This window comes from Oryzias latipes, chromosome 6, assembly GCF_053564925.1.
Source record: "Oryzias latipes strain Hd-rR chromosome 6, Olatipes_Hd-rR_3.1".
Lineage (NCBI taxonomy): Eukaryota > Metazoa > Chordata > Actinopteri > Beloniformes > Adrianichthyidae > Oryzias > Oryzias latipes.
Genome location: NC_136242.1, coordinates 33303779 through 33425674, shown reverse-complemented (window position 1 = coordinate 33425674; position 121896 = coordinate 33303779). Strand labels below are relative to the sequence as shown.

General features: G+C 45.9%; 3 protein-coding genes and 1 long non-coding RNA gene across 27 annotated transcripts in view; all 4 read left to right on the top strand.

The window, feature by feature from the left end:
* The first annotated feature begins 9081 nt into the window (after positions 1-9081).
* On the top strand, positions 9082-75307 carry hipk2 (homeodomain interacting protein kinase 2). Of its 8 annotated transcripts, none has more exons than XM_078949103.1 (15): positions 9082-9506; positions 27749-28904; positions 56711-56834; positions 57319-57438; positions 58973-59059; positions 62190-62374; positions 62490-62652; positions 64976-65105; positions 67073-67194; positions 69395-69522; positions 70520-70690; positions 70808-71128; positions 72097-72335; positions 73685-73845; positions 73976-75307. In XM_078949103.1, exons 1-15 carry the CDS (start codon positions 9488-9490, stop codon positions 74438-74440), a joined length of 3591 nt encoding a protein of 1196 aa, XP_078805229.1. In that variant the 5' UTR covers positions 9082-9487; the 3' UTR covers positions 74441-75307. The 8 variants fall into 8 exon arrangements, with proteins under 8 accessions (XP_078805229.1, XP_078805228.1, XP_023811868.1 ...); XM_078949102.1 differs by having other exon boundaries at positions 69392-69522; XM_023956100.2 differs by having other exon boundaries at positions 69392-69522; positions 72097-72353.
* On the top strand, positions 73042-73269 carry LOC144992500 (uncharacterized). The gene is made up of 2 exons (XR_013656490.1): positions 73042-73170; positions 73206-73269. It is a non-coding gene; the product is annotated as an uncharacterized LOC144992500 (long non-coding RNA).
* Positions 75308-82725: 7418 nt separating the features above from the next.
* Positions 82726-115287, top strand: si:ch211-1e14.1 (UPF0606 protein KIAA1549). Of its 15 annotated transcripts, none has more exons than XM_078949092.1 (24): positions 82726-82950; positions 83584-83847; positions 91741-93858; positions 93945-94033; positions 94206-94365; positions 94523-94653; positions 96272-96461; positions 96563-96622; positions 96696-96841; positions 98671-98848; positions 99337-99521; positions 102850-102993; positions 103172-103477; positions 104243-104472; positions 106359-106471; positions 107024-107038; positions 108949-109145; positions 109720-109949; positions 110076-110217; positions 110291-110614; positions 111888-111934; positions 112445-112593; positions 113160-113320; positions 113395-115287. In XM_078949092.1, exons 2-24 carry the CDS (start codon positions 83718-83720, stop codon positions 113569-113571), a joined length of 5622 nt encoding a protein of 1873 aa, XP_078805218.1. In that variant the 5' UTR covers positions 82726-82950; positions 83584-83717; the 3' UTR covers positions 113572-115287. The 15 variants fall into 15 exon arrangements, with proteins under 15 accessions (XP_078805218.1, XP_078805215.1, XP_078805213.1 ...); XM_078949089.1 differs by having other exon boundaries at positions 106359-106502; positions 107028-107038; positions 110079-110217; XM_078949087.1 differs by having other exon boundaries at positions 106359-106502; positions 107028-107038.
* A 1309-nt stretch (positions 115288-116596) lies between these two features.
* mical3a (microtubule associated monooxygenase, calponin and LIM domain containing 3a) overlaps positions 116597-121896 on the top strand; it is an 83953-nt gene continuing 78653 nt past the window's right edge. For all 3 annotated transcript variants that reach the window (XM_078949084.1, XM_078949078.1, XM_078949076.1), the window contains exon 1: positions 116597-116736. The gene's annotated coding sequence lies outside the window, so the exon portion shown is untranslated. The remainder of the gene's footprint in view (positions 116737-121896) is intronic.

The following is a 121896-nucleotide window of genomic DNA, read 5'->3' as shown; positions in this document are numbered from 1 at the left end:
TAGGGTCCTTGGTAGGGGGGGTGCTTGGACATCACTGCAAGCAAGTGGTGGGGGGTGTGGGCCCCTTGGCGATGGCGGCCGTGTCCCTTGGGTGCCGGCTCCCTGGGCCCGGCGGTGCTCTCTCCGCGCGGTGGGGGGGTTCATATTACACCTGAGCCGGGGGTGTTCGTGTCCCTGGGGGGTGGGTCCTGGTCCTTGCCCCTGGGCGCTGGGCCCCGCCAAACTTCCAACATGGCCGAGCCTGGTCGGGCCATATTTATAACACCCCTTGTGGGCCGCCCTTTTTTCCCCGGGGTTCCCCCCTCCTGGGCGGGGGCGGCGGGCCCCTGCCTTGCTCCTACCTGGACCAACCGTGGGCCGGGTGGGTGGCTGCCTGGAGTGCGGAGCGGGTCTCCCTTGGGGGGTCCTGGCTCGTACCTGGGGTCGGGGCGGGGGGATGCCCGGAACTCCTGGGTGGTGGTGGGGTGCTCGTCTGGGGCTGTGGGCGTCCCTCTCCGGTGGGGCCCTGCGTTGGGCTCTTCCGGCGCGGCGGGGGGCTGCTTTCCTGGCTGGGCTGGGGCGGCGCTCTCTTTCCCTCTGCGCCTCCCTGCTCTCTGGCTCTGGGGGCCTCGCGGCGGTCCTGCTGGCCCTGGCCTGGGTGGCGGTCTTGGTCGCCCGGGGGGCGGTTGTTCCCTGCCTGTTCCCGTGTGGCGTTGGGGGAATTCCGGCTGCCGCTGCTGCTGCGGCGGGGGTCTTGGTGTGGGGATGGCTGGGCACTCTCCTTCCTTCTTTACACATTCCTCCATCCATTTTAGAAGAAGATAAACACTCACCTGAGCACAGTAATAGCTCACCTTTGCACTAATAGTTTGCGTGATAGAATGAATGAAAGATTTCACACTAGTTGGTTTTAAGGCATAGGTATGCGTTCGTGAACACTATCTGTTTTGTGTGCATGTTGACATGTGGACATTTTTGCGGCTAGCAGGTGTGTTGATAATATTTGAGTGTGTGTGAACAGGCCCCGCCCTTTTTGTACTACATTTGAACCGTACCGTAACGATAAACAACCAGTAAGCCTGTCTGCTCTATGCTGCTTCATGGTCTTACCCCCTTTCCCCTCCGATTATCACCCTCCTACCCCCCCCTCTCTCTAACGTCCCTCTCTCTTCTTCCCCTCTTTCCTTTTCCGTCCGGTCCAACACCAAAGATTTTCAAACATGATTGAAATTAATAAAGTTTGGCCTCAATTACAAAAGGGGTTTATTCAGACATACCTTTGGTTTGTCTGAAGATGAATAACCCCTCTTGTTAAAATAAAATATGTCCAACACAAGAGGCCCTCAGCTCTCATCTGTTTGCCTAGCTGTTGGACAGGACAAGTTAAAAAAAAAAAAAAAAAAAAAAAAAAAAAAATTACGTCGACCTGACAGTCGCCCCCAGATGATCAACAAATAAAATGGTTGCTATGGATTTGAGACCAATAGGAAAAACCACCATAAAGGCCTGTTCACACCGGGACGAATTTCGCCCGCGATTTTCGCCGACGTTTAACGCCTCGTGACTAAACAAAGGGCACCAATGTGAGTGTGCACACCAACTCGAAAAAACGCCACGCATCAAAGCGTCACTTTTTAAAAAAACGCCTCGGGTTCGTTTTTTTGGTTTGACGCATCGCGTCGAAATCTATTCGACCAATGAGAATGGCGCTTTTGCACACGTGTCTGGAGCTTCTGAAGTTACAGTAAAACACAACTTGGGGGCGCTCAAACACAAAACTGCCTTGCTGAGCACACATACCAGCAAAGAAGATAGACGCTGAGTTGCATCTACACAGCCGCGAAGAAATAATGACGGACATTCTAAAATATCCCCGAACCAAGCACCAGTTGGAGCTACTGGTGCTTGAAATATTCATGTTTTCTTTGTATGATTCTGACAAGCGCGTAAATACTTGCTCTCTTCTTCTGAGTGAAATGCGACTTTGAGAAGTGTAAAGTTGTGCAGCGCCACGTTGTGCACAGGGGTATTTCTGTGTACATTAAGCGCCATCTAACGTCAGGGAATGAAATTGCATGTTCGCTCGGCTCATCGTCAGCAAAAATCGCCTGGGTGTGAACACAAAAAACGCTGGCGAATAACGCCTGGCGAATAACGCCTGGCGAATATTCGTCCCGGTGTGTACAGGCCTTTAGGATAGTTCAGCTCTGAGCAGGCTAGCAAAAGGAGAGAGTGAGGGGCGAGAAGCAGCCTCTCAACCAATGAGGGCGTGTCAAGATGGGGCGGCGGGAGCGGGTGGTGCCACACAACGCCACTGATCTTTTAACTTTTTGTTTTAAATTATAGACTCTAAAAGAGCTTGCTTTTTTTGTGCACAAGTTTTTGAATCTTTCAAAAAGCCAAATAATTATTTCTTTTTTTAAATTTATTTTTATTTTTATGACAACTGGTAAAAAATAATCATTAAAAATAATTTCCTGAACATATTGATTTTGACTAAGGGTCCAAACCTCATTTGAGTGTTTTTATTACAATTTGCTCTACTATCTCCTATTTAAAATGTTTTTTAGGTAAATAATTGATCTCCATTTTTTTAATACAACCTTTTTCCCTAAATATTTTTCACAATGAATGAATGAATTGTCCAAAAAAAAAAAAACTCCCACTGAGTCGTAAATTTTGACATATTTTAACTGCAGAAATCACAAGAAATCAAAGTGCTTTTTGTGTTTTAGAACAAAGGTCAAATGTGTAAAGACAAAATAAAAATCTGTCCATTCAAAAACAAAGGAAAGACAAAGTCAACGGCGTGTGAAAAATGTCTCTGAGTGCAGAGACTACTAAGGGTTAAATCCCCATATTTGCACTAACTTTTTTTTTGTAGAAGTCGCCCTTCATCAGGGAATATTCAGGTTCATGGTTAGGGCCCCAGATTTAACAAATGACTGCCCGACATGGACAACTCGTCCTCCTGGATTCTCACCATTTTTATCCTTCTGACAGACATTTTGTCAGTGGGGGGTGAATGGATCACACCCTGGGATGGGGACCGGAGCTGCGTCCCGACAGAGAAACCGACTGGAAAACCATCCTGGACGTATTTTCATGTTTCAAGCCGAAAGCGAAAAGAAAGGAAGGAGTGATTCGTCAAAGCAAATGTTTTAAAGAGAGTGACGCCATGCTTGGCACCTCCATGGGTGAGGTAATTGGACCTGTGGGACGAAGCCTTTTGAGTACAGCAGAGGTCAGACACAGTACAACTCTGCTGTTCAGTCCCAAACACCGGCAAAAAAGACATGAAAGTGTTTGACTTTGGGACATTTATATAGATTAACCAAAATATAGAAGCTCAATAGCAAAGAGGGTAAAAGGATTGCATCACCGTATGTCTCTGGATTGTTTAGATCAGTGTTTTTCAACATTTTTTGAGCCACGAAACACTTTATCATTCACAAAAATCCTGCAGCACACCAGCATCCAATAAGTGAAAAAGGAGAAACTCTATAGTCTGGATTGATGTGCAGTCCCTCTGCAATGTTTTTCTAAAAGTTTTAATAAAAGTTAAGTTAGTTTCAGTAATAATTTTTAACTAAATGATTTGACATTTTACCCTGGTAGTTGTTTACCGTCCATGTTATTAACATGAAATTTGATGTAACCTCACAAAAAAACAAATACATTATTTCTAAATTGTCATTTATTTATTTATTTTTTTCTGTGTTGATGCAAAGGCAATTGTAATCTTTGAACAATTAATTATATGATCACAATATATTTGATAAATTTTACACAAAAAGACTAACATTATATTTATATTTTCTGTAGCTACACAAAAAGGGAACATGTTGAAGTTTTATTAGTTTTTCTCTTGTCTTAATCAAAGATGAAAACTTTAACAAAAATGTTTTAATTGTGTCTGTTGGCCACTTTCCCTTAATCCTGTTTCTTAAATGTTATTATTTCTTCTTAAGTTTAACATCTAAAATAATCCAGACGCGATTAGAAAAGTGTTTCAGTCAGAAAGATGACTTGGACCAAACTCTGGGATGTTTGGCTGTTAAGAAACACAAACCTGGAAGGAGAACTAAACTGTTGACCTCTGACCTCTGATTTCATCAAGAAGATTTAAAAACAGTTTCATTTGTGTTCGTTGTGGTTTCAAGACGTTTAACAGGGAAGACTCATTGTACGCTGAGACGCTGTCACTTTAACCCAATGCATCATGGGAGATGTAGTGATGTCAGACAGACTCTCTTCTCTGAGCTTCATGGTTTTGTTCACTTGTTCCACGGTCTGACACCGGATTCTGTGGAAAGCTACACCACTAAAGACGAGCTTTAGCTGGTATTTTTGTTAGAACTGAGAGACTTTACGAGCAGAATCAGAACAAGGAAGTGAAGACTTTAACCACTTCTGATTGGACAGACTGATGACGTATGATTAGCCCTTGTGCTATCCGACCCCCCCCTTACATTGACGTGTTCTCCCTACCATGACAAAGGTGGATAAAGGTGGAAAGATTTCATGTAATCCATGGACACCAGTGAAGATCACAAATCATTGAAGAAAAAAGGTTCAGAGCACTGTCTAGTGGGTCTAGATGACCCAACTGCCAATGTTAAAGTGCCTAGGATAGCACTAGGGTTAAGCCTCCAAGAACGATTGGTGGAGACAGTTAAAGAGGCGGGACTTTTCCAAAAACAGCTGAAACTGCAGCCAAATCGCGGTACCATCATACTTATCAAACGTTTTTAATAGAATCAAATAAACACAAAGAAAAAAGTATTTTACGATCTTTCATATTCCTAACTTCTCAGTGTTTTATCAGGGCCTGTTTGGATGAACACAGAGCTGATATCCTGGAGATGGAAAATGTTTTTAGATCAGTGAACGGGTCATTTCCCACGGCACACGCAGCACACTGGTTGAAAAACACTGGTTTAGGCATCCGGTCAATGGCCGACGAAGTGTGCATTATCAGAATAAACGCACTCTGCAGAAGCAACCGTCCGACTTTCGAGAAGTCCATTAATTTCTGATAATGCACAATTCGTCGGCCATTAACCTGCTTATACCATGGTCACTCACAAAAGAATTTAATATTCAACCAGTTTTTTAGTCCTTACTTCCCGCTTGGTTTTGTCTACATGATGAAGCTAAATTTTGTTTTGAAGACGCCAGCGCAGTGATACAGAACATTTAAGCTATGTGACCGGAACTACTTTTTTAGGCGTGCAGTTATCCCTGTGCGTTATCACTTTTAATACCATGGTCCGGGTGAATACTCGATTCTGATTGGCTGCTGGGTATGCGTTAAAACCTGATAACCGCACGGTGAAAAAAGAAGTTCCGGTCGGCTAGCTTAAATGATTTGTATCACTGCGCCGGCTTCTGTAAAACAACCTTTTGCTTCATCATCTGGGCAAAAACAAGCGGTAAGCGATTAACTTTCCCTCTGAATTGATGCTTTATTCAACCCATCGGGACGATCAGCATATATATATCGCTGAATCTTGACTGCAGCGGTGGTGCTGCGCGACGCGGACTACATGTTATATATATGTACTATATGTTACGTGATGTGGCGCATCGCGCCGCATCACGTAACATATAGTACGCTGTTTATGAGAAAAGTGATCCAAATCGAAAAAAAACAAGAATTAAGGACTAAAACTGATTGAAAAATATTTTTTTTTGTAAATGACCATGGTATAAGCAGGTTAATGGCCTTCGAAGTGTGCGGTTACACTTCGTCGGCCATTAACCCGTACTTAAGGCACGCCCAGCAGCCAATCAGAATCAAGTATTCACCCGGACCATGGTATAAATAACCTCTAAAGAGCTACTACATACGTTTAGCACATTTTCCACATATAAAATGCTGGTCTTTCATGATTCAAGCGTGTTCTACGTGATACGTAAGTGTTTCATGCATTCATCATATGTCGATTTTTCCTCCAGGATTACCGCCAACAGGTCTTTAATTCAGCTTTGAGCTGTTCAAAGATTTTTGTCGGTTGAGAATAACGCAGTTTACGTGTATTTTACGTAGCTTATTGTAGCCCGAATAGAGATACTTATAAGTTAACGTGAAATGTGCGCCGTATACGCGGGTACATGCATAAAAAATGTTAGACATACGTGAAACGGTTGTGGAAGGACACAAATCTACGTCTGCATCTCGCAACAATCACACACAATTGCTTAAGATTTACGTAATAATTGAGTATACTGTAACCCGGGTGATTTTCGGCCGTCCTCTGTTTGTCCTGCTCTCCCTGTCCGTTCTGCCGTCTAAGTACGAGCTGTCGCGATACTTGAGCGCCCCCGAGAATTTTTCCATGACTTGCGTTTTTATCGTTTCATTTTATGCAGGCGTGTCAGTTATTCTCCGTGCGTGTGCGAATGGATGGAGAGTTGTTTCCAGTTTGTGCCAGCAGGAACTCGTTTGTGGAATGCTCATCACCTCTGTGGATCTGCCCCCGTGAGGCTTTTTCATCAAGATTCAAGAAGGAAACCAAGTTCTACAACCTAATTTATTTGAACAGTTGTGGTTGCTGTCATTCACTTTTTACCATTTATTTGTTAAAGAACTTCATAGACAAAGTTTTTAACAAACAGAAAAATGAATCAAAAAACAGTTTTCTTCACGACTTCTGAGTTAAAAATAGCCTGAGATGTTTATTAAACTGTTTCAAAAAAAACTTTATTGACAAACCAAACGACAGCAAACAGTTTTGCATTGGAAGTCAGCATTTCATATGAATAAAACTTGAATGTTTCTTCAGCTCATCTGTGGAAGACTTTGAAATAAAAATAAAAAATAAGAAAAAGTTTGACACAACCTGTTCATGAAAATCCAGTTTTATTCTTTAGACAATGTGATTGACAGGGTGGCCATATTTGTCAGAACTTCCCAGCCTAACATGAAACACTGCTGGGGGGCGAATGGTGAAAGGGATTGGGTTGGGAAACGCCGGGAGAACGCCAACATCCTGCTTCAGGTCTGCACGGCGACGACTTTCACAAGCGGCAGGGACAAGAATTTACCAATCAAACGTCTCAAATCTTTTTAGCATTTTTCACTCGTTTGAAAGAATGTCAACCGTCTGTTTTCAGGTTTTTTTCTTTTCTACTTAGGGCTCAAAATGTACCATCAATAAAGTCTTTAGCTTCCTTCATGAACTCCCATACGACACATTCAGTGTTTTGGTTGGAAAAAAAGGTCAGAAGAACTTTTCTGTGTGTTGATGAAGATGTTGTAAATAGCTTTCAGGTTCATTTATGTCATGAATTCCTTGTTTTAATCGTCACACTGCGCTGAAAAAGCTGTTTGTGTGCAAAAGCTTTTCCTGGTTTTTCACATGGAAAGCTTGAAAAGCATCAGCGGAGGACTTTGGAGCCGGGCGCCCATCATCACCACATTTGAAGTGTGTTCTCTGGCAGATTTCAGGGAAACCCTAAAGCACAGTAAGTGAAAAATAAACCTCATTCAGTAAAAGAGAAGCAGTGATGTTTACACAGCTCCACGCAGCTGGGCGCGTCCTTTTCTAACCTGTTTCCACCCGGAAGTCTCAGGGAGATCAAAGATCTCTTTTGCAACAGCGATAGTCAGTTTTTTATAAACTTCTGAAGAAAAAAATAGAAAAATAACTTCATGCATAAATAAATTGTAATTTATTTATTAGAAATGCTGCTAAAGTTTTCATAAATTTCCTTTTTTTTAAATAAGTAAAATTGTAATTATCCTTTTTTGCTGTCACTAAGTTATATTTTGTTCTAACGTGTTTTTTTTTAATGTTTTATTGATTATAATTTAGAATAAAGTAAATGTAAACATGTTGGGATGATTGCTATTGATCCATGTCTGGATCTGGGAGCTGCTGTGGGAATCGAACACCAAACTTTGTGTTTAGGCGTTACCCGTTGCCATGGTTTCCCTTCAGTTTTGTGTCGCTGTCATTGGATGAGTGTGAGCATATTGTGGTGCTTTGCACATATAAAAGTAATAATTCAGACTGTTTTTGTCTGGGGGGGCGGGGGATGTACCGTCTGCCCCCCCCCCCCCCCCCCCTGCTGCAGCATCAACATCCGCCCACGTGTCCAAATTGACATGTTTCATTTAGTGCTCGCGCGCGGTCGCCCCTAAATGACAGATTACTCACATTTGTGTGAGCCCCTGTAATCCGATTCCCTGTTCGTTCTGTGCAAATCTCATGTCGTCATTCAGCAGGAGCGCTCGAGCTGCGCAGGCGCAACCAAACGAGCGCGGAGTCATCGAACGGGGAGGCGAGCGCCTCATGGGGGCGGAAGAGGCGATTTACAGGTCACAGATTTTTACAGACTTGATCTTTTAGCGATAATAAAAAACATTTTTGATTCTATTAACCGAGTTCATGGAATAAACCAACAAGTTGACTCTAGAAAACAGAAAAAATTATTCCCAAAACGTGTTTTTGCATTTCTGCTTGAAGGTATTCTATATTTTGTTCTCCAATACATAAAATAAAGCATATGCTTGTGATTTGTTTTAACCTCCACATTATGCTCTAAAAATCCAGCATTATATTTTAGAATGATTAATTTTGTTCAAATATTTTCCTCTCTTCACAGTATGTATGCGTCACATATGTTTTTCTATTTACATGTTTGATTTTCTTTGTTTCCTTTTTCTCTTTTTATGCTGAACTTTTGCAGATTCGATAAAAGTACATATGCTCTGTAATTAAAATATATATTTTAGAATAGAGGAATAAAATATTGTCCTTGTGCCGTTTGAATGCACCACCTAAAAACGAACCAACAAGACAATTTACATAAACTACATTTATGCAATTAGTATAGAAATGGAAAATAATAAATAAAAATATATATAAGATGGAAAAACTATTTAAACCAACGTTTATGAAGCAGTTGCCACTCTGACTATTTATTATTAAATACTGTTTTCTAGTTTGAAGTTATATTTTAAATGTATTATGTTAATTTATTTTTATGCTGAATGTGATTTAATTTTTAATACGATTCCTTGTCTTTTATTTTTTGGGCAGTCGGTTCCTCCTCCTCCTTTTCCTCCTCCTCCTCCTCTTCGTCCATCGATGCGCTCGTCGCTCGACTCGTCCGCTGTGAGCCAAACTCGCTGCGCTCCGTCTGTCCACTGCTGCAACTTTTGCAGACTCCTCACTCCTCCGACATGTCTCACAATAGCTGAAGTGAAGCCGTCACCGTGGCTCGTCTGTCGGGGGGCCAAAGCGCGCGGCCCACAGGTGGGATTTCTTCACGCGCAGCCTCTCCTGCTCCCGCCGTCCGTCCGTCCTCGCATCGGATCGGATCTCTGCTCCGCGCCTGGATATGTGCATTCTGCGCGTTTTCTTCATTGATGAACCGGGCCAGTAATGCAGGAGACCGCGGCGACCCTCTGCTCCTCAGCGCGTCAAGATGGCAGATTTCCACTGAGTTCCGAGCAGAAATTCCCGTTTGGCCATGAATAACGGGAATCCTTGCACCGATGGCCCCTGTATACGAAGGTAAGGGGGGGGGGGGGGGGGTATTTTCTTTCCTGCGCTTTCTGTGAGCAGCTGGATCCCAAACGTGATCGGATTAGATGGAGCGGATGAAGTGAGGAGTTGCGCCCTCTTTTCCTCCAGAAATTCAAACACAAACCCCGTTTATTTAGCTAAAGATCTTTTCAGGATGATCTCATTCAGAGAGTGGTCCGTTAAAAATGCCGGACCCCCCCATCCTCCTCCTGAAGGGTCTCACGGGAGCCCCCGTCTCACACATTTGTCCCTCCAGAGCTGTGTCGGTTTTTACATTTTAATCATTCTGTTTCTGGAGGAAGAGGTGGTCCAAAGACGCAGAGCGGATCGGGAGGCGCGCGCAGCCTCAGCCTGCAAGCACGGTCCCGGTCTCGCCTGCTTTCGGTCCCCCCCCCCCCCCCCCTCCTCCCCCCGGCGCGTCAGGCTGAAGGACTTTTTGGCGTTTGCAGTCATGTCGCATTGATTCCTAAATGCAATTGTCTTCCGGAAGCGTCCGGAGCGCACACGCGCTCTCGCCGCAGCATTGTGCGACTAATCCAATAATGGAGAGATCGCTGCCCTGGCTGTGCGCGTGCGGGCGCGCGTGCTCCCCTAAATCTTTACATCCTTCCAGTTCTTCACGCTTTTTTCTCCACAATTGATGCATCAAAGCAGGTGACACTGAGACCCCACGCACCACAAGATCACGAGAGAGCGGGGGAAGCGTCTCCAGCTCCACTGTTTTTTTTGTTTTTTTTTAGTCTTCTGACTCCATGTCTTCATGCAGAAGTTGGCAGATGCGCTTCTCCTGTCAGAAAACATCCAGCTTCACGTCCTAAATGCCTGAAACGGACACGCAGATGAAGATGATGGCTGTTTCCCATCTTCATTCCGGAGCTGCCTCACGTTTCAGAGGCTTTACTCAATAGTCCCTCTGCTGGTATTAAAGGGACCCCCCCCCCCTTTATCTTGTTTTGTTTTGTTAGGAAAACTGTTCAAAGTCGATTTGCTTTTGCAAAACTCCTGCAGAACATTGCGTTTTAGTAGAAACGTGTAGGATGTGTTGGTGGTCCTCGGCGCTGTGGGGAGTTTTCATTGGGGAGCTCAAGACTTTGGCTCAACAACATGAAAAGCAGCGGCTGTAATGAGACTCCTATGCAAAAAGGTAATTAGTGTAAATTACATTCTCTGACTTTTCCCCTTTACCATGGAAAAGGAGGAGGAGGAGGAGGAAGGAAAAGAAAGAGGCAGCAGGGGGAATTAATGACCCTGCCTGTCCTCCTCAGCCTCAGACCGGACTGCAGTGTAGAGCCGTCATGGAAACGGCCAACGTCTCCTCTGGAAAACAGGTCTGGGGGGGGCCCTGACTGATCAGGACCGACTCTTATGGTCATTCCTCACCTTTAGCCACAGAGTGGGGGGGGGGGGGGGGGTGTTAAATGACATGTGTAGATGTTGGTGATCTTCCTCTGTTTAAAGTTGAGGAAAAAATAGTTTTGGACTCCGGATCTTGAGATGAAACACGTTTTTTCCCGACGCGTCGGTTGTCTGGCTCGCATGTTTGGTTCTTGGCTCAGGCGAAAGGACGTCCGGCAGGCTCGTTGGCAGGAAGGCCGGCGGTGGGATCACCCCGGGAGCCGAACTGACACCTTGATGGATGTCTGATGGATGCAGCAGGCCCAGCAGCTCTCTGGCTGCAGAAGAGCTGGTATTCAGGCAGGGTGGAACTCCTGGCCTTCTTGGCTGTGTGTGGATGTGTGCATATGTCTCTATCTGTCTGCATCTGCGCGGGGATTAGACATGTGCAGTACAGAACGCCACGCAGAGAGGCAACGTTTGCAGATCTGTCTGTCCCAGGTCAACCGGTACGGTCCCTATATTCCTGTCTGGAAAAGCAGAAAGGCTGTGACTCAGATGCTGCTGCTGCTGCTGCTGCTGCTGCTGCTGCTGCTGCTGCTGCTGCGTCACATGCAGGTTAATGATTTATCCGTCTGCACAGCCATTGTGTGCTAATGGAACTTCACATTAACCTCGCGCTTTCCGAGAGAGCAGCGTGCGACCACCCCGCCGTCAGACGGAGAAAAACCCTCCACGGCTGTTTGGAGCAGCTCCATCGATATCTTCCTCGCACGCCGCTTCCGGATGCGACTGCAGACTTTCAGGCTGTGATTGGGAGCACAGGAAGAGCCGCGGCGGCCGTGGCGGGGCCACACCTCGAGGAGCCAATCCTCCTGACTGCTATGACAAGCCGAGTGGCGTGCTCAGCTCTTCAGTGTCCACAGTGAGGAAGCAGACAGATACGGAGGGGTGTGGATAAACAGTTCATAAGGGACGGCGTGACGGTTACAGTGAATAATTACCGACAGGCAGGAAGGAGCTGTCAGCACTGCAGGCTTGGAGGCACCATGGGAAATGTGGCGCCGCTGGTGTCTTCTCTGGTCTGGCCGAACTTTTTCGGAACCAAATTCCTTTTGGTGGGCAGTGTTCACAGATAGTTTGGAGCGGTAGGTGATCTTAGATAGAAAAGTCGTCTCTGGTCTGTTTGCAATAACACACGACACTGGCTCCGCCCCCACATACGTGAAAGCTTCAAAAAGGTTCTTGGTGCTGAAACTTTTGGGGTTAAAGCAAACATAACAGCCATGACACATAGTTCATACCGCCTGGAATAAATCCTTGGAACGCTGAGGGGGTATTCAGACTGGTAGAACCGTTTGGTCCGGACCCGGTCCGCTTAATTCGGTCACGATCGAGTCCTGAACCTTGCGTTTGGTCTGTATTCAGACGGCCGTCAAGCAGACTTTCCTCTTCCGAACTAAAGCTTTTAATCAAAACCATGTGACTAAAGATCTCTTCACTCATTGGTCAGGGATTACGGGGGCGGGGCAAAGCAACTACAGGCAGAAATGATTGAAGTCCTGCACTTTTATTTTGCTCTGAACGTCTTTATCAACGTCAGGCTGGAGCCTTTTTTTGGTCCGGTGGGGGCTGCAGGGCGGTTACCGGCAAGAAGACACTAAGAATTGATGATGGGACACTGATAACTGTTTTTTTTCTCTACTTGTCCTGTCCAACAGCTGAGCAATCAGATGAGAGCTGTTTTACTGTCACAACAGAGGTTTATATCTTCTGACACACAAGGTGTATATTTGAATAAACCCCTTCTGTAATTTAGACTAAACCTTATATATTTTTATATTGGTTGTATTTTTAATCGTTTTTTGTTAGACCGGACGGAAAAGAAGAGGAGGGAAGAAGAGAGAGAGAGTTAGTTTAGTAGACTTAGCCTGGTTTAGCCTGGTTTGTTTCAGACAGTTTGGACCTCGTCTATGTTTGGTGTATTCTTTCACAGTTGATATTTGTAAGTTTTATTATTTTTGTTGTAAAAAAAAGTTCTATTCGGAATTGAGTTATTTGTTTAACAGTTTCAGGTTAATTGCAGAATTATTGTGTAAAATAATGATCACGAATGATAAAGTTCAAGCGTTACTACAAAAACAAGTGTTAAACAAAATGTAATTAAAACACTCAACAGGGTTTCATTCTGAAATAAATCTGTCTTTTTTGTGGAGCACAGCACACATTAGACCTGTTTTTCTAGGCAGCGCGGTCATGAAATATGAGTCTGTTTTTGGTTTATTTGTGTGAAAATAAAGATTGCAGAAAGCGTCTAAGCATCTCACCGTGTTACATATTTATTTTAAAGATAAGAAAACAGACTCAGAGGGAGTTAAAAAGAAAAAGATTGAAGCAAATTATGGACACAAACTCCAAAAACTTGTTTTTTTTGAAGAAACTTTATTGAGATGTGGTGACGCTTTTGTAGTTCCCCCAATATCAGAGTCTGCCATATGTTGCAAATGTGTTTGCAGAAACAAACAGAGTGATGCTGCTGCTGCAGCTGCTGCTGCTGCTGCTGCTGCTGCAGCTGCTGCTGCTGCAGCTGCTGCTGCTGCTGCTGCTGCTGCTGCTGCTGCTGCTGCTGCTGCTGCTGCTGCTGCTGCTGCTGCTGCTGCTGCTGCTGCTCACATTGTGCACGGTGGCAGCTTGTTTGGAACAGCTTCCCGGGATTCTGAATGGCAGGGCAGCCGCTCGCCGCCATCAACCGCCACTTCTGGGCTGGTTCATTTTTGGAGGAAATGGGACACTTTAGACACTTTATTTAAGGCTGCAAAATATTATTTGGTTTTAGTAAAAACAGTCAAAGTGCACTTCTTGGTTTAATACTATAAAGTATTCAACCCATAGTTTTTCTTTCTTTATTCTATTATCTTCCTCCATTTTTTGCTGCTTATCTCCTTCAACAATATTTCAGCTATTTTTAACATTCAACTATTTAAATGTTCATCTCTTTCAGCTTTTTCCAGTTATGACTTCTGGTCCTTCAAATCTTTGAACTTTTCCAGGATTTCTGCCTCCATGTAATCCATGGGGAATCTTTGGTTCGGAAGCTCGCTGGTTCGATACCCGGCTCTGGCATTTTTCACAAAAATATATCTTTTTTGTTTTTTAACTTTATTTATGGTGAACTTTGATCCTGTCTTTATGTAATTTATTTATTTTTGCCGATCATTACTCTTTAAGTTTCATGTTTATTCAGCTTTATGGCATCAACCCTGCACTTGATTATTATTATTAAACTGATGGGGATGGAATAAAGGAGGGTCTGCTCCGTGTTTGCTGCTAAAGCTCAGAATACCTTGTGACATACTTATTTCTTTGATCTTTGAGTGACAGTTCAAACAAAGGTCCACACTGTGGTCGTGGTCAGCGCCGCCGGGCGTGAATGCGGCGTCGTTGCAGACGGATTCCTGCAGCATGGAGACACTTTTCTGATGAGTCGGTTGTCATGTATGACCGTTATCGCCATGTGCAATAATTACCTGCATCCCTTATAGCGTGTGCTCACGTTCTAAGCTCTTATCATTTACCCCCCCCTGGTAGTTTCCACTCGCCGTTTCTGCCCCACCCCCACGCCTCACTTATCTGTCCTCCCACCCTGCTCTGTTTGTTGATAAGCCGAGAGGCCATTGGCCGGCACACATGGCGCCCATGTGACACTTCAGCAACAGCCTGATGGGCAGATTGGACCCCCCCACCACCACCACTACTACAAATGCTTGTGTGCGTGCTTTGGGGGGGGGGGGGGTACTGTTGCTTTATTGTTCTGCCTATTTATGACCCCCAACCCATAAACCTCACACCCCTCATTGCTTCCCATCAGTCCTCCCCCGGCTACTCTTATTGCCTACACCTAAGCCCCCCCATCTACCCCCCACCTCGCTCTAAAGCCGTCCCGGCTCTTAATCCTATTGTTCGGGAAACCGTCTCGCTCTTTTTGCAGTTCAGCTCCACTGTTGGATGAAACTCTGTGAAAAGTTGGGTGAAGAGATGAAGATGATTGAAGGTGGAGGGAGGAAGGGGGTGGGGGGGCATCCACCCCCCCACCCCCACCCTTTGCAGGCACTTCATTTAAACAAAAGACCCTAAACCGTCTCATCACATTACCCGAAGCGGGGAGTGAAAAATGGTTTGCACATTTTTAATCAAGCCTTTCATAACCTCCCCTATTTTTTCGCTCCCGCCGAGGGAATGACGTGTGGTCGGCGCTGGAGGAGGAGGGGGGCGGTGTGTGTGGGGGGGGTTAATGTTTACAGACAGATATTAAAATGAGCAGAGAGGTAATGAATTACACAGCCAGATTAGGAGGATGGGGCCTTTTAGGTTGCACGCGCTCATATTCTGTGTCGCAGTCCTGGGCGCCACCGTGTGCGACCCCGCCCGACGTGGACTGAGTACCCACGCCAGGCCCCCCACCCCCATCAGTGCTGCTGGCTCCGGGAAGCGGAGCGGTGGGCGGATGGCTGCAGGTACGCCGCTCCGCTTGGCGTGTAACCAAAGGACTTCAAAGCTCGGACGAGCCCCCGTTTGTGTCCGGAGCCGGGGCGAGGGGGGGGGGGGCAGAAGCCCCAAAGCAGACAGGAGACGAGAACCTGAGGAGTCAAAAGAGGCAACAGGCATGAAAATGAGCAGCTTTAGCCCTTTTCCCACCTGCTTTGGCTCAGTGGCTCCTAAAGTCACCTTCCTTCCTTCCTTCCTTCCTTCCTTCCTTCCTTCCTTCCTTCCTTCCTTCCTTCCTTCCTTCCTTCCTTCCTTCCTTCCTTCCTTCCTTCCTTCCTTCCTTCCTTCCTTCCTTCCTTCCTTCCTTCCTTCCTTCCTTCCTTCCTCAACATGAGAAATGTCTCTCATTATTGCATTAGCATTAGAACTGTTGTAACCCCCCCCCCCTTCCCATGTCCTCCTAACCGGCTCTATTAGAAAAACTCTTTTCAAAAGGCAACAAAAACGAGCTCAAAGGTTTTTATCATTTTGCCTTTATAAGATGCGGTTCTTCATCAAGTCAATATTCATCTTTTTAAAATATTTTCCGTTGCACCTAAAGACTAGAAGTGAAACCTTGACGAGCCCCTGATGATCAGCCAGATCATAAAAAGGTTACTGATTCAGTTTGACGTTCCTGCTGTTCCTCCAATGATGCTCCAAGGACCAAAAAGGGGCGGAGCAGCGTCACTCCTACAGATCCCAGAGAACATGTCTAGGTTTAGTCTTGTTTACTGCGATTATCCTCCAACGCATACTTTTGTTTGTTTCTTATGTCATTTATTGTTTATGAACAGACAGCGATGTGATTTAAAAACATCTTTTGAAAGCATTTTTGCCAAACAGAGCTGAATTTCTGACTCGCCTCATGCTTATTGCAGCATTAAAAGGAGAAAAAAAAAAGGTCTGCTCACCTTTTAGATGTGCTCCTCACTTCAAAGCCGGAGGCGCATTCAGGGTGGCGTGCGGCGCTGCCTGGAAGCCTTTTGAACTGACCCCTGCATTCAGCCTGACAGACAGAGATGGAGAGGGAAAACGGCGAGTGACGGCGCCGGGAAAAAGCGCCGCAGAAACAACAAGATGGGAGGAGGAGGTGGTGGTGTGGTGGAGCAGAGATGAATACCTTCATTTGGAGGCCCATTAGCCTCAGCGGCAAAGACAGAGGTCAGGGGGTAGGGGGGGGTTTGCCTGGAGGAGGTTGCGGTAATGGCCGCAGAGTTGTCGGGGGTTGCAGATCTGTCCGTTGGCTGTGCAGGTCCCAATTCAGCCGCTTTTACCTTAGCAGGCCTCAGAGACCAGGACGACATCGGAGGTCGGTTCGGATGTTAGGAAGACACAAACACGCCAACCGTAGAGGCAGAATTTCTCTGGGAACCCGGGAAAACAAGTGAGACTGGGATAAGCTAACGTCTAGCCCAGGGGAGGGCAAACTTCATGACTCGTGGGGCACTTAGAGTATTTGACACGAGGGCCGGACCAGGAGCAGATGCGTAGAGGGTTTCGGAAATCCACCTGATAAGAGATAAAATAACAAAAGCACACTTTAAATTTGATTAAAATTTGATCACTAAACTTTAAAACAGAACATTTTGGAGGGTTGACTTTAAAACTGTGGCTTTTACTCTCTTTTTAGTCCCAATTGCATCAATGGTTTGATGGCCCTGGAGGAAAAATGCAAACTTAAGAGAAATGCTGCATTCATGCGTTGTTGGAATGATCAGGAAAATGACTTTCCGACCTGAAAAACACACATGACCGTCAGAAAAAAACAAATCCTCCATTAACACAAGAATGCAAAATCCCTTACTGCACCTCAGCAAAGCTCAATTTATGTGTAGACACCAGTTTTACAGGGAAAAATAAAACATTAATAAGGATTATTAATATAATTTATTCCGGCTAGGCGGGCCAGATTAAATAGTTAAACGGGCCGCATTTGGCCCCTGGGCCGTAGTTTGCCCACCCCTGCTCTAGCCTATCCCCTCCATGGACTGTTTAAGAACTGGACTGACTCCTCCCCCCTGGCGTTCCAAACAGGAAGTGGTTCCAAGAAGCCAAAATCCCATAGACTTCTGTAGAGAAATAAACAGCTGTCCATCATTCTATTGGTCAAAGGAACCGTTCTGGCTCTGATACCTTTTTTTTTTATATCTTCTTGAAAATCCTCATTTTTTATTTATTCAAATTATAAACCGACCAATCAGACGCCTCAAAAAAGTAGGCGGAGCCTAAACCCTTTGTTTATAGATTTTGTGTAGCGCGTTCTCAAGTGGTAGGGGTGTGGCCTTCCAATAAGCTCACTCCTGATTGGCGAGAGTGGTTGCCATAGAAACGTCGACAATAGTAATTACTGCAGTTCCAGTTTTATATCAAAAAACTATTCTCATTTGCCAGGAAATAGTTTTATTTTTTCTAAAACAAAAGTAAACCTTTAAAGCACTTAACAAACTAGTGTTACATGTAAACATGCATGGTATGCATTCATATAGCAATAGACAGAAAAGGATAGGAGAGACAAAAGCTTAATGTTTAGTCATTGTCATATTTGTGTCTATATCTACATGAGGACGGAGTTTAAACAGCAAACATTGTTAGTGGAGACCTGCTACTGTGGATGGTTGGAACAGCCGGTTTCATTTCAAGGTGCCATCAGATTTAAATATATACTTGTCGTGCGTCGCAGCTCAGTGTGGGGCTGTCGAGGTGTTTCCAAAAGCCTCGTCTTGCTGGGTTTTTGCCATTTGGTGACTGTTTTGTGACGATCTTCACTCAGAAACAGAGGCAGAAAACCTGTTTGTGTCCAGAACGTGTTTACAGACAGAAGCGGGAAAAGCGCCGCCGCTGCCTTTGTGGCCTTCAAGCTTTATTAAGCATCCACTTGTCGAGACATCTTGAAGGGGAAAAAAAGGCCGAGGAGTCTAGATTAGTGCGATCTGTAGACGCTGAGACCAGATTCACACATCCCGCTGAAATTTCACACACTCCTGATGTCAGGGGACGCCGTGGCGGCAGGAGCTCCAGCCACCATACAAGACAGAACAGACTCTCTCTGTCGTCTTTCTTTTTTAATGATGGTTTTCTCTCACAGGTTTCAAAACAGGACGTTGGCAGACTCTGTGGTTTCTGTGTCACCACTCGCATAAACGAACAGTGAGAGTCGACCAGTTTCGTTTTCTGTCCAGGAACAAATCTTCAAACATATTCCTCTTACAGTCACTTCTATTTTTTTATGCCCCAGTGTTTTGGAAACACAGGAAGTGGAGGCCTCTGCCGCGCTCCAATGGTCTCCAGACTTCCTGGTCAGGTTTTACTGGTTCTTTGGGTTTCTGCCTCAGGTGGGGCATTTGGTGAATCCTCTAGGGTGTCTGTTGTTGTATTTTCCCTCTTGTGAGGAGTCAGAGATGTCTTCGGGAGCCGGTCGTCTCTCTGACGTCTCCAATGTGTTCAGAATGCAGCTGCCCGTCCTCTGGTAGGAGGACGGAAGACAGACCACAACACGCCCATTTTGGAATCGCTCTGTGCTTTTTAGGTTTCATTTTATGATTCCTGTATTTGTTTTTAAATCTTTACATGGTCTTGCCCCGCCGTAGCTCTCTGAGCTTCCCTCTGCTTGCTCGCCGGCCCGGTGCCTCAGATCAGCTTCGTCTGGAGGTACCGAGGTCCGGACGGAAGCTCAGAGGGGTCAGAGCTTTTGCCGTCGCTGTCCATTTTTAAAACCCGTTTTTTAAAAACTCCTTTTTCTGCTCTGGCTTGTAATCCAACATGAGACTTTCTTTTATTGTACCGTCTTTATCTCCCTATATTTAATCTTTGGTTTTAACGTGTTCTAGTGTTCGTTTCTTTTATTTCTTTATGTCAACTGCTGTTGGACGAAAGCGCTTTTGAAATAAAGTTGAGTTGAGGAGCAGCAAATGTCCCAAACCTTGATGGGTGAAGACAGATTTGGAGAACCTGAGGGGCTCAGACGGTTGCATAACCACCAGCACCAACATGCATTCATTCCTGCGTACTTTTGTTGTCTTCTGTGGCGGTAAGGATGCTCAGCCGGACCGTCCAGCTGCTTCTGTCAGATAGTAAAGCAGCAGCAGCAGCCTCTAAAGCTAAAAACACGCCCCAAACTCATTCAGAGGGACGGGGTGAGACCACTAGGATGTCTCCCCCCAAAACCCTTCATGTGGTCTCAACGTTTGATATTTTTGCAAAACTGAAATTCCCCGAGTGAACTCTGTTACTCTGCTTCTTCAGAATGGACCGTACCGGACTGGGAGGAAAGTTGAGTTGGTGCAGGATTGGTACCCCCCAGGTACTGTGCCGTCTCTGCCTTCAGAAAACGTTTGCTTCAAGTTCTAAAGATGAACTTTTTCGGACCGTTTTTTTGCGTTTGCACGTGGAACAAACATCCGATCGGCTTTTTGTATTTGCATATCACCCATCTCTGCCCTTTACTTAAACCCAGATGTGTTGTGGGAGCGGCAATGGTGCTCTGTGTGTGTGCGTGTGTGTGTTTCGGGGCAGCCCAGGCAGGCGATCAGCAGAATCCGTCCTCCTCTGATCAATTTCCCAGGTTTCGGTGTTTTCTGCCTCACGCCGCTGTCCCTCCCAGAGTCTCTCAGCGGAGCAGAGGGCGTTCCTCTCTGCATGTAGAAAGGATAAGCGTCCCGGTGCGGCTGCTTATCGAGCGTGTGTGGCCGTGCACGGCCTGCCACTGTTTGCATCTGCACACACACACATGCATTTGGCTGCTTTGATGTGGTGGAGATGCAAGCATCGTCTGTAAATGCAAGCAGAGGAGATGTTTTTCTGCTCCGTCTCTGTAAAGTGGATGTTCTCAGCAAACACGCGGTTTGATTAATACGGAGTGGAGCTCTCTGACACCCCCTCTTCAATCTCCTCCCCTCGCCGCCTTCACGCCGCACCTGGTTAGGCTGACCCGGCAGTGTAAACAAGGCAAATGTTTTTTCGCACGCCAGCCGTTTTTACGAGCACATTTACAGCTCCTCTTATCTGCTGACGGTTGTCTTGGGGCCAGAAGGCGTTTTTTTTATTCACCAGCTCGGTGTTTGCATTGAAGCTTTACTGCTGTGGCTTATTTAGACCCTTAGAAAGTTATGATGCGCATGTGTTTTGGTCGTTTGCTGTTGTGCGTCCTCATTTGTGGACACCAACAGGCCAGGCTGCAAAAAGAGGAGGCCTAAGAAAAGGAAAGGAAGCTCCTCGCAGGAGGTCGTCTTTACTTTACAAGAAATCTTAAGAAATATCAAAATCTAGAAACAAGGAGTTCCACACAAGCATTCAAAGAGGGAAAAATAATCGAAAAACCCTGACTGCTGGATAACATTACCTCTAATTGAAAGTTTTACAGCACAAAAATTAGTCTTTTTTATTATTATTTCCAAAGTTCCAAATCAGCTGTAAAATAAGATGATGTATTAACGACCAGAAATCTTCAAAGTAAAAGCAAAAAATGCTGCAAAAAAAAGGAAAAGAGCCGTTATCTTAAGAAGAAAATAACTAGAAAGTAGTGAAATGAGCTGCAACTTTTACTTAACAAGAAATCGAATGAAAAAATATCAAAATCTAGAAACGAGCAGTTCCACACAAGCACTCAAAAAGAAATACAATAAGGCAAAAAAAAAAAAGCTGTTGGATCAAATTATTTCAAATTGAATGTGACACAGCCCAATAAAAAGTATTTTTCTGCTAGCTCTAAGCAAAAACTTTGTATTTATATGAACCTAATTGTAGTTTATGTTGATTACTGTGACTTATTGTAGAACACAATGAGAAGCACTATAATAATAATCCTCATAAAATCCTATTCTTAGAACATAAATCTACACGGGGTTTTTTTCCAGAATAATGACATAAATGTAATTTACTGAACTTTAAAATAAGTTCCCTGTAGTTGAACCAAAATCTACAGACATTTCTAATTTAGCAAAAGGATTTGGATTCCCAATGTTAATCATTGGGAAATGATTCTTCAAATGAGTATTTAGACTCTAGACCCCATCTCTTAATGAAACAAAAACCTCTCACTGTGGTGACGTTAAGAATAAGGTTTGGAGCACAGAGAAGTTCAAACACTTCAAACTACATGAATGTCTGAAATCTTCGTGAGGATCAAATAGTTTGTAGTTTTTCATGTTAGGCACCGAAACTTTCCAGTTTACAGTTTAGTTCAACAAAACCAGTCACCATTCACAAAAAAAATCTCTGCTTAGAAATGTGATGTAGAGTAAATGTTTGGTTGCCTTAAAACACGAATCCTTTTAAGATCAAATGTCTCGACAAGATATTTGTTTGTTTGTCTAAAATAAGACGTCACATTTTCCTGAAAATGAAATAGAAAGTTAGTTTTATTTAGGTTGCGATTGACCAGCTCAGGGGCCTTGTGGTAGAGTGTCCGCCCTGTGACTAGAAGGTTGTGAGTTCAAATCCAGGGCGAGTCACACCAAAGACTCAACAAAATGGGTTGGACTGGGGGGGTCAATCTACCAAATGGTTCCGGACTGCAGGTGTGACAAACCTAGGTGTGTGACAGATAAGTAAGGGTTAATGGCCGTCGTTAAAAAGTGATAATGCATACTTTGAAGGCCATTATCCTTAACGCATATCTAGCAGCCAATCAGAATTGAGTATTCACCCGGACCATGGTATAATGAGACTTTAACTAGGCTATGAGACACTCGGTGAGATTTACGGTGGGGGTGTTCTCTGATATTTCGGCCGATGTTGGCTGATCGTGTAGTTCCACAGCTGAGCGAGCGAGCGAGCGGCAGCTCAACATGCTGTTTTATCCGTGAAAAGTTAGAACATGAGCTGGAGGGACACGTGTTCTCTTTCATGCGTTTGCAAACCGGAACGCCGCTGCGAGGGGGGAAAGCCTGATGGAGCAGCAGCTCGTCAGAATCCCTCCACTCGCTCGCCTGATGACTATAAATAAGCAGCTAAAAAGGTAGATAGGATGGTCAATAGTGGCCCCCAGAGAGGGGAGGGAGACTGTTTGGTGTCAAGCTCCCCCACCGGCTGGGGTTTGGAGGCAGCCACACAAGGCTGGACTGTTCTCTATGGACGAGTTGTTATTTCTGCTGCATTTATTTAGCCAGGCTCTCGCTCTCTGTTTACCTCACGCATGTAGCATTACCTTTATTAAAGATGTCTATCCAGACAGCTGACATGCTTCATAAAAAAAAAACAGAGATAAGGGGGAAAAGGAGCTTCCACACGGAAATGACTGCATCATATTTGACTGGGTTTGTGTTTTATTTGAAATGTGTCAGAGGTTGGTAAAAGGAACAGAGGTTCACGCCAGAAGACCGCAGTGAGCTGTGAGCTAATGCTCAGTCTAGACAGTCAGAAGTCATTTCATTAGACGGCGATTTAGCCCCCACCTTTTCCCAACGCCCTCCAGTCCTGCAGGCTCTGGATGCTCATCCCAGCCGGACGGTCTCCAGCAGACGGTCCTCTTCAGGCTGGAGACGCAGATCCAGACAGACCGCCATTTGGCGGCCGTGGAGATTTAAGGTCGCTTTCCTCGGACCCTTTCATTTAGTTTAGTTTCTAATCAAACTGTAAGATTAAATCTGTCTGTGCAAAAATTGTTAAAACACTCTGATCATCCTTTGAATTAGTTATGATAATGCAGTTTGCAGCCAAAATCCAAAAAACCTAGTTTCTGCGGAGCGGCAGGAGTTCATTCGAAACAGGTCCCTCTCCCCATTGCTGAGAGCTCTCTGTTTACATTCTCTCTGTCTACAAGTGGATGCATGAGGATGGAGCTTGTGGCGCATTTTCTACATATGTTTTCATCTGCTCCTGACTCACTACGATTTATATAAAGAAATACTCTTTAAGCCCAAGTTTCTTAGAAATTCTGTGTAAAATGTTGGAAAAGAAAAGAACATTTTTCTCCAAGCGGGTCTCTTCATTACGCAGAGCTGCTCTGCAGGCTAGCTGGTCCTCATCGGTTGTCTGCCTCGTTGTTTGGCGGGAATAAATGAGAAGCTTAATGAGCAGAAGCGGGTCACGGGCGAGGATTCGAGGACGCCTCTCCAAAAACCCCATCCTCCTTTCAGCCATCTCTCGCCCTCACACGGCTGGCGGGAAAGCCTTGATCCACCCAAAAAGCAGATTACCAAAGCCCCTGACAGAGAAGTAATCTCTCTGAAAACACAGACTATTACCATTTCAACATGCTGCCTCTAAACAGGGGAGAATGCCTGCCTGGAAAGCTTAATTGCAGTGTGTGGGACGCTCTCTGTTCCTTTAGGTATGTTAAATAGAAAGCCTCGGCTTCTGCAGACATTCCAGCATTGTAAATGTACAACAATGGCTCTTTACAGCTCCGCCGCTTGGCGCAGAGTTCAGAAATTCAAGTGAAGTAGCTCTGGAAGGTGCTTTGTTCATAAACTACTGCGTGAAGTTTCTGGCTGGTGGAGTTCTCTGACATTTTAACAACAGTTTAACTGAAAGCTGATTAATGGGGTGGGGGCTGAGGCCTTTTTTCCCCAAGTAAATATATATATATATAATAGTTTGCATTGTTTTTGTTGTTGAATGTTGTCGCGAGATAACATTCCAACTATCTGACCTCCTTCTTCTGGTCCGTTGAGCGACTTATCAGTGTTCTGCACAGGGCTCTGTTTTGGTGACTTTTCTTTTCTTGGTTGAGGGTGATCCGCGCGGCATTCCGTTCGTTGCACCGTGCCGCCAACGAACTTTTGGCCGTAAGCTGACAAAAGGCCAGTGAGTTACTGCAGTGCTGGGAGAATGTGACGGATACAAACACAAAGACTCTCAGTCATATCCAATAAAACCTGTTATCCGTGATTATGCAGGAAAACGTTCAGTGTTTAACCCTTGTGCTATCTTGTTGGGTCCAGATGACCCCCCCTTCCATTGAGGTGTTCTCCCTACCATGACGAAGGTGGATAAAGGTGGAAAGATTTCATGTAATCCATGGACACCAGTGAAGATCACAAATCATTGAAGAAAAAAGCTTCAGATGACCCCACTCTCAACCGTGCCTCCAAGGCCCGTTAACGTTGGGAGTGGGGTCATCCGGACCCCACAAGATAGCACAAGGGTTAAACAGGAACATGGCTCCTGCGTGTCCATGCATCGGCCTGTGGTTATCCTGTCACGCTCGCAGTCCGACACCGTCGACGCTGCTGTGTGACGCAACCATCTTTCAAATTATTTTTAGCGTAAAGTCCAGGCGCAGGAGTTGGTAATCCAAGGAGTGACATCTGGCCCTCAGGGCTTATGTGATTAGCAGGGAGCCTTGCCCCTAATAGCCCAGCGGACGTTCTTCATTACCTCTCTGGACGACCACAGCTTTGCCACCACATTTGAAGTGAGCAGGTCACTGCATTCTAAACAAAATATAAAGAGGAAAAAAAACAAAACCTGATGGCTTTTTGGAGCCCAGATGGGTAGATATCATGGATAAGGCTTAAATCAGCTGATATCATGGAAAAGCTATGATAAATAAGCTAGTGTGCAGCTTACTGTGAGCCCTCTAATATGAAGTGCAACTTAAATCCCGCTGCATTAGGGCTAAGACCAGATGACCGTAGAGATAACCAGAGCGTCAAAGGGAGGAGAAAAAAAAACAGGCAGACATTAAGGCCGTGTCACACAGCCACTACGTACATTTGGCGTGCAATAAGCGCAAAATGTACGTATTGTATTAGTCATACGTGAATATGGGTGGAAAAAGCGTGAATTTTCAAAGGGGTATCACAAATGAACCACGTTAGAACCACAGAGGTAAGGGTTAATGGCCGACAGAGTGTGCATTATCAGAAATTAACGCACGACATGAAAGCCTTACCATCGAACGGCTGCTTCCACGGAGTGTGTTAATTGCTATAATGCTTACACCATGGTCACTTGCAAAAGAAATACATATTCAGCCAGATTTTAGTACTTTATCCTTCTTATTTTTCCAGTTTGGATCGCTTTTTTTCGTGGTGCGGCCCCCTCAGCCGGTGCTGACCTCGACTGCAGCGGCAAAGGAAAGCGATATCTATGCTGATGATCATGATGTGTTAAATAAAGCATCAGTTGAGAGAGAAAGTTCTCCTCTTCCCGCTAGTTTTTGTCCAGACGATGAAGCTGAAGTTTGTTTTAAGGATCTAGCGCAGTGATACAAAACATTTAAGCTACGTGACCGGAACTAGTTTTTTGAACGTGCGGTTATCACTTTTTAATGCACACCCAGCAGCCAATCAGAATCGAGTATTCACCCGTACCATAGTATTAGAACGAAAATAAGTATAAGCGTGATTATTGCACTGTTTGTATACAATTCATTAGTGATTCATGCGTCTAATACGTAATTTGAACGTGACATGTGCGCCGTCTACGCGATATAAAAGTTATACATCAGTGGTACATGTGTGAAAAGTCCATTAAACGTGCATGGAACGGTCGTGGAGAAGACACACATTTGCGTATGAATCTCTCAAAAATTATGCACAACTGCATAAGATTTTCGTGATATTTGCATTTGCATGTAAACTGTGTCGTTCTTAACCGGAAAAATTTTGAACAGCTCAAAACCGAAACCCTTGACGGACATCTGCCCACATCAACAAAGTGAGTGACACAGTTTTAAAATGAAATAAAAATGAGAGTTTAGGCTGCATGAAGCATTCTGAGGTCCGGAAAGGCTAATAATGACGTTTTTGTCTGCAGAACAAAACAACCAAAATGGGTGTTTTTTGAGTATTTATTTATTTTCTGTGACACACAACTTCAGCAGCAGCAAAAAAACAGACTTCAGGGGCTCCCTTTGTGTCTTTTTCTGTGCGAGTTTGTTGTGTGCACAGGGCTGAAAAAACTCTGTGAATCATGCATGACTTGATCAGCTGCAAGGCCTAATTGTGAGTTGGCATAACCAGGTGGAAGCTCTTAGTAATTTAGGCTTTTTTGTTTTTTTACTGGTTTAAACCCGGCGTTCTAAATAATCTTTGCTGTGCTGCAGTGATCATCTCTGGGTCACAAACACGCTCGCTTGCAAAGTGAGAGATAAAGGAAAGGCACTATTTTTGGGCAGCTGTTTGCTCGGAGAGGCATTTGCTTATTCTGAGCAGCTCGTTCCCAGGAGCTCCGAGCACAGCCTTGGTTTTGTTTTGTTGTCTTCAGGATCTGTGAAGGAGCTTTAGAGCCCCTCTCCTGCTTACACTGACTCACACAAAAGGTTCATCCTTCACCTTCCCAAAAGTCTGCAACTGAGTACCAATAATTGCTGGGCTGTGCGTCGGCTCTTTGGGTTTTTCTGCCTACTTTTTGTGTTTCGTTTTGTCCCCATGAAAGGCTTCTCTTTTAGCATTCATGCAGCTTGTTTACACGCCTGCACATGGGAACAGTGGGAATTTCCTCTTTTACAACCGGCGGTTTGCATGAGCTTTACCCAATCTCAACCGAATGTAAATCTTTTTAAATGTTGCCTGACGTGGTGAAAACATTTACAACCAGGTAGCTTCAAAACAGCTTGTGGTCATTCTGTCCTGCGCGGCAACGGCATTATGGGATGGTTTGGTGATTTTCACATTTTTCCACAATTTGGGAAAATACCATTTTTGTTGGAGCCACCAGGTTAAGTCTACAACTCCAACCAAACTTTCATTGACCTTTGACCTAAGGAAAAGGCTTCCATCTAGAATTTTCCACACACAAAAAAAAATCCCCTATAGTACTACAAATTTAAACTGCTCACAGGGATTTCGATCTGTCGCCTTCTTACTCCTCGAGCATCATTGGAAAAATGTTCGTTTTTAAAGTTTGTAGATTCTGAACGGTCTTATCGTGGCGAGCTCCCACAAGTGGCGTTTCCCTGTTGCTCGCACATTTTTTTGAACAAAATGATATGACACATGATCTGAGCATATTGGGAACGAGGGCGCGGTCAAAAAATGACCTCCGGAAATCCAAAGGTTAGCTTCCAAAAATGACACAGACCTGTCCGTCTCCAGCAGGTGACGTAGTTAAAGGGACCAAAAGGGTTGCTATGGAGATAAAACCGACACAAAAAGTGTCTTGTATGTATGTGTCACGTGCAACGATGACCAGGGTGGCCGGGGAAGACGGCGGTAATCAGGAGCGTGTAGCACCCGCTCAGACAGTGAGGGTGGGTCAAAGGGCGGGTGGCGAGGGCGGGGAACGCCTGCGGGCCGTACAACGCGGCTCGCAGCTTTAATTCTATATTTATTTGACTTTTTCCTTCGGGCGCTGCTCTCACCCAAGCACTTTTTATTTAAAGCTGGGAGCTACCACTCATGTTTCATACACTCTCAAATTCCTAACCTCTCATTTTGGTTTCCTTCCCTGCCCCCCCCCCCCCCCCCCCCCCCCCCCCACAGGTATGGCCTCGCAAGTGCAAGTGTTCTCCCCTCGCACTCTCCAGTCAAGTGCCTTCTTTAGCGTAAAGAAACTGAAGGTGGAGCAGAGCTGTAACTGGGATATGACAGGGTACGGCTCACACAGCAAAGTCTACAGCCACAGCAGCAGCAAGAACGCGTCGGCCGCCAGCGGCATCAACAGCTCCCTGCAGGTCGCCAGCGCCACCCTGCCCTACGAGCAGGCTCTCATCTTCCCCGCCAGCGCCGGCCACATCGTGGTCGCCTCGGCCAGCAGCACTTCAGGGACCATCGGGTCTCTGCTGGGCAGCGGGGGTGGAGGGAACAGCAGCGGCAGCAGCAGCAGTGGCGGCGGCGCCGGGGGTTGCAGCGGAGTTCACAACCTGACGCGCCGCAGCACGGTGAGTCTTCTGGACACTTACCAGCGATGCGGGCTTAAACGCAAGAGCGAGGAGCTTGAGAACAACAGCAGCGTGCAGATCATTGAGGAGCACGGCCCATCCATGATCCAGAACGGAGGAACCAGCGGCGCCACGGTGGCCACAGCGGCCACCGCCACGTCCACAGCCACGTCCAAAAACAGTGGCTCCAACAACGAGGGAGACTACCAGCTGGTGCAGCACGAGGTCCTCTGCTCCATGACCAACACCTACGAAGTGTTGGAGTTTTTGGGACGAGGAACCTTTGGACAGGTGGTGAAGTGCTGGAAGAGGGGCACAAACGAGATAGTGGCCATCAAGATCCTGAAAAACCACCCTTCGTACGCGCGGCAGGGTCAGATCGAGGTCAGCATCCTGGCACGCCTCAGCACGGAGAGCGCAGACGACTACAACTTCGTGAGAGCCTACGAGTGCTTCCAGCACAAGAACCACACGTGCCTGGTGTTCGAGATGTTGGAGCAGAACCTGTACGACTTCCTCAAACAGAACAAGTTCAGCCCCCTGCCGCTCAAGTACATCCGGCCGGTGCTTCAGCAGGTGGCCACGGCGCTGATGAAGCTGAAGAGCCTGGGGCTGATCCACGCCGACCTGAAGCCAGAGAACATCATGCTGGTGGATCCGTCCAGACAGCCCTACAGAGTCAAAGTCATCGACTTTGGCTCCGCCAGCCACGTCTCCAAAGCAGTCTGCTCCACCTACCTGCAGTCCAGATACTACAGGTAAGACCATCCACCCATCTACAGAACCCGCTGAGTGTCTTTTGGGGTCACGGGGTCGCAGGACCACCCAGCTGCTGCTGGGCGACCTGAACAGGTCGCCAGTCTGTTGCACGGCGACCAAGACATGGTTGGAAATGTCATCAGTTGAGGGATTTCATTGACTCAGAAACAAACTCGTTTGGTTCTGTTGCATCTGGATTGTGTTGCCTTTCCAAGCCTCTTGGATTTATTGCTCATTTAATGGGAAAGTTCTCAAAGTCGTGTTAAATATTTGTCCAAACATTCCGACTTTCAAACGGCCTAATGAGCTGCTGCCGAAGCCCACCCGGGATTCCTGCTTTCTGCTCTTCTGCTGCTTGTTTACCCCATTAGTTAAACCCATTTTTAATGTGGAACGGGGCAATAAAACACTTGACGAATAGCCAGACGCGTTTTGTGTTTCGTAAGGTAAAACAAAGCCGTGTTGGTGTTACTTTGATGATTAGAAAGAACCTGCTTAGTTACTCCACATCTCGCTCTGAGAAAAACAAGCAGGACCACAGGGATTTCTGCTCAGTAGTATCGGGAGGTTCTTTTTTTGGTGGGTGGGGGGAACAGGGCCGTTTCCTGTTTAGAAAATGGTCCAGGGAAACTTCCCCTGAAGAGAAGTCATGTGAGGTGGCAATCGGCCCTGCAGGCATCCAGACCCCGGGACCCTGTGTCCCCCCTCGTCACTGACCGGCTCCCATTTCCCCCGGGACAGCAGCGAGGGGTCAGCCCGAGTTCTCCTGTAATATGTGCCTGTAACCCACACCCCCGGGCCTCACGTGACAACCAGATGATTTGCTGGGAAGACCTCTGGTTCTTCTGCCGTTGCTCCAAAAAGTATTTTCATCCACAGCGAACGGAATGTCCAGGTTTCAGTTGATCGGTTTTTGGAAACAGTGAGGAGTGGGTGTCCTGCTCTTTTTTTTGGGGGGGGGGGGGTCTTTCCTGATGCTTTGGGCTGCAGATGATAGAAGAGCAGGTGTGTCAGTTATGAAAAAAAACCCACAGGTGTGCTTTTTCCCAGAAGGCTTTGGTAGCATTTGGAGTTCAGACCGTCTGCATTTGTGTCTATAGCTGCATCAAACATGTTATTAATATTCTAGAATTGTCGAAAAAACACAACCGTTTTCATTAAATCACAATTGTGCGACTGAGCACAAACCAAATCACGCGATAAGTCGTTCAAAAACACGGTGACGGATGTGAACAATCCTTTCTTTGATTGACAGCAGATGCATTTCTGCCTCGGCTCTAGCGCTCATCATCATCATCCATCAAAGGAGACGTCTGAGTCTTCTTCAGGCCGTGGAGCGGAGAGCTCCTTACACGTGGGAGGGGCTACGGATTAAACCATTTTGGGAAATGATGTTTGATGATTTCCAGAACAGCTGTGGATCCAACTATTCCACATGACACGCCCAACTTTTGATGAGCTGTGATGCTGTGGGACCTCTGGTGGCGCCCGCTGTGCAGCGCCCGCTGTGCAGCGCCCAAGGCAGCCGGGTCCTACCGAGACGTGCATCGCCATTCGGTTGTTGGTCATGTGACTCATTTCATTAGGAAAATGTGTTTCCATTGTAATTTTGTGAAATATGCCAATTCAGCTACGCCTCAAAAACCACCTTTTCACCTCTTTTATCGCTAATCCAATTTGCGCCATTTCCTAGTCGAAGATAACGCAGTGAGTTTCTGGGATGAAGCATCTGAAAACATCTCTGTCTTTCATGGAGGAACCTGTATAGGAACAGGTCGGTTATGTTGGTTAAGCATCTTATCCTAAAATAAACTGCGCCGACAAGCAGGTTATGGAACGTTCCTGTTTGTTTTTTGTGGAAGAGACGGAGGAGATCATCCCTTCATTTCCTCTCGTCAGCAAAAGGAAGGACAGAGAGACTCAGACTCAGGAAGAGGCGCCATCAAGCAGAGAAAACCTGCATCAGGAATTTCAGAATCAGGATGTTTTACAAGTTATTTGAATGAGATGGTTGGAGATCAGCACCATGAGTTCCTTAGCTCTGATGCAAAAACTGAATCTTTAAGTAAAAAGCCCCTTTTTTTTCTTAATTTCTGTCTTGCATGAAAAATATTCTTATTAAGACATATTTTCAACCAATTTCTTAAATAAGAGTTCTTGATTTCTTGCTTATTTAAAGAAAACGTTTCCAATTTGAAGAGTTAGAAAAGTGTTGGATTTAGTCCTGTTTTTGCAGTTCAGAGTGTGGGCAGCCAACAGGCCTGACTGCAGGTACGGTTCACCTGCAGTTCAAGAGCAGCTCCGGTGATCACTGAGGAGAAGATTCCTGTTCCCCTGCGTACGTCTGCATTCTCAGAGTGTAAAGTCTTGGTGAATTCTGACTGCAGGGTCACGAATACGACCTCATCTTTTCTCGTCACAGAAGCAGCTTCTCTGGACTTTAACACAGACGCTTTTTATTGTTCCTTGGATCTTCGAGTTGATCCGGATCCTGCCCCGATTACATAACTCTCCTGACCTGACCCTGCCGGCTCTTTTTATATTTGTTTTGTTTCCATCTTTTCGGCCCTCTTCCTTATTGCCAGTGATGTAACTGGTAAGCTTATAGCCTTGGTCACATAAAGGGATTATTGTCTCCTTCCGTTGGGATTTTTTGTCCTATTTATCTCATCAAGCTAAATCTATGAGGTTGGAGGTATGCAGAAAGGTGTTATTTAGGCTGCTGTGGAGTTTTTCCTGGCGGTGCAGGCTTTGTGGTGGGTGCTGGTAGGAAGATGGATATGAAATGTGAAGATACAGGCAGCAAACATTCCCACCCTGCCTGACTGTTGAACCCTATTATTTCCTCTTTACAAAGGAACGAAACACTAGTGAGTTCAGTGTTTTTCTTTTTCTTTTTCCCACTTAAAGACGTCTGGTTTTGAAGTGAGCAGTACGTGCAGCGTGTCTGATTCCATGCAGTTTCTCAGACTAATATCCCTCTTTCACGACTTGTTTTATCACCATTCGAGGCTTGTTTTGACACAATGGGGAAGGTTGTAATTTTGGTTTTTGGTTGGCCTCTAAATGAAGGTGCTTTTGCTGCTTATTCTTAACTCTGTGACACATTGCTGTTTTGTCAGATCTCCACTGCTTTAAAAAAAATCAACCGTTTACGCCCCTCTGAGCCCCTGGTGAAGAGCTGTCGTCATCCATCCACCAAACAAAAACTCTCAATACATCGTAGGACCTCCACCACCAGCTGCCGTTGCATTGTTTCTGTAAGATTACGCTGTTTGATTCCAGACAAGCGCTGCACATTTTTGTTTTGTCCGGATCCATGGAGGGTCGTAGAGACGGGCAGCTGCATATTAAGGGAAGGACAGGGTGTGTCGTAGTTCCCTTAACCCTTCTGCTACCTTGTGGGGTCAAAATGACCCCACTCTTCCATTGACGTGTTCTCCCTACCATGGCAAAGGTGGATAAAGGTGGAAAGATTTCATGTAATCCATGGACACCAGTGAAGATCACAAATCATTGAAGAAAAAAGGGTTCAGAGCACTGTCTAGTGGGTCTAGATCAGTGTTTTTCAACCTTTTTTGAGCCACGGCACACTTTAACCTTGACAAAAATCCCGCGGCACACCAGCATCCCAAAAAAAAACAACCAGAAACTCATAGTCTGTTTTAATCTACAGGCCCCCCCCCCCCCCCCCCCCCCCCCCGGCAATCTGACGTGCATTTTTGTGATAATTGTGGCAGAAAAAGCAGGAAGTTGCAGATGTGTTTTCTAAAAGATGTAATAAAACTTAAGTTACATACAAACTGTATGTTCGTTGTGGTTTCAAGACGTTTAACAAGGACGACTTATTGTACGCTGAGGCGCTGTCCCTTTAAGCCAATGCATCATGGGAGATGTAGTGTGAAAACTGCCAGAAAACGGCTGACAGACTCTCTTCTCTGAGCTTCATGGTTTTGTTCACTTGTTCCACGGTCTGATACCGGATTCTGTGGAAAGCTACACCGCTAAAGACGAGCTTTAGCTGGTGTTTTGTTGGAACTGACTGAGTTATGAGCTAAATTGGAACAAGGAAGTGAAGACTTTAAACACTTCTGATTGGTCAGACTGATTTCACTTTTCAGATAACAGTTATAGCTGCAGCTAAATCGCGTTACCGTCATTCTTATAAAAATGTCTTTAATAGAATTAAATAAACACAAAGAAAAAAGTATTTTATGATCTTTCATATTCCTAACTACTCAGTGTTTTATCAGGACCTGTTTGGATGAACACAGAGCTGATTTCCTGGAGATGGAAAATGTTTTTAGATCAATTAATGAGGGCAATTTTCCACGGCACACTTGACCATCTCCCGCGGCACACTAGTGTGCCGCGGCACACTGGTTGAAAAACACTGGTCTAGATGACCCAACTCCCAACGTTAAAGTGCCTAGGATAACACAAGGGTTACGGGACGTCGTGATAATGGAATGTAGCGTTTTCACTAGTGTATCCTGAAGTGTTCATTGGATAATGGAAGTTCTACTCGCTTATGACCAGGGCTGGGTTGCAAAATTTTCCAAACTGTTTCAAGGAAACATTTTTTAAAGTAACCATTTGTGGTCTAACAGTTTTCTTGCTAAAATCTTCTGGAATTAATTGTGAAGCAGCAGCGTGAGCTCCACCTAGTTTCCCAGCATCACCCGTTTGTTGACTTCAGTCCTTGTGTTGATTTATTTACGTTATTTATATCCTTCATTGACTTCACTGGCTTTGCTTACTCTCAGATTCTAGCACTGTCCTTGTTGGTGAGTCGGGGAGCAGAAATATTCCACAGGAGTGACCGAAGTCCATGGGACAGACTGGGATCACCAGAAACTAACTAGATGACTGATGCGCTTCCTCAGCCACCAGATTAGAACCAAATGAGATAAGATCTTTTTTTATTCCACCAGAAGAAACTTAAGCCATAACAGCAGCATTTTCAAAGCTCAGCACTGGGATTGTGCCAAAAGTTAGGAAATAATTCCAAATATATAAAAAATTATACAGTATGGAGTATAAAACAAAGTACCGTATAGTAGACCTGGAAGTGCTGAACAGATCACTTACTGGTTTCACATTCCTATCAGTGCAACCGGTTAAAAAAAAATTGTTTGGCACTGTAAAAGTCAATGAATTATCCTTTTTTTCCACAGCAGATTAGTTTCTGTTCTGCAGAACTTTTCCACCAACCGGCTCCTGGAGCCGGGAGGGCCCCCACAAAGGGGCTACAAGATAATATAATGTTTGAACAACCCAGAGGCTTAAAGCTGCATTACTGCACACGTGTCATCACCCCCCACCACCACCACCTGTGTGTGTATATAATTAGACGCACGCATCACAGATGTCACACACCTACACATGAATGCCGCCTGACGCTTGCAGGTAACGCTTAAAGAGTCGCCCAAGAGCTCGCTGTGTGCCGGTTAACGGCTGAAGCTAAAGCGGAATTAAGAGATCCTTTCTTTTCCTCGCGTCAGCAGAAACGATGGGACCGGGATCTGGAAGGCGTGGATTATGTGATAAAACGTCCCGCACACATCTAGAGAGGAGTGGCTGTTCTGACTGAGTGTAAGACGAGTCTCTGCCCCACCTGTCTGTCTGCTGGCATCACACAGTCAGAGAGACAGGACAGGCGTTCCAGCACATTTACGCTGCCTCCGTGAGAAACATCAAAGGCTCTTCTAATGAACCAGGTTGCTATTAGATACTGTTCTGTGAAGCGTGCGTTAAAGTGCATAAAGAGAGAAAGGGATCGGGTTGCCACAGACGAAAAGGTGGAGTAGAAAAGGGAGGAAAGACGGAGCAGCTGGATGGCTTTGCTCTGCTGTTAGTCCAGAGGTTTATCATCATTTTTGTTGTTATTGTAAGAAAACGTCTCGAATTAAGAAAGGAATGGAAGATGCAGATACATTTCTTAAGACTTTTTGTAGTCCTCTCCATCGGGTCCTGGAACGAGACCCTCCACCGCCGAGCGAGGTGAGGGTTCCTAATGCAGATGAGCTCTCATTTGGCCCTCCGTCTGCAGCTCCGTTTGACCTCTCCGGGCTGTTCTGTGTTGTTGAGAGCAGCTGCAGAGGCCGCTGATTATTATCAGGGACTGGCATACCAGGGGACCCCCCCCCCCCCCCCCCGTGCAAAAAAAAGATAATGACTGCACTGTGTATTTACTACTGAGCTCTTTATGACAGTTCTAAGGCCTCAGTGTGCATGGCAGAATTCTAATAACCTACGTCTCATTTATAATTTGCCTCTGGGCTTCTCCTCCATTATGTCTCCAAAGAGCAGTCAGCAAAGCAGGAGGCAGGTAGACGTGAAGCTAATTAAATACAGCAATTGGAGCATATGCATCCCAACATTTAAAGTTCGCCTTAAAATAGTACAAGAGTCTTTTTTTTTTTGAGTTTTTCCTCCATCCGGACCTGTGATTACACTCTGACAGGTGGCTCAGCTGTGTACAAAGCTGACGTAGCAAAAAGAGTCAAAAAAATTAAAAATATAATCTCAGATACTTGTCTCCCTTACAGTTTAATTTCCATACATTTCCCGGGATATTAAGCGGATGGTAAATTAAGCCGCCTTGAAGAAACGCCGTCCACTCAGCCCCACCAACGGCGGCGATCTCTCTGCTCTGCAGGGATCGTTTTTTTTTTTTAGACAGGAGGTTTTTTTTCCTCACCTATATGGTCGCATGCGTGAAGGAACTTTTTCCCCTCTGTCATTGTTTCCTGGAGTCAGCCTCAAATGGGGGGGGGGGTGATGCGACAGTGGAATTTTCCTCCCGTTTGCGTCTGAGAATCATTAACGACACAGGTGAAGGCGGGGGCGGCGGCTCTTGCATACTAATTCTTCTGTTTTCTGTGGAGCGGCGGTGGGCCGGTCAGGTGATGGGCGCCATCAGCCTGACTGGCACAGGTGCCCCCTGGGCTTAAATAAATCATGAGGCTGCCTGCTGGTCCCCCCCCCCCCCCCCCCCCCCCGCCCCCGCCTTGCATTTCCATGCCTGTATACTCACTGCCCCTCTGCAGAGAGCTGAAGAAAGGGGACGCTCCCTACTACTTCATGGTGCTTTGCCCCCCCCCCCCCCCCCCCCCATCCTCTCTTCCATCCACTTGCATGAATATTTAAAAACAGAGTTGGAAAATTAATAAGCAACAAGGCTGACGATGAAGGAAAAATCAAATGTGTCCGGCTTGGGACCCGGAAAGGTTATTAAGAAAAAAAGAGTGGTAGTTGGGAAGGGGGGGGGGGTAACCTGAGAGTCAGCTGTCCAGCTGGGGGGGGCGCTGGGAAAAGTGGGAGCTGTGGTGTGCACAGGCTCATGCTGGCTCCCATGAACAAAACAGATGCATTTGTTTTCTCAGTCGGAGGGGTTCGCTAATGTGCATCTACCGGGGTAAACAGTCTGAGTCATTTGTGGCACGCAAATGGTCATGGCCCCCATGGGGGGGTGGCCCTTCTGTAGTGGGGGTAGTTGATAAAGAAGCCTTTTTCCTAAATATTTGTCTTTTCCCATCATTTCTGCCCCCCAGAGCCGTTCTAACAGGATCCTCAGAGGTCTCCTTCACGTCCTTCTGTAACGGGCTCCCTCCACGCCGTCTGTCCTGCAGTCTGGTTAATCGCAGCCCACAATCCTGGTGACGGTTTTCGTCCTGCAAAAATGTTGCGATTTTTCCTTGCAGATGGCAGAATTAAATGAGGCTTTGTTCAAACCACTCAAGCTATTTTCAGCGCTCTCTTCATAAAGTCTGGGAGCGACTTTTCTGCACGACTTCTGCTGTTTTCCTCACAATTAGGGCTCGAAGTTCCCAAGAAAAGCAGAATCTTAGAGATTTTTTCACCTGGTGTTAGAAGAGGAACCAATAACGGAGGGGAAATCAGAATGGAGCTTTCCACAAAACCATGATTTAGAACAAGTCCTCATTTCCAAAAGCAATTTTTAGGTAATTATTGGAATAAAGGAAAACAATTAGCTTTTTAGCAAAAAGATATTTTCATAATTTTTGCAGCATTAGGCTGCTCTGACCCCGTTTGAAACCCTCATCCTGTCAAAATATGGTTGTGAAGAAAATCCTATTTCAGCCACGCTTGATAAATAATTTAAAATGACTAATAGCGCCTTGTGATGGGAATGTATCGCTGTGGCATATCGGATTGCTGTCGTTTCAGCCTTGGGCATGATTTGTTTGGAAAAAATAATTACTCCTGTGTTGGATCCTGGTTAAATATTAAAAGGGTTAGCATTAGGAATGGGGCAACATCCAAGGAAAGATTATGGTCTGCTTCTTGGCGTTGGATTTAGATGAACAGCTGCAAACAAAAAAAGGCATCATCAGTAAATGATGAACGTTGACTGTTTGCCACTGGGCCAAAAGCCGAATCCGGCGTTTTCTGAGCGAGGTGCTTTGGATTGTCTGATGGTTTCAGCCGGTCACTGAAGCAGAAGAACACGAGACTACGGTGATATCCGAATGTCCTCACTACTCCAGGGACTGTACTAGGACTGTCCAGTGTCCTTGACGTCATTCTGACTCGTGCTCGCTACCCATTTGCCGAAGTAAAAACGTCAGAAATATGAACATTTAATGAAGACTTTTCATGAGTCCACTGTGTTCTGATGACAAAAATGTATAAACACACTTTTCTTTTTGTCAAAGGCATCGATGCACGCAGAGCAAAGACTTCTGGGGAGTTTCCAGGGTTTTTGAATTGCCGATTCAGACGTGGCAAACGCCCGATAACAGGGGTGTCCAAGCCAGATTTGGTGAGGTGAAAACATCTGAGGGCTGCTGGCCGACCTGAACCCTGATGGAAACGTGAGATGCAAATGAAGGGAACACGCATTGTTTTCTGACGCTCGCCATGGAAACCAAGCCCCCCCCCCAAAAAAAATATCTGCATGGTCCTCTGAAGGTCCAACACCTGAGCTCTCCATCAGGGCCTGTTTTGATCTTCCCTCCGCCCCCGACAACTGTGCACTTTAGGGATGGGGAGGGCCCTTCAACCGCACTCTCATCTCACTGCCATTGTTTGCCCAGGTGGGCCCAAACAGCCTCCTCCAGCCCCCCACCACCTCTGCCATCACCCCCCCCCCCCCCCCTCGTTTGACTGCGTCTTTGTCCCACCGGGACCTGTGGTCCAACCGAAGCTCTCGGTTGCACAAAGGCCCTTAAATTGGCTTTCATCTGGAGCCAGCTGTGTATATTCTGCTTTCTAACTCCTGCTTTTTGGTGCAGGAAGAGCAGAAGAAGAACTTTGTTTGTTTGGTTCGTAAGCTCACGGTTTAACGTGGGGGGCAAAAAAATGGAGTTCAGTGTCAAAAAGTTCCCCAAACTGCCCATTTAGGCCCAAAAACCAAACCTGCTATTCACATTGTTGCAGTGCTGACCATGAAGATCCACAATGAATGTGTGTGTTTTTGTCTGCGATTTCATATAAAGCTGAGTTTCAGGTCACAGAACAGCTGAGAAAACACCAAAAAACAACCTTCGTTTGGGTCTTTACTCCTCCTTTTTCCCTCTTCTGGGTTTCTTTCTAGCAGCTCTTCGTCCATCATCATCATCATCTGTCTGACGTCCTCCTGCTTCTGTCCATTTCCTTTCATCCTGACCCCATGTTCCGTCTGCAGAGCTGCCGGGCATTTTAATCATCACATCTCAAAGCTGTGGATCTGGAGGGCTCATCCCTCACAGCTGGCCGCGAGAGCTTCAACATATACCACATTTCTGCATGTTTAAGCAGGGGCTTTGCACACGCATGTTCGGGAGACCCGAGGCTGTGAGATGCATGCAATTTCAGAGATAGGAAGATAAATCTTTTAATCTCCTCATGATGCACAGAAGAATATGGGCAGGATGCATAGAAAAATTGCAAATAATGTGCAAATAAGCATCTGTTCGTTCCTTTTCAGCACATGAACAGGTGGTGGAGGGGGGGGGGGGTCATACTCTGTGTTTGTGCACCTTAACAGGTGTCTGCCACTCTGCAGTATCTGCACCCACAAACATCGCTGCTGACAGGGGGAAACTTTTTCTTTTTGGGCTCTCGAGTGCGTGAAAAGCGAGCGTTGCTGCAGGAGGGGGGCGTCTAGCCGGCGCTTTTAACTCATGCACGCCCGCTTTGAGCTCATGCACGCCCGCTTTGAGCTCATGCACGCCTGCTTTGAGCTCATGCACGCCTGCTTTGAGCTCATGCACGCCCGCCTTGTCCTTCTGGTTGAATCATAAATGCGGATCAATCATAACGGCAACACCTGTTGTGTAGAAATGCCAACATCCGTTAAAAAGGCGGTCTGTTTGTTCATCTGGGCTTCTTCTTTCTGTTCTGTTTGCACTTTCCTTCACAGGAGCAGAAGGGGGGGGGGGGTGAAACTGAAGAATGGATGACTGAGTGCAGTGAGTCATAAATGATCTGAGGAGTGGGCTTTAGTCTGAGAGGGCACCAGAGATGGTCTTTGTGTTTGCAACGTCTTCTCATGCTGGATCACGGCGTTTCCACGTCTCGTTCGTCTGGAAAAAAAGACGCCGATTGCATGAACCTGGTTGCTGTGGCGTCTGAAAGCACAGGCAGCTCATCATTCAGCGATAACCGCTCCTTCTTTCACCCTGGCCAGCTAAAAAACAAAAAAAAACTGCAGCCAGGACTGCTGTTGCACATCATCAAACATTAGTGCAGTAAGCTTTGTTGGAACGGAGGGCGGACAGGCAAGCACCGCCTCCTTTGTTAAACTAAAAGTGAAAAGTGCTTCTTTTTTTTTTTGAGGATTTCTTTGAGGCAGAAAGAGCAGAACCAACACTCTCGGGTGGCCCTGCTAATTGCTACCAGGGTGCATTTACTGATTATAGTTAAGTGGTCCAAAATGGCCCCCTGCTTTTTTTTGTTAGATTGACCCGCTCCCCCTCCTGGTGGATGCGGTCAATAGCAGGACGCCCGTCCTCCGACGCCCGTCCCTCCTGAAGCAGGGACTAGGAGGACGTTTCAGGAAATCCCTAAATGTTGCACCAAAACAAACAGAACCTCAGTTTGTCCATGAATGGAGCTCAGAACTATTCCTGCTAGAAGTGCGGTCAAATGAAAACGATTGGAATGCAAAGTGGAATGGAAATTTTGGTTGCAGGGGGGGGGGTCATATCGCGGCTAAGGACGGACGGGTCGGAGTCTGTGTGTTTCAGATTCCCGCTTGTTGCTGTCGTAACAGGAGGCCCCCGCCGTGGGAGAGCAGGCAGGCCGGGGTTGATGTAACCGCCACTGGATCACTCTGAACCCCCCCCTCTGGGGCTCCTGGGCCTCAGTGGGATAGATCTTAGCCCCCCCACACCCTCCCCCCTTGGGGTTGGATCACTCGTAGGTTTCATCAGTTCATTTTTATTGACACGGAAGATCATAATCCCCCTTCGTACCTGGAATGCGATCCTCCAGCACGCAATCCCAGGCGTTTTCTGAAATCACCTCTGATGTTGCCTCAGAGCGTTTCTTCCGTCTCTGACATAACCCCCCCCCCCGGGACGTAATTCCTTCTCCCCGATGAAAGGCCGTTCTCAGAGTCTGTGTCCCCGCCGCCGATCCGTCTGTGCTGTAACCTCGCTTTCTGAGACGCTCAAACGCTGCTTCACTTTGGCCCTGATCTCTCCTAAAAGTGCCAAACCCTCCTGGAGCTGCGTTTTCATGAAGCGACACAGGCCTGCAGTCCTACATGACACACTGAACCGTCACATGATTCAACACTGAACCGTCACAGGATTCAACACTGAACCGTCACAGGATTCAACACTGAACCGTCACAGGATTCAACACTGAACCGTCACAGGATTCAACACTGAACCGTCACAGGATTCAACACTGAACCGTCACAGGCTCTGCTACATGAACATGCAAAAGGAATAAGAGCTGCAAAAAAAAAAAGTTACAAGCAAATAAAACTCCAATGCCAATTAGAGTGCGACTTTTTTTTTTACGAGTTTGGCTTGCTGACATGGAATGATTTGGGAGTGTTTGTGCGGTTGTGTGTTCGTGCCCTTGTGCGAGACAGAGGTTAGCCTTGTGTGACTAATGCAACACAAAACCTTTTTGCCTTTTCGAGCCCAAATCCCCGCAAGAGCTCCCAGCAGCCGGGCGCTTCATCTCAACAGAACTGCTCTTATCTCGGCTAGCCCGGACTTCTCTTGTTTGTGTACACGGCTGGCTGTTTGCGCGACTGTGTGCACATCTGTGTGTGTGTGCGGACAAACATCTAGCTGTGCTGGGTGATTAGATTTCCAGGACAGAGTTCATGCACCCATGTTGGAAGTTGGGGGCTTTTTTTAGAGGGAAATAAGGCGAATTATTCCAAAAGGCCGAGCAGATCTAGAACGACGAACAGACAGACCTTCAGAAAGACGGAGGTCAGAGGGGGGGGGGCTTTTGAATGAGCATTTAGGTTACATGGCAGTGCTGTGACTCTGCCCTCAGATATAGATTAAACCCATTGAATAGAGTGGAGCGCCATCGTTGCTCGAGGCCCATCGATGACCTCCTGGACTGGGACTGCAGGAGACGGACGCCAGATGTGGTCAGACGACCCATCGACTCTTTAACATGTTTTTTATTTGCCCTCATTTGAGTCTGGTCCATCATGGTCGGACACGCCGCCGCTGACCTTTGGCGTTTCCGACAGTGGGACAAATGAGCTTGTCGGTTGCTGAAATCTGACCACAAATGAGATGAAAAATTGGACTCTAGGACAGTTTGTGAAGTTTAAATCCAACTGAAGATGGGTTTGAAACCAAAATATGTGTATTTCTGTCAGACTGTCTTACATTTAGAAATGTAGGGGCCGCCTTTTTTTTCAAGTTACAAGCCTGAATTCGGTTGGTTCTAACCTTTAACTGGGTCATCACTTGGTGAACTGACCTGCATCCAGTTTGAAATCGCTTTTTAATGCGGACTGTATCATAGAACTGGACTGACGGAGTGTGACGTCATCCGCAGAAAAAGTGGTTTATTCCGGCTTCAGTCAAATGAAGTCGATTCAGTCGCCACGTTTTCTCGATACAGACGCCGGCGTGTTGGGGCCATCAGTACGTCATCAGTAAACCGGGATCGGTCCGAGTCGAGTTTCTGTGGCGACGTAATCTTTCCAATCAGGAGTGAGCTTGTTGGACGGCCACGCCCATACCGCTTGAATGCGTGCTACGTGAAATCTGTGAATCAAACGTTTGGAACGTTGGTCTGCAGGCGCCACGTACTTTTATCGAAGCATCTGATTGGTCAGTTTATAACTTTAACTACAGAAAGAAACAATGAGGATTATCAAGAAGATGCTAAAAAAAAAAAAAAAAAAGGTACCAGAGTCAGAACGGTTTTTCTGACCGATAGAATTTATTTTTCTATTGAAGGATTTTGGCTTCTTGGAACCGGCAGGTACTTCCTGTTTGTGGTGACTCAGTCCAGTTCAGGAAGTTGGAGGGTTACCTTTTGGGGTTAAACTTTCCCTGCAGGAACCCTGGATGACATTTTCTGATTATTCGTATGATTTTTTTTTTCTCAGTAACGTCGGCCCCCCCACGACCGGACTGCAAAATGCATCGTTTGTTCTGCTTTCTTTCTTCATTTCCGCCGTGACATTTAGGCAAACACTGAGGGGGGGGGGGTAATTTGCTCCTCAGCATCCTGCCTGATCATCCTGAGAGGGGGGGGGGGGGGGTCAGTATGCTAATAACGGATGTGCAGGTTGATGCCTCCATCACACCTCTGAGTGCTTCAGAGATATTTACCTCCTCCCCCCCTCACCCCATTATCCCTTTGGGTCCATCTCCACATCTGTCCTCCCCCAACCCCTGTTTCCTTGTTCTCTGCTTGCCTCTTAAAAAACAAACCCCTCCCTCACAGAATATAAGATTCATTTGTTTTTGGCCAGGCTGCAGGAGTAGGACGCGTGGCGTGCAAACTGCTGATCTATTGGTTTCTGGGTAATTATAACGTCCCTCGGTCTCAGAGAAAACTCAGAACTACTGTTTAATACCCCCCCCACTCAAAGGAAGCCCCCCACCCCCCCCTGTTATTGCTCTGGCAATTAGCCGAAGCCAAGGCCCAGGCATTTCCTGTGATTGTTGTGATTTGCATAGAGAACAAATCCGACCACATCGAGACCCCCCCTCTTTTTTTTCTTTTCTGTACCCCCCCCCCTCTGCCTCAGTCCCTCCTGCCAGGCTGGATTTCCATCAGCAGCCTCTCTGACACTTCAGCCCCGGTGTCTGATGCCTCGCTGCTCCCTGACGGACTGACTGACAGCGGTTTGCATTGACGGACACGATGATTTCAGTTATTTTTCTTCTCTGTGTCTGCGGGGGCCCTCAACGCTCGGCCCCCACAGCTCCAGCCAGCCCCGCAGGTTCCAATTAACCGCCAGTCTGGTGGCGCTCCTCTGAGAATGGCGCTAATGGAGGTTAACTGAAGGCACAAACATACTGGCTGCACTGTAGACAAAGATGTCTCGCCACATTTTTACATGCGCCCAGCTACAGGACCCCCCCCCCCCTCCACCCCCTGCAGGGTTGAAGCATGGAGGCCTCTGTGTGGTTAATGGGATTATCAATTTCAAAAAGCAAACAGATATGTTTGTGATTGTGCTTTTTTTTTCAGGGGGGGAAACAAAAACCCAGCTTTTGTCCTTTTTCTGTTCTGGTCAGATAAGGCACGCGTCCCTCTCTAGACGGTTCAAGTCCCGGGTGGATGCGGCCGCCGTACGCAGACGTTTCGGTGGCGGTCATGTTTTATTTAGTCCACTGAGTCTTTTGGAATCTCTGGATTTAAAATGGATTGAACTGACCTTAATGAACCTCACCGACTGTGATTAATTTCCATAAAAGCTCCTCTTTTTTACCGACGCACTAAGCTGTAGATTCATTAGAATACCTGTTTGAGTTTCCATTGCCTTATCAGCCCCCACCCCTGTGCAGATACTCTCCATAATAGTGCAGCGGTGTGATATGATCCCCACATTTCCAGCTCTGCTTCTGCTGTTCTCATCAGATTATTAAAACTGGTGTTTCCCCTCTTTTCTGTGAGCTAAATGCCAAAAGCTTTGACTTCGGGGAGCCTATTTAGTCCGAGAGACGGAAGGATGAAGTGTGAATAAAGCAAATGAGAGAGAAGTGATGGTGAGACGGAGGGCGAGGCTTCAGGGGCTGTTAAAACCTGAGGAGTGGCTAATCCGAGAGTCGGCGCTCGTCTGCTGCGCCCCGGTGTGGCCGGGTTCCTGAGTGGCCGGGTTCCTGAGTGGCCGGGTTCCTGAGTGGCCGGGTTCCTGAGTGGCGCATCCAAGACCTCAGAAGTTGAGCGCAGCCTCCTGATCTATATTTTAAAGCCCAGAGAGAGAGAGAGGACAGGAATTCAGTAATGAGCTCCCATCCTTCTATTGGTGGCAGAAGACTCTCTTTGTGGAACTAATTGAAAGTGGCATTTGGAGCACTGGGGAGCTCTTTGGGGGCTGCGCTGCATTTCAAGCGATGTGGAAGGATAAGCATGCACGCCGCCGTGGCTTCTGTGTCACGGGGCCCGAAATAAACCGATCTCTGAGAGGAGAGTGATGCACTTCAGTGTTAGTGCGCCGGTCGGTGTTGTGTGTGTGTGTGTGTGAACATGTGTACAAACATTTGCGCAGACATGTACTCCGTGAGAGCGCCGCCGCCGCCGCAGCAGCAGCTCTGACAGGAGATGGGCTTTCTCTATTACGGACATGGAAATAGATCCGAGCGTTTACAGTTAGTTTGATAAGCTGCGTGGCATTTGCAGAAATGCTAAAACACAGGCTGGCCTTTACAGCTCCCACAGACACACACACACACACGGCTGAACACAAACCTCCAGCAGCCACACACACATGCATTTACTTGTAAGTTGATTTTTATCCAGCGTGCTGACAGGATGCAGTGATGTCACAAAGTATAAATGGGTCTTTACAGATCAGACTCAGCCCTCTGGATTTAGCAGGAGGGGGTCGTGATTTCATTAAGGCTGGGTCCCAACTGCCCCTTACGGGTGGATGTGGGCCGTCTGTGGGCACGCAGGTGAACAACACATAAGGGTGAAGTCCCCCCCAAAACCTGTGGAGTGTGCGTGTTGGCGTGATAAGTCATGGCGTGCAGAATGACGGACGGTTTGTCAAAACCTGGACGTCCCATTTTGGTACGTTCTGCAGGACGCACCTGTGCTCCATTTATTCCTTTAACTGTGGAGTTTGGGAAGAGTTTTGCTTTTGGTATTCTTCCAAAATTGCAATTCCCGTTCATTTGGATGCAAAAAATGTTTTCTTCGGGGTGGGGGTAATATCTAATAGACTAGAAAATATTGTTTCTTAATGTTAATGACAAAAATTAAAGACAAAACCCCTTTTTAATACTTTTCATCAGGAGCTCAGGTTTTATTTTCAATCACACAATTCTATGAAAAAGAAAAAAATACTTAGCTTTGTTAAGAAAAATCAACTTATTGAAAACCCCTAATAATTATTAAACTATTTGGAATGTTTCTATTTTTTATAGAATTTTTTTTGTGTGTGTGTTATGTTTATTCTCTTACTACTGTGTTCTATAAAGGTTTTATGTTAGGTAATTGTTATTATTGGTAATGTTGTTTATTGTTGTTCTATGTAAGGTAACTCAATCCTTCATAAAGTTCTTAAAAAAAAAAAAAAGACACACCTGTGCTCCCCTTAAGTAGCAGCCGCTCCTCACCACGACCCCCCAGGAGGCCGGACGACCCAAAATCCTGCATGGCTCTGTAACGGTTAGAGGGGTGGAACAGTCCTTCGGGACTTTCAGGCATCCTTTAATGATGAGGTTAATGATGAGGTCATCAGTTGGCTCCTTTGCAGCTCCAGTTTAATTTGTGGGTTTTTTAGACGGTGGACGTCCAACCTGGCTTTACAAGGTTGATGGTCATTATCAAAAAAGTGACAAACACGGTTGGAGCCCTGGAATCTGTGGATTTGAGTTTTCTTCAGCTGAGTTCCTGTGGGGTTTTTCGGACGGCTGACCCACCTTAAGGGTGCCTGTGACTGAGGCATTATCTCTTTCTATCTGTCTCTGTCTAACCTGCCTCATACATTTATTTATTGCATCAATAGGTCGGTTCCTGCATGGACTTCTGCGGCTGCTCCCTTACGGTCACAGATGTCATGAGATCACGCGGCGTGCCTGCTGGCGTGTCGTCTTCGCTCCCGTTGACGTGCCTCAACAGAGAATAGCTGCTTCCAGAGCAGGAAGTGATAGTGTTGTTTCTATGGAAAATTCCTGCAGCTGTTCTGGCCTCGGACGCTTCATTATGTAAACTGCGAATGAGTTGATGGGAGTTCCAACGGGACAACGATTTTCCTGCAGAAAAGTCCTATTGGGGGGTGAAAGAGGAGCGTGTTGAGTTTTAGGAGGTTTTGTGGCTGAGCAGGAGTGGAGGCAGAGAACGGTCCAGCTCAGTGCCCAGCTGTGAAGCTCCCCCGGGGCCTGGGGAGACATGTGGAATGTGGCTGATGGGAATCTGGTTGGAGCTGGAGATAGCAAACGCCGGGGGCTTGCAGCTGTGAGTCTGCAGGAAGGTTATGCGGGCATCCGTCCAGTGGAAAGGAAGTGCCTGCAATGTAGAGATGCGTGTCTGTCTTCTCACCGCCGTGCGTCGCACTGTGTGTGTGTTTTATTTATGCATGTGGCTTTTTTGGGACTGTCTTGCTGGTTGCAGCCGGGGCCGTGGTCCCGGGGAGTCATTCAGATTCACTTCCTGTTTGACGGTTCGGGTCACACTGGCGCTGCGCTCACCGGAGACCTCTGGAATGTGGGACAGAAGCAGATTACAGCAAGCTGCCTCCCTCAAGGTTTGGTCAGTCAGCTGAGATCCGTCTTATTTTTATGCGGCCGTGTCAAAAGCGGGATGATGGCTCACTTTTGTTCTGGAGATTTCCTGTTCTGGGCGAAGGGTCGGTTGGAGTGCAGGGAGGAGGTGCAGCACCTCCATTCCTTTGTTTCTCCCACCAGTTTTTTTCAGTTTTATCGCAGCCACCGGCCAATGACAGGTCCGGATGGCTCGGTCGGGGTGTCTGGAAGGTCAGGGCTGCGTTCACGTTCACGCCGCGTCCTCTTGGACTCCCTCCAGCCGCCGCCGTGGAGCGAAACCTGAAAAAGGGGACGATTAAAAAGACAGAACATTCTGAGTTCTTCCCTTCTGTGGGAGTTTCTAAAACCTCACATGGAACCCAGCAGGGATCTCCATCACTTTGTTCTTGGAGTCCAGAACCAAAAGAAGGCCTGGAATGCCTTTGAGAGGGACGGTCCTGCTCCGGGGCTAAGGAAGCTCAGGCAGGAAAACACCTGGTTTGGTGTCGGCGTCGCACATTCATCATGAAAACGCGCCTCCCATCCTATCATTTCTTGTTATGAAAATAAAAGCTGCATTCATGAAAGGGGTCAAAGTTTGTGTCAGTAAACATTGCTTTGATGAATGGGTGATTGTTTCTTCTAGAGGTTTCCTGGGAAATGATTGACAAGCTGTTTTATCTGCATTCTTTATTGTTATAATCTAATCCGTCAGCAAAAACGGATTCTGAGAGTTTGTACTTGTGGCTCTGACACCTTGAACCTATTAGCCCCGCCCCTTTTTCTTCGACATACATGCCTTTTTCCATTGAATTCCACTCTGACCATCTGTTGATCTATTTTCTGTTCTTTCCCTGTTGTCTTTTAAGTTGTATTTTGTCCCAAAACCTGTGTTGTTTTCTTGGACATAGTTTCTGCATAGCAGGAGGAGTTCATTAGAAATTCACCTCTGAACTCCGCCCCTCTTCCCGAACCGTCCAGCGTATTTTTTTTTGTCACAAATATGATCTTTATCACATCAATTTGAATGAAGAAATACTCTTAAACGCCATTTCAATCTTAATTGTCTTCACAAATATCCCAAATCACCAGAAAAATGCAACAAGAACAAGTTAAAAAAACACAATTTTCATCAGAAATTTTCATTCATCTTAAAACCCCCACTGTCTGGGGGTCTCCTTGTCTAAGAGCGTGGAAGGAGAAATAATGTCATTTTGTCCACAATAATTGAATCCTCAAGTATGGCTACATGGAAAGGATAATGCCGTATTGATTGCTGCTGTGCAGTAATTGTTTTCCTCCAACGGTGGCGTGTTAAACGGCGAGCACGGCTTGGTTGGGTTTGTCATAGCAGGCGTGTAGATGGGAGAAAATGAACACGGTCTCTGACAGAAGAAAGGAAAAAAACAATACGGGGTGTATTGTCCCTGAAAGGTGATTAACTGCGACTACACTTACAAACGACTGCAGGGCTCTGTTGCTTGGTCAGATTAATTACCTGTCATTGTGACTTATTGTTGGTGAAGACGGCTCTTATTATTGCGGCATGCTCCGGGTCGGGAAAACACGCTGTGATCGTGTGAGGAAAGGAGCAGACGTTGGAGCGGACGCCAAAACCCAAACGGAGGTGAAGAAAGTGAAGATCTGTTGATGAGCGGCAGAAGGGCCTCCTCAGGAGGTTTTAGCTCGTTTTTATGCTGCTTGTTGACTGTATATGGGATCTGGAGTGAGTGAGTGTGGCAGCATCTAAAAACAACGGTTGACTTCCAGCTCCAACCAATTTCTGTCACCACTTTTCCTCATAATAATGACAAACCCATGTTGAAGCCAGATGAGTTTCTATGGCAACCAGGAGCGAGTTTGTGGGACGGCCACACCCTCTACACAAAATCTACTAATTATGTAGGCGCCACCTACTTTTATTGAGGCATCTGCTTGGTCAGTTTTTAACCTGAATAACTGGAACGACAAAAAAAAGTATCAGAGCCAGAGCTGGTTATATGAAATTTGTGGGATTTTGGCTTTTTGGAGCCACTTCCTGTTTGGAACACCAGAGGGGCGGGGCCACTCAGTCCAGTTTTCATATACAGCAGATGATGCCGCTGGTTTTGGAGCGGATTAAGACACGACCACATCTGGGGTTCAGGTTCTGGAATTCGCCGCTGTCTGTCCGTCCGTCCCCTCAGTCTCTAATTATCCAGAATCGTCCTGTCCTCCGAGGATTTTCCGCACGGCAGAAGGTTGAGAGGCTCTGCGTCACACGGAGGAGCGAGCGGATCCATGGAGCGGTGGTTTGTGGGTGTGGACTGAACAGCCCTGCAGCTTGACGCGAGGCAGCGCAGCCGTGGGCACTGAGGATTCACGTCACACGCCAGAATTTGATTAGGCAGGAGGTGGTGTTACTGCCTGACCTGGTGGGAGGAAGGATGCGGGGAGTCAAACAGTGATAGAGGCAGAGAAATGAGGGGAGTTAAGGGTGAAGGTAAGGAAGTGTATAGCTGTGTGTCAACAGTGGGGGGGGGGGGGGGGGGGGGGTGTTCAGTCTGTCTCACAAAGGTCTCCTTCTGCCCTCTTTCAGTTGCCTCGGAAATAAGGAACTAGCCAACCGGAGCAGCATTTATTATTGAAACGCCGTACGTGCGCGTGCATTCAGGCTGTATGTTTGTGTGTTGCAGGGAGACATATGTCATCCTGACGGCAGGACGGCGCCCTGGTGGCTCCCAGCTACTGCATGTTCTCAGGCGCCGCGTTTCTAAAATGGATTTTTGGCGTCTGTTGTTTTTATCACATATCCAGTACGCATGGCTCCACCAGCCCCCCCCCCCCCCCCCCCCCCCCCCCCCATTTCACTTGATCTTTGTCTTGGTTTTCTTAAAACAGCTGAAGGGGACGTGTCAAAATAAAAAAAATAAAAAACAAGGAATAAACTGGCAAGAAATCCTAGAAAAAGAGAAGAAATGTAGGGAAGACATACACAGACGATGAAAAACCAAAGTTTGGTTTAGATAATAGTTTGCACAACAATCATGACGGTTTCTAGTATGAAAAAGCTGTCATGCAAGAAGCAAAATATAAGGGGAGGGGATTTTTTTTGGCCAATTGTGGTGGTTCTGGCCTGTTGTGCTTTTTTCCCGTCTGACAGCCTCATGTGGGGCTGGATGAGATTAGGTCGGGCCACTTCATCAGTTTGCTCTCCAACTCACCTTTAGGTGGTCAAGTTTAGGTTTCAGCATCCCTACATGCAGCGTCATCTGCCCCACTGACCCCCTTTACCCACTACATGCACTGCCTGGCATGGCGCTCCCCTGCATGTCTGACAAAACCAACCGAAAAATGGAGGAACCCTCCCCAGGGGCCACATTCCTTCTCTTGGTTTGTCAAAATCTGAATCTTAAGAAGATAAAAAGACCCTGGTTTAAAAGAAAATACGTATTTTTATCAGGTTTTTCAATAGTGAAATAATCTTTCTTTGTTTTTTTTGGCCTGTTTAAAGAAAATCTGCCGATGGGGTCAGAATTTCTGTCTGCTTTCTAAGGGGCCTGTTTTTGCAGCGAGTGTTGGAGCGGTGGTTTCTAGAAAATGGAAATTATTTTAACCTTAAATCTAAAGCCAGCTGGGCTTAGTTTGGTTCCCCTCCACGTCACATTACAAGCTTGGATCTGGATTCTGTGCCGTAGCACATGGAGCTACCACTATGGATCTGTTTTTTAGGAACCACAACCATTTTTGCACCAGGAAAATTTCCAAAAGTTGAACTTCTACTGATTCTAAGAGCCAGGTTACTCATGCCAGAGCTCCACGAGCCTCGGGGTCAGGTCAATAGCTGGTTAGTTGCCACTCGTCAGCTTATTAACGAGTGAATATCGGTATAGCACCCTAATGAGGCCGGGGAGACTCCAGGCTCCCTTTTGGCATCCCCTAAATCTTTGCTCTGGGCTGTCTGTCCTGACTGCATCACTGTCTGACAAATACCCATCATTCACCCCGGCAAACCCTTCCCAACATTTTCTTTTTGACATGAGTGGCAGTGAGGACAGATTCATGTGTGGGGGTGCGGTCGATGAAGACGGTCTCCGTCTCCTTTTGTTGGGTCCATCATGACTTCCCCTCTCCCTTGTCCTCGTCTCCTTTCTGGCATGTCTCCTCCTCTGGGGGCTGTTTTGATGGAGAGGTCTTGACCACATTAGGAGGTAAACCTGTGGAGGAGGAAACAGCGGCTGAAGCTGCAGAAGTCGGGAGGCTGTGGGTGGAAATAAGACGTATTCCTGGTAGGATCAGCGGAGAATAATGACCACTGGGAAGAGGCAATTACCAATTAGAAGTGATGAGAGCGAACAGAGACATCCGAACCAACAACTCGGCTTGGCCGGAGCCGCCAACGTTGTTTGTTTTTTGTTTGAAGCCTTTTACCTCGAAGAAACCGTAGAATTCAAGGGTCAAAATGAGTAAGAAAACATGGCGTGCTAATATCCAGCATGACAGGATTCCATGTGTGCAACAGTGGCAGGACTGCCTCACTCCCCACTGAATATTTCATGATCTAAAAATGCCTGAAATAGGAGGGAAGCTCAGAGACGGTGGGACTGGCAGAGTCAGGGAACGCCTTTGGATGTTCTCATTCTTAGTACAATGTACTCCCTCTGGGTGACCAAGCAGGACGCCAGGCGGGGTAGAGTGGAAACCATTGAGGAGCAATAGGAGAAAAGAGTTCCTGCAAACTGCATGGTTACTGCCTAACTTCCAGCCTGAAACCAGCCTCCATGGCTGATTTGTATTTTGTCAGTGAACGTTTTCGTTTAAGCCTTTTAGTCCCAACTGTCCTCACGGGTGGATACGGGCGGTCTGCGGATGAAAAAAGTGTCAAACCTGTACGAGAAACACTCGTGGTGCGGCTCTGTGAACCCGTAGAGAGAAAATGCTTATGTACATTATCTTCTATGGGCATTCTGTGAGCTAGAGGTCATAGCAAAGACTAATGGAACGCGTAAGGGTAGGTAAACGTGAAGTAGGCGAGATGCCAGGTTGGCAAACCCCACGTGTTTGCCAACTCGCCAGCACTGGCATCTTATTAACGGCTAAAGTATGCGGCAAAGGACACCATATGACAACAACTTCCATAAGCCTTTACGAAGACTTCACGACACATAAATGCACGGCAATGGGATGTTCCATTTCCATGACGTCCCTGAAGGTGTCTGTACGTCCCTGAAGGGAACTACAGGACACACATGTGCTCCCCTCTCTACCCAGACAACCCTCAAACCCGCAGCACCTGAACATCTCCACCCCCCGAATGGGTGACCAAGGTTTTATTCAGGCGACATCTTGGCAGCTGAACCGTTTCCCCACTCGTCTGGGTGGTCATCGAAGCCTCTCGGACCGGATCGAGTCCAGATGATGATTATCTAGAGACGGTGAGGTGGGTTTGTCTCCACCTTTTGTCGTCTGCGACATCCTATTAACACAGCATAACTCCTCGACTGTTCAGTGTGAATCAGCTCAAGCTGACGGGGTGAGAAAAGCTGCTTTCTATATCGGCTGTGCACCGATACGCAGTGCAATGCCGCTTTTCTCCGCTTCAGCATCCACCGGAATCACTGTATAAACGGTTGAAGCGTTGCAGGCGAACGAAGGAATGTCAACACTGAAGCTGAAGCTCCGGTGCAAAGGGGTCGTCGCCTCGGCCTAGAAAGAAGGAGGCTGTGTTTCTCAGGGTCTCTGAAAAAGTTATCCTTGACCAGATCACCCCCCCCCCCACCACCACCACCACCACCACCTGCAGGTCTCAGGCTCTAAATGTAAATGCAGGCTGCAGCCACTGCCTGCATAATGTGCATGTTTGGACCCTCCGCATCGCGGGAGCACTGTGTGGCAATCTCCGTAATGATGAGGGTAGATGGACCACTCGGAGACATGTCATGCATGTATGCATGTGTGCACGTCTGGAGCTGCAGCTCTTCGGAGCCACAGGTGCACAGCAGGACGTGGAACTCTGCAAAGGGATTTCACAGCGTGCGGTATGTCAAGAAAAGGCGCTTCTCTACGGTGCATCTTCAAAAGAGGTGGCGGAAGAATATTTAGGGGCATGAATATGTAGATGAAAGCCCACAGACTGTGCCAACAGGACACTCTGACATGAAGCAGAGGCATGGTCAGAGAGGAAGAGGCTGAAAAAACAGAATGTAACCCACTCCAGATAGAAACACTGTCAGCTTGAAGAGCATCCTAACCACCGTCAGATGCCTTCAGAAGTGCTGAGGTTCCTCGACTTTAATGGTTTGTCCGTCTTATGAAACACTGCGACTGATGGGAACAACGAGGAGGATTTAGAATGGGGAGAGAGAGAGAAAAAAAGTAGCCCGTCCACTGTAAGCTGGTTTGATCCGTGCACGTTTACGTGCATGTCATTTCTGTCGGGTTATTTGGATTTATCCGCCTCCCAAGCCAAGCTAAGGGAAGGTCAGCCTGATGAATGCATCCTGACATGCACACAGTCTGTGATGTCAGCTGAGTGCATGAATCTGCACGTGTGCGTGGGCTGGCGGAGCAGATCGGTGGTGGTTGGGGGGGGGGGGGGGGGGGGTTATTAACGTGGCCTTGGTGTCCTAGTTTGAGAGCGAAGGGGGTAGTGGGGTGGGGTTAGACGGCGAGGTGTAGGGGTTGGGAGACTGGAGAGAAGGGCTGAGGAGTGTGGGATGTCGGGGTGGCAGAAGAAAGACCTCATTCATGAGCGGTGCCATCTCTGGCTCCTAAAAGGACGGAGTCTCATCAGTGACCGGGCCAGCTGGGAGGATATCAGCAGGCAGGCTCTGGCTCTTTATTCAAACCCTCCTTCATTCTTTTGTGAAGCCCCAGGACTTTCAGAGGCCTCAGACAGTACACTGGGGCCTCTCATGCTGCTGGCTCTTCTGTTGAAAGCAGTAAAAGATTTGGGCCGGCCTTTGTTTTGCCCTGGCTGAAGTAAGAGCACCGTCCTTAAAAAACGTGGTCATGCATGGGGTCAACCCCGACCCTGACCACCAACCTGTACGGCTGCTGTGGGGTGTCTGCGCCCAAGGAGGGTCGTGAAGTGGATACAGGTCGCACCTTAACCCTTGTGCTATCCTATGGGGTCCAGATGACCCCACCCTTACATTGATGTGTTCCCCCTACCATGACAAAGGTGGATAAAGGTGGAGAGGATTTCATGTAATCCATGGACACCAGTGAAGATCACAAATCATTGAAGAAAAAAGGTTCAGCGCACTGTCCAGTGGGGTCTAGATGACCCCACTCCCAACGTTAAAGTGCCTAGGATAGCACAGGGGTCACGGTGCGGCCACTGTGTCTTCCCTGCGTCTCAGCTACTCCACCTACGACCTGTACCCCGGAGACAACCTGTATCCACCCTTACAGGCAGTTGTGGTTAAGGCATAAGGTTGGTGGTCCCAAAGGAGGCGGAGTCAGGTGAGGAACAGGTGAAAGGGGAGGAGGTGGAGCAGCTGATCGCAGCACCTTGTGTTGAAAACCACCAGAGAAAAACGAAGCATTCTGCTTCTGTTTTGGCCGGTAGAGATAAAAAAAAAAAAAAAACACATACATTTTTGGGGGGGGGCAAGGGTGGCAGCTTCCCCCCCTGCAAAAACGATTAATAATAATAGTTTAATTATTGAGAAAGATTAAGAATTAATCTCTACTAGCTTCTTTAAGACGAGAAGATGTAAAAGCCTGGATGAGCATCTCAGAACGCGACACAACTGGACTCAGTTTGGAAATGTTTTTAAGATGACAAAAACAAGAACATACAAGTGACCCGACACGAGAGTCAAGGGATTAAACCGGGTCTAGAGTCACCCCGAGGTTCCTGACAGACTGCTTGATAGAGGAGGCAAGTGGACCGAACCACTGGTATATCTGTCTCCTCCTGTACGCTCAGCTTTTGGACGCTCAAACATAAAAGCGAGGCTGACCTTTACTCTCTTAAAGCTCCTTAAATATTAGTCCTGAATCCTTCAGGAACCAAAAACACTGAAGTCCACCAGGAGATGAGCTCTGAGAGCAAACACCTATAACTGTAATGGTTGTGGGTGTTTTGCTCTGCACACATGCGTGTGCTGTTTGTCACTGCCAGTGGAAGGCTGCACCAGCAGCTGTGGAGAGCTTTGCATGCAAGAGCAGAGATGCATTGGCAGGGCCGCATTTGCATCTGTGGTTTCTCCCTCGCTCTTCCTTCCTCTGTGCGTCTTCTCTGTGTTTCGCTGATCTGGAGGAGCTTTCTGTGAAAGGCGAGCGGCGGCGGCGGCGGGCGAGAACAGCCCAGAGTGGCGCTTTGTGCACAACCCAGGCGGTCCAAAAGCAGAACGGCAACTCTAGCGAATTTCCTAATCAAGCAGTGGGGCAAAGTGCATGTTTTCATCCCAAACAGCCCCACGTGCACGGACACATCTTCAATTAAAAGCAGGGGAACATGAACAGCGCTAATTGCTCTGTTTCTGTATGACAGTGGGCTTTGTTGAAGTTGTTCTAAAGCTTCCTTTGTGTTTAGAATAGAGTCAGACACTCTTGAGCTCCTCTTTGTGCGAGCGTCTGAATAATATGTGCCGATAGATCTTTCCTGCGTAGAAAAGACAGTAAAGTTGACGCTCCTGTGGATTGTGAGCCTCCACCCGAGTCATGGGAATGTGAGCATCCGATGAAAGGAGGGTCTGGCTTTCATCTTTGAGCAGTGCTTTCCACAAAACAGGCACGTATTGTCAGAAAAAGCTTCCACCTCTCTGCATATCACTGAATTAAAGTCTAGATAGGATGAAGATGATCTGACTTCATGGTGGCGTGTTTGCATCTGAGCTCCTTCTCTTCAGTGTTGCACATTTCCTGTGTGTAGCTGTTCTTTTGTTCTTTTTCCTCGGCGTCCTCTCGATACTCCAGCCGCTCTAACAAGCCGTTGGAGGCGGATCACGCTGACCTTGTTACTTTTCTTCATCTCCGTCCTCTCCTGGCCTCAGTCGGCTTTACCGTTCCAGCTCAAACGATCTCCTTTCTGCTTCTTGGGGAACCTCTTGACAGATTCCTCGCCTCATTGTGTGTGATATTTACTTTGTATTGGCGCGTAGTGGCGCCCCAAGATACTGTTGCTGGAGTGTTGTCTTGGTGTCAGTTCCACGGCTGGCCTTTAGACCCCAATAAGCGGTCTGTGGTGGGAGCAGCTCGCCGTGTGAAGCGCCGCCCTCCTCCCGTTCGCTTTGTCTGTGTCTCCGCTGTTTGTTGAGTTTCCTCTTTTTCCTTATTGTCCGTGGTTCTTCTCCGAATGGACCCGGGGCCCTCCTGCGTCCTGTTGACGTCCCACCCGTCCTCAAAAAGCCAGGCGCTGCAGTTGGAATTTTCCCTTTCGCTGTTTGCAGTGTGTTTCATTTATTCACCTCCAGCCCCCTCCGAGTCTGATGGCCCGCTGTCTCCCACAGTCTGCTTCCCTCCTGTGCACGGCTTTGGTCGGCCTCGGGCCAGAGCCCACCAAGACTTGTGTGTGTGCATGTGTGGAGGGGGCGTTGCCATGGTCACTGTGATCAGCATCATGAACCTAAACCTCCCTGAGATCCTGCTACATTGAACTCTTGTGTGGTTTCTATAATTGAAGGGGGAAAAACTAACGTTGAATATAAAGGGGCTTAAATATTAACCAGCATTTTTGCAAACATTTACAGATCATAGTCACAGTTTTCAGACTGCAGCTGAAGGGGATCAGCCGCCTTAGAAGCTGTTTGACAAAGAGGTTTTTTTTGGTCTAAGCGCCTGATGTGAAACAGAAATGGCTCAAACGTGTTGGTCGTTTTGGGGGCCGAGTGGATCCGCTGCTCTCCGGGCACAGCGCTGGCCTGCTCCCCGTCAGCTTATGTGAAGTGTCAAGACAAAACATGAAACGTCGGGAAAAAGACGTCTGACCGCAGTGATTTCTCTGTCCTCAGAGCTCCAGAGATCATCCTGGGCCTGCCGTTCTGCGAGGCCATAGACATGTGGTCGCTGGGCTGCGTGATAGCCGAGCTCTTCCTGGGATGGCCGCTCTACCCCGGAGCCTCAGAGTATGATCAGGTAACGGACACTTGTGCCACATTTCCAAAAAAAACACATGTTCTTTATGCTTTTTTTTGTGTGTGGCATTTTTACATTTCTTCCTTTGAGAGATCTTACCTGAGTTTGCAGGGGGGGGGGGCTGCAGATGCCTTTCCCCTGAAAATCCCCCTGACGGTCCCCAATGATTCTTGCAGAGCCACACTGTTTATGTGAGCAGATGCCACAGAGCCACTTGTCCAATTAGTGCAGCCCCTGTGCTCCGGAGCAAGACACTGCTGCGTTCCTCCTTCTCCATCAGTCAGATGGGGCTCAGTGGGGAAACCGTCAGCGAGTTGCACTCATCTCTCAACAAGCTTGTCTGATTTTCTTTTTTTTTTTAAGCAGCTCAAAAAAAAAAACTCTGCATGTGTCGTATGTAATCATTTCCACTCTAGAAGCTGCAGTTCTGTGCTCATTTCCTCCGTTTGAAGGACCAGTGAAATTCCTGCTGTTTGTGTTGCAGATCCGGTACATCTCACAGACGCAGGGTCTGCCTGCAGAGTACCTTTTGAGTGCAGGGACAAAGACCACCAGGTTCTTCAACCGAGATCCAGACTCCACCTACCCGCTCTGGAGACTCAAGGTACAGCCGGAACATCCCTAAAAAATAAACAGTTAAATGAGCTAAATGGGATAAAAAAAGTCTGATCTTTGCTGTAATCGAAGGGTTTTGGTTAATTATATCTGTACTGCCTACTCAGCCAGACACATTAAAGAAGTAAAATTGCACAATTTATTGTAAAAAAAATGAATGAAATGATAAACATAACAAAGTCAAAGTAATGCGTGTGGCTAAAACAGGAGTAGTGACGGAAAATAGAGCACTGTAGGGGGTCTGAACACTTCCCATAATCCTTTGCAGTGCCTCTTCATGTGGGCCTCAATAAAAAGCTTTAACTTAATCCCCCCCCCACCACCACCACCTTTACATGCCACACAGGCATTTTGCAGTATGACTGTGTTTTTGTCTGCTTCATTTGCTCCAGACAAGTGAAAATATTCACTGATCCAGATGAAAGGAGATGCAAATCAACACGTACGGTTTAGGAGTTTTAAAGAGAAGATGAAACCAGAAAACGCTCCACAGACGTTTTGCAGGAACATTGTCAGGAGCCGGGACTGCTTTTTTAAAGACTCCAGTAATCTTTTGATCTATTTCCAAAGTGAGGATGATGTCATTTTTGGCCAAAATCTAGAAAACCTGTGCCTGCAGAGCGGCAGGAGTTCAGTAGAAATTCAACGCCAACCCTTCTCCTCCTCCACGCTGCTGAGAGCTCTCTGTTTACACTCTCTCCTGCTAGCTTAGAGCACCTCATACCTCCACCTCAACATGACTCATGCAACAGAGCTATGCAGCCGTACAGTTTAGATCCAGATTCCAGCTCAGACCAGGAAAACAAATCTATTTGTCTGCAGGTGGATGATCAGAATGGGGCGGAGCAGGGAGACTTTGGCCCCGCCCAGCGTATTTTCTACATCGCAAATACGATCTGAATAAAGATTTGAATAAATAAATACTCAGAAAAACCCTTTTGAGCTTAATTTCCTTTGTTTATGTCCTCCATCATCAGAAAAAATGCTGCAAAGACCAGTTAAAAACACAATTTTCATCAACTTGTTTCTCTTTTTTACTCTCAAAACAAATCCTGAAACCTTTTTTGTTTGTGAAGCCAACATCTTATTTATTTTGAGTCTTTTTTTTAAAAACTTTCTTTCCATTTCCACATCGCAGCAGCTGCACTTTATTGCTACCTTTGATCAAAGATAGTGTGTTTTGTCAGGCCGCTTTACAGTGTCCATCTGTTGAAACGCACTGATGCATGTTTATATCCGTCAAGCTCACGCGTGTCCAGGCGCAGACGTGTTAAAAATCATACATGCTGTTGTGGTGGAGGGTCTGTGCCAACATTGTCACACCCCCCCAGCACAAGCACCTTTAATTAGTCGTTAGGCTAGCGTTGAGCGCCACCCACGGGTTGCTCACGGGGCACGCCGCGTCCTCCTGCCGTTCAGAAACAAGAGGCCGCGATGAGCTTCATGTAAATAGAGGTTGTTTTTTTCCAGAGGGGGAAGTCTGGTGGGATCTCACAGGAACATCTGCTTCTTGTCTCCTGCAGACTCCAGAGGACCACGAGGCTGAAACTGGGATCAAGTCCAAGGAGGCGCGGAAATACATCTTCAACTGCTTGGATGACATGGCGCAGGTACGCCAAAAAAACAACACCCTAAAATTCAACCATCGCTGCCTCTCGCACCCCAAAAACGGAATCTAAAATAAACCTTTATTTCTAGAAATTTAATTTTTATTTTTCTGTCTTGGAAGACAGAAAAAAATCTCATCAAGAAAGTTTATCGAAATTCTGATAGCTCGAGGAAACATGTTACTAGAATCTTTCTTAATATAGGAAATATTGGTTAGATTTCTTGTTTTCAAGACTTTTTTTAGGCCTGGTTTTCCAGTGTGAGCCTTCATGTTTGTGTGAGACATGTTGAATCTCAGGATGGTGAACCGGAAGGATCTGCGGCCGCGTCGACTCCTCCTTTTAACTCCCAGACAAGCATCCGACCCTGTGCAGCGCAGACGTTAACAGGCTGCAGACGCTGAACCCGTTTCCCGCCTCCTCTCATCTCTGACCCGCTTTTAAACATGGATGCATCTCAGGGTTTGGCGTTGTTTACTCGGTCTGGCTCGGCACTTGTTTCCACGCCGCTCTGCGCGTCTCCCGCAGCAAATCTGCTTCTAGAAACACCCCGTGTACTTTTATTTTTCGTACAGAAAAAGGACTCACACCTCTCTGGAAGGAAATTTTTTTTTTTTGGGATGTGCCTGGAAGCGATTGATAGCCTGATGAATCTTGGACAGATGCCGGTTCCGCCCATGACGGCTCAAAAAGGTCTGTCAAACTGGGATGGAGCAGAGAGAGACGCACGTTCTGCCTCTGGACGACGGTCACATTGATTAGCAGCAAACAGCGGCCTCTAGGGAAACTGCATGTGAACGTGCAACACGTGTAGCTGCTCAAATGATGGAGACCATTATGGCTGTCCTGCAGCGCCGGGGGCAGCTGTCAGCCCGGGCTGGAATAACAGTCGCCTGAGACAAGATGGTATCGCATCCCGGGATCGTTGAATATGGAGTCTGTGGACATGGGCTTTAATGAAACCGGCCTGCAGTGGTGTGTTATCCCACGGGTCATCTGTGACCCGTGCAGACTCTCTGCAGAAGTTCAGTGTGGGAGAACGCGGGCTGTTTTGCCCCGTCCCTCGACTCGGGCTGCATAAACAAGCCGGCATTGTGGACATCTGTCTCGGCGTGTATAATGGATGATGTAGCTGAAGGCCATGCAAGACGGAGGGGCTGGGCGCCTGGAAGAGATAATCGACCTCCTTTCCAGTCCTGGGAAACGTGTGAGAAGCTGGAGCCGCGATCGGATTTCATTTGAGCAAATCAGACACCGACTGGCAGTAAATTGAGGAGCCGGCAAGGAGGCCGACGTGGAGAGATGGAAGGTTCGGAAAACGCCTTTGATCTGGAATCTTTCAGCAACTTTTGTGATGAAACGAAGCCACAGCGGGAAGAAGCAGCAGCAGCGCGGCCTTCAGCTCCTCCTTCCTTCAGTCCTTCTCTGCATTGCTGAAGATGTTGCAGATGCATCTGTCAGGGACGCTGCTGGAGACCTCCCCTCTCTGGAGGCCCACGGGACATCCCAGCTGAGCGAGGTCGACCTGCTCCTTTTTCATGCTTCTAATTGGCCGATTTCATTTGGATGTAAATTTTTTTTTTTAAATGCATCCAGGCAGCCTTCTTGTCCAATAAAGTCACACATCTTAATTTATTGGATGATTTAATACGAGTTATCTCCCCCCAGCAGCAGACTACGTGATCATTTTCCACCTCGTTCTGCAGATTGCTGCTTTATCACAGCCAAACCTGAAAAACCTGCCCACAGAGAGAGGATTAAATCAGATTTGCAGAGCTGACTGGCAGCATATCTGATGGACTCTGTTGCAGGCCTGCAGATAAGCGGCGCATCTTTAGAAAAAAAAACGGCCAGCTTTCATCACGCGGCTGACAATAAACAAGGCTGCGTATCGGCTGGTCTTCACACTCCCTGGCGGTCTGCGTTTTTGTGTGACCTTGTTCCGTTGGCCACCTCCTTCTCTGGACGGAAAACACTTGAAGACCAACTCCGATCGTCCTTTGATGTATTCCCAAAGCTTTCCCAGTGCTCTTTAATTATGATTATGCCTTTATTAGTCAAAATCAAACAACCTTGTCTTTTTTTCTGCAGAGTGGCAGTAGTTCATCTTTTTTCTTCGATCTTTTTTCAAATCTAAATTTCTTTTGTCTCCTCCTGATTCACGACTTCAATACAGAAATATTTTTGGACTATAAGTCGTTCGGAGTATAGGTGGCAGACGCCAAACAATGTATAATAAAAAAGAAAAAAAATACTTTGTAAGTCGCACTATTGGGAAAAATTCAAATTCAATCTGCTGCTTACAGTTTATTACCACAGAATAAAAAACATGCTAACAAATCAACAAAACTCTTTTATTTCCCTTTTTAATAACTCAATCCGTTGAATTCTTCACAGTCTGCGACACTTTTAAACAAATCCGCCAGGGCCGGCGCTTCTTCTGCTGTGTTACTGTCTGTTGCAAAGACTGACACACCCACCTACAGCGCCCTCTGGCGGTTTTTAGTGGGAAAATAACGAATATGAACCTATTATGATTTTTTAAAATCACATATAAGTCACACCTGGGTATAAGTCGCTCCCTCGGCCAAACTATGCAAAACGCGACTTATACTGCAAAAACGACGACACTTGTCATCAGAAAAGTGCCCCAAAAACATGTTAAAAACACCAAAAACAGGATTTTCATCAGAGTGGGGCCTTTAAATCGACTCTGAACATCAGAATCTCTGCAATGCAAAGCAAATCCAACTGTGACTTTCAACTTAGTCCGTGTCTATCCGGCATCTGGGCTGGAAAAAGTTTGGTTCCAGCTTTTCTAGCTTGCTTTCCAGGTTATGTTTGTTTTTTGTGCCTCAGCAAAACAGACACAAATCTCTGTCATTGTGCCTGCAGATATTTCAAGTGGGGCTAAGAATACCAGAACTAATGTTGGTAATGTCACGAAGGTGCAAGGTTCTGTGATCCACACTCTGACACCCTAACGGATGAGGCCTTGTGTGTATTAATAGGTCCCTCCGTGGGAACGCACTGCAGGAGAGCTTTCTCTGTCATCTGCAGGAACCCGAGAGACGCTGATCTCTCAATCAGTGGGCGTTTGAAATGCTGAGGCGCCTTTGCTTTCTGCCTGCAGGTGAACATGACGTCAGACCTGGAGGGGAGCGACTTGCTGGCGGAGAAGGCCGACAGGAGGGAGTTCATCGACTTGTTAACCAAGATGCTGACCATCGACGCCGACAAAAGGATCACCCCCATCGAAACGCTCAACCACCCTTTTGTTACCATGTCGCATCTGCTCGATTTCCCACACAGCACACAGTACGTTGCTCAGCCGCCGCTCCCGCCGCCGTTTGTGTACCGGTGATCATCGGTCCTGCGGGCGGAGAGCATCTGCTGCCGACGCTCACGCCTTCTTCCTCTTCTGTCCGTGCAGCGTCAAGTCCTGCTTCCAGAACATGGAGATCTGCAAGCGCCGGGTCAACATGTACGACACGGTCAACCAGAGCAAGACCCCCTTTATCACCCACGTGGCCCCCAGCACTTCCACCAACCTCACCATGACCTTCAACAACCAGCTGAACACTGTGCACAGCCAGGTTAGCGGCTTAGGCTGATACCATGAGGTTTCATGCATTTTCTCTGTGGGTTACAATGAAATTATTCCTCTGTGAAGCATTGGAAACAAGCTGGAAAATTAGAGGATGTATATAAGACCAGAAAACTTTCAAAGTAAAAGCACAAAAGGCTGCAAACAGTCATCTTAAAAAATCAGAAAGCAGGAAAATGATCTCTCCATGCAGCAATTTTGACTTAACAAGAAATCATATAAATAAAAATCTATAGAAATTCCACACAAGCATTCCAAAAGGGAAAATATGCACAAAAAAGCTGTTAAAATTTCTTCAAACTGAATGTTTTACAGCTCAATTCCTATTTTTTTTGCTACTTATAAGCAAATAGTTTGTAATTTTTGAGTTTTTACGAACCGAATTGTATTTCATTTTGATTACAGTGACACACAACTAGTGTAATAAGTGGAAATGTCTCATTTTATGAAAAAAACTACACCAAAAAGAGAATCTTAGTACAAGTTGGTCCATCTTAATAAATCCTTATCAAATCTAAAGCTAGCACTTCTTCTAAGAAAATAAATCTACATTTTTGTTTCCAAAATAATGGCAGTCTAACTTTTATTGGGCTTCAAAATAACTTCCTTTAAATTCAACCAAATTGAGTTTCTTGAGTCCTAAAGCAAGTTTTTGTGTTGTCAAAGGTGCTTTATTTTAACAATAATCCTTTTGTCTCTTAATGAGACAAACATTTCTCCAATGTGCTGATTTTGAATGAAGCTTGGAAAGATGTATAGCAAGGAGAGGTTAAAAAGAGCTTCACACCTGCTCAAATATCTTGATTGTCTAAAAACAAAGTTTGAAGTCTTTATCGAATAGTTTGCAGTCAAAGCAGAAACATGCCGTTCTTTTAGCAGATTTGCAGCTTTCCAGGGCTTCCTTCTAACTTTCTGTACCCATTTTTCTAGCTTGCCTTCACATTTTCAGGCTTACTGCCACGTCTCAGCATGTGTGTGTCTGTCTGCCTGCATTTGTGTCTGTGGCCCAGCTCCTGTGGGATTGTCACAAAGTGCTGATTACACACATGACAAACCCCACTTCCTGCTTGCCTTGCATTCTGGGGCTTTCAGGCCTTAAGAATCCCTCCATGAGGCTTTTTTTCCCCCTCCTCTGTCTCAGTCCTGTCCTTTTCTGCCCCCCCCCCCCTTTCTTTTTTCTCCTTTTACCGTTACCGGGTTCTGCGGGTCTAGAATCTCTCTGTTTCCTAAGTGAGTTGCTGACGTTTTTCTGGAATCGCCGATCGTCTGATGGCGAGGCTCTCCGTCTCTTTTTTTTACCCCGTTAAGGCCTCCGTCACCGGCTGAGCCGTCTTACCCGGCAACAAGACCATCTCGCTATGATCTGCATGGATCAACGTCCCAGCAGCCTGTCTCGCTGGAGTCGTTCCCCTTTAAGTTGGCGATTTATTAAGACGATAGGAAACCATCTTTTGGTGCTTCTGTGCTTGTGGATGCACCTCTCTTCGTATCTATTCCCCCCTCCCTTATGCAAACTTTAAAAAAAAGGGAGTTAAACTTAGCGTCCGTCTACGTGGAAAGCTACCAAGTTGCTTATGGATGTCGCAAAAATCTCAGTTGCGTAAGATTGACATAATAGTTGCGTATAAATGACGTAAAATACGCATAAACTGGGTCATTCTCAACCAACCAAAACTTCTGAACAAAACCGAATTGACATAAAAACCCGTCGGCTGAAACCCTCGCTGGACATCGATGAATGATGAACGCAAGAAACATTTATGACTTACGCATAAATCACCACAGACCATCATTTCATAATCACAAAATGTACACAGTGGCTGTGTGACACAGCCTTTACATCAGCTTGGATCTTCTTTAAGTTTTCGAGGTTTGTCAGGTAATCTGATTACTATTTCCGTGACGTTGCAGGAGACTTTTGGTTTTTCTTTGAGGTTAGTTGTTGTCACTGAAATATTATTAGTTTGGTGAACATCTGACTTTTTATTTTGTTGCAGTTTCTTTTTGTTTTGTTGTGTTTTTTACCCCATTTGTGTGTTTTGGGGACATTTTCAATCATGGTTCCTCACCGAGGATCCGCCTCTTTGTATGTTTTGAGTCCTTGTGCTGCTTTACATTGGCTGTTATTTTCCCGCTTCGCCGTCCTCTGAGCCTCGCCGTTTCATCCGTGCCTCCATCCTCACGTTTTCGTTTGGTTCCCACCATTCCTTTAGGCCACCAACCTGACTTCCTCCTCCTCCACCAACAACGCCACCCTTTCATTTGCCAGTCCCGATGTGTCCGTACTAAACTACCAATCTGCACTCTACCAGCCCTCCGCTGCCTCCATGGCGGCCGTCGCCCAGAGGAGCATGCCCTTGCAGCCGGGGGCTCCTCAGCTCTGCGCCGCCCGCCCCGACCCCTTCCAGCAGGCCCTCATAGTCTGCCCTCCAGGTTTTCAAGGTAAGTCCCACCAGCAAGAGGACTGCAGACAGCAAGATGGCGTCTACACACCACTGACCGGAGCTGCAAGATTATCCAGTCCATTTACCTCGAAAATGGACGGGATCCACATATCCACCCACTCATCCATCCATCCATCCATCCATTTATCCATCCCTTCATAGATTTATCCATCTATCCATCCATCCATCCATCCATCCATCCACCCATCCATATATCAATCCATCCATCCATCCATCCATCCATTCATCCATCCACCCATCCATATATGCATCCATCCATCCATCCATCCATACATCCATTCATCCACCCATCCATATATCCACCCATCCATCCATTCATCCATCCATCCATCCATCCATCCATACATCCATATATCCACCCATCCATCCATTCATCCATCCATCCATCCATCCATCCATCCATCCATCCATCCATCCACCCATCCATATATCCACCCATCCATCCATCCATCCATCCATCCATCCACCCATCCATCCATCCATCCATCCATCCATCCATCCATCCATCCATCCATCCACCCATCCATCCATCCATCCATCCATCTATCCATCCACCCATCCATATATCCACCCATCCATCCATTCATCCATCCATCCATCCATCCATCCACCCATCCATATATCCACCCATCCATCCATCCACCCATCCATCCATCCATCCATCCATCCATCCATCCATCCATCCATCCATCCACCCATCCATATATCCATCCATCCATATATCGATCCATCCATCCATCCATCCATTCATCCATCCACCCATCCATATATGCATCCATCCATCCATATATCAATCCATCCATCCATATATGCATCCATCCATCCATATATCAATCCATCCATCCATACATCCATTCATACATCAATCCATCCATCCATCCATACATCCATTCATCCACCCATTCATCCATCCATCCATCCATCCATCCACCCATCCATATATCCACCCATCCATATATCCATCCATCCATGCATCCATCCATCCACATCCATCCATCCATCCATCCATCCATCCACCCATCCATATATCCATCCATCCATATATCAATCCATCCATCCACCCATCCATCCATCCATCCATCCATTCATGCATTTATCCATCTATCCCTCCATCCATCCATTCATCCATAACAGTTACAGTTTATTTACATCTTTAAGCTTTAATAAAAGTACTTAGAATTCTGAAAACATCTTAAATGTCATTTTTGAAAGGGTTAAAGGTTATTACTGTTCCTGACCCAGTAAAAGGGTTAAAGTTCTGAACCATGTCCTTTAAATCAGGGGTCACCGACCCTGTTCCTCGTGGGCTTCCGCCCTGCTTGTCATTACCTGGATCAGGTGTGTTCAGTCAGTCAGAAACTGGGCTGATTCAATGCAGCCTCTGGGTTAGCAGCAAAACAAGGAGGGCGGTGGCCCACGAGGAGCAGGGTTGCTCTGAATGCTCATTTTAAAGATAAATGAGCATCAGTGAGTCTTCTTCCAGGGGGTTAGAGCAGCGTCTCCGCTTAAAAGTGCAACGTCTGCTTCCGTATCTCTTTTTTTATTGCTGTTTAATAAACCTTGTTGTTTGGTATAAACACTAATCAGCCTTGAACGCATGAAACCATTCAAAATACATGCAAATCAGCATTTTCGTGTGTTATTAAAAAACTTAAACTGACTTGCTCATCTTTTTTTAACTGCCTTATTCTTAACTTCTGAATAATAAATCAAATATTCAAACAGAGAGAACTTCTGCTTCCGCCTAAAGTTGTGTGATGATGTCCTGCGCCGTCTTGTTGTCTGCAGCCGATGAGCATCAGCAGAAATGGCCAGAGAGGGTTGGGAGCCTCCTCCATCTCTGTCTGCTTGTTATGGAGATGATGCAAGAATGACTTACCTATAAGCTTCTGCAGCAGCTCTGCATTTATTCAAATTTTAATCGCTTTGTTTTTTTCTGCTCAGGACTGCAGGCGTCTCCTTCCAAACACACCAGCTACTCTGTGAGGATGGAGAATGCTGTTCCTATCGTGACACAGGCCCCCGGTGCTCAGCCTCTGCAGATCCAGCCTGGCCTCCTCGCACAGGTGGGTCCGAGTCCTCTCTGCTTTTATTTTCACTCAAGGAGCCAGTTTTATTTACAACATTTGAACATTTAAAAACTTATCTAAGAATAGAATCTGGATGGAAATCGGTTCTTTTTTGTTTTTTTGGGCCACTACCCCCTGGTGGGGGAAGTGCTTTAGTACCCCCCCCCCCCCCCCAGCACCACCTCTCCTGAAGGCAGAGGCTGCCACCAGCGGCCACACCGCTCACACAGAAGAGGCCTTCAACAGAGACCACTCAGAGGGTTTTAGCTGCTGATATGCAGGAACGCCGAGCGACACAGACGCATCAATTATATATGACTTCCAATGCCACCATGCACCACCCCCCCCCCCCCCCCCCCCCACCGCCCTATTGGAAATTTCCATGAAGGCTTCAAATAACCCTGAGAACCCGGGCAGTTTTGAGCCCCCCCCCGTCTCCAGTTAATCATTTGGTTGAAAGGCAGGCAGCAGAGACAGATCAGGGTGTCTGTGCACATGCCTGACGCTCAATGGCGGGTTAATCTGTCAGAGACCGAATGGTGATTAGCTCCGCGGCCGCCTCCAAGTCAGGCGCTCCAAATTACAGGCCTCGGAGGTCAGGGGGGGGCGCCCTGGATTAGGCTCGGCATGACCAGACGCTTCCCGACACCGTGGAATCCATGGATGCAGCGCCTCCAGCGGGAAGGGGAGTCATCATCCAGCTCCATCCCTGTTAAACAGACACAGGCTTGGATAGTTAGTGCCAGCAGCTGGTCTACAGGCCCCTAATAACGGGCTGTGTTTATTCCTGTACATGGGAGGTCTCACAGGCGTGACTGAGTTATGTTTCCCTCCTGGTCCTGGTCCTCAGCCTTTGACTTCATCTCTTCCCCCCTTTTTCCTGTCACCCCGTCTTTGCCCCGCTTTGCAAGTTTTGCCCTCCCCTCCCCAAGTATCGGGCTGTGCAGGGAGGGAGAAGGAGCCGGGAGGCAGGGAAACCAGCGGGACCTTTATCTGGAGCAGGAATGCAGAAAATGTGGAAACAATTGGGGAGTGAGAGCCGGGGCTTTCAAAGCCCTGAGGTGACAAAGGGTTTCCACCCGGGGAGGGAGGGGAGTGTGGGTCGGGGCGGGGGGCAGCGGGATGCTGATAGGGATGGGAGAAGAGAGAAAACAACCTCTTAACTGGGTTACCATTTGGGGACAGACTGGCTGGTTGCATAAGGCAGACACCTAGTGAGAAAGGCACGGCGGTGGCGGCGGCGGCCCGCGATGGAGGTGGAGGCGAGAAGCATCAGAGCGTCTTAACAGCTCGTTGATAAAGGCCTCGGACGTGGTCTCAAATGTGAAAGACTATCAGAAGTGTTCCATTAGAGATGTCAGTCATCAGTGCAGACGCACACCAGGCCTGCTGGCCTGCAGATGCCCCCCCACCCCTCAGCCTGCAGCACAGACCCCAGACTGAGGCCTAACTCGTATGTAGACCATAGAACAATGGGACCGCGTCACGGCGTTCTGGACGCTGCGAGAAAATAGATGTAAAGATAGAAAGAAAGGCACCTGAAGAAGAGACGTTTGGCTCTTTCCCTTCTGTTTACATGTTGCAGCAGCAGCAGCAGCAGCAGCAGCACATACTGATGCTGTTGTAACGAGATGTGCAAATGGTATTAAAGGAACAATTCATTAGCCCTGACATTAAAGCACTAATCAATAGAATGGCATTAAACCATTAGGGCTGCACACAGCGCACAAAAGTGCGCCCGTCTTCCCGCTCTGCACAGCAAACACAAAGCGGCGTGTTTCCATAGACCCACCATAGATTTAATTAGAATGTAGGTTGATTTGACTCGAGTAGAATGCAGAATCACACTCAGGTGCGCGCTCACTCGTGAACAAGCAAACAGGGAAGTGGCGCGCTGTACCTTGAATATGTCTGTTTTTCGTAGATTCCTCCTTTTTTAAATGTAAATAATTGATCTTGTTTTCACCCCCCAGCTAGGTCAAAGCTGCAGTTATTAGCATCTAACAATAAAACATTAAGTTGACAAAACTGCCCTTAAACTCAACAGTGTTTTTCTCGAGAAACGGCAAAGATATTTAACAAAGATGAAGAAGAAAGTTGCAGGATTTTGGTTTTGTTCACTCATAACTGCAGTAACAGCTGTCTGTCTGCATCCTGTTTTTAAAAATGTCCTTTTCTGGTTGCCGTCCTGCAGCAGGCCTGGCCCGCCGGCACCCAGCAGATCCTCCTGCCTCCCGCCTGGCAGCAGCTCACCCACACCTCGGTGCAGCACGCCGCCGTCATCCCCGACGCCATGAGCAGCACCCAGACCCTCGCCAACTGGAGGTGAGATAATAACCCCCCCCACCCCAGAATGAATTTGATTTCCAACTTTGTGGCGCAGCGGCACATCACACACAGATTTAGCTGAGAGGTACAGATTTCTCATGTGTTCTGTAAAGTACTTAATGTCTCCGTGAAGTTATACGGCGCCACTTCAGATTTCCAGCCATTCTTTATTTATGGTCCCCATCGTGCTAAAGAAAGACGCCGCGGCAGAAGACTGACTGAGCGAGGAACCCCACCTCCCCCTGACAACTTGTTCTTTATCTCCAATGAATCACTGTTTCCAAATGAGCGCCGGTGAGCAGCTTCACCTTAGGCGAGATGGGAAATATGCGCTCGTCCGGACGTCACGCGTGTCACGGCAGCAGCTTGATAAATGGGCGGATAGATGGGAGCGGGCTATCTGCCGCTGCCGGCGGGGGCCATGTGGGGCTCAGATTCATTGTGATTAGACACCCCCCCTCCCTCCCTCCTGCTCCTCCTCCCCCTCCCTTCCCGTCCAGTGGCGGCGCCGGAGTCCTCGGAGACAAGATTTGGAAAGTGTCGCACTTCCTCTGCAGAGCCGTGGCTCCACAGTTGCTGGTCTCAGCTCCTCCTCCCCCCCCCCCCCCATTCCTTCACCTCCTCAGAAAATGTTTGATGCTGCCCCCTCCTGGCGTCTGTGGGAAATGCTCATCCAAAATTACATTAAAAATAAATAAAATAATAAAAATAAATTTAAAACATATATAAATACATATAAAATAAAAAAAGATATTTTTCAAACAGCAATTTTTTGTCCAGTTTCAAAAAAGAAATACTCAGAAATGCCATTTGGAGCCAACGTTTCTGTCTTCATTTCCTCCCTTTTCCAAAAAATGCTACAAAAACCTGTTAAAAGAACCAAAAACACTATTTTCATGGGAGTGGGTCTTCAATTAACTCTGTGTCTGGTTTCTTTGACACACAAATGTACTTTTCATGCTACCGTTGCTGAAAAAAATGTGTTGTCCTGCAGGAACTCCCACCCCCATGGCAGCCATTATAATCCCATCATGCAGCAGCCGACCCTGTTGACTCTCCCATCCAACCAGACCCTCAACGTGGGAGTGGCTCATGTTGTGAGGCAGCCCTCCACCAATAACAGCTCTTCTTCCAAAAAGAGTAAACAGCACCCCATGTCTGCCAGGTACTCAGTTCTTCCTCAACCTGCCTTTAAACATCCTCCCACAAGTCACTTGTTTTCATTAACATGTCTTTAATCTTCAAAATCACCCCTCCCCCCTCATCTCTGTTTGCCTACTAGGAACACATCGGCGTACGAAGTGTCGTCCTCCCAAGTGCTGTCCCCGCAGCGCTCCAAACGGGTGAAGGAGAACACGCCCCCACGCTGCGCCGTGCTTCAAAACGGCTCGGCCTCCAACCGCCCGCCCACGCAGGGATGCGGGGGCAAAGAGTGGGGGCCCAACGAACGAGAGCCGGCCTCTAGCACCACCCGCGACCACCAGCACCAGCAGCACATCCCCCGACAGACCATCGTCATCCCTGACACGCCCAGTCCTGCGGTCAGCATCATCACCATCAGCAGCGACACCGATGAGGAAGAGGAGCAGAAACAGAAGGGCGGGTGAGTTTGGGCTCCGAAGTAGGGATGGGCTAGGGGTCAGGGGTCGGTAGTGTGTAATTACAGCAGGTTCAGATCACTTAAGAGGTATTTATGAAAACATTCAATGGATCAGCTTTTATTTTTTCCTTCCTCTTAAGGCCACACAGCCACTACGTACAATATGTTCATATCACACGGACGAGAATTGGTCATACGTGAATATACGTGGAATTAGTGACAAACTGCATAGACTTTAAGTGAAATTTTTTACAGATGTATCAATAATTAACCACGTTAAAACCACAGAAGTACGAATAAACCGCACAGAACACGTAAACCAATGTAGAACATGAACCGTGCGTGATCATTTATATGCAATTCGTTAGTGATTCGTGCATCAATAACGTAATTGGAAAGTGGAATGTATGTACGCGTCTCAAAAAAATTACTCACAGTTGTGTAAAATGTATGTAATAATTTAGCATATGCTAAGTAAAATATGTAGCTTATAAAATATTTGGTCTGTAATTCTTAACCCAAAACCCTCGACAGACATCTGCGTACATCAACACGTGTATCAAGCATGTATCACCAAAAGACTGAAATTTCATACGTGTGCACGAAATGTACGTATGTGCGACACGGCCTTTCAATATTTCAACCACATTTATTCCAGACTTCCTGCAAAAAAAAAGGAAACTGTATTTTTATGTCATTTCTCACATTTTGCAATTACAATTACAAACTAACCGGTGCGCACCTGTTAGTTTTTTGTTTCTTTTTACTTTAATTGTTGTTTTTTTCAATGGCTCTTTAGGGGCTCCGTACTAATAGATTAAAAGGATGTGTAGAGAAATTGTTTTAGACATCGGTGTAACTTTGAAATATACGCCATGCCGTGTTTTTTACTTTGTTTATAGCCCATGCTTAAAATTATTCGATAATGTGAAGTGTTGACCAAACGGATCCAAACCCCGCCTTCCTTCCAGCTCCTCCTCTAAGCACAGGAACAACGTCATCAGCTGTGTGACGGTCCACGATTCTCCCGAGTCCGACTGTTCAAGATACAACAGTCCCTACACGCTGGAGTCCCGGACGCTCAACAACAACAACAACAACAACAGCTACGACACAAAGACCACCATCCTGGACAACCACAACAACGGAAACCCCCGCTCCATCATCATCCCCCCTCTGAAAACGCAGAACAACGAGGTTCCCATTGAATGTGAGCGTCTGATACCAGGTACAGCCCCCTGTGCTGAACGGGGCTCGCAACGATTTCCTCCACCTCCACTCCACAAAACATCTCAAGTGACCATGAAATCTGTTTATGCTGATGAACCTCTACAAAGATACTACAATACCCAACCAAACTTATAGTACTTTACTTTTACTATATTGCAGATACATCCAATTAATTCTTTTGATCTATTTTCAAAGCAGTACTAGTTGTCTTATAATAATGATTATGCCCTTTTTTTTCGTTTTCTAGGATATAAGACAACTGCAGAGTAGTTTACTAGAAATTCGCCTCTGAGGTGTGAGCGGGATTGTTGGCGTGGAGTGAGCCTGCCTTCATGTCCCATCATGAATCTGTTTAGACACTCTCCCGCTAGCTTACAGCCCCTCACATTACCAGTACAACAAAAACATTCAGCAATGTCAGAGCCATCCAGCCAAACAGTGTAGATCCAGATTCCAGCTCAGACCAGGAAAACAAAGACGATCATGGATCTATTTGTCTGCAGGTGGATGCATCAGAAGGGGGCGGAGCAGGAAGCTTGTGGCTCCGCCCAGCGCATTTCCTACATCACAAATACGATCGTTTTGAAACGGCATTTCTTCGTTTGCTCCTGATTAAAAACAATTTGAACTACAAGGAGCTGCACCTCCACAAGAAAATGCAGGTGTTGAACGCTATAATGCTGAATGAAAATGAGACTTGATGGGTAATAATTGGCTCAGTCCATTTCTCATTTACAGTCAATGATCCAGAGGCAAAAATATAACCGAGTTTAATATTTCAGGCTTGAAAAATTGAAATGCCTCCAATCAAAAATGTAATGTTCCCATTAAATAGTTAATTTTGCCAAAGAGAATGTATAAACATGCTGAGAATAAATGTTCAACAATAAACTGTTTGTAATACTAAGCAGAAAGGCTCACACACAACCCCCCCCCCCCAAGATTTGTGACCTCATATATGTTTTAGAATAATTCTAATACAGTGTTTGCTCCCTCTTGGACAGTGCTGATGGTTTTAGACCGTTGTCTCTTCTGTACGGTGTCTCCTGTACAAAATGCGTTTGGTTTGCTAAATCTACATAAATCTTTGATCACGATCAGATCTGTGTTTTCTTTCTATGAGGGTTTAAACTTTAGGAGACAAAAGTGTGAAAATGTTCACATCTGTCTGAGAAAAATAAGTGTGTAACATGAGGTCAAACTAAAGCCGACTTAGCGGATTACGTTTATCGCAGGTTATTTTTTAGAATGCAATAAGCGAGAAACCGCTGTGATATTTTTCGGTTCGAGTTGATGCTTCTCTTTTAACCTCTGTCTTCTCCCACACAGACGCCATAAACCATCAAAACTTAGCTTACAAGTTCAAATCATCCAATGGGGTGGCGCCTGGCAATAACCACTTGTCCGTGGGCGTTCCTGGAGGCGGGTCCTACCGGCAGCAGCGCTCAGGGCTACACCCATTCCAGCAGCAGCCCCTCAATCTCAGCCAGGTATGGATGCAATTTGGTCGTCACTCAGAGGAGGTCGAACCGTAGTTTTGGGTTTTTCTCCAACCTCGGATGTGATGCTTTTGCTCAGGAGAATCAGCCAATCACGGCTCTGCGTCATGTCTTTGTGCAGGCCCAGCAGCACATGGTGGCCGAGCGAAACGGAGGCCATCGGCGCCAGCAGGCCTACATCACCCCAAACATCACCGCCCAAGCCCCGTACTCCTTCCATCACAACAGCCCCTCCCACACGGGCAACGTTCACCCGCACCTGGCGGCCGCGCACCTGCCCAGCCAGCCCCACCTCTACACGTACACGGCCCCCGCGGCTCTGGGCTCCACTGGCACCGTGGCCCACCTGGTGGCGTCGCAGGGCTCAGCCCGCCACACGGTCCAGCACGCCAGCTACCCCCCGAGCATTGTCCACCAGGTTCCCGTCAGCATGGGTCACCGGGTGCTGCCCTCGCCCACCATGCACCACAGCCAGTACCAGGCTCAGTTTGCCCACCAGGCCTACATCAGCGCCTCGCCCGCATCCACCGTCTACACTGGATACCCACTGAGCCCCACCAAGGTGAACCAGTACCCTTACCTCTAGAGACGACACTGGAGAGCCCGACCCAGCGCTGCTGCATCCCCCGACCCCATCAGCAACCCCCTCCCGCCCCACTCCCTCTCGTCTTGGTCACACAAGGACAGAGACCGAGGAAGATGCAATCCACCTAAACTGTCACGCGTAACTTGAAGATGTAACGACAGAGTGAGAAGGAAAATAGGGTTTGGAGCCTCCCGGGAGTGGATAGACGGATTTTTAAAAGGGGGACAACTCACCTTTTTGTTGTTTTTCCTCTTTTTGAAGGCCAGTTTTTGCTGTTTTTGTTTTAATTTTTTTTTGCTTGTTTCTTGCTTTACTTTATGACAAAGGTGGAGTTTTCTTAGTTTTACTGGAAGAGTTTGAGTTTTGGGACAGCGTTTGGTCCCCCCCCCATGCACACACATGTTTGGGAAGTGACTGTTGGAGAGGTTGTTACTGAGGGGAGGCATCGAATCCCAAGACGTTTGGGAGAAGGTGAAATACGGAAACCTGCTGCTCTTCAAAGAAAAAAAACAAACAAACTTGTCGATGGCCTTTGAACTGTCCGACTATTTGCTAAATCACTCATGGGCGTGGGGAGAAAAGAGAAGGCAACTCCACCCACTCCACCTTCTGCACCCAGAGGAGGCTACTGGGAAAAAGAACCAAGAGAAGACAAGAAACTTTTTAGTGTATTTATAGATATTTTATGTTTGACATTTATGATATTTCGTTTTTATCTAGGTGTCTTAGCGGGGCCCCGTTCTTAGAATGTAGCAGTCTGCACCACTTCTATTTTTTTCTCCTCCAATACCAGTATATTTATTTGTGTCTCCTTTTTTTTCAATGTGATTGGCACAAAGTGGTTAAAATAACATAGGCATGTACAAACGTGATTGTCTGTGTGTGCTACTGTCAGCCATGCGTGTGTAGTCCCCCCCCCCTCCCGGTAGGTTTTTTGACCTCCATCCCTTGTAGTGCCTTACAGATTAACAACAGAGTTTACTCGGCTTGAATCGCGAAAAGCCACAAGAGACTAAAGCTGTATGGGGGTTCGACATCGGGGCAGCTTTCTTCCAGGTGTAGGCTCCGCCCTTGCTGTTTCTCTTCCACTGTTTTAGGCGCCTACGGTACGTAGCGAGGCTTCGAAAGCGATGGCGCCGTTGCAAACCTTTATCACGGTGGCACCCGAGGCATGGTTGTTGGTTTGGACGCCGGTCTTGTGGTTTTTTTTTAAGGTATAAGAGCCGGTCAAGGAGCAGGACCTGACTGAAAGTGCTTGTTACTGCGAGGGGGATTCTGGGAGGCTGGAGATAGCCTGGCTGCATCAAAAAGCATCGAGTGGGGGGGGGGGGGGGGTTGAAGAGAGAGAGTCGAGGGTCTGGTTGAGTCAGTTTGGGGAGGGAAACTCTCCAAGTTTAAGGGGAATTTTGAGCAGGTTGACCGTAACATGGAACCCAGGGCGTTGGGTAATCTGCCCCACCTGATTGGAGTTCTGTTGTCTTTGGTTCATTTTATTTCTTTAAAACTGATCAGAAGGAACCGTGTTGGAAGTTTAGGCAGCATTAAATAGAAAAAAAAAAGGAGAGAAAGCAGCTACACCTGGAAGGACACCTTGTGGAATGGCTTGATGTCCATTTGTCTTCGAATCAGGTACAACGCAGACGACCAGACGGGGTACATGAACACTTAGAGAACCAATAGGGCTTTGTGTGTTTGCTGCTTTATTTGGAAAAAAAATCCTGTAGCCAATAATACCCCCCCTCCCCACTTCTTTTGAACTTTAGTACATCAGAACTACTGATGGTTTAGAGGACCCCCCCCCTCCCTCATAGTACTTGCATTTGAAGTATTTTTTACTTATTAACTTAACGATTTTATTTTGCCATGGCTGTAGTGCATATTGTGTTTATTTTTTAGAGATTGTTGCAATAATTCTTGTGGGTGTTTTATCAAAGTGTGCGTGTTTTTCGTATACGAATATATTTGGGAACCAGGGCCGTGGATGTACAGTAATATTTCCGTGGAGGTGGGTGCACCTGTGGAAAGCATTGCAACACGGATGAAGACGCGGACGCATACTTGGCTTAAAGGGGGGGGGGGGAACCCAGCGCGTGGGCTCCTGTTCGTCCTCCTCTCCCCATCAGCTCCAGCATGCAAGCCAAGCGGCCAGACACTTGAAGTGGTGATTGCGTAATACGTTGGCGGTTACATCATGTGTCTCTGTTCTGATGTTGTCTTTTTCTTCTCTTTCGTGGGCTTCTGGGTCGCTGAGGTGTGAGCACACATGTCTGGCTCCTCAGTTATGAGACAAACTACTGAAACATTCCACTGTTCATTCTTCACTGCTCCCCCCCCCCCCCCCCCCAGGCTTGTCAGCATGGGGGGGGGGGGGGGCAGGACTATTTTTCCTTCTTTTGCTTGTCTCACCAAAGAGTTGAACAGGTTGAGTGTGAACACCGCAGCACAGGTCAGACCAAGCAATCTTCCACCGCCATTGGCAGAGCGGACGGGCGGCCATGGCTAACCCCATCCCCAAAAAGACGGGCGGCCACGGCTGCCCCTGTCCCCAAAAGGACGGGCGGCCACTGCTGCCCCTGTCCCCAAAAGGACGGGCGGCCACTGCTGCCCCTGTCCCCAAAAGGACGGGCGGCCACGGCTGCCCCTGTCCCCAAAAGGACGGGCGGCCACTGCTGCCCCTGTCCCCAAAAGGACGGGCGGCCACTGCTGCCCCTGTCCCCAAAAGGACGGGCGGCCACGGCTGCCCCTGTCCCCAAAAGGACGGGCGGCCACTGCTGCCCCCGTCCCCAAATGGACGGGCGGCCACGGCTGCCCCCGTCCCCAAAAGGACGGGCGGCCACGGCTGCCCCCGTCCCCAAAAGGACGGGCAGGCTGCCCCTGTCCCCAAGAGGATGGGCGGCCACGGATGCCCCCAGCCCCAAAGTGCTTTCGAGGTCTTGTTGTTCAACAAGCAGGAACTGCATGTCTGTAACGGACATGCGAATGCACAGTGAGGAGTTTTCACCGTTCTTTGATAGGAAAAGCTTCCGTCAATCTCCTCAAACATGCTTTCTTTTTTACCAAACCAGGTTTTTTTTTTTCTGAAGTATTTTTTATCATCAATCCTAGAATAAAATCCTCCCTGAATAATCCATGAAGCCTTCAGAACGAATGTAACCCAGCACATCCGAGATGGCTCCTTTCGCCCCATGGGTGACCGTTTAAATCATTTCTGCCCCATTTGTGTCCGTGCATGATGCAATAATTACACGTTAGATCTCCAGCAAAATCCCATTCAAAACTGATTAGGGGAAACTGACGTTTTCTTCACGATTAGAGGACATCCAATGATTATTATTTTGTCGGGTAAAACACCCAGTTAAGAGGAAGCCTGTGGGCTGAGGGAAAACAACTTTGTGTGTATGATATCTTTGTTTGTTTCACCTTACCAATGCTTATTGTGTGTGTGTGTGTGTGTGTGTTTTTATAAAAAGGGGGAATCAGAAATGTAAGCATTAATGTAGATCGAGTGACCTTACGATTACCAAAATGTGCTTAAGTAGAGTGTTTTCAATTCATGTTCTGCGACGCTGAAGCCAGCTTCGAGTTCCCACCTTTATTGAAGAGTACTGCCTTCCAAATAACCAACAATACCTCCAAAGCTTTAAGGTGAAATGAGCATAAATCCACGAGCTTGTCGGTTTCTGAAATGCACTAAAACTTCCAAATGTTGTCGGTGTGTTTTCATGTAAACTTGAGATCCTGCAGCTTTGGAAACAAAGAAAGAGGAGCAGACGCTGATCCCTTCAGCATCTGAGGACACGCCTGTGCTTCATGAAGCTCAGTGAAGCTGCAGCTGCTTCAGAAGCCTTCAGAGTCAATAGATGCTGAAGGATGAGCTTCATGAAGCTCAGTGAATGTGCAGCTGCTTCAAAAGGCTTCAGAGTCAATAAATCCTGAAGGGTGCGCTTCATGAAGCTCAGTGAATGTGCAGCTGCTTCAAAAGGCTTCAGAGTCAATAGATGCTGAAGGGTGAGCTTCATGAAGCTCAGTGAATGTGCAGCTGCTTCAAAAGGCTTCAGAGTCAATAGATGCTGAAGGGTGAGCTTCATGAAGCTCAGTGAATGTGCAGCTGCTTCAAAAGGCTTCAGAGTCAATAGATGCTGAAGGGTGAGCTTCATTAAGCCCAGTGAAGCTGCAGCTGCTTCACTGGGCTTCATAAAGCTCAGTGAAGCAGCAGCTTATTCACTTCAGTGGGCAAAAAATCCAGAATCTAGGTATACAAGCGTTTTGAAGCCCTTTTTGATTCTTCTTTTTCCCCTGTGTCAAGGGGATCTGCGTTTTTCTTCTTTTCTTTTTTGCTTTTCCCCGAGGGAATTCAGGGTGGGGTCGTCATGGTTTGATGCCATCACTGTTATCGTGTTTATCACAGAGTATAAATTTACCGGCCAATTCCAAACCTGTTTTTTTTTTTTGTCAGCAGATTTTTCCTTTAACGTGTGGATCTCACAACTCAGAAATTAGATTCTAAAGGAGGACTTAGTAGAGGTTTAAATTTTGGAGACCAAAGCTATATTTAAAATCAAATGATCTTTTTTGACCCCCCCCCCCCCCTCCTGTAATAATCAGGACACTGAAAGACATTTTCTCTGGACCTAAGAGAGCATCAAACCCTGACCCCCCTTTATTGTCGATTGCTGTATGGTTACTTCTCGTTGTAAAATCTTCTTTATTGATGAAGCTAATGTGTGCTGCAGTAATTCCTAGTAGGCTTCTTCATTGATCGTCTTTTCTGAGTTACTTTTCTCTATTGGTGTGTGCTGTCTTATTATTTCAATATGTTGACGTAGCATTCTCTGTATACCCTGTTCCTTAGCCTAATATTATCAATTATGTCATGAGAATGGATATTTTACTGGCTTTATAGAATGTTTAAATAAATATAATAATGAGAATGACAAAAAATGATTAAGAAAAAGGATAAATTAAAAACCTTGTAACAAGTTGAGTACCTGCTACTAAGCCAGGGGTGTCAAACATACGGTCAGATGGTTTATTCCGGCCCATGTTCACAAATGTTTGCAAGTGTAGTTTAGTTTAAGTTTTCATTGATTTGCACGTTTACATTTTAGGTCGGGTGTTTCATTTATTTCCATAGCCCCTCTTGAGTTTCTGATCGGGATTGCTTCAGTGTCAGATTTCTTTTTTTCAAAGTGAAATGCATTTTATTTTTAATCCATGAATATGTAACTCATAAATGATTAGGCTACTATGTTGGTTGAGGCATTTTTTTCCAATGAGAAAAACAAAATAAAAAACAAAACAAAGCCACAGATGACCAAGCTGACCATAGGTTATTTTGCTTTTATGTTACTGGTCCGGCCCACTTGAGATCAGACGGGTTGAATGTGGCCCCCCCGGAACCAAAATGACTTTGACACCCCTGTACTAACGCTTGTTACCATCACGATGTTGTGTGCTTCTCTTAATCATTTTCATTGTAGAAAAATGGAGTGAATTTATATTAGGCTTTGAAAAAAAGAAAAAAAAACTAATGACACCATTTGTAAATTTGACAGGTTGACAGGAGGGTTTTATCAGACAAACAGCTTCATCAGATAGAAGAGTATAGTTATTTGAAATGTCCTCTTTATTAACTGTAGGCTGAGAAGGGGCTCGCGTTGTGGTGAACTATGTTATAGCTTGTTATTCACTGTTACTTTTGATCATTTTTTCGGTCTCCGAGGTGAATCGAGTTATTAATGAGAATTTGTATGCTCACATATGCATATTGTATATGTGTAGAAATGTAATCACACTTTGTCTTGGATTTACATTAAATTGTTAAGTCACAACACAAGTGTCCCTTGCGTGTGTTCTGCTGCGGAGGGTTTCCTTGAAAGTCCAAAAATGAAGCAATGAAATAGGAACGCACATTAGCTTAATTCACAGCCTTATTATTAAGTTTTAGTCTTAAGGCGGTACACTAAACAATCATTTTTATCTGGAGTGTATTTTTACAAAGAATAAAAAACTCGAAGCTAAACATTTACAGTAAACTCCTGGTTTACATAAACTACATAAAAACATGTGTGCCTTTTTTTTCTCACTGTCAGACATGAAAGTAAACTTTTGCAGTTTTAGGTCAATTACAATTAACAGTTAATTATCTTTGCTAAGCGTCAGAACAATGAGACTAGAGATTTTCTAAACACGTTTTTTATTACTTTTATCAAAGTCAAAAGTTAACAAATGCTAAGATCACTATGCCTTTAACCCTTGTGCTAACTTACATTGATGTGTTCTACCTACCATGACAAAGGTGGATAAAGGTGGAAAGATTTCATGTAATCCATGGACACCAGTGAAGATCACAAATCATTGAAAAAAAAGGTTCAGAGCACTGTCTAGTGGGTCTAAATGACCCGACTCCCAACGTTAAAGTGCCTAGGATAGAACAAGGGTTACAGGACAACTAAGTCAATGTTTTGGAGTGGCCATCACATAGGCCATGATATTGTTTCCTCACAGCAGTACCAAGCCAGACCTTTTTTAGCTGCAGTTCATTGTTTCTGTCAGTTGGGGTAACTGGGTGGGTGGGGTGGGGGTAGGGGTGGTCAGGGAGGGATCCCATCTTTGTGTGATTGTCCTTTGTTTTTTTTTTTGTTTTTAATAATAATTATTTTTTATAAATGTTTTATCTGCTTTTATGTTAAGCACTTTGTGTTTGTATCCCTTGTGCTATCCTAGGCACTTTACCATTGGGAGTTGGGTCATCTAGACCCACTAGACAGTGCTCTGAACCTTTTTTCTTCAATGATTTGTGATCTTCACTGGTGTCCATGGATTACATGAAATCCTCTCCACCTTTATCCACCTTTGTCATGGTAGGGGGAACACGTCAATGTGAGGGTGGGGGGTCATCTAAGATAGCACAAGGGTTAATTGAAATGAAAGGTGCTATTGCTAATGTTAAGGGTCTTGCCTAAGGGCCCTCACTGGGTGATGTTCATTGCTTGCCATTGATATGGTAATTGACCCAGTACCCCTGTTTATCCCCCTCCGGGAATTGAACCCTGGATGGTAGCCTCTCACCTTACCAACAGAGCTACCCAGCCGCTAAACTATGGTAACGAGATTCACTCTTAGAAATCTATATAGTGTTTAGTGCTGAAACTTTTTATACTTTTTTTTTATTTGAAAAAGAACTCAAAATGAGGTATTTTCAAAATTAAAGACTCATCAAAAATATTTAAGTAATATTTTCTTAAAACAAGTTATTACATATAAGTAAAAAATAATTTACTTGCAAGTTAGTTTTGTCTTTAATCAAACAAGATATTTTAACTAGAAAGTAGACAAAAGTACTTGATGTTTTTTGTGTTTGCAGTGTATCTGCCAGTTTTGGTGCATTCTTGAAGGAAGTAAACAAATTTCACTAAATGAATGCGACATGAATGCCAATTGTAGCTGACTAGAGTACACCTTAAGACTTAAGTGAATGTAGTAATAATAAGAAACTTTATTTTATAGCACCTTTCAAGTTAAAAATCACAAAGTGCTTCACAGTAAAACACAGAATATAAAAAGAATTATAAAAAAGCAATTTACTGTAAAACTACTCTGGCTATTCTGCAAAATGTTACGATAGGAAATGTAACTGAGTAAATATAACTCCCTACTATCTACTGCTGAAATGAGCCATTTGTAAACTTTTTTTTACGTTTTCAAAAGGTTCTTCATAGAAAAAAAACAGTCAACTTTAATCGTTTTCATTGATTTGATTATTTTTTGTTAGCCTCCTGACTTTACTTTTCTGTCTCAGAATTTCAGTAGCAACCATTTTATGAAAGTCCCTATTTCTGCCACTAGATGGTGCTTTCCACTAAAAGTTTAACATGCAGGACTACTTTTTTTATGATGCACTTGAACAAGTTAGAACTTCATGAAAAAAAAATTGGTAAATAACACACAAATTAAAATTAAACAAAAAAAATCACAGTGTCCCTCTTTTATTTTGGTGGACTTGTACACAAATTGGTAAACAATACATATAATATATGAAAGTAGAATAGAATAGAATACCTCTGTTTGGATCCGACTTCAAAGAGAATGATACAATAAAAATAAAAAATAAAAACCTGGGAAGCTCCAATGGTGATGTCATTTCCTGTTTGCATGACGTAAGGTTGCCCTGGAAGCCGCGGACGCCTGTGAGAGTGACCAACCTAGTGTGAAAAGCCCAAAGCGTCTGGACCAATCAGAAGCCGCCATTGCAAATTAGAACCTAATCATATCAGTGTGGAGGCGGGGCTTAAACCAGGACAAGAGAAGGTAACCAGCAGCATAGTGTCAGACCCTAGCCAGACGCTGTGTCGTGCGCGCGCGTTTGTCTGCATTAAAAAATGACTGAAAAGCGGACATGTGGTCCCGTGAGGAGGGAAAACCGAAGCCTAGCTTGATGTTTGAACCAGAACGAGGACATTTTCTCCCGAAGGAATCGTCTCAGTCGGAGCTCGCGCTTGTTTCTCTGGGTAAGTGTGCACGCGCTGCTCCGAGCTGAAGGAAAAGGGGGGGAAAGGAGGAAGAAGAAAAAAAGGGGGGGGGGTATCTTTGCTTTTAGCGATAGCTACGCAAAACATCGCATAGCTAGGCTTCTCGAAGATTAAAGATACGTAGCTTACTTCGCTTCGCTTTACGAAGGAAGAGCCACATGGGTGGAGATTAGAAGTAACGGGACGGGATGTGGGACAAGAGACTGAACTGTGTCATGATGGGACCCGCGAGGAAAAACGGAAATTACCCGGCGTCCCCGCGAGCTGTTTACGGTCAGTCTGCTGTCAGGACCGCTCACACTTTCCACACATAATAAAATAAAATAAACTCTTAAAAGAATAATGGCCTATTATGTATAGCCTGTTGATCCTAATTGATGATTTATATAATAAAAAAGGGAGAAATACGTCATTTAAAAATAAATAAATACTATGTTTTAGTTATGTTAGTACATGATTTCCTGTTGTTGCCAACAGCTGACCATTTTATTGATCTGTTTATAAATAAATGAGGTGTGAATGTGCAGACATCTCCATGTTTATTCTGTTATTTCCCTGTGAATAGACTGATCCCACAGTTGGAATCACTGCTGCTCCTTTGTTTTCCAACAGCAACATGTCTCTGAAGGAGGGGCCATAAAGGGAAGCCAGCAGCCCCCCAGAGTAAAAAGCCCGAACCCTTACTGACTCTCTGCCATGAAGCCCCTCTTCCCCGGCCGGATGAAATGAGCTGACCCGGCCACGCCATGACAGCGTTCGTCTCCACCGTGGGGCTGCTGCTGGAGATGCTGCAGGCTCTCCTCCATTCCCAGCGCGCGGCCTTTCTCGGGATGGCCGTGTTGGTCGTGATGATCGCCGCAGACTCTCCTGTTGCTGGTAAGTGAACCCTTCCATCCCATCCACTCACTTTCAGACGACGTGTTGCATAACCAGCATCTGTTGCGCAATGTTCATCAAACTTTTAAAGAGCTGGACGATGTATTTAACTCTGCTCTCGCTACACCGGGAGCCGAATTTTGTTCTAAAACCTGCGTTAACGTGGTCAAATCTACTGCTCGGTTATCCACAATGTGATAATATAACATACATTTACATGGATGAATCTAATACACAAATTCCAATCATTATCCATAACTTAATTCAGTTTTTTAAGCATAAAAGTGTCATTTGGTTAAATATAAACTTGTTTCATTGGGTCTGATCTGATAAATGAAGCCTTCAGTTTTCACATTAAATATGAAAAGTTTGACTGAAAATCCCGGGTTAGGGTTAGGGTTTGGGGTAGGGTTAGTTCCTAGACATTTCCGTGCGACACGCTCCTACATTGTGCAGCTGCTTGGTCTTCATAAGTCACTGGTGGAGATGTTGAAACACATGTCTCCGATCCAGGAGATGCTTCACACCACAGTGTCCCGTGTTGTTTTGTTGACCGCCGAGCAGCTGGAGACGTTTCTGTGTTCGTTTTAAAGAGCGGTGGCTTCACAAGCCCATTCAGGTTCCAAATATAAACCTGTTCTGTTGATGGTACTTTATTATGGTTTAAAAGGTGCTATTTGGTCAGTGCGTCATTTACTCACTAAATCAAGAATTTACTAAGAAAAAAACGATGCCAAAATATAAAAAGTGCATCAATCAATTAATGAAAAGAAGAAATGTTGACTGTTTGAATTCCAATCCTGTAACCTGGATTTTAACGCACTCAAAACACGTGCTCACCTCTTTTTCAAAAGGCTAATAAATATGACATCATCCATTTGCCGAAGTAAAAACCAAATAATCTAAACATTCGACAAAGACGGTTTATAAAGCCACCATGTTCTGATGAGAAAAACTTGGATCATATATAAAAAAAATACATTTTATCGCATGGCAAATGATTAGAAGGCAATACATTGTAGTTTATATTTGCCAGTCTAGTGAGCATAGATGAACGCTAGTTTTTGCAGAGACTTTTGGGGAAATTTCCAGGGCTCTCTGGAATTTCAGATTCAGGCACGCCAAAAAAAATGGCCAAAAAACGCCCCGCATGGTGTAGTGATGGAATTTGAACACAATATATGTATTAACGGCGATTTAAAGTTCTCCTCTTACCGCTTGTTTTTGTCCATATGATGAAGCTAAAGGTTGTTTTAAAGAAGCCGGCGCAGTGGAACAGAAGATTTAAGATAGGTGACCGGAACTTCATTTTGGGGCGTGCGTTATCACTTTTTAATGAACAACCAGCAGCTAATCAGAATCAAGTATTTACCCGGACCATGGTACATAAATAATGTGCAGCTGAATTAAAAGTGCTTATGCTATGGTCCGAGTGAATTCTCGATTCTGATTGCCTGCTTGGTGTGCATTAAAAAGTGATAATGCACACCCTTGAAAAAGTAGTTCCGGTTACGTAGCTTAAATGTTCTGTATCACTGCGCTGCTCCGACTTCAACTAGGAAACAAATAGTCCGCTTAATGTGAAAAAAGCGATCCAAACTGAAAAAATAACAAGAACAAAGTACTAAAGACTGGTTGAATATTTATTTCTTTTGCAAGTGACCATGGTATAAGGGGGTCAATGGCCTTTGAAGTGTGCAATATCAGAATTACCGCACTTCAGTGCTTCGTTGGTCATTAACCCTTACTTAAAAAACAAGAATAAACAAACAGGGTGCTAAAACGGTATTTTTTTCTAGGCTTTAACTTTATTTGTCTTGATTTTATTTGTATCGTTTTTGTAGAACCAAGCAGAAAAACCAATCTTTGGACATTGATGAAATTCTGTTTGGTTGTTGTTGAGCGTCACAGCGGCTCTTTTGATGAAGCAGATCAAATGTGAATGTCTGAAATCTGAATAACTAAAGCTGCCCGAAGAGCCTTTATGAAATATTTCGGCATAATGTGCGAGTCAAACATGTATATCAAAAGGAATCAGGGATGTTTCACTGCAGACTTAATGCTCAAACTGAGTCCATAGACAAGATGGAAATTCATACTTTTTACTCCATATTGCAATTGTCAGTTTATTAGTGTGTTTATGAATTGGTTTAAAAAAATATGAAAATAGAATTTGATATAACTAATCAAATTATTGAATGGATTTTCTTTTATTTTTGAATATTAAAAGTCCTTTTTTCCTCTTTGTTCAGTTGGAATAAAAAGTGATGACATCATGTTTTCGCATAGTCAAGTAAAATTAGGTTTCGTAAGAAGACGTTGATAATATATAATTTAAAATAATTGTAAATCACGTTTGTTTTTGGTCTGACGGCCAGCCCTTTTACAGATAAAGTTGATCTTAAAGATAAACCAGATTTTAAAGACACCAAGGGCTGACTTTGAAGTTGCAAAGTTTATGTAGCATTTGCTGCAGTTATAGAGATTATTTACCAATCTCTTCATTTCTTCAAGCCTGTTGTCGAAAGCGTAGCGGAGCTCTGTTCACTTTTTGACCCACTTTGTTGGGCTGAGGGTAACGCAGCAGCCTGGAGGTCATACCAGCTGTCAGCACGGACAGGACTGGATGAAGCCGGTGCTTCTCCTGTCTGCACAAAGACAAAGCCGACCGCTGTGCAAACTCACACTCCTAAGTTAACAGGCTGAGCAGAGAATTGGTGGAGAAAATCCTCTGGATTCATGCAGTGGATGTTCTGATGGGTGTTTGAAGCGTCTCACGTCTCTGGATGATGGGAGACGCTGTAAGCGGAGACGTTTGTCCTTGAAATATTTTGCTTTCCTTCTGTGAATTTTAGACGAGTCTCAGGCTGGTCTTCCTGTACTCAACTTGGCTTCTGCCACGTTTCATTTTCCTATCTCTCATTAGATTTTTAGATCTTTAAAACATTAAACATTTTTAAAAAAGGATTGACATTTTGTGCTTAAAAGCCACTTAACTTCTGCTCAGCGGGGTCGGTGCACCGCTGTGGTTGCTGAGTTCATCGCGGTGAAGTCACGTCTATTTACCGCTGCAATCCACTTCCATGGGAAACTGGATCTGTGTGGGATGACAATGAGCTCTTTCATTATTCAGTAGGTCTGGGGGGGTGGGAGTAGCAGATCGATGGCTTTAGCTTCTGTTCAGCTGTCTGAGCCCCCCGATGGTAGCCGATCTTCGGTATCTGATTGGCTCGTTGCTTCGTCATTCAGATCTTTTGATCTGCTTGGATGTTGGTTTTGTTCTGCATCCTTGTGATGGGACAGTTGGGGCTGGTTTCGGTTTCATGCAACTGTTGCAGAAAATCATTTTCATCTGCTAACATTTTTCCATTTCATTTATAATTCTTTGCGTTTTCATCCCCTGTCTGTGCATTTATCGTCACAAAGGGAATAATAAAGTTTCTATTAGTTTATTTCTGTTAACTTGAGCTCAAATCTTTAGTGTTGCTTTTAGATACAGTCACTGACATTCTGAATACGTTTTTTGGGTTGACACATTCTTTAGGGTGATGTTTATCCGTTAACATTAAGATTTTGATTCAGTTACAGTCACTTTTGCTGATTAGGGCTATAAAATGAAAGCCAAGCTGCTCCTGTATAATTCATAAATAAAGAATACACTTGTTGTTTTTTTACATATCTATTAGTTTTTCTATGGAAATGTTTAATATAATTTGGAAATATGCAGTAATAAATTGGTGTTTGTTAGCCCAGAACCTGCAGGCTGACGGCTAAAAGCCTGTCAGAAGACCTGGAGGTGAAATACAAGATAAATCTGAGAGATTGTGCTTGTTGGGAGAGGAAAACCTCTAAAATGCTAAAGAGAAGAAACGCCTGTTGGTGCTGTACTTTTCATAAAGATGGCTAAAGAAAGTCTTGTGTTTTTTAGCTTTTATTTAGTATCTTCAATGAATGTTTATATACGTGGCTCACTGAAAGGCTGAGGAAGGGCAGCTGTGGTTTGGATCTCCTCTCCACTAATTTATCACATCTCTCCACTTATCTGAATTGCATTGCAGTGCTGGCTTTCCCCTCCCCCTGGCCTGTTTCCTTCTTTCTATACCTCCTTTTTTCTTGTCTTTATCATGAAAAGCAAACAAAAGTCACAAGAAGATTGAAGGAATCTTCACACTAATGCCATCGTAAAAAATCTCACCTCTAGATCGGTGGAAGGAAGATCATACAGACAAAAGGTCGTCATACGTGTGGATGTTTGTGCTTTTCTTTGATCTAATCACAGTTTCTGGATCATAAACTGAGAAGAATGTCTCTTTTTCTTTTGATGCAGCTTTATGGGTTTCAAAATACAAAATAACCTAAAAAACATGCTAAATGAATGGGTATCAACTAGGGATTCAACTATTATTGACTTTCCCCACGATTTGGTTCCAAACAAATGTTATTTTTTTGGGTCACGGTTTTGTTTTGGCTCTATTTGTTTTACAAAACAAAAGCAAAAAATTCAGAAATGCAATTTAGAGAAATTGCCAATAAGGAAGCAACAATAAGGAATTTCAGGTGGCTCACACTAAGCCTGTTTAATGTGATAAAACAACACTGTGTGAAACTTTCAATGTTTACATTATGAATATAGTAGGGATGCAACTCCCAACTAACGGCCTACCAACAGTATATTTTGATTTATTCTCACCTATTGAGATTTTACTGTGTTTCGTCAAAACAGTCTATCTTTCAGATTAATGTCAAAAGTACAGCGGTGGTCCGTAGGGGTACTTAGCCCCCCAACAATCCGTCCAAATGATCATTCAGTGTGTTTTTCAGCTGTTTTAGGGTTTGATTGCTTTTATGTCAGGTCGGGTGATTCTCGTTGACTTTTGGGGTTTGCTCTGATCAATAGTTTCAATTTGTAGGAAGCCATACAAATTTGTTTTGTTGTTGTTGTTTTTTTTTTTTCTTCAAAGCATTGTGCTTCTTGGAATTGATGGTCTTTTTCCATTAAAAAAAAGAAAAGAAATTGCAGTGTATTTAAATCAAACGTTGTGCTGTAGTCTGGGGGATAACATTTACATCATCCAAAATAATTGGCGAGGCCCGGATTGAAAAAAACAACCTTTTCTTGTCTTTGTTTTAAAACGGCACACTGGGAGCTGAGTGGGGGGCCTTGAGCTTTGGCCGAGACTGAGATGTAATTCAACCCAACGGATTAAAAAAATGGATTCTTTCCCATCCTAAAAGCTTCTCTGATAAACCAATTGTCAGCACAGCTGTATCTTGATTGTTTAACTGCTCTTAGCTCACACAGCTCCTGCCAGCTGAGCAGAGCCAGTCACGCAAGGGGCTCCGCCGAAAACAGAACCATGTGTGGGGTTGTAGTTGGTGAGCATTTATACCAAAGGAACCCTTTCTTCTGTCTCTTTCTAGTCAAAAGTACACCGCCTTGAAAAAATGGCCTCTAATCGCACAAAGAACCCATTCATACTTGTGCAAATCTTTTTAGTGTTTTCACTCGCTTATGTTTATTTTTAACTTGTATTTAACAAAAACTGCTGTTGGTAGAAAGTTGGCCTTTAATATTGTATCAACCACCTCTGAATTACCATGAATGAAACTTGAAATCTTACCAAATGTACGGATAAAACCCACACTCACTTGAAAAATGCTTTATCCAAACATAAGGAGGTAACTTGGACTGTTTGAGGAGGTGATGCAAATTGAAAAGACAGTCTTTGTTGTGTTAAAACGTTATAAGATCAGGGACACCCTGCAAGTAGATGTCGATACTTACACCAGTCATTTAAAACCAATTCTGAAGCTCTAATAAATAATTGATGGAAGTGTTTACTGAAACATCGCATCGTTAGAATGTTAAATAAAGAAAATCGGTTGATTTCTAGGTAACACTTGAAAGTTAAAGGTGTGTTACTTCAGTCTTTAGGCTGATGTGGTTTTTCAGGAATCGGTCTCACTTTTGGGGGAAAATCAAAATGATAACTGGGGCCGCGTTATTAACTTTAGCTGGTGACTTAACGGCCATGCTTTAATTTCCTACTGAGCATTAACAAAGGCTGATCGACCAGGTGTGACACACTCATGTTTCAGGGAACAGGTGGCAGTGCAGCGCAGTCTTTAGGCCTGAATACATCTCACTGTTTTTTTTTCCTTCTAACTCAGGGTTTTCACCATCACTAGTCAATATCCTGTGTTTAAGTCCAATATCAGGATCCACCTTCTCCTTGTCCTCGTTTCTACTATCGTCCAATGATCACATGTCAATGTTCTAATTGTCTTGATTAACTCGACTTTCATTGATTCGTTCATGCAGTTTATTTGCCCTAAATGTGAGTAAATCTAATGGTTTATCACAGTTGGGGTGGGTTGAGATAACCTGACATTTTGGGGTCGTATACAGCACTCTGACCTCACATTTCTGCATCCTTAACCAGCGAAATGTTGAGCTGTTCATGTAGCTTAAATGTGTTGTTGTTTTGGTCCAATGATTTCTCAAGGACACACAGTGTTCAGTGTTGATGTGGCCATGGTTAGACCAAACCATGGGTCAAAAATGGAATAGAAATATTAACTGGCTGGTCAGTTGGACTACGTTTTAAAATCTTTCCCTCAGCCATCTGTGGAAGAAAAAAAATCTGTTTCTTCCATTGCTTTCTGTCTTTATGGAACAGGTTACCAGATGTGCTACTTTTAGCTTTCCCCTCATTAACGGTGTGTGTTTCTGTATGTGTGCATCATCAGTTCGTCTGAGTTCTGCATCCCTTTTGTGGGCAGATGATTTGCTTAAATTCAATCTGAAAAACTAGATTTTTTTTTTGTTTTGTTTTCACGTCACGGACAATCGGCTCTCATTTTGACCTGATTCAGGAAGACGGCACACCAACTGAAAAAAAGGAAATAATTCTGTCAAATAATCTGGTTGAACTGAATTACATGCTGGTGTCTTACATTTGGTTGAAAGATCCTCACAGTTGCTAAACTAGTTGGTTTACTGAGGTTCTTACTTATTTGGAACTTTTTATGTGGTTCTTTTGATATTGGTATAGTTTGTAATTGTAGCTAAAGGAATAATAAAATGTATATTTGAAAGCTGAGTCATGGAAACCTCATTACTGTGATCGGTGGTTGGCTCATGAAGCATCACCCATCAAACCTGCCAGCTGCTTTTGGTTAAAAGCAAAGTAAAACGGTGATGGATTAACATGTTTTCAGCCTCGTCCATTAATGTTTTCCCAGCATTAATACAATTTTTGAAGACTGTTTTTTGCCAGTCATACCTCTGAATCGATTCAATCTCATCATTCTTCATCATTCGGCGGCTCCCTTCAGGGAATCATTTGTTTGCTTCCTTATGGACTGAAAATGTTGTCATCCGTGCCGTCTGATATCCGTCACCAACACACAAATTGACTTATTCTATCAAATGTTAAAATTTCAGTTTATAATTTGTTGTTCCTATTGTCACAGTTAAACGTTTCAAGAGCAGAAGAGATTACAAAAAAAAACAGCCATGTACACAACTTTATCTGACATGGTTAGCATTCACAAAAAGGCCATGTGGTGGATGTAAGCTGGCACTGCATATTAGCAATAAATTAAAAGTCCACAAAGCAACTTCTAAGCTACAGAGTTTAGAAATGAAAACATACGACTGAACACAGAGGGAAACTGTATTCCTATGGCTGCCATTTAGTTGAGTTTTTTCTTTAAAATGTACTGATGTGGTAAAACAAAATTCTGACTAACATCTGGTATTTTTTGTTGGAGTTTTGTTGGGATCATTTATAATTAAAAACAATTTAAGTGAGTAGTATTAAACTATACAAACAGAACCTAGTCACTGAACTGTCTCAAACCAAAGCCCATTTTTGTTTTTCCTCTCAGATGAGGTTCTGTTGGACTTCACACAGCCCCCTTTGGGATTTCCTGGCGCTACTGCAAGTTCAAAAGGATTAGAACCATCAGCCTTACCAGATTCACCACAGATGACTCAGAGGCCAGAGTTTCCTAATCCCCTTCCAATCAATTCTGAATCAACCCATGAGACTTGGACCTCCCACTTCATTTGGAGGCAAAGTACAAATGAAAAATCCAAACCCGTAATGCAGAGGGATGCTGTCACAGAGGAGCCGCATACTTCTGAATCGTCTTTGTCAAGAACAGCTGAACCTGTTCCAGGACTGAGTCAACAGTTTGAGGAAACAGCTGACCGTATCACAGAGAGGAATTTAGAGCTGACACATTCAGGATACCAGACATCCTCTCCCCTTCTGCCTCCTACAAGAACCAAGCATCAGAATTCATCCATAGCTTCCTTAAGCTCATCTGCTACTGGTACCTCAATACCCTATTTAGCCATCTATTCTAATGATAAGAGGACGTCTAACATTCAGGAGGCTGTAACTGCAGAGAAGACTTTGCCTTCTGGGATTTTAACACGCGACAGGCCTCCTAATTCCTCTGTTTCTACCACTTTGGCAGAAGAACCTTTTAGTCAACGAGTGGAATCGAGTCAAGCGAGCCCCATCAACTTTTCATTGGTGGGTAGCTTACCAGAACACGAGGAAAACATGCTAAGCTATGACAAGATTCACTCTCCTGGCTATAATGTGCCTTTAAGCACCTCTCAACCTACACTAAGTTCATTTGAACCCAACGAGTTGCCTCCTGAGGACTTTTACCCAACCAACACCATGGAAGTGGACTGGGGTTCTGGAGATTATTTAGAGACGATGTCTTACTTTAATTCAGACCAAGACAGTTACCCTTTGGTCACCAAGGTGCTATCTGATCCATATGATCAGGAGGAATACACAGAAAGCTATGACACATCTTTTCCTGCCAGAGTAGGAATCTCCCTTACATCTTTGCAGCATCTTCATGTGTCTCCTTCACCTAGTCTCTTCACCACATACAGTACCATTGTGCCATACAGACATCCTTCTTTAACCGCCTCAATACCTCACCTCACCGTGGAGACTACTCCCACTCCTATGACTGATGTACCTGGAGAATCCGACATAATGTGGGCAGATTCTGTCACAGTTCAACCCACATATGTCCTGCTACCTGACATGAACAGCTTAGAGTACTACACCACCCAACTAACCAAGGATGGCTTTGACGTCAGAGCTGAAGAAAATGTTACCGCTGTTTTGATGAACTCAACAGAGGTTTCTCCCATAGAGACGTACACCCACAGTTCAAATGCGACTATGGAGGAATCTTCCAGTGAACTGTCAGGGTTTGGGCCTCTGGAAGAATCCACCACAGAGGACAGCCGTCAACTGATTAATTCCTCTGCTCCTATTCTTTATCCTTCCATTGTCCCAACCCACATCCTATATCCCTTGTCTTCCAGTTGGATGGTTGGTGATTTATCCATCACTGATTTGTCCATACAGACATTCACAGACAGCACTGCTTTATCCAGCATTTTGCAGCCAAGTGAAACACCTTTGCTTCCAGAAGATTCAATGTCCGCCTCATCTCTCACAGATGTCCATTGGTTTGTCACAGAGTCTTTGCCAGAAGGTACCATACACACATCTGCTGTCTTAACGTCAACTGTTGCCTTCTCTCCGGTACTCACTGATATCCCTGTAAATGATTCTACTTCTGATACAACGGATGGAACCCACCAGAACCCGATTTTGTCTACCGAACACACTCCCAGTACCTACTTTACTGATTTCACATCCCACAATGCCACCTTAGACCCCCTGGTTATGTCTGGTGATCAGGGTGTGACTGAAGACGGAAAGGACCACACAGGTACGCTGATCTCAACAGCCAGTGAAGTCAGAACTCTCTCTGCCTTACCAACAAGTCCAGCTGCCACGACTACCCCGTATGAAGGGACGAAAGGTGCTTCTGCCACGACGGAATCGTCTTCCACCGTCGGCTTCATCTCCCCTACCAGAGAACAGACTTCAGCCCCAGCTACAACACCAAGACAGTACCTCTGCAAACTCGACAGACCTTCTTATTTGACTAAAATCGGTAATTCATACACCTCATTTGAGTTTCTCTTAATTGTGTAACGTCATCCGTGTATTTAAAATGAAATCAAATGTGTTGTGTTGAAGATTTTCCTTCTGGAGCCACTGTTGGATATGCCAAGTCCCAACTGAGAGACTTGCTCAAACTGGAGTTCAACAAATCAGTGGAGCTCCAGGTAATATTTTCATTTTTTTAATCACTAATTCTAAGATCTGTTTTTAAATTTACCACATGTATGCTAAAGGACAGAAGTAGACTCCAAAGTACGACAAGTTCTGTGAAGTCTTAAATCATAAGAGTCTGAAGACTTCAAGAAACAGTAAATGAATGGAGATTTGTCATTGTAGGTAGTGGACCCCCCACCAAAACTTGTTATCCGGGTCGTGTCAGGATCCGTCATATACACGGCCATATCTGTTGTCAATGGACTGCAAAGGTCTGGACGCCGATTCCTTTATGTGGCTCCTAGTTTGACTCCACCAGACCGTAAATATCAGGTCCACACAGGTAAATGTCACATTTATTTTTCTTCTTTTAAAGTTTTTATCAAGTTACCAAAAAAAAAGCAAATTGCTGATGTAGTTTTGTTTTATTCCTATGTGTTTTTCTTTTAATCTTCTTGTACCGGTATATTTGAAACCATCCATGTTCTCTTCATTTGCAGTGCTACAGTTTGTCCCGGGCCACATCGACGTTCGGTTCTGCACCTTTAGCGAGTCCATTGAAAGAGGCTTGAGCAGGGCCTTCGCAGAAGTGCGCCGGCGCTCACAGGCGTCCACCAACTTCACCATGCACGTGAGTCACCGGGGGAGGAAGGCATGTCTTTTGCTGCTGATTTTCCCTCTGTGAATTAATTTTCACTATCATAACAAAAGCTTGGAAGAGTTGAAGCCGTCTAAGGCTCTTCCCATCATTTTATCGGCGGCCCTTTGGAACATCTGCATCAAAACTGAAAGATGCAGATTAGTGTCAAAAAGCATCCATCCATCTGTCCCTCCATCCATCCATGCAAACCTCTGTCTGTCCGTCCGTCCGTCTGTCTGTCCCTCCATCCATCCATCTATCTGTCCTTCCATCATTCATCCATCTGTCTGTCCATCCGTCCCTCCATCCGTCCATTCATCCATCTGTCTGTCCCTCCATCCGTCCGTCTGTCTGTCCCTCCATCCATCCGTCTGTCTGTCCTTCCATCCATCCGTCTGTCTGTCCATCCATCCATCTGTCTGTCCCTCCATCCATCCGTCTGTCTGTCCCTCCATCCATCCGTCTGTCTGTCCCTCCATCATTCATCCATCTGTCTGTCCATCCGTCCCTCCATCCGTCCATTCATCCATCTGTCTGTCCCTCCATCCGTCTGTCTGTCTGTCCCTCCATCCATCCGTCTGTCTGTCCCTCCATCCATCCGTCTGTCTGTCCATCCATCCATCCATCTGTCTGTCCCTCCATCCATCTGTCTGTCTGTCCCTCCATCCATCTGTCTGTCTGTCCCTCCATCCATCCGTCTGTCTGTCCCTCCATCCATCCATCTATCTGTCCCTCCATCATTCATCCATCTGTCTGTCCATCCGTCCCTCCATCCGTCCATTCATCCATCTGTCTGTCCCTCCATCCGTCCGTCTGTCTGTCCCTCCATCCATCCGTCTGTCTGTCCCTCCATCCGTCTGTCTGTCCCTCCATCTATCTGTCTGTCCATCCATCCATCTGTCTGTCTGTCCCTCCATCCATCCGTCTGTCTGTCCCTCCATCCATCTGTCTATCTCTCCCTCCATCCATCCATCCATTTTCCAAACCTGCTAAAACCCTTTCAGTCACTGGGTTGCTGGAGCCTATCCCAGCTAGTATCCTGCAATGGTGGTTTTCCCTCTTTTTGGTCTGCCAGTCTATTGGAAGGCTGGGTCAAAGCACCTTTAAATTAAATTTGTTATGCAACAAAGGATTTAGCAACACATGAATATCTCTACACATATATCATGTTAACTCTCAATACTTTTGAATTTTTGTCTTTACCATAAACCCACCCAACAACTCTCATGATAAAGTTTGTATTAAATCTGTCTGAACCTTCAATTCAGTTGCTTGTTACGAAAAAGTCTGAGTTTGAGTCGAGCAGTGAACATTTTAATAATATAGTATATATATTTTATACGATGTTTGTTGCTTCCCTTTTTGTTTGTTGGATTGCAGTCTCTTCAAAGGAGGGACTAGAACGACAATTTTTATACAAGAAAAGTTTCTTTGCCCAAAAATATGAACAACACTTGATAAGAAGCTGTTTGGGTCGTTTGATCATAACCAGCACAAAAGGTTCTGAATGATCAGATTAAATTTGTTTCGTGTCATGTAGACTTCCTGTAATGTATGAATAATTCTAGCACTGCAGTATTTTCTGAATCTGTCTTGAACCTTTTTACAGATCATAAACATCACCACAGCTGCTCCCGGCAATGAGGAACAACAGTCGAGGTTTCCAGTGGACATCACCTTCACCATTAGCGGTACCAGGGGTTACCTGACAGGGTCAGAGGTCAGTGACGCTCTGATGACCCTCACGGTGGTGGAATTCAGCTTCTACATGGGCTTTCCTGTACTTCAGATCGCTGAACGTGAGCCTCTGGAGATGATTTACTCAAGTTTTGATTCTATTTTAAATGTGTTTTGCCAACATTGAACTGAATAAAAAAATAAAAGGATCTTTTTCCACCAGCTTTCCATTATCCAGAGCTAAACACCAGCCAGCTGCTTCGCTCCACCTGGGTCAGAACAGGTAAAGGTTCTGTCCTTCATGCTGTTGGAAAGTATTTAACAGCTTCTTTAAGTACTTATTCTCCTCCATGTAGTGCTTCTGGGTGTGCTGGATCACGAAGTGAGACAAAGGACTTTCCAGGCTAACCTGGAACGCCGCGTGGCCTTGTTGTTCAGAGAAGCCTTGGGATCGGTCAGACGAGTCAGAAGAGCCACCACCGTGGACAACAGCAGCATTCAGGTAGTTTATTTACAGACTGATGCAGAAACGTAAATGATCACAACACGTTTGCTGCTCTGATTTTGACCAGTCTGTCCTAAAGGCTGTTCTAGAAGCACTAAAATGACCTGAACAGAGGTCTCATTATGGGTGTTTGGTGGGAAGAGGAAGCTTAGCAAGCTCTGGGTTTTGTGGGTCCTCTCTGCACCTGCTCATCTCTGAGGGGACAGTATGTGGCCCTGTCTCCGTGGCAACAACATCCCCTTTACTCAGGGACATGCCACGTAAAGAGCGCCACCTAAAGGTTTTTTTTTTGTCCGATTCCTCCTCCACATTTCTAGCTTTTTTTATTTTTACATGATGGCTTTGGCAGTTCTAGCTGTGTCCTGCAGCTGGAACAATAAAGTTGGAATTCAAATGATTATTCTGAATAGTGGGAGCAACACTTTTATTTAAAAACTGTGATTAGAGCAAAGAAACACACGTACATACTTTGTGAAATCTAATTTTTTTAAAATGTTCTTAAAAAAAAGAGTCGGGCGGGAAGATTAATACATGTTTGCATGATTCTACCTCCTTCTTAGAAACAGCCAGAAGGAGGTCAGTCAGCGTCAGCATGTGAGTGGAGAAGTCTTTCTGTGCAGCCGCCGTGCCTCAGGCGGCTTCTCCGGACCGTCCTGACAGACTAAGAACAGAGTTGTCGCCTTTGAGAAAGGCCTGGCCAGACATGTAAAAGCGCATTGACACACTTCCATCTTTGCTCTGTAATAACGAACCAGATTTGAGTCCGAGCTAAGATGCACCCTCAGCCGTTTCCCATCAGCTCTGCCACGACCTGCACTCCGGTGTTTTTAGTCATTCAGACAGCAGACCGTGTTCCTCAGGGCAAAAAGGGGCAGATATGTGCACACGCATGATCTTTGTTTTGAGCCCCATTGGAGTCTGTCACCAGATGTTTGTATTCCTGGGTTAAATGTATCAAAAATAAAAATATCCTCAGGTGTTTTCTTGACAGATTATAGTGTTTTCCAGAGCCTGGTTTTCTAGAAAGCCATTTTTTTATGTGAAGCTTTTGCTCATTAGGCTTCATCAGAGATTCCATCCATAATTCATTCACAGAGTCCTCGTTTATCAGTTCTGTCTTCATTTTTAGAAACGGCGGATTTAGCTCTGCCTGAAAGACACAAGGAAATGTAAAAGATCTGCAGGGAGAGCATGGAAATGAAAACACACACATAAACACAGGCGCGCCCACACAGACGTTTAGACGCACACGCACAATGACACACGTGTGCTTACAGACATGCACACACGCAGACGCACAGAAATGCACATGTGCACACATGCAAACACGTGTGAGTGTCTGGGTGCATGCATGGGCGCACCTGTGCATGCTTGTCGGTGTGTGTGTGGATGGGGGTGTATGTGTGTGTGTGTGCATTTGTGTTGGTGTGTGTTTGTGGTGCAGGCACAGAGATGCATGCATGTCACACACGTATAAACAGACGCGCACACACACAGACACCACATGTGTTCAAACACCTACATAGACAAATACGAGGAATAATGTTTTCAGTTTGTCTCTGAGGTAAATCTTTTGTTTTTTTTCGTAGAAAATAAGGAAACTTTATTATGATTTCTGCTTTCTTTCTTCTCCTCTTTTGACAAATCAAATGTGTTCGAAATACTAAATTTTTGTATTATTAACTTTTATTATTATTTTCTATTCCTGTCTTTAAACGTTGCTTTGCTTTGTATTTTATATGAAATGATAAACATGGGTTTTCAGTGCATCCTTTTCCTGTTGCCGTGAAGATGACGCAGCTTTCTTTCCCTCGCTGATCCTCCAGGTTGTGGCGGCGAGTCGTCTGGCAGGTGAGGACCACCCGCTGGAGGTGGTGTACTTCGCGGAGAGTCCCGGCGGGGAGAGGATGCCTGCTGTTCAAACAGCCAACCTGCTCAACAGCCTGGATATTCAAAGGGCTGCCATTGTTTTGGGATACCGTGTGCGCGGCGTTTTGGCTCAGCGTGAGTATTTTTCCCATAATGCCAATAGCATGTGTTCAAGGGCTGCTGAGTGCAGGTGATTTGAAGAAGGTCCTTGAGCTTTCACAGCGAGTCAAAACTCCCGTGGGAAAGGTTTTTTTTTTTTTTTTTTTTTTTCGTCCCTGCATAACGTTTTCAGTCTGAAACAATGAAAAGTCTCTCTGCTAGAGATTTCTCCCTGATTCAAGAAAAGATTATTTGATGTTGCTCTGGTGGCAGCACAATTCATGTTCTCCTGTCTTCTTTTGCGTGTTTGACCTCTTTTTAACTTCCCCCAAAATCCCGTCTTTGTCATCAGAAAGACAAATTATTCATGAGGGTGTAATGGGAGCCCCCAAAGGGGATTATTTTAATTCCTTCACTGTGCAAACTCTTTTCTTCAAGGGGATCAACCCCGTTCTTCTAGAAAAATCTTCATCACACATGACTGTTCTTCAGGCTCCTCTTGGATGTGTTTTTCCCCCCTGAAGCTGTAGAGAAGGTGGCGTCATCTCCATCCGACAAAGAGAACGCCAACGTTTGGATTGGCGTTGGGGTGGTGGTCCCCCTGCTTGTGGTGCTCCTCATCCTTTCCATCCTCTACTGGAAGCTGTGCCGCACAGACAAGCTGGAGTTCCAGCCAGACGCCATGACTGCCATCCAGCAGAGACAGAAGGTATGTGGCCGCACACCTCTGTACCTGCGGCGCTCTGCTAGCAACGTCCTGGTGGTAGCAATTCCCTCGCTGTTCAGTGAACTATATCGGACGTTTGCCGTTATTTCAGGTTGTCCGAATCTAGGATTCCAAAATCCAGTCTCTGTAAAAAACAGTGTGCATTGATACCCACTAGATTGACAAATACAGACCACAATGCTTTGTGTTTGATTGATTTGTCCTTTAAAAAAGAAAAAAGTATTTTTTATAAATGATCCAGGTTTTCATCATTAAAACTCAGTGAATTCATAAATAGTCTTAAAAATGATCATAATTATAAAGATTTTATATCCGTCAATGGTGTTGTTATCTTTGCAAATCCAGCGTACTGTTAAGTTCCTCAGTATGTTTAGTCTTTTAGGGTTTATGGAGTAGAAAAAGGGAAAACGAACCTAACCCAGGTGTGTTTGGAGTAGCAAAACCTGACGATCAAGTCATAATAGTGAAATAGAAATAAAGATCAATAAATACAATATTTATTCAACAATAGATATAAAAAATATATATATTTCAAAATTGAATTTTTTATTACACTTTATAAAATAGAATTATTTTAAAATAAATGGCATTTTTAGTATTAACCAATTACACACTTTAATTTAAAACTTTATTTTGAAATGCAATTTCTAAAAGGATTTTCAACCACAAAACACTTAAGGTATATAGAAATACATGTACTTAGATTTAAAGTGGCGTTTTAGGAGCTTCTGGGGTAAAATCATTGACTGTATCTGAAAACTGGACTGAGTATTCTGGTCATTGGTCCGAATCAGTCCAAGTCTGCCTTTCCATGGCAACCACTCTCACCTATCAGAAATGAGCTTGTTGAAAGGCCACGCCCCTACCACTTTAAAAGCCGACTACATTCAAGCTGTCAAAGGTTTTTTAACATTGGACGTTTGGGCCGGCAGGCTCCACCTACTTTAATTGAGACATACGATTGGTCAGGTTATAACTTGAACTACAGAAAAACAATATAATGACCAATAAGGGAAGAGGAGGAGCTAAATTGCAGGAGCTAAAAACTGTAAAATGGTACGATACGAATTGCAAATTGCACTGAAAAATACATAATTATTGTATTTTATTTTGAAAGGGGAAATATTTTGGTTTAAATTTTGGAACTCTGGCATTCTTTTAAAAGTTCAATTCGACTTCAACATAATTAGCCTAATTTTCTTTGTGTTAGAGTCCGCCGTACGAACGTTGATTGCGTCAACACTGGAGCCAAATCTCTGGTGTTTTAGCGTTAGCTGTTGATTCAGAAATGTTTGCGTCCCTCCTGCGGCTCCATATCTGTTACCTGAGCAGCAAACAGCCATCTTAGCGACACCTGAGACAGACGGACCCCAGAGTCCAGAAACATCTAAAATCCACAGCCAGGGGTTCTGAACTCTGGAAGCAGCCGCTCACCGGAGGTTGGCCTGTAAATAATTAAAGCAGCTCTGTCTGGACGTGCTCCCCAGCCGCTCCCCCAAGAGGAAAGATCAGTTTTTATGCTCCGGAATAGCTCAACAAGTACCACTTTTTATCTTAAAAGTCTAAAAATAAATTTGGCTTCAACCAAACGATGAAGAAGATTTCATCAAAACTTCAGCTGTTGGGTTGAAATAAAGACGGAGCTAATCTGGACTGAAACGACCGACTGAATAATTTCCTTTCATCGCCCTGAGCGCGCCGCCAAATGTATGTTTCATTTATTCCCCCAGATTGGAGACGTAAATCTTTTTATGTTTCAGCTCTAGAACTTCTTCATGCTCGTGCTTTTGCGGCTCTTTTATACTTGGGGAAAAAATTCACCTGAAATGTATTTTTGTTCCAAATCCAAATCATTTGTTTTCTTTTTGTGTCTGTGGTGAAAGAGCTCTCTGTCCCGGTATCCTCTCCATTTTGGTTTAAAACTGTGTGATTTTTAGGAGGATAAAAGATTGTTCCGCCCATCAAGATGAAAGCTTTAATCCATTTTTATTATCAAGCTAAGCTATGACAAAAAAAGGCATTTGGTTGCAGATTTCTGCAGTTATGAGTTTTTTATGAAGTCAAGTGAGAATCTGAATGAAAAACCAGAATTGGAATTTTGACGGAAAACTTAAAACTAGAAAAATGAAATTGTGTATTAAATATATTTGGGAGAAATATTTAAAAATTAAAAAAATTAAAAAATTAAAAATTAAAAAAAAGACAAATTTAAAACTTGAATTCAAGAAAAACTAAACCAAACGAAAAATGTTTTAAGTGACAGTTTTTGTTTCGTTTCTTCCGTCTTCACTTTCAATCCTCAATCTACAGATTCTATGCAGAATTTTCACTTTTGGAGCCTCATTTAATGTGGGGGCGGGGCTTTAAGCCCATTGGCTATGATTGACATCGGGTGACAGGTTATAAAGGAGGATCAGCACAACTTCAGGCCGCATCAGAGGAGGGATGACTCGACAGCAGACGCTGTTCTGGCGTGGAAACGACATCACCGTTACCTCTATCACATGACCTCACTCACGTCCCAGCAGCCAAGGGGTTCAAAGCCACTCCCCCACATGCAATTAGGAGCAACTCTAAAAAAATCTGAATTGAAGCTGTAAATTGAGGACACGAAACAAAAAGGGAGAAAAACGGGGAAAAAACACAAGTTAAAAATGCAAAATAGCAGCTTTTATTCATAAACATGATTGTTATAGTTTATTTTTTTAAATTCAAGTTTCAAATTTACAATCTTATTTTTTCTTTTAGGTCTAAACTTAAAAACAAACAAACCAAAAGTTCACTTTTATTTTTTATCTTTTGAGCTTCCAATGTGTATTTTTGAGTTTAAAACTGTTCAAATTTACAATCTGGTTTCTCTTTAAACTAATCCTGGTAAAAATAATCCTTCATCTGTGATTTTTCAGCCTGTTCTGATGCAGTTGAACATCTGACGTCTCTGCAGACTTTAGAAAAACTGTGGATTGTTGCTGTTTTTTACTGACAACACTCATTTTTTAATGTTTAAAAAGCCGTTTTAGTGGATCATGTGTTTGGTGAGCCCTTAAGGCAGTTTTGGAAAATTCCAGTTCCTTTTGTTGTTGTTTTTCCTGGACTCGTGTAGCTTTTTGTGACCCCCTGCCATGTAAGAAGCAGCACTCCAAACACCAGCTGGCTTCAATCATCACACTTGACCTGAACATTAAATGTTCCTACTTGACCTCTAACCCTTATTTGTGCTTCCATTCAGACTGGATGAAGCTTCATAAATGCGTAAATGTCCCTCATGACGCGTATAGATGTGACCGCTATGTTGTCTGTTCTCAATCAGCCCACCGATGAGTCCTCTCTTCATCAGCCACTGCCTCCCACTAAACAGGAAATTGAGTTTACTGAGGATGAGGAGGAAGGGGAGTATGATGAGGAGGAGGAAGAAGAGGATGAAGTAAAGGAGATGGAGGTTGGAAAGGGGAAGGTACCTTGCAGTGTCTGATAGTTTGTAGTAAACTTATTTAGTTAGTGCTGTTGTGTTTGAAGTCGCTCGCGATGAATGGAGCTTTTTAACAAGGGCTGCCAACGCGTCCCAGGTAGAATGGAGCCCATCAGCTTCATCCCAGGATCAGCTTCTCCTCTTCTTCATTGCTCCCGCTTAGAGAGCCGATGCTCATCCCGAGAGCAAAAACAGAATGAACAAGGACCTGGAAGAAGAAGAGGAGGAGGAAGAAGAGGTGGAGGAAGAGGAAGAAGAAGAGGTGGAGGAAGAGGAAGAAGAGGAAGAAGAGGAGGAGGAAGAGGATGGTTATGGGAAACCTAAAGCAGGAGTGAGACCACCGGAGCGACCAAAGAGCAAATCTGCTCCAAAAAACCCAGAGGCCACGAAGGCAGAAGAGAAGACAAAGGTTGTGTCTGAAGGGAGGAGAGCCCGGGAGGTACACATGAGGCAGTCGCCATGGCAACCGGTGCGTGTTTGTGTAAATGTGACACGGTTTGGTTCTAGCAGTAGACGCAGATTTGGCTGTGATCCTGGTGTTGTTGTAGTCCGTAGACGCCGTCTTTGTGTTGTTCTGTAGCGGATGCTGAAAAATGTTTACATGTGATCAGATGAGGTTAGCATGTAGTATGAGTAGCACAGATATGTAGTTTATTGTTTCGAGGGGGGCGGGGGGGATACTTCTTCGGAAGTTTTTGACGTTCTGCGCTCACTTATTTTGCTGCAGATTAGTTGTGCCCCCCTGGAATTAGCAGATTTAAAGTGCAGATTACGGGAGTCCTTCACTGCCCGTTTCTGTCGGAAGACCCTCAGGGTTTCACACAGAAACAGTCAAACAGCCTCCATCTCCAGCCTCCACCCCCCCACCACCACCACCTCAAAGGAAAAGCAAGCAGCTCTGTGTTTACCCAGACCTCTTTCTCTGTCCTGCTTTCTCACAGACATCTTCTTTATCCATTGATTCCCAGCTGCCTCTCTGCCCCTCTGGAAACCCCAGACTTTTAGTTTTTTAGCTAATTAAGTCTCAGAACATGTTTTCCGATCCATAGACTGTCGTCACGTTTCATCACGCATATGTTTTAGTTCATTTAGTTTGTTTTACGTTTTATTTTTCCACTCTGTTATTAAGAGCAGAGTGATAATAACTCACTCCTGCTGCTTCTGCTGTAACTCTTTTCATCCTTTTTGTTTACATTGTTCCTCCTTTCACTCCTTTTTCTGCCCCTCTGCTCAGTTACAGGCTCCCAGCGTGAAGGGCTTCGACTTTGCCAAGCTCCATCTTGGCCAGCAGAGCAAAGATGATGTCATGGTGATCCAGGAGCCCGTCCCACCGGCGCCTGCATCCGGCCCGCTCCCGACAGCCATTAAGCAAGGCCCCAGTCCATCCGACAACGGCGAGATCGCCACGGCCAGAACCTCGGCTTCTTCCACCAAGGCCTCCCACGGCGGGAGACGGAGAGAGAGGTCAGTGATGCTGGGAATACACATCAGTCTGATGCAGTAAATGACATAATACAGGGAATATTTATGCAAAAAGAGAATTTCTTTCTTCTTTACACCAAGTCTTTTTATTTGTATTTCACATTTAAACAGATGGTACAAAGATACAAGTTTGACAAGGTGTACAAAACTGATAACATACCTCCACACACCCTCCCCTCCCTCCCTGTCACACTGCAAATATTTAGTAAAAAATACATTTTCAAAAGAAAACAAACCTGTCACTTGCAAAATTCCAAAGTACAGATTCAGTCGTTAAATATTCTGACAGCAGTAACATTTAAATCCTTCATATAACTTAAGAAGGGATTCCAAGGGGTATAAAAACTCTTTTGCAGAAAATCATATATCCACATCTAAAAAGTTGGAGGAAATTTATTCTACCATTTAAGAATCTCCTCTACGGCCGCTCCCCTTCACGGCCCCTCCCCTGTACGACTGCTCCCTTTTACATCTGCTCCCCTCTACGGCCGCTCCCCTTCTCGGCCGCCCCCCTCTACGGCCGCCCCCCTTTACGGCCGCCCCCCTCTACGGCCGCCCCCCTCTACGGCCGCCCCCCTCTACGGCCGCTCCCATCTACGGCCGCTCCCCTCTACGGCCGCTCCCCTCTACGGCCGCTCCCCTCTACGGCCTCTCCCCTCTACGGCCGCTCCCCTCTACGGCAGCTCCCCTCTACGGCTGCTCCCCTCTACGGCCGCCCCCCTCTACGGCCGCCCCCCTCTACGGCCGCTCCCCTTCTCGGCCGCCCCCCTCTACGGCCGCCCCCCTTCTCGTCCGCTCCCCTTCTCGTCCGCTCCCCTCTCGTCCGCTCCCCTCTACGGCCGCCCCCCTCTACGGCCGCTCCCCTTCACGTCTGCTCCCTTCTATTTCCGCTCCCCTCTACGGCTGCTCCCCTCTACGGCCGCTCCCCTTCACGTCCCCTCCCCTTCTCGTCCTCTCCCCTTCACGGCCACTCCCTTTCACGGCCACTCCCCTTCTCGTCCGTTCCCCTTCACGGCCGCTCCCCTCTACGGCCGCTCCCCTTCACGTCTGCTCCCTTCTATTTCCGCTCCCCTCTACGGCTGCTCCCCTCTACGGCCGCTCCCCTTCACGTCCCCTCCCCTTCTCGTCCTCTCCCCTTCACGGCCACTCCCCTTCTCGTCCGTTCCCCTTCACGGCCGCTCCCCTCTACGGCCGCTCCCCTTCACGTCTGCTCCCTTCTATTTCCGCTCCCCTCTACGGCTGCTCCCTTCTATTTCCGCTCCCCTCTACGGCTGCTCCCCTCTACGGCCGCTCCCCTTCACGTCCCCTCCCCTTCTCGTCCTCTCCCCTTCACGGCCACTCCCTTTCACGGCCACTCCCCTTCTCGTCCGTTCCCCTTCACGGGTAGCTCCCCTCTACGGCCGCTCCCCTTCACGTCTGCTCCCTTCTATTTCCGCTCCCCTCTACGGCTGCTCCCCTCTACGGCCGCTCCCCTTCACGTCCCCTCCCCTTCTCGTCCTCTCCCCTTCACGGCCACTCCCTTTCACCGCCCCTCCCCTTCTCGTCCGTTCCCCTTCACGGCCGCTCCCTTTTACGTCTGCTCCCTTCTGTCTGCTTGCCTCTACATCCACTCCACTCCCCTCTACGGCCGCTCCCCTTCACGTCTGCTCCCTTTTATGTCCGCTCCCCTCTACGGCCGCTCCCCTTCACGTCTGCTCCCTTCTATGTCCGCTCCCCTCTACGGCCGCCCCCCTTCTCGTCCGCTCCCCTCTACGGCCGCTCCCCTTTAGTTGACCCCTCTGTCCCAAAGCTAGGTTTGATCATGCGTAGCATTTCTGCATGTCAGTGAGTCCATGTTTTCTATTATTCATGTTTGTGTTGCCGGGTAGGATCTCCCCGTCAGACAGAGACTCTGTGGTGAGCGATCATTCCACCGAACGGGAATCGACCGGGGAGAACCTGAGAGCCACCGCCGCCGCGCCCAGCGACAGCAAGCAGACCCGTAAGGCCCCCATCAATGTTTTAAATGGCAAGTGGCCTTGGCAACATCACTCCTACACAAAGAGGGACCGGGGGAGGGGGGCAAAAAAAAAGAGAACAAAGAGCGACTCAAGATGGTTGGATTTGATTGACAAGCTGGCCAGAATGTGGGCAGCAGAGCTTGCATAATAATGAGACCAAAACACAGATAAAACGCACAAAGTTTGGTGAAAAATGAGACTTTCTTGTCCTGATTTGGGAGGAAAACACAAATGGAGTCTGTGTGGTTGTTGGAGCCAAGCCCACAAATGACTGATCCTCCTGACATCGTCTCCTCTTCAAAGATGCAGCATCTCCTTCATTTTCTGTCCTTTTTGCATCCAATGACTTCAAGAGTAAAACAAAAGTTTGCGTTTGTTGAATCTTTTTTTTCCCTCTTTGATATCCTTTAATGTTTCGTCTTTCTTCCATTAGTCTGTGCACGTTTGCCAAACCTCAGTTCACTTTGATCTTGTTTTTAAGTGAATTCGTTTGCTCTACTAAGACTGTCTTTCCTTTCTTTTGTGGTTTGCAGGCAGGAATAGAATTGGTAAGAGTTTGTCCTCTTTCCATCCCTTCCCTTTAGAGCTTTAGGCTTGACCTCCACTGGCCACTGTCTGTCTTTGTGTTAGTTTTGTTCTCTGTTTATTCTCACCATCCATCACTGACGACTCAGCTGTCACTCACAATGTGGCAACAAAAAGCTACACTAATACAAGAACTATATATATATATATATATATATATATATATATATATATATATATATATATATATATATATATATATATATATATATATATATATATATATACACATACACATACACATACACACACACATCACAGCTAGCTCGTCACAGCTAGGGGTGTGACGATAACCGCATCACCGCACTTTTTCTTTTTTAAGTTCTGCATATGGTGATTGGAACTATAGTAAACACATTAAACACATTCATCTTTGCTGATAATTTACTTTTTCTAGTCCTGTGTTCAGACTTCAAGGGTTTCAGGGGGAAACCTTTTATTACTGTTCTCCTTCACTCCCTCTACGATGTGCACGCTCCCTCTACTCACACACACACTTGTGCGGTTTCAGCAGCACACACACATCCTCATTCTACAACAGAAGTTTCCGTCTTGCGAGGAAATACGACAAATTTACTGCGTTCTAATGATTCATTTCCATTGTATTCATTTCCATTACAAGCTGCGTGCATTCTTGAGTGCACGATTTTGTGTTGGGGGGGGGGGGGTATATTACTGTTCTCCTTGTTATGCCCCCCTAGGTACCCAAAGTGCACACAAACTAAAACAAATGGAGAAGAGAGCCAAGCTGCAGTGGCGACTTGTTGCTGCAAGGCTCCCTTCTCCCAGCCTGGAGGTCCATGTGGTGCTGTAACCCTTGTGCTATCTTGAAGAAAAAAGGTTCAGAGCACTGTCTAGTGGGTCTAGATGACCCAACTCCCAATAATAAAGAGCCTAGGATAGCACAAGGGTTAAAAGGCTGCCTCCATCAGCTTGTCCAATGGGAGGCCACACCCTTTCCAGCACACCTGAAAATAATCAGACATAAAGAGACACACAAAGATGCACAAAAACACAGAAGTCCCACTCTGAAACAAATACAAATACAAAAAACACAGAATAAATAAACAAAACAAAACCAACTACGGCCGCAGCCGTAGCATCCTAAACTCTGTAACACCAAACATGAACGCGCACTGTTAGATTCCCATTAATATCACTACAGGTTTTGTTTGGGAACTATTTTGTGCAGCGCAACGTTACGTGTCTGTATAAACAAAGGCGGAGCCTCCTGCCCCCCCGTTCTCCATGGGTGTCAGGCTCACGGCTACCGGAAAAGGTGACAAAGTGTCTGCAGTCTGTTTATTACTGGGCAATGAATAATATTCAGAGAAAATGTCTGAGAGCACAGGTGAAGGCTCACATGCAGCTAGAGAGCGGTACGCTGCAGAAAAATCAACACGCACTCCTACACACGTGTGCACTCCTTCCTCCTACACATGCAGCGCTGACACACACACACACACACACACACACACATTCTACAACACCCATATAGCTAGTTCATTAGTTAGATAGGTAGTAGTTAGTTGTTACTGTCATTTGTTAATAAAGAATACTGCGTTGTAATTGTATTCATTTACAACGCGGCCGCCTGGGGGTTTTGTGTTTGGGGGATTTTGTGTTTGGCGGGGGGCACTGCGGTTAACCGTGACACCGTGCCCCCTGCTGTTTCATCACCGCGGTGATCAAAAATCCCACACCGTCACAGCTACAGTTAGTCCCCCTCTGATCACCCTTTGATCTGTCTTCAAAGCCTTCCTAAAACACAACTTTCATCGCAGTGGGTCTTTAAAACAGTGTTGGCTAGTTCGGTTCAACACCATCTGGAGGCCTGATGCTCCACTTCCTGTTTCCTTCATGACCTCCGCAGGTCCTCCACCTTCAAACGGGGCCGCCAACGAGCAGCCGTCCTCTGCCGCGATCTTTGAACACGTGGATCGCACGTCCCGTGCCGCAGACGCCGCCAGGAGACTCCCCAACAAAATCCAGCTTATCGCCATGCAGCCCATGGCGGTTCCAGCGCTGCACAGCCCGCCGTCGCACGGACGACTGGCCGACGCAGAACAGGTCTGGCTCCAGATTCTGTCTGACATAATTGTTGAAAATATTTCACTAATGTGCTTGAAAACAAATTGAACTTTTATTGTTTTTATATGTTTGATTTCTTCAGAAAATTTTGAAACAAAAACCCTTCAAAGACAAAATTCAAAAACACAATCAACTATTTTTGTTCATGTAAATTCATGCAGGTCTGTTGTTTCCACAAAAACAAATTCCATCAGAAGTTAAAAACTCAAAAAAAATGTGCCAAAAAAAATTGTATTGACAATTTTAGTCTTAAATTTGACTTTATCTTCTTTAAGTCATTCTGATTGATGTACAGTAATAAATCATTCACTGTTGTTCATTTATGTTTTTTTATTTTTTTTTAAACAATGGGAATGTAATTTTGTTCATAATTTTTTTAAAAAAGTGGTAAAACATTCTCACCGTCTGTAGAAGCAAATTTATTGACTTTAAAGGCGTCATTCTCCGGTGCCTCCGTAGCGATGGCGGTAGATCCACCCATCGTCGCTGACGTCCGTGTTAGAGTCCAGACGTGACCCGTGTTGGTTTGAACAGTGACGTATTTCGTCCTCAGATCCAGGTGGCTCTGAGGCACAAGTCAGAGATCGAACACCATCGTAACAAGATCCGGCTGCGCGCCAAACGGAAAGGCCACTACGATTTCCCCGCCATGGAAGACTTGATAACCGGCGTCGGAGACGCCAAAGACCGCCATCACATCTACCACAAAGCTCAGTCCCAGATGGATAAGATTCTTGACCCGGAGTCTCAGATGCTGCCTGTCTTTAGGGAACAAAGGAAAAGGTCAGGATTTATGTGTGTGTGTGTGTGTGTGTGTGTGTGTGTGTGTGTGTGGGTGTGTGTGTAGGTGTGTGTGTATGTGTGTGTGTGTACTGTGTGTAGACTTCAGCTGGTTCTCCGTCTCCTCAGCAGTCGTGGAAGACGTTCTCCTAGGCAAAGGCTGAGGAGTCAGCTGAATGGAGGCATGATGGAAGCAGACAAAGACCAGCTCATCACAGAAGATGATCCCGCCTACAGGAAGGGTCCTGGAGTCAACAATGTGGCCTATGTGGTGAGGAGTAGAATACAATAGAAGAGAATAGAATAGAAATCAAAATGTTTGACTAAACGTCTCCTTCTTCCAGTCGGACCCAGACCAGGGACCGGTGTCCCCTCACAGGAGTCCCTCCCCCACAGACGAGGTCTTCCTGGGTCCCGCCTCCTCCCCTCCAGGGCACGCCCCTCCGCCCCCCCCTTACATTCCCCCACAGCCCTCCATTGAAGAGGCGCGGCAGCAGATGCACTCCCTATTGGACGACGCCTTTGCTCTGGTGTCCCCCACTTCTCAGGGCAGCACGGCGGGGATCACCCTGCCCGGGGGCAACGGCAACCCACAGGTCAAAAGCCCTGCAGGTTGTGGGCCTAGAGCCTGGGGCCCCACCTACTCAGCATTTGGCCCCGCCCCCAGTGTAAGTATCTCGGTATATTAACTTTTACACACAACAGAAAAGCTGAATTGAAGGAGATGTTCATCCATCAGGAAAGCTACCTGGTGAAGGCGTCTTTCCCTTTCTGAAGGTGTTTTCATCTTCACCTGCAGTCCAGAGCCTCACGCTTACAGTAAATCACGGCCTCGATGCAAATGACCCGCTAATCCAAAGATTTAATAAATCAACTGTCCTGATGAGGACTGTAAAGCGCAGCACGTCGGTCTTTCTTTTGACCCTCGTAGTTCCTGACCAATGACCGAAGAGATCTTTAGTCACATGGTTTTGTTTACAAGCTTTGGTCCGGAACAGAATGGTCCGTTTGACGCCAGTACAGACCAACCGCAGGGTTCTGGACCTGATCCGACACAAAGGACTTTGCCAGTCTGAATACACCCTTAAATGAAGCGTTTATTGCTCAAAAAAGCGTTCTATATTTTCAAAGTAGGTACATTTATACCCCTTTCTTCCTAATCTATCCTATTTTTAGAGCTACAGCAGTCCAGATACCCCATTTCTAAACTATTTGCATCTCAGAGACTAGAATTACACACATTTGTCCTAAAAATGAAAAAATCATACGTTTAGTTACAAACTGCTGTTATTTTGTTTATAAAATGCATTTCTTATGATTCAAATTAAACTTTCCAGTTTCCCTAAATGTGTTTCTTAAAACCAAACCACTCACTGTTCATAAATGCAGCTTATGCTTTAGGTAAATGAGAACTAGGTTCCTCAGATATAAAATAAAAAAAAATAGGATTTTTTCAGGATCAAACGAGTCGACAGGATATTTAGGATAAACTGTTTTTAAACAAGTTGTTTCATTTTGCTGAAAAGTTACCAGCAAGTCAGTTTTGTCTTAAGACGTTTAAACTAGATTTGAGTGTTTTCAGAGTTTTTCAGCGTTGAAGCTCTTTCTCTGTCAGACTGAAGTCTCTTTCTTCTTCCTTTTGTTAAATATTCCAGCCACTTTCCATCATTTTCCCGTTTCCAGCTTCAGCCGAGCTGGAAAGTTTTAGCCTCATAGAACTAGAATGTCCAGAAAAGACTTCAGGGTTTGTAGATTTCGCCCTGGTTTTTTTTCTTATTATTTTGTATTAATATAATTATTTTGTTCTTTTAATGCTTTCATTTTTTTTTGTTTTTTTCCTGCTTCCCTCCATGAAAACAAACCAAATGTGTTTAATGATCTTAAAGCAAAAACGTCCCTTTGATCCGTGTGTGAAAGGATGTTTTTCTGTGTTTCCTGCAGAGATTCCCTGAGCCGCCTCTGTCTTCTGCTGCAGGTCTGACGCCGCGGTACGTCCAACACGTTATTTAAAATAAATGCATGAAAGCCAAAAACATCTGAGAAACGAGAGTAAAAAAAAGGAAGATGTGTGAACGTCCTCTGACTCTGGCAAAGGTTTAGTCGTTGTTGTCTAGTCAAAAATGGTTTTTATTTATGTGAAAGCGGACGTTTTTTCCCCAAAGATTTTCCTTGGATACAAAAATTTTCAAAGAGTCGACTTTGCAGAAGAGGATAACCTAGAAACCATGTTGTAAATGTTCTCAGACAGATTTCCTCTCTGCACGTCAGAGGAAGCTCTGGATAAATCCTGGTTTTCCACCTTTTGTGTATCTAAGTGTAGCTTCACTAAACGCATCAGGCGGTTCTTTGGATCTGCAGACCACCAGTGGGAGGAGGTCCTCATAAATAATAGACCAACATACATCTTTGCTTCAATAGAATAATGGATCTGCCTGAAGCCTCCTGTCAGCCGAACAGAACTCATGACAAAAGTAAGATTGAATTCCATGCTCCATCAGACAGGGCTTTGGCTCCGCCTACACGCCAGCAGGAGAGGAAGTGGCGCCCGCGGAGCAGCTGCAGTCTGACGGCCCGTACTCCAGGAGGGGCTACTACGCTGACGAGCCGCCGTCCTCTGCCAGGCCGCGGCCGGTGGGCGGGACTACAGGTGCTGCAGTGATGACAGTCTGACGTCACGGCGTTCCTGTTTCATCCTTTGGGTGTTTTGACATAAATATCTGCAAAGACGTAAAAAAAACAACAGAGAGCCTAAAAACAGGAAAGAAAATCACTAGAAAGCAGTGAAATGAGCCGATTTTTACTTAACGAGAAGAAATCAAAATCTAGAAACAAAGATTTGAAAAATGACCAAAAGAAATGGAATACCTTCCAAGGTAATGTTCTACAGCCCATAATAAGTCTGCTTTTGTCTCTTTGAGATTTATTATAGTTCATTTTAAATACAGTGATTAAAAACTTTACTGTATTCAGTGAAAATGAGTCATTTCAGAAAAAAAATGAGAATTTAGTTGTTGCTGAATAAATCCTGGAAATATTCTGGAAACAAGTTGAAAAATGTCAAATACTGAATGCATTCCACCATGTTTTAAGTGACAGAATACGGCGTTTGAATTAGATGGCGTCTGAGCCCACGCCCGGTCTGACCTCAGATCAGCCGTTTGGCCTCTTGCGGCTGTGCGGTAACGTCTGTCCTCTGCGGTGTCTGCCGTGCAGGAACCCAGCTCCATCACCTCGCTCAGGTGGGCCTGACCGGCCACGCCAACGGCTACCCGGCGGGGGTCAGGGCCGCCTTCCCGGGCGGCCAGAACGGGGGCGTAGGCTGGAACCGTTACCATGACAACAGTTTCACCAGGGAGGAACCGGAAAAAGATGCAGTGAGTGAAACAGAAAACCTTCAACCTAAGCCGTTGCGAGGTTGTTCCACGTTTTTTGACCTCTTTTCTTCCAGATGCACCGGAGTGCAGCTCCGCCCGCCCACCTGGACGCCGCCGGCGTGGGGTATTTGACCCCGCAGCGGGACATTTCTCCTCCCACGCATTCCTCCGCCTCCCTGATCAAGGCCATCCGAGAGGAGCTGCTGCGCCTCTCGCAGAAACAGACGGCGGCGTCCGGCTATCGCAGCTGAGGCCGTCCGCTGTCGCCTCGCGGACGCCGTCTGCCTGCCTTCACCTCCCCCCCCCCCTCTGCTTCCCATGGAAGTCCAGTCTCCCCCAGGACGGTCTCAACAACAATCATGAGTTAAATCAGAACCAAAGGAGGCATTTACACCCGGCTAGACGTGACGGAACGCAGACCTGAGGTGCCTGTGCCCCCCCGCCGCTCTGATGAGACGAATCCTGTCTTTAGTGTCCGTGGAGGATCCAGGATCAGACGTTTCTGCTCCGCTTCAGACTCAGTATTCCGGTTTTACAAACCCGGACTCTAGTTTCTGTGTTGTCCTCCCGCTCCTCTCCGCGATGCCCCGATGGTCCGGGTTCCGCCCTCACGCTGGTGACGGCGTCAGACGTTTGCAGGTCACCCAAACACAAGACCGACGCCGTTCGTCACACCTGCAGGTCATCCGTGCTGCGTGTTTCTGCGTTTGGTCACATGATGCACTGGACCACCTCAGGACCACGGAGTCCCGTCTGACGCAGCTTCAAGGCCCGCTCCCATCATCTGTGGATCCATCCCAGTGCTCTTTAAGTTCCTGTGTTGCTTTCTAGGACATGGTTTCTGCAGAGCGGCTGGAGTTGTGGGCGGGACCGCCCCCCTTCCCCTCCCGATTGCAGAGGTGCTTTCTCCAGGAAGCTGGTGACCCGTCCAGTGGATTTTCACGCATACGACCTTTTTCCCAGACGGCTTTTTGTCGTCGGAGTGGGTCTTCAAGGGGACGTCCACCCGGGTCGCCGGGGTTCTGCACGCGTTCCTGCGCTCATCCCGCCATCAGGCAGTGTTCAGAGTCTGGAGGAGCTTCACCTCAGAGACGCCGTCTTCTCTAAACTCTTCGCTCTGAAGAGAGCTGTGACGGTGCGAGAGGCGTAATTTATTTAAGTTAAATAAAAAAAGACGAGTGGGTTGTTAAAGCAGTTCTGCTGCTGTTGTTGAGAGTTCAAACATGTTCTGCTCCTCTGTGATGTGCCTTTTGGACTCTCCAGAACCGGCAGAGCAGCGCTCGTCGGGTTTGAGTGCTCCTAAAGCCTCCGGCGCCGGTTCAGGTTAAAAAACAGTGAAACGGCGTTGGATGGCGTCGGCTATTGGCTTTCCTCTCGTGCTTCCCGCCTCCGTCTCCTGGATTTCTGCTGCAGCAGCATCATCCTCGGTTCTTCATGGCAGAAGTGCTGGCTGGCCCGACTCTGCCGTGAAATCAGAAACTCACAGAGAAGCCGTCGCTCCACGTGTGTCCGCATCGTCTGTGCAGAGGAAGGGTCGTGACCTTTCCGTGTTTCAGCCGCCGTTTCATGAACAGAGATTTATGCCGCCACATCGCAAACAAAACTTCCTAAGTTCCAAGTTCAAAGATTAAATGTTTGCTTTCAAATACTTTGTCTTTTTGAAAAGAAAAAAAAGTTTTTGAAACCAAATAAAAAAGATTGAAGGCAAAAAAATGTATATATTTTAAAGCAAAGGTATTTGAAAGCAAATATTCAATATTTTCATTTGCAACTTAGAAAGCTTTGTTTGCATAAATATCTGGTGTCCTCCTTTACGCTGACGCTGCAGTCACTAAAACCAAACAGAAGGGGGCAGCAAAGCCTCATGAAGGGTTTTGGTCTCTGCAGAAAGCAAACAAGCTGCTTCTCTTTACTGCATTGATGTTCACGGTGATTTAATAAACTTTTCATCCATCTTCTGAAGTTCATGCTGCAATTCGCTCTGCCTGTTTATTTTTTCCTTTCATTTTAACCGAAAAAACGAAAAAGAGCACAAATGTCAAGAAAGTAGTGAAATGATCCGTCTGTGCAGCAGTTCCACACAAGAATTCAAAAGGGGAGGAAAAAAATCTGAGTAGTTTTTACTAGTTCTAAGCAAATGTTTATAATACCCGAGTTGTTTTTTTTTTTTTACCTAATAAAGTGATTAAAAAAAACTAGTATAAAAAGTGGAAACGACTGTTTTCAAAGCAAAATGAGAATCTTAGTACAAGTTGGTGGAAATTCTCATCCAATCTAAAACTGTTATTCTTGGAAACTTAAATTTACATTTTTGTTTCCGAAATAAAGACAATAAATGTCAGTCTAACATTTGATAACCTTTCAAATAACATTCTTAAAACAGAACCAAAAATTACAACAATTTGAGTTTTATTGTTAAGTGTTTGGAGTGAAAGCATTTTTTTCAATAGATGTGAAGCAAAAACCTGCTAAAATATCTAAAAAGTCTCAAACGGAGGTTTGAAAGGCTTGCAGATGCATCAGATCAGGAAAACTCTTCCTTCGACCTTTTGGAGGGATTCGAACACGTCAAAGCTTCACGTTTCTGGTTTCCACTGAGTCTCTGGTCCCGTTTCAGACCTGCTGATGGGATGATCCAGCCGAGGGTTCAGCTGAGACCTGAAGCTCTTAGAGCTGCCTCAGCAGGGGGGGGACAGTTGATACCCTGTAAGAACCAAACAAAGCCCGGTTCTTAGGGGGTCTTATGATGGACGAGGAGGAAGGTCGTGGATCTCCAGCTGCTTCTGCTCTCCTTCCTCCTTTTTCCCTCAGAGAGGAGGACAGAAAAGACTTTTCTTTCTTCCTGCGTCTTCATCTTTTGGTTTTTTTTTTCATCTGAGCTGCAGGGGGGGGGGGGGGGGGGTCTCTCCTCAGCAGCAAAAGTCTTTTTTTCTGCATTACAGAAGTATCAAAATCAGCTGTTGGTTGGTGTTTCTCAAGTGGGTGGGGGACGTGTTTTGCAGAGCTTTCCTCCTCCTCCTCCTCATGATGAAGCTGCGTCACTCTGAGCCCCCCGCCCTCCTGAGCAGTAATGTGTTGTGGAGTCCGGACGGCCTCGGCGCCACAACGGCACGCCCAGCACTTCATCTGGATCGTGATGCTGGTTACCGGCAGGCTGTCGGGCCTGCAGGACGGGGCTGTCCGCTGGAGGAGGAGGAGGAGTCAACCCAGCAGTTCTTCCCACTGACCTTGGAGAGAACTGGGAGGGAGGGAGGGAGGGAGGGAGAAGAGGAGGCAGGCATTAGCACACTGACAGAGTTCCAGCACCTCCTTCATTCAGTCTTCTGGTGAAACAGCAGCGAGGAGGATGAGTGTGACAGAAATCCCCTGATGGATGACAGTCCAGGAGTTCTGACCCGCCTGACCTCCGCTGCTCTGTGAGTATCCGCCAGAGCGGGAAAACGTCTCAGGGGGGGTCGGGAGGCCGTTGTGTTTGGGTGACGGCGGTGGTTGCTGAGGGTGGAGGTCGCTCCGGCCCTCCTTGTTTACATCTTCTGTTATGCAACCCCCTGCGTGCCGCATGCAGGAGTCGGTGGCAGCGAGGCGCTCTGCAGCATCCGTGCAGATCCTCTGAAGTGACGGTTGCTGCATCTGCTGCTGACGTCTGCAGAAAAAGAAGAGCATCATCTCTGGACGGTCTGGTTTCCTTAAGCCGCCAATCAACTCCAGCAGTTGGATGTCAGAGCTGGAGAAGAGGACGCGTGACGTCACGATGTAAAAGGAGAAGACACCTGTGTGTTTTCTTCGTGGGCAAACCTTTGACCTCGAGGTCGGAGAGGTCGGCCCCCCGTCCCACCAGGCTGGGTCAGAAGACACAGTGGGACTTTGTGCGTTCTGGTGTCCGGGTGGGAGGCAGCGCTCATGTGGTGTTCAGGGGGGGGTGAAAGGCTGTCATTCACGGGAGCGCAGCCTCTGCTGTGACGTCACACGCTGATGCGCGTCGGCTCCGTCCCTGACACGCATCAAACACGCTCGTCTGCTCTGCAGAACATCTGCTCCTGCCAACCCAGAACTCCTGACGTGTCCAGTGCAGAACCCAGAGGTCCAAACGCTTCCTGGAGCTGTGACCTGCAGCAGTCCTGATTGGTGGACCTGGACTGAGTCACGGTGGACCGGGTTCAGTCCTGATTGGTGGACCTGGACTGAGTCACGGTGGACCGGGTTCAGTCCTGATTGGTGGACCTGGACTGAGTCACGGTGGACCGGGTTCTGCATGGTTCAGTCCTGAAGCAGCAACTCGTTTTTCTCTGTGCAGCTTCAGATTTAGTGGATTTATGAAAGTCTGGTTGAAAATTAGCCGGTAACCTTCTTAATCTGCAGAAGCTGATTGCCTCGTTGGGCTGATTTCAGGATGATTCCTAAAGAAAATATGAGCGATGAGCTCATGAATGTGCATCTGTGGTGATTTCTGCATGTTGGGCAGCTCTGTCTTCTTCCTCCTGCTGAGGGGGGGGCAGTTCTGCTCAGGAAATCTGCTGAGCTCAGCAGCAGCTGGAGGGGAAAGCAGGAGGCCTCTGATTGGTTCAAATGTTGCGATCCAATCAGAAAAGCTTTGAAGTCCCGCTTCGATCCTCTTCAGATCTATTTTTTCAAATCCTTCCTGGTGCCTTTTTGACTTTTAATTATGTCGTTTTTAGCCTAAATTTTACAAACGTGATGTTTTCCAGGAGACAGTTTCTGCAGAGTCGCCGTGGAGCAACCCCGCCCCCCTTCCCCTCCTTGTTGCTGAGAGCGTATTTTACATACGATCTCTTTCCAACTGCATTTTTTTCGTCTGCTCCAGATTCACAGCGATTTGATTAAAGGAATACTCGGAAATTTCAATCTTAATTTTCTCTGTCTGTGTCCTCCATCGTCAGAAAAATGCTGCAAAACCCCCCCCCCCCCCATCATTTTCATGGAAGTCGGTTTTGACAAAACATCTGATTTTTAACAAAATTATGACTTGAAGCTTAAACTTCTAACTTATACACAAAAAATCCGACTTAATTCCTATGAAAAGGGAATTAGAATTTTAAAATAGTCTAACTTTTTTCACGTAAATTTAGAATTCTAATTCACTCCCATTGTTTCAAACCTTTTCTTCTGGGATGAATCCAAATGTTCCGGTTCATCCGTCGCCTCTTCCCGACGCGGTTTTTTATATTTCTTTAAGCTAAAACAAAGAAATCACCGGTTTGTTCACAACATTTAATGGTTTTTGTCTTCGATCGAATTCTTTTTCACAGTTTAATGGAAAACAACAGACCTGCATGTTGAGGCAAATAAACGTTCTCGTCCATAAATTTTAACATTAATCTGAATATTTTGGAAAAGGGAGGAGAAAACAAGTGAAGCAAATGTTCTCAAACATCCGTGTGGGAGTGACCGCCTCCTCAAAGAAGCTCCAGCATCCCCTTCACAGCTGAAATGGTTGTGAGGCGACGTCTGATGATGCTGGGCGGACACGTGCTCGCCACATGGCCATTGCTGTGGAGCAAACGGCAAAGAGAGGCTCACGTCAACAGACGGAACACTGAAAGCTCAGCTTCCTTTTCCTGGTTCGGTCTCTGAGCAGCTGTTGTTATTCAGAAACCGTCTGAACGTTTGAACTCGCTCAGACGTGGACGCCGTTCATCTCCAGAGACGTCTGGAGAAGGCGGGCCCTTTGGGGCCGCGTTAAATCGGATGGCTCTTAGGTTTTTTCCCCCAAATTCAGGCTTAGCGGGTTTCTTTAGGATGCAAACAGACACTCCGGAATCAAACCCTTAAGAGGATGCTAAGCAGAAAACTGCATGAAGACACAATCTGAACTGCGTGGTTCTTCTGGGTTTGGACGGAGCCGCCGCCATCAACCGTGAGAGCGTTTGTTGGAGCTGAAAAACCAAACGAGGGGCGGCAGAAACAATCTGAACTCAAAGCCACTGACTGACTGACTCATAAATGACGTGCTCTCCATAAACCAGAAGAGAGCCAAAACTTTTGGGATTTTGGAGAATCCGTTCATCTTGGAGCAAGAAAGCGGGATGAGACGTTCCAAAAGTTCCTGTTCTACCGTAGGATCCCATTACGGAAACCCTCCAAAGTGAAGATCCACCCAGAGCTTTGCAGTGAAAAGAGGAGCAGAGGCGTTGGAAAACCCTCTGGGTCGGCGCCCACCCTCCATCCCGGTTTTATTTGCATATTAGACACCCTGATTCATCTAGGGCCTTGTGGGGAGGGTCTGGTGGAGGGGGGCACGGTGAAACATCCGTGCTCATCTTTAACTGGTCCCCCCCACAATTTAAACTTCCACTTTAGACACACACACTGCATGTTAGCAGGACACACACAGCGAATACACACCACACACAGAGGGACCCCGGAGTGGGGGGGCTCTGTGGCTTGGCAGCGGGGGGCCCCCCACACTGGAAACCTCCTATTTTACCTGCAGCACACACGCAGCACACCCACACCTCCATACATGGGTGGGGTCGGGGGGGGGCGGCCGGTCTTCACCCGCCTGGTCCTCTCAGGGCGGCCGGGCTTATGGGTATCCTGTCGGCTGCAGTAATTGGTCGGGCATGCGGCGCTGGGGGGTCGGTCGGCCGGAGGGGGTTACTGCGTGGCGGCGGGGGGTGGGGGGTAACCAGAAGATTGTATGTGTGCGAGAGTGCATGGGTGGGACGGACCTGGGGGCTGGCTCGCTGGGATCCTCTGGGGCTCTCCCGCCTCCTCACAGAGGGGGGAGGGCATTATGGGGGTTGGGGAGGGGGGGCTTAGATAATATGGCGGTGGAGGAGGGTTGTAGAGGGTAGGGTTATGGGGGGTGGCTGTGGGTGCGCTGCGATCTCTGGGATCCTCGGGCCGGGTGCCGAGGCTGGCTCGCGGAGGCGGGGGCGCCGGTTGGGTGTTGGGCGGCTCATGGGTTCTCGGGGCCCTGGCGTCGTCCCTGGCCCTTGTCTCGGTGTCCGGCGCCCGGTGGCCCCCATGGCTGCCGCCTGGTACGGCCAAGCGCTCCTGTTCTGTGGCCTTGGGGCCGGACGCCGGGTTCGCTTATGCCTTTGGGCATCGGCGGGGACCCCTGTGGGGGGCATTCTCTGCGCCTGGCTGGGTGGTTGGGCGATCCCCTCCTCCCCCCCTCCCGGGCTGCCTGGGTCCAGTGCCGGGGGGCTTCTGGCCTGGGGGGCTCTCCTCCCCTCTCCTGGTCTGGCTGGTCTGGCTGGGTAGGATCTGGCTCCCCTCATGAACACACGGTTCACGTCGACAGCATGCATGTATCTCCACCCCCACGTGCACGTGCACACTGCCACACTGCTCCCTGTCTGCTTCATCCCTCCTCCTAACCCACAGTGTAGGGATGGACAGATGTTTTCCACTCATCTTAGTGTCAGATTTCCACCTTTGATGTAATATTTGTCTTTCCAGCAGATCTGGTATAATTGTTACAGCTTAAAATAATAACTTAGTCAAATCAGTGCTTGTATCCCCCACCTTTTCACCTTTCTTCCTTTTACTCTCTTCCACCCCCCCCCCCCACATTCTCCCCCTCTTCCTCCCCACACACACTAAATGTAACAAATAAATAAAAAATAATACAACAAAAAGGGGTTTATACATATCTACACTCTAGTTTCTTGAAGCTATATAACCTCTTTTTGTGATAGTAAAACCTGTCCAACACAAAAAGCCTTCAGCTCTGATCTGTTTGCTCAGCTGTTGGACAGAACAAGTTAAAAAGGAGAAAAAAAAGGAAAACCCTCTGGGATTATGTGGGGGGCAGCTTCATAATCCTCATCCTCTCCTCTTCCTCAGAGCACCTGAACTGCAGGAGTCCAGCTCCTTCAGGCGTGGCGGCGTGCGTCTCACTGCGGCCTGTCTAAAGTTTGCAGGGGATCAGACAGGAGGGAGGGGGGGCTCTGTCTGAAGGTGTACGGTTTCCACGGTGACCAGTTAAAAGCTGACTGCAGGACTTTTTTCTGTAACACACCCAGGCTGGGGAAGGAAATTATGGGATGTCTGGCAGTGGCGGTTCTACCCTGAATTACTCCCCGGGCGAGACCCTCCCCAGGCGCCCCCCCCCCCCCCCCCAGTCACAACAGAACTTTGTTTGTCTTTGTCAACTGACATGTTTTATTGTCATTGAAATTAAGAAGTGGATACAAAAGATGTCAGAATTCTGAACAGCATTATAATAGTTATAAGAACACAAAAAATAAAAGACCATAAGCATGGCAAAAATACAGTTAGCTAAGAAAATATTGAATCAAACTCAATATTAAATAAATAATTTAAAATAAATATTATAAAGCACAAACCTTTTATCACACAAATAACACGCTCATCTTGAGCAGTGGTAGACGATCCAAAATATCTTAGAAGTGCCCCTGAAATTGCATTTGATACTGACTTCAAAAGACCATAGACTACAATATAGGCCTTAGAAAAACATTTATGAATTGGAAATTTAAATTGTCATGTTCTATCTCGATCTCTATTTCAGAGAGGAAAAATTAGCTCATGTTTTCCGTCCTCAATCCTTTGATTGGCACATTTTTAGTTATGACCTGTTACATTAT

Excerpts from the sequence above, each read along its gene's own strand:
- hipk2 (XM_023956097.2), top strand. Across the intron at positions 28,905-56,710 it reads CTGCAGTCCAGATACTACAG|AGCTCCAGAGATCATCCTGG; the intron begins GTAAGACCATCC and ends CTCTGTCCTCAG. Across the intron at positions 59,060-62,189 it reads GCTTGGATGACATGGCGCAG|GTGAACATGACGTCAGACCT; the intron begins GTACGCCAAAAA and ends TTCTGCCTGCAG.
- si:ch211-1e14.1 (XM_078949087.1), top strand. The coding sequence starts at position 83,718 with ATGACAGCGTTCGTCTCCACCGTGGGGCTGCTGCTGGAGATGCTGCAG. Across the intron at positions 96,462-96,562 it reads TGTACTTCAGATCGCTGAAC|CTTTCCATTATCCAGAGCTA; the intron begins GTGAGCCTCTGG and ends TTTTTCCACCAG. Across the intron at positions 104,473-106,358 it reads GGCGGGAGACGGAGAGAGAG|GATCTCCCCGTCAGACAGAG; the intron begins GTCAGTGATGCT and ends GTTGCCGGGTAG.